Raw genomic sequence first — 121,896 nt, forward strand, 5'->3', positions numbered from 1 at the left:
GGCGCTGATTTCCAGGCCCCGGAGCCGCGCCGAGCGCTGCGAGCGGACCCGGGAAGAGCTGCGGCCCCCGCCGCCGCCGCTTCACCGGCTTGGCTCCCTCCGCCCCCCGGGGGTCGCGCACCCACGATGCCGCAGGGCCCCGGCTCCCTGCTGCTGATCGTCCTCGCCTCGCACTGCTGCTTGGGCTCGGCGCGCGGGCTCTTCTTCGGCCAGTCCGACTTCCCCTACAAACGCAGCAACTGCAAGCCCATCCCGGCCAACCTGCAGCTGTGCCACGGCATAGAGTACCAGAACATGCGGCTGCCCAACCTGCTGGGCCACGAGACCATGAAGGAGGTGCTGGAGCAGGCGGGCGCCTGGATCCCGCTGGTCATGAAGCAGTGCCACCCAGACACCAAGAAGTTCCTGTGTTCGCTCTTCGCTCCCGTCTGCCTCGACGACCTGGACGAGACCATCCAGCCGTGCCACTCGCTCTGCGTGCAGGTGAAGGACCGCTGCGCTCCGGTCATGTCCGCCTTCGGCTTCCCCTGGCCCGACATGCTCGACTGCGACCGCTTCCCCCAGGACAACGACCTTTGCATCCCCCTCGCTAGCAGCGACCACCTCCTGCCGGCTACCGAGGAAGGTAAGCCCTCCTCCTTATTACACCCCCACCACCAGCTCCACGAAGACCCTACGGGATCCCGTTGCGTCCCCGCCGGGGTGCCAGTCCCAGGCGGGGCAGACGCTCTCCTTACCCTGATGTGTGAGCGTGACAAAACTGAGATAATCAACCCCCACACCAAAAAAAAAAAAAAAAAGTACACACCCAAGTTTCTCATTCCCCTCCCCTGTTATACCAACTGCTCTTTCACAGGAACAGTTGAAAAGGGAGGCGCCGGGCGGGGTTGCGGGGGGAGCGAAGAAAATGTAAAACTGAAAGAGGTCTTTCCTTTGCAGATACATGCACAATTCTTTTAAAAGATGCTAGCACGGGGGCCGCAATTGAGAGAGTTGGAAGTGGCCCTCCGTGGAGGAGTTGGCGGGTGAACACCCTGGCCAGAGCACCCGGGCCTGAATCTCACGCAGCACGGTTTTACCACTGGGCAGGATTCTAGACGCAGGGACATTCCCTACAGCCACAATCGCCAAAATGTGCAAACAGATAGTTCTTTTAAGGCACTCTCTGTTTGCCATTCAGGCTTCGAAAATAAAAAGTAGGGCTGGCTCATATGTTTTGAAAGTTCAGCTTTGGTTGTAAAGTGCCCAGGTGTCCAAGAAAGAAGCACAAAGGGAATCTCCAGAACTCATTTTTCTATCACTAATCAGTTTTTATCTTAGGAGTGGTTTTAATTAACTGGAGAAAATCGTGCAAAAGAGAGTTTCCCAAGTTTTTTCAGAAAACAGAGGGGGAGTTCCTGCGCAAAAACCATCAAAGCAATGAAAACCTCATGGGCGCTTGATATTCTTCCTGAAAGGAAAACATATACAATGTGTCTGAGCTGATTTAGGTCCCCCGGGACAGAAAGGGGGCTTCCTAATCCCTTTCAGGGCTCCAGCAGCATCTCCCTTTCAATCTCTAATTGTTTTCCTACAGCCATCATTAGTTAAAGAAAATGCAAAGTTGCTTAGCAATCTTTCCTGGCAGGCACTATGAGTCTGCAATCATCTTATTGGTTAGATTTATAATTTATTGCAAATGTTTGGCATATTTCAAACATTTGTCCAACATATACCACAGACCAACCAATACAGGTTAGTAACATTTTATATACATTCTTAGAGCCCCTAATTGGAAAAGTTTCATTTTGTTTGAGAGAGGGAAGTTAAGGGCAGTTTTATGTATATTGCTTTTGTTTTTATTTTTCACAATCTGCACCAACTTTATATACTACATTTCTCAAAAAGAAAAAATTTCCCCTTCACAATAAAAGTTTGCATTTTTCAAAATCTGCTCTGCACTTTCTCCAAACTGATAAATAACTTCCAAAATGAGTCATACAGGTTTTCTTTCCCGTGAAAACGCAATTTCATATTAATGAACTTTCACCTAAATTTTAAAGACAGTATTAGTACATTTATATGTGAGAGAACATGAATGTTTTCTTCTTTCCCTTTTTCCCAAGGAATCACACTCTTAGAAGAGCTGTTAGCCGCCTCTCTCATAATTGAGCTAGTGCACATTCCTGGGTTTGGTCAGACCCCAGAGACAGTTTGCTTCAACTTTCTTTGGCTTCTGGAAAAGCTTTGGGTTTTTGTTTGTTTGGGCTTTGTTGTTGTTGTTTTGTCTGCTTGTTTTCGAGCGTCTGAAACAGGCAAAGAGAGGAAAGAAGAACCTGCACCAGGGAGGAGTAAATAAATGCTGCCTAACTCAAGCACAAGCTTGGCAGAAAGCACGAGGTGACGCAGGCCCAGTTAGAGCAGGCTGGAACTGCCAGTGAGGTGTGCTTCGAAAGGAGAAGAGCTCAGACGCTAGCCTTACCACACTAGCCCCCTCACCCAGTCCAGACTTGAAACTCCCTTGAGATGACTCCATCCCCCTGGTGCCCCCAGAAGCAGCTTGGCTGAAAAGCCAGCAGAGGCCAGGCTGCACTGGTGGCCTGCAGCTGAGAAAGATGATCTTTTGGCCATCGTTGGTCCTTGCTAGTTTTCCAAAATGCTTCAAGGGTCTTTTACTGCTTTCTCCTCAGAGAGGCCTTGGGGCTAACTTTTTCAGAGACTGTGTTTGTCCCAGGAGTGAGAGGAAGAGTGAAAAGCTACAACCTGTCTCAGCTACCTGCAGCCGCACCCCCACACCCCACCACTGGGAATACCTGTTCACAGTATGTGGGCATTTTTGCCTGTCAAAAAAAAAGCTGGGAGGCATGGCACACTCTTAGGCGTGAGTGGTCCTTCTGTTTTAAATGGGGCAGAGTTGGGGGTCTTCCAGGACAATTGTCCCTCCTGCCTGAAGAAGCCCCTAGAGTGAGTTGTTTACAAATGCCACCTGCTGTTTCCTTTCAAGCAAAGTTACTAATGTTTCATGTTTCTAGCTCCAAAGGTATGTGAAGCCTGCAAAACTAAAAACGAAGATGACAACGACATAATGGAAACACTTTGTAAAAATGATTTTGGTAAGTAAACACTAACAAAAGTTTTATTTTCCAGTACAACTTAAAGATACAATTCATTAAGATGTTACGATTACTGGATAAAGTGAAAGTGAAAGTCTTTGCAACCCAATGGACTATACAGTCCATGTAACTCTCTAGGCCAGAATACTGGAGTGGGTAGCCTTTCACTTCTCCAGGGGATCTTCCCAACCCAGGGATCGAACCCCAGTCTCCTGCATTGCAGGAAGATTTTTTTACCAGCTGAGCCACAAGGTAAGCCTTTTACTAGATAAAGTTTGGGTAAAATAGCATCACAGCTCATCTTTCCTTGAGCTAATCATCTAACAGGTTATCTTAGTTTCCTCTCTACATTAACTATCTTGTATTGAATTGTATCTTTTCTTAGATGAGAGTCATTGCTCTGTTAAGCAATAATCAAATAATGAGAATTGTTCATATCATGAATTTCAAATGGCATATTTTTCACTTCACTTTGGCTTTTTCTTGCCAGCAAGCATGATCCTGGCCCATGTTCTCTTTTTAGTGACTTAAACATGTGTCCCAGGGATGGAAACATGTAAATATTAGCCTCAGTAAAACAGATTCAAGACGTTAAGTGGGCCCCAAATAGAAATTTCGTCCAGTGCCAAACATGATGCTCTGCTTCTTGTATTCCACTGTCAGTGAGTATATCCAAGGTACTAGTTAATAATCTGGTGGAAAGAGTTTCCTTGAATTGGAAAAAAAAAAAAAAGCCAGGAATTTACTTTGGCAAGATACATGCAAGGTGCTGTGATGACACAGTGCTCAGGAACTCCCAAGTTCCAGGCGTGTAGATCACTTCCCTTAAGGGAGAACCTTAAGAGGAGACTATCCACCCAGAGCTTCAGCAGCACCTCCTCTGAGTCCTCCAGCCTCTGTGGGGATCGAAAGAGCCAGCTAGACATAAGACCACCACTAAATTCAGAGCTGGGGTGGCAGAGAACTTCACCCAGATTTCTGAGACATTCATGCTTTCCTCCCCTTCCAAGAGCAGGCACTTGTTGGTGTGTTTGAGGGGTTGATGCCCTTTAAAAGTGTTTATTCAAGCAGAAGGTTGAAGTCACTGGTAAACAGATGTGGTCTCTGTCCTAGCAAATAAGACGACTCTAACAGACCTCTAGGAACACTTCTACGTACTCAGCTACACCCTGGAGACAGAAGCCACTCCAGTGTATAGTGTGGAGGAATGACATCCCACCCGCTCCTTACAGCCTACCAGCCAGAAGCCTCAGACCTGGCCAGGTCCCTGGAACTCTGGACACCACCAATCACTGCCCCTGGCAACCCCAGGTCACTTCCAGGAAGTGTCCTGTGCTTAACCTTAGCTGCTCCTAGGACATCCATAGCTATAGGAGAAGCTTCACACAGCTGAGGAAAGCGAAGGAAGGAGGCAACTCAGTCTGAGCTACTCCTCCCCCTCAGCAAGAGCCACAGGGGGATGATGGGGTTTCATATGTCTATACTCAAAGACAGAAAACTCTCAGAGTAGGAGATGGCCAGGCGTGTTGGCAGCAGCAGTCGCAAAGCTCCAGAGCCTTACCCAAAACACAGTTCTCAGCTTCCATGCTCAGGATTTAAGGGCAAATTTTTAAAATATAATTTAAATAAAGTTTATATAAAAATGTATGACATTTTATTCTGGCAGCTTATAGCCTTTGCACTAGCTTTAGTACAGATCTCTCTCCTGACTTCCATGATATAGTGACGCTCCAAAAAAATTGAAATTGGGGCTCAGGCACGCACGCGCGTGCACACACACACACACACACACACATTACCTGCTTGCTTAGTGGCTTACCTTACATAAGATCTCTTTCCTAAAGATGCTGCATCAAGACCTGTGTAAAAAAAGTGGGTGGGTGTGTGTGGCTGGCTGTCTGTCCCAGGGTTCTCTTTCTCTTACCTTGGAACAACTTGGAAGTCATTACACTTAAGGTATCACACGTGCAGATACCTCACAAGTTTGTTTTCTATTTCTTCATGTTCATTTTGTCCCAAGGGGGATAGTAAACTTAAATTGTACGGGGTGGGTCCTATACTGGTTTATAAGTGGTTTTCCACACTGCCTATGTAGTTTTGGGGAGTAATGAAAGGGTAGAAGGAACAAGGTAGAAATCTGATGTATTTAACTTGAATCATCCATGAAAGCATGACAGTCTCCCCACTGCACTTCTGAAGGACAAGAAAGATGAAGAAGACCTCCTGATTTCAGTAGGGAAGGTACTGGTGAAGAAAGAATAGATTAGAACTGCCTGCCTCTGTATGCAACCTTTTGTTGGACCAGACAGTATTGGGTTGGCTAAAAACTTCATTCAGATTTGTCTGTAACATATTATGGGGAAAAACCTGAACAAACTTTTTAGCCAACCCAATAGCATCACCTCTGCCTCCAACACACCCTGCAATCCCCCCTCATACCTTCCATCCAGGGCATGAAAAGTTATTTAAGAGCTTTGATTCCTATATTTGGTCCCAGCAGAAAACCCAGGAAGGAAACATCTGAAGTTTTCCCGTGGTAAGCTCTTAAAAAGTTTGTTATTTCATAGCTAGAGAAAGATAAGTCATAAGTCTTCCCTCTGATTAAAAGTGATGATTTTTCTGATGTTTGGGGCTCAAGAATGTTTAGTCTGACCAGGCAAAATCTCACACATGCTCTGTCTGTGCTATTGATGAGGGTCCCAGGTAGCGTGATAATCACTTCTCCCACCATATACCTTCCCCACTCCCAGCCCTTAGGCCGAGGCCACAGGAACATGTGACACTGCCATGTGATTCATCTCATGAAAAACCCTGAGCACCCAATATTATGACCCAGATGCACCTCAGACAAACAGTGGTTGGCCAAGTCCCAGCACGCTTGATTTACCTGGCCGAGCTTCAGTCGTTTCCTGCTCGGCTGGAAAAGCCAACTTAGTTGAATTCCTCTGACAGAGAAAGAAAGAACTCTCCAGAGCAGTGATTTCTCACCAAAAAAACCTCTTCCTCTATTACTAACTTAAACAATGCACTAAACTCCATCAGAGTCAGGAAGTCACACCTGCATATAATCTCTATGGAACAATCGTGAACACGTTATAGTTGGGCACGTGAAGGTACCAGCCAGGACGCGAGATTCAATACTGTGGCTGAGATCCCATGGTCTGGGGACTCGAGTTCTGAGAATTAGGCTCAGCTGGGGCACAGCATAACTGGGTGACCGCTTGTAAATCACTGCATTTCTCTGGATTTCAGATTCTTGGTGTACCAACAAGAGAGTTTAGCTCGATTATCCCTTCAACCTTAAAATTCTATCCCTTCCCTGACTTCATGGAGTCTTGAAATTTAATTCCAGCATGTATGTTTGTAGGGTTTTCTTTCCCAAAGCATACTGTCCATGACTGTAAAATGTGTCCTTTATAGTAAACCACTTACTTTGGGTCTTAGCTTTCTAATGAGTCTACTACATATCCATCTTGGAAGCAGTGCATATATGATCTGTAAATGCCCTGGCCTTGGACAGGCAAATGATAGCATATGAGGATGAGGTCTTCAGAAAAACACTTTTACAGCTAAACATGTTGTGCTCTTAAAAAGAGTCTTGGATATTTTTTTCTCCAAGTTACTTTACCAAATCAAATGCAGCTGTAAGATCAATTCTCCTTCCCTGTAGTCTGTTCTTTAGAAAACAATGATTGTGTGATATAATTTCCTTACAGGTTTGTCCAAAAACTTATCCGACGTCATAAATTGAGTTTAAAGTTTACAGCCACAGAAGGATCGTGTTTCACCTAAGAGTCAGGCATTTCTTTTCATGGTGAATTTTCCAATAGGGGAAGTCATTTGTCGAGGAGAGCACACTCCACATGCAGCCTCCGTACAAACACAGAATGCAGGGCAAGGAGGGAAAATCAATTGAGTCCACAAGGGGAGTTTTTAAAGGATGGCTGGTTTGAAACAAAGTGCCCGATCAACCCTTTGAGGCTTGAGAAATGGAGCCACCTGCTGCCCTCAGCTCCCAGTCCCCTGCCTGCGGCCCCCATCAACCCCAGGGAGCTCCTCTTCCCTCTCCCAGGCGAGTCTAGGACACGCGGGGGGATTTATGCCCTCCTTATCACTGGTGTGATCCTGCCCCCTTCTGTGTTCGCAGCACTGAAGATAAAAGTGAAGGAGATCACCTACATCAATAGAGACACCAAAATCATCCTGGAGACCAAGAGCAAGACCATTTACAAGCTGAACGGAGTGTCCGAGAAGGACCTGAAGAAGTCGGTGCTGTGGCTCAAAGACAGCCTGCAGTGCACGTGTGAGGAGATGAACGACATCAACGCGCCCTACCTGGTCATGGGGCAGAAGCTGGGTGGGGAGCTGGTCATCACCTCCGTGAAGCGGTGGCAGAAAGGGCAGCGAGAGTTCAAGCGCATCTCCCGCAGCATCCGCAAGCTGCAGTGCTAGTCCCAGGCCAGCCTCGCTGCGGACCGCTCCCAGGGCCCCGCCGACCCGCCCCCTGCTCTGGGACGTCAGCGCGGTTTCCCCAGCACACTCCCTCGACTCCGGCCTGGAGCGGCGTCCCCTGCCTTTTGCACGTTTGCACCCCAAGCATTTCCTGACTTATAAGGCCCCAGGAGGCCTCAGGAACAGATAGGTGTCTTCACATAAAGGAAAAACCCACCCAAATCTCGTAGAAATATTCCAACTAATAAAATCGAAAGGATTTTTATGAAGTTTTTAAAAAGGTCACTTAAGAGCTATTTCACGTAGGTGCAACTGTGACTCTGGCTTGATTTTTTTGGTTTGGTTTGGGTCTGTTTCCACCGAGGTTGCCGTAACGTGCAAACAGCTTCACTTTTCTGTGTGGCCTGAACTTTCCCTTTTCTGTTGTGGGTCCAAAACCCAGTTGAGATAAAGCTGGCTGTTATCTCAGCACCTCTCTCAGCTGCAGCCTGAATCAGCACCTGAATCGTGTAACAAGTCATTTGTCATTTAACATCCCTGTTGGGAACTTAACAACTGTAGCATGTATTGCGTTTTGCATTGCCAGGTAGAGCACTTCCATTTATAAAAGCCACATTAACCTCCGTAGCATGAGTTCTTCAAATAAAAGGCAAAACAGACCAATTTTATGATTGACCCGAGTACTTTAAACTTTGTTTAAAACACTTTTTTACTTAATTTTGCAAATTAAACCATTGTAGCTTACCTGTAATATACACAGTAGTTGACCCCAAAAAGTTGTAAAAATATTGCTTTAACCAACACTGTAAATATTTCGGATAAACATTATATTCTTGTATATAAACTTTACATCCTGTTTTACCAACTCCCTGTCTTCTGTCTTGTCTTCTCAGTGGGAGGAACTGGGAAGGGAGCTGAAGGAAAGTGATCACCTCCTTCCTCCCGAGGCCCAGCCCTCCTGCGGTTTGAAGTGTCTATTTCCTATGTGGCTCAGAAAGCACCTCACCTCTCCACCACCCGTCCCCTGGCCCCTGCTTGTGCCTCACACCCCACACAGATTCTACCACTGCAGACCCTGCAGGGAGCCAGAGGTTTGCCTGCTTTGGTCTGGTTTCATCCGTCCAGTGGCAGCCTGGTGGCAACACAAGCCTGCACCTAAGGTTCACGAGCTTGGCCGCTGTGCTTTTCATTTCTGCAGATTTTTATAATGAAAAAGAATCACTATTGCAACAGTGTTCATTCTTTCCCCACTTAAATTTTAACTGTCAGATAAACAGAGCCATGGTTTGCAGAGCAACCACTGAAAGGCAGTGGGTAGGGAGAGGGTGGTGAAAAGAGAACAAGAAGATGAGAAGGGCTTCCATCCATAAAACATCGGTCCAAATGCTTCATTGTTTTATTTTAGGAGCCTCCAGAGAAATTCTAGTACACACATGAAGAAACTAAGGCTCAAAGGGGTTAGGCACCATGGCTAACATGAGGCTGATTCAGAGCTGAAATTCAGGCCTTTCAGATGACAAGTTCCGTCTTCTGTTCAGTCCAGGGTGGATTATAGGAGCAGGGTGGCACATGTCTATTCAACAAGTGTGCACTGCACGTCTGCTTCATGTCTGGCCCCATTCTAAGTGCTGGGGAACCATATATCAGCTCCTTGTCCTTACGGAGCTGACATGACAGAGTAAAAGAAGAGATATAATCGCAATTACAATGACATATTTATAACATAAGTTATATGAAATGTAAGGAGAGGTAATACATAAGATCAACAGTGTCCTCAACAAATCCGAACTCTTGAGAGGTCCTGCGAAGCCTTTATGGGACAGCGTTTTGTTGATTGAGTTGGAAAGTTTGCTGCACAACCAGCCATGATCTCTCTATAGCACTTCAAGTTCTGGTGGCACCAAAAGGCAACAGAGCCCCACTGCCTACCTGAGCTGCACAGTTGGGGCGATCTCGTTCCTCTTCTTCTGGGTCCGATTGACTCAGCTTCTCATCTGAGTCGACAGACTCCTAACACAATCCTCTTCCTACAAGGCACCCATGGACTAAATGAGGGACACTCATGATTAAGGCCAGGACTCGTTGTAAACATCTAAAACCGGAAACTTGGGACCCGGGAAAAGGCAAGAGAGAGAGAGAAGGAAGATAACAGACAAAATAACAGTAGATAGACGCTTTAGGAATTAGAAAGTGGAAATAAGTATAACACATCCAAAACAGTGGAAAGAAACAATTGGAAGATGCTGATCTATCTGAATGTTCCCTTTCCAATCAAAACAGATGTTACCTGGCCATGTTAAAGGATGCGGACCCTGGGGCTCCGGAGCGCTGGTTGTTGCCAGACATTGCCGCCTTCGGTCATGATGTGAGGAGGTACTAGGCACTCCAGTGCCTGCCTGCTGCCTTTCACACCCCTCTGTGGATTTTCCAATCCCCCCCACACCGCTCGTTCCCATCTTTGTCAAGGCTATGAGCCAACAAGACATGTTTGGAAGAGCACGTAGATTTTTGGTTCATCTTTCATTTTGTTTCACTGTTTTCTTTTGCATGATGATTCGAATATAGATATGGCTCATTTCTTTTTTAAATAATCATGACTTGTATTCTTTCTTAGTTTTTCAACTATCAGATTTCTTTTGTAGACAAGTGAAAACATGAATGTTCATCCATTATTGGGAAAAAAAAGCAAGGAATCAGAAGACATTGGATTTTTGAGTTTCCTAAGATGATTCATGACCTGTTAATAAGCTGCCAAGATATCCCACATAGGAGATCAGAAAAGTTTAAAGATATAAAAGCTACGTATCTACCACACATGTAATTCCTCCTCCCTTTCCTACATAATTTGAGGAATGAGTTTTCTACAGGAACACATTTATAAGGGTTGTGGGGCAGCATTTCCTACGTGCTCGAAGGTCCTGTCTATGTGCGGTGAAATTCCTAGGGTTAAGAAGGATAAAGGGGTCCATTTTATCTAACAGTACCCTCCAGTCTTCATTCTCTATTCTCTTATCGAATGATAATTTGATTTTTTGCCTTTCAAATCTTGCTTACTAGGTTTTCAATGTTCTTGAGGCGGGGAGGGGTCACCTTGGAAAGCAATCAAGGCATATGTGTTTCAGGGTGTAATCACTGCCTGTGGGTTATGAAACAATGTGATTTCTGCCCCTGAAACTCATTGCACAGATACAAATTAATTTATTAACTCAGCAAGGATTTTTCTGCACACCAGCTCTCACCGTTGATGCATTCAATAGGTGTTGAGTGCTCACGTGCATGCCCAGGTATTGTTCCAGGTGGTGGATGCACAGAAATCTGCCCTCCTTCAGCTTCTAGTCTAGAGTCAGGAATTGTGCTTCGCACTCTAGAAAGAGAGATGGTTTATTCCCCAAAAGAACTCTGAATCCAGGGAGCGAGAGAGACATGCAGACAAATCATCCCAACATGCTGTGTTAAAAGAGAGTATAGACAAGCCCAGGGATGGCATAAAGGAGAGAGTGTTTATCATCAGTTTGACATGTTGGCCAATCAGCAGTGCACAACTACCATGCTGATGGTGATTGCCAGACACTACAAATAAGCTTAGCATAAGGCCTATTGCCTTTATAATCAATAAATGCCCCATAGTCTCAAATTACAAACAAATGAATTCACATTTGGCTCAGAAATAAATAGCTTTCAACATAATAAAATATTTTTGAAGCTATTCACAATTGTCTAGAGAATAATGCAGATAAAAAGCTGCTTTTAAAAAAAGCTCTTATTGATACAGATAGCAATTAAAATAGTGTTAGAAGAACAAATCGAAGAGTTCAGCTGTCACAAGATGTCCCAGAATACAGTTATAATAGTCACTAGTTTAACAACCCAGATAGTCTGTTACGCTATGAAATGAGCAAGGCATGAGAACGTAGCATCACTAACTGGCTTCCGAGGAGAAATTCACCTAAAAACCGGTGCACCCTCTCACGCATGCACATGCTTTCCTGTGCACCACACACAAGTGTAGCTCTGACAGAAAATCTTCTAGTCTAAAACAAACCACTTAGCCGACTAGAAACTACAGTCCTAGTGGCAAGTACCTTGGTGTAGCTTTTGAAATTCAGAGACACCTAAGAAGTCAATAGTTTCTGCAAGCCTGACACTACTTATGGGTAATTAAGAATTATTACTCTATAAATTACGCTTAAGCTCAATCCATTCTCATTTCCTGTGTATCCTCTGTTTTAAAGTGTGATTCTCAGAGCTTGTTTCTGTGTGAGAGGCACCCAGATTAGGAAGGAGCATCAGTCTCCAGCAGCCTGCAGCAACCAGTCTTACCCCAACACACCCCTCTGTCTCACCAGCTCCCCATGCTCCTCAAATTCTGGAGCACAATGGGTTGCTCCAGGTGGTAGAGCCAACCACTGCCCCGTCAGAAGTAGTTTAAGCAAAGAGGGATAAGTCGAACTATAAGTACTAGGTACTCTTCCACTCTTCCCAAAAGATTTTTCCACCTCGCACAAAGGATTCAGGTGCCTCCATGCCGCCCTCTAATAGCATCGGGCTTCCAGTCCGAAGCAGAGTACTGAGTCGAGTCAGTTATTCCACAAGTTCACCTTGAACACCTACTGTGTGCCAGGTGCTGTCGTCAGTGCTGAGGTCCCAACAATGACTGTAAGGCTCAGAGAACCGCACTCTGAAAGGAACCCTCAGGGACACCCTCTAGTGGACTGACAAAGTTTATTATCCAGCTGCGCAGTTTTATGGTCTCAGGGAACAGAGCATAAAGCAGACTTGCACGTAGCCTTTCTCAATAAACATCAAAGCATTCAAGCATAAAGTACAGTTCCCACCGCCCAAGACATAACACAGCTTTGGCGAAACTCTAAAGGGAGTCTTATCATGAAACAACAGTCCTTGCTCCCAGAAACAGGTGCTCAGAAGGAAGCCTTCGAACGCCTCAAGGCCGGGCGTATAACCCTTCGTTATCCGTTCCCAGCCTCAGGCACTTGGTGAAGCTCAAAACCCTTTGTTATGCTCGTTCCAGCTTCCAACCTTCGTCCTGAGCAGAGCAAATGCATTTTCAGTATTTGCTCAAAGCCTTCTAAATGACCAGCACACAGTGGCTTCTCTCATGTGATCACAGTCTAGTGTGAAACATGCACAGGCGAATGTAATGTGAACTGAGACCCCAAACTCTCCAGACCTCTCACTTGTTCTTATGGGCACAGATAAATTCACATTGAAATAACACTAAGAATCAAAATCTCTAGAGCCAGGAAGTGTCACTAGAGAATTTCACCAAACATTTAAAGAATAACTGACACCACTTTTACACAGCCTCTTCCAGAAAATAGAAGAGGAGGGGGTGTTTCTCAACTCATTTTATGAGGCTAACATTGCCCTAAATACCAAAACCAAATAAAGGACAAAGAAAACTATAGACCAATATCTCCCATGAATTTAGACACAAAAATCCTCTACAAAATATTAGCAAATCAAATCCAGCAGTGTGTGAAAAGAATAACATGTTACAACCACACTGGGTTTATCTAAGTTATGCAAGACTGTTTCAATATTCAAAAATCAATCAATGTAATCTACCATATTATCAGGTGAAAGAAAAAATCATATAGTCATGTCAGCTGATGCCAAAAAAAAAGCATTTGACAAAACTCAATACCTATTCATGGTAAAATCTACTGGCAAACTAAGAATGGATAGGAGTTAGGATGCATGTATGTGTGTGCATGCATGTGCACACACATGCATGCACCTGTGATCAGTCATGTCCAACTCTTTGCGACCCCCTGGAATGTAGCCCACCAGGCTTCTCTGTCCATGGAATTTTCCAGGCAAGAATACTGGAGTGGGTTGCCATTTTCTTCTCCAGGAGATCATTCCCACCTGGGGATTGAACCTGTGTCTCTTGCATCTCCTGCATTAGCAGGCAGATTCTTTACCACTGCACCACGTGGGAAGCCCTGGAATATAAGACTGACATACAAAATCAACTATATTATATACACTAAGAAAAAACAAGCAGAAATCAAAACAAAATCACAATACCATTTACAACTGCTCCAAAGAAAATAAAATATTTAGGTATAAATATTCTGTATGCTGAAAATTACAAAATGCTGATGAATGACATCAAAAAAGACCTAAATAATTGGAGAGACATACCATGTTCATTAATTGAATGAGTCTTCATGGTGAAGATGTCAGCTCTCTTCAAACTGACCTATATGTTTAATTTAATACACTTTCTATCAAGATCTCAACAAGTTTTTTTGTAAATATGGACATTATTCTAAAATTGGTAATGAAAGGCAAAGACTGTAGAGTATCCAGAATGATTATGAAAAAGAATAAAGCAAGAAAAATCATTAAGCCTTACTATGCTGTGCTGTGCTTAGTTGCTCAGTTGTGTCTGACGATTTGCAGTTCCATGGACTGTAGCCTGCCAGGCTCCTGTGTCCATGGGGATTCTCCAGGCAAAAATACTGGAATAGGTTGCCATGCCCTCCTCTAGGGGATCTTCCCAACCCAGGGATGGAACCCAGGTCTCCTGGATTGCAGGCAGATTCTTTATCATCTAAGCCACCAGAGAATCCCAAGAATACTGGAGTGGATAGCCTATCCCTTCTACAGGGGCTCTTCCCAACCCAGGAATTGAACCAGAGTCTCCTGCATTGCAGGCAGATTCTTTACCAGCTGAGCTACCAGGGAAGCCCCAAGACTTACTATAGAGCTTCACTAATCAACACAGTATGGTACTGGTCGGGGGTGGGGGGGGGGGCTTTTTTTTTACAAAGATGTAAAAGCAGCTCAATGGAGTAGGAATGGCCTTTTCAGTAAATGGTGCTGGAGAAACTGAATATTCCATGGGCAAAACAGAAAGAATCTAAACCTCCCATGGAATACAAAAACTAACTCAAAGTGAATCATGAACGTAAATGTAAAACCACTGAAGTTTTTGAATAAATAGAAAATTTATTATGTAAAGACCTAGGATTTGGCAAAGAGTTCTTAAATTTGATACCCAATGCACAGTCCATAAAAGGAAAAACATAAATGAAACCTCTTCAAAATGTAAAACTTTTGCTATTCAAAAGACCCTGTTAGAGAGGCAGTCTTAAGATGGCGGAGGAATAGGACAGGGAGACCACTTTCTCCTCCACAAATTCTTCCAAAGAACATCTGAACGCTGAGTAAATTCCACAAAACAACTTCTGAATGCTGGCAGAGGACATCAGGCACCCAGAAAAGCAGCCCATTGTCTTCAAAAGGAGGTAGGAAAAAATATAAAAGACAAAAAGAGAGACAAAAGCAGTAGGGACGGAGCTCCGTCCCAGGAACATGAAAGTGAACATGAAGTCACTCAGTCGTGTCTGACTCTTTGTGACACCGTGGTCTGTAGCCTACCAGGCTCCTCCGCCCATGGGATTTTCAAGGCAAGAGTACTGGAGTAGGGGAAGGGAGTCTTAAAAAAGAAAGGTTTCCAAACACTAGGAAACACTTTCACTGCCGAGTCTGTGGCGAGCCTTGGAACCACAGAGGGCAACATAACCGGAAGGAAAATTAAATAAATAATTTAAACCCATAGATTACGTGCCCAACGGTAACTCCCCCAGCAGAGAAGCAGCGCCGACACCTGCACCCGCCACTAGCAAGCGGGGGCTGGGCAGGGAGGCGTGGACTGCATTGCTTAGAGTAAGGACTGGGCCTGAATGCCCCAAGGGCAAGGCTAGCAAACCCGACTGTAGAATAGCTCCCAGGCGAAAAGCCCTAACCTAGGACACCACCAGGCCCGCTCACAGGACAAAGGACTGAATAGAGCTATGTGAAAAGCCCTAACCTAAGACACCATCAGGCCCGCTCACAGAACAAAGGACTGAGCAGAGCTAGCCAGCTGCAGACCATCCCCCTCCGGTGACAGGCAGCCAGAGCCTGAAGGGGGCAATCACGGCCCCAGAGAGGCATTATCTATCAAACTGCAAGTAGGCTTTGTTGCTAACTAAGACTTCTTGGGGTTCTGGAGGGTCAACATCCGCCTTAGAAGGTGCGCCAGTTGTACACCCAGAAAACCGAGCGGCAGGGACGGGGGAGGTGATATGTCACAGCGACCGTGCTCACCAAACACCTGGTCACCTGAGCTGCTCGGACCTAGGAAGGGCACAAAACGCAGGCCCAACCGAGTCTGCACCTCTGAGGACGACCCGAGTGCCTGAACCTGAGCAGCTTAGACCTGGGAGGTGTATGCAGCCCAGGGCCAGCCTCAGACTGTTCCCGGCAGAGCAACCTAGAGCCTGAGCAGTGTGGGCAGGGAGGGCACACGCACCGTGAGCGGGGGTAAACCCGTGTGGCCGAGACACTGCAAACACGCACCAGTGTTATTTGTTTGCAGCGTCCCGCCCCCCCCCTCCCCCCACACACACGCAGCACGACTGAACAAGTGAGCCTAAAAATGTGTCCACCACCACCTCCTTGTGTCAGGGCAGAAATCAGACACTGAAGAGACAAGCAAACAGAAGAAGCTAAAACAGAGGGAACCTCCTTGGAAGTGACAGGTGCAATAGATTAAAACACTGTAGTTAGGACTAACTACATAGGAAGGGGCCTATAGATCTTGAGAAATATAAGCTGGATCAAGGAACTATCCGAAAACAAACTGACCCCACACTGCCCACAACAACACCAGAGAAACACCAGATATATTTTACTATTTTACTATCAGTCTTTATTTTTTTAATTATTTTTTATTTTTAAGTGCTCTATTACTCCTTTAATTTTCATTTTTATAACCTACTGTTACTTTGCAAAAAAAAGAGAGACCCTATTTTTTAAAGCAAACTTCATATATATATATTATAATTTTTGTGACTTTGTGTGTTTTTTTTCTTTAATATTTTGTGTTTGAAAATCCAACCTCTACTCTAGATTTTTAATCTTTGCTTTTTGGTATTTGTTAGCAATTTTGTACCTTTAAGAACAAAATCTTCAGTACCCATTTTTATTTGGGAGTGAGATTACTGGCTTGACTGCTCTCTCCCCCTTTGGACACTCCTTTTTCTCTACCAGGTCACCTCTATCTCCTCCCTCCCCCTTCTCTTCTCTACCCAACTCTGTGAATCTCTTTGTGTGTTCCAGACGGTGGAGAACACTTAGGGAACTGATTATGGGCTGGATGTGTCTCTCTCCTTTTGATTCCCCCTTTTATCCTCCTGGCCAACTCTGTCTCCTTCCTCCCTCTTCTCTTCTCTGTATAATTCCATGAACATCTCTGCACGGTCCAGACTGTAGAGCACACATAAGGAAGTGATTACTGGCTAGCTTGCTCTCTCCTCTTCTGATTCCACCTCATCTCATTCGGGTCACCTCTAACTCCCTCCTCCCTCTTCTCTTCCCCATGTAACTCTGTGAACCTCTCTGGGTGTCCCTCAACGTGGAGAAACTTTTCATCTTTAACCTAGGTGTTTTATCAATGGTGCTGTATAGATGGAAAAGTCTTGAGGCTGCTGTAAAAATAAGACTGAAAACCAGAAGCAGGAGGCTTAAGTCCAAATCCTGAGAACACCAGAGAACTCCTGACTCCAGGGAACATTAATCGACAGAAACTCATCAAATGCCTCCATACCTACACTGAAACCAAGTACCACCCAAGGGCCAACAAGTTCCAGAGCAAGACATACCACACAAATTCTCCAGCAACACAGGAACACAGCCCTGAGCCTCAACATATAAGCTGCCCAAAGTCACTCCAAACCCATTGACATCTCATAACTCATTACTGGAGACTTCATTGCACTCCAGAGAGAAGAAATCCAGCTCCACCCACCAGAACACCGACACGAGCTTTCCTAACCAGGAAACCTTGACAAGCCACAGATACAACCCTACCCACAGCGAGGAAACTCCACAATAAAGAGAACTCCACAAACTGCCAGAATACAGAAGGGCCAGCCCAAACGCAGCAATATTAACAAGATGAAGAGACAGAGGAATACCCAGCAGGTAAAGGAACAGGATAAATACCCATCAAACCAAACAAAAGAGAAAGAGATAGGGAATGTACCTGATAAAGAATTCTGAATAATGATAATGAAAATGATCCAAAATCTTGAAAACAAAATGGAATCACAGATAAATAGCCTAGAGACAGGACTCAGAAGATGCAAGAAAGGTTTAACAAGGACGTAGAAGAAATAAAAATGGGGAAGGAAATAATCACCCAAGTCCAAGAAACCCAGAGAGTCCCAAACAGGATAAACCCAAGGCGAAACACCCCAAGACACATATTAATCAAATTAACAAAGATCAAACACAAAAAACAAATATTAAAAGCAGTAAGGAAAACCAACAAATAACACACAAGGGGATTCCCATAAGGATAACAGCTGATCTTTCAATAGAAACCCTTCAGGCCAGGAAGGAATGGCAAGACATACTTAAAGTGATGAAAGAAAATAACCTACAGCCCAGATTACTGTACCCAGCAAGGATCTCCTTCAAATATGAAGGAGAAATCAAAAGCTTTCCAGACAAGCAAAAGCTGAGAGAATTCAGCACCACCAAACCAGCTCTCCAAATGCTAAAGGATCTTCTCTAGACAGGAAACACAAAAAAGGTATATAAACTTGAATCCAAAACAATAAAGCAAATGGCAACAGGATCATACTTATCAATAATTACCTTAAACGTAAATGGGTTGAATGACCCAACCAAAAGACAAAGACTGGCTGAATGGATACAAAAACAAGATCCCTATATATGTTGTCTACAAGAGACCCACCTCAAAACAAGGGACACATACAGACTGAAAGTGAAGGGCTGGAAAAAGATATTCCATGCAAATAGAGACCAAAAGAAAGCAGGGGTAGCAATACTCACATCAGATAAAATAGACTTTAAAACAAAGGCTGTGAAAAGAGACAAAGAAGGACACTACATAATGATCAAAGGATCAATCCAAGAAGATATAACAATTATCAGTATATATGCACCCAACATAGGAGCACTGCAATATGTAAGACAAACGTTAACAAGTATGAAAGGGGAAATTAACAATAACACAATAATAGTGGGAGACTTTAATACCCCACTCACACCTATGGATAGATCAACTAAACAGAAAATTAACAAGGAAACACAAAGTTTAAATGATACAATAGACTAGTTAAACCTAATTGATATCTATAGGACATTTCACCCCAAAACAATGAATGTCACCTTTTTCTCAAGTGCACATGGAATCTTCTCCAGGATAGATCACATCCTGGGCCATAAATCTAGCCTTGGTAAATTCAAAAATATTGAAATCATTCCAAGCATATTTTCTGACCACAATGTAGTAAGATTAGACCTCAGTTACAGGAGAAAAACTATTAAAAATTCCAACATATGGAGGCTGAACAACACACTGCTGAATAACCAACCAATCACAGAAGAAATCAAAAAAGAAATCAAAATAAGCATAGAAACGAATGAAAATGAAAACACAACAACCCAAAACCTGTGGGACACTGTAAAAGCAGTGCTAAGGGGAAAGTTCATAACAATACAGGCATACCTCAAGAAACAAAAAAAAAACTCAAATAAATAACCCAACTCTACACCTAAAGCAACTAGAAAAGGAAGAAATGAAGAACCCCAGGGTTAGCAGAAGGAAAGAAATCTTAAAAATTAGGGCAGAAATAAATGCAAAAGAAACAAAAGAGACCATAGCAAAAATCAACAAAGCCCAAAGCTGGTTCTTTGAAAGAATAAATAAAATTGACAAACCATTAGCCAGATTCATCAAGAAACAAATGGAGAAAAATCAAATCAATAAAATTAGAAATGAAAATGGAGAGATCACAACAGACAACACAGAAATACAACGGATCATAAGAGACTGCTACTGCTGCTGCTGCTGCTGCTGCTGCTGCTGCTGCTGCTGCTGCTGCTAAGTCGCTTCAGTCGTGTCCGACTCTGTGCGACCCCATAGATGGCAGCCCACCAGGCTCCCCCGTGCCTGGGATTCTCAAGGCAAGAACCCTGGAGTGGGTTGCCATTTCCTTCTCCAATGCATGAAAGTGAAGAGTGAAACTGAAGCTGCTCAGTCGTGTCCGACTCTCAGCGACCCCATGGACTGCAGCTTACCAGGAAGCAATTATATGCCGATAAAATGGACAACTTGGAAGAAATGGACAAATTCTTAGAAAACTACAACTTTTCAAAACTGAACCAGGAAAAAATAGAAAATCTTAACAGACCCGTCACCAGCATGGAAATTGAAACTATAATCAGAAATCTTCCAGCAAACAAAAGCCCAGACGGCTTCACAGCTGAATTCTACCAAAAATTTAGAGAAAAGCTACCACCTATCCTACTTAAACTCTTCCAGAAAGTTGCATAGGAAGGTAAACTTCCAAACTCATTCTATGAGGCCACCGTCACTCTAATACCAAAATCTGACAAAGATGCCACAAAAAAAGAAAACTACAGGCCAATATCACTGATGAACATAGATGCAAAAATCCTTAACAAAATTCTAGCAATCAGAATCCAACAACACATTAAAAAGATCATACACCATGACCAAGTGGGCTTTATCCCAGGGATGCAAGGATTCTTCAATATCTGCAAATCAATCAATGTAATACACCACATTAACAAATTGAAAAATAAAAGCCATATGATTATCTCAATAGGTGCAGAGAAAGCCTTTGACAAAATTCAACATCCATTTATGATAAAAACTCTCCAGAAAGCAGGAATAGAAGGAAAATACCTCAATATAATAGAAGCTATATATGACAAACCCACAACAAACATTATCCTCAATGGTGAAAAATTGAAAGCATTTCCCCTAAAGTCAGGAACAAGACAAAGGTGCCCACTTTCATCACTACTATTCAACATAGTTTTGGAAGTTTTGGCCACAGCAATCAGAGCAGAAAAAGAAATAAAAGGAATCCAAATTGGAAAAGAAGAAGTAAAACTCTCACTGTTTGCAGATGACATGATCCTCTACATACAAAACCCTAAAGACTCCACCAGAAAATCACTAGAGCTAATCAATGAATATAGTAAAGTTGCAGGATATAAAATCAACACACAGAAATCCCTTGCATTCCTATACACTAATAATGAGAAAATAGACAGAGAAATTAAGGAAACAATTCCATTCACCATTGCAACGAAAAGAATAAAATACTTAGGAATATATCTACCTAGAGAGACAAGAGACCTATATATAGAAAACTATAAAACACTGGTGAAAGAAATCAAAGAGGACACTAATAGATGGAGAAATATACCATGTTCATGGATTGGAAGAATCAATATAGTGAAAATGAGTATACTACCCCAAAGCAGTCTATAGATTCAATGCAATCCCTATCAAGCTACCAACAGTATTTTTCACAGAGCTAGAACAAATAATTTCACAATTTGTATGGAAATAAAAAAAAAAAACCCTCAAATAGCCAAAGCAATCTTGAGAAAGAAGAATGGAACTGGAGGAATCAACCTGCCTGACTTCAGGCTCTACTACAAAGCCACAGTCATCAAGACAGTATGGTACTGGCACAAAGACAGAAATATAGACCAATGGAACAAAAGAGAAAGCCCAGAGATAAATCCACACACATATGGACACCTTATCTTTGACAAAGGAGGCAAGAATATACAATGGAGTAAAGACAATCTCTTTTACAAGTGGTGCTGGGAAAACTGGTCAACCACTTGTAAAAGAATGAAACTAGATCACTTTCTAACACCATACACAAAAATAAACTCAAAATGGATTAAAGATCTAAACGTAAGACCAGAAACTATAAAACTCCTAGAGGAGAACCTAGGCAAAACACTCTCTGACATACATCACAGCAGGATCCTCTTTGACCCACCTCCCAGAATATTGGAAATAAAAGCAAAAATAAACAAATGGGACCTAGTTAAAATTAAAAGCTTCTGCAAAACAAAGGAAAATATAAGAAGGTGAAAAGACAGCCTTCAGAATGGGAGAAAATAATAGCGAATGAAGCAACTGACAAACAACTATTTTCAAAAGTATACAAGCAACTCCTGCAGCTCAACTCTAGAAAAATAAATGACCCAATCAAAAAATGGGCCAAATAACTAAACAGACATTTCTCCAAAGAAGACATACAGATGGCTAACAAACACATGAAAAGATCTCAACATCACTCATTATCAGAGAAATGCAAATCAAAACCACAATGAGGTACCATTTCATGCCAGTCAGAATGGCTGCGATCCAAAAGTCTACAAGCAATATATGCTGGAGAGGATGTGGAGAAAAGGGAACCCTCTTACACTGTTGGTGGGAATGCGAAGTAGTACAGCCACCATGGAGAACAGTGTGGACATTCCTTAAAATACTGAAAATAGAACTGCCATACAACCCAGCAATCCCACTGCTGAGCATACACACCAAGGAAACCAGAATTGAAAGAGACACGTGTACCCCAATGTTCATCGCAGCACTGTTTATAATAGCCAGGACATGGAAGCAACCTAGATGTCCATCAGCAGATGAATGGATAAGAAAGCTGTGGTACATATACACAATGGAGTATTACTCAGCCATTAAAAGAATACATTTGAATCAGTTCTAATGAGGTGGATGAAACTGGAGCCTATTATACAGAGTGAAGTAAGCCAGAAAGGAAAACACCAATACAACATACTAACGCATATATATGGAATTTAGAAAGATGGTAACGATAACCCTGCATGTGAGACAGCAAAAGAGACACAGATGTAAAGAACAGTCTTTTGGACTTCGTGGGAGAGGGCGAAGGTGGGATGATTTAGTAGAATGACATTGAAACATGTCTAATATCATATGTGAAATGAATCGCCAGTCCAGTTTCAATGCATGATCCTGGATGCTCGGGGCTGGTGCACTGGGATGACCCAGAGGGATGGTATGGGGAGGGAGGTGGGAGGGGGAGTTCAGGATAGGGAACACATGTACACCCATGGCAGATTCATGTTGATGTGTGGCAAAACCAATAAATATTGTAAAGTAATTAGCCTCCAATTAAAATAAATTTATATTAAAAAATAAATGAATAAAATTATCTTCCTGAAGAAAAAACCCTGTTAAATATATATCAAATCATCACATTATACAGTTTCAATATTATACAATTATATTGTCAATCATACCTCAACACAGGGGTGATGGGAGACCCTGTTAAGAGAATGAAAAGATAAATTCCAGATTAAATAATTGCAAACCACATATCTGTCCAGTGATTAAGACCCCACTCCCAATGCATGAGGTGGTTGGGGAAGATTTTGCATGCCTCGTGGCCTGCCCCAACCCCCAAAAGAAAGAACTTTCAATACTCAACAGTAAAAAAAAAAGAATCAAACAAGAAATTTAGAAAATGGGTGAAAGACATTAACAGCCATTTGGCAGAAGAGGATATACACGTGGTCTTGACAGTATCTGCTCTGGGTGTGGGAGGACAGAGCAGTAGCCATGCCTAAGATGCTTGTTGCCACTCAGGTCCTAGGGGCAAAGGGCACTGTTAGTGCTTAATTCTATGATAGGCAACACATTGTGTTTAGGGTACTAAACAAGCAAGGGTTGCAAAAGTGGGACAATGTGACGGAAAGCTTTTGATTTTGCTTTTTATTTTTTAATAAAGCATTAAAATAGTCACCACAGAAGAAAACCAAACCACTGTGTGCTTACTTACGCCTTTTAAAATATGTTAGTGTCTTACTGTGTATAAAACAGATAACAAATGAGAACCTACCATACAGTACAGGGAACTCTAATCAGTGCTCTGTGGTGACCTAAATGGGAAGGAAATCCAAAAAAGAAGGCACATACCTATACATATAGCTGATTCGCTTTGTTATACAGCATAAACTAACATAACATTGTAAAGCAACTATACTCCAATAAAATAAATAGTTAGTAATTGCTTGTTTTCAGAATAAGAACTGGGGGGTGATGTGGGGAAACCATTAACAATATTTTTAGTGTCTTAGACTTCTAACAATCTGAACACCCACTGCTGATATAGAAAGTAGACAGGTTCTGAGTAGAGCATGCTCCCTTCATATTTCCTGGCCTCATTCCTTTAAATTATTGTCCTTCAGCGGATTAGAATATGTGCACTGGTCTATGATGAGAGACTAGAAAGTAAAATTTGAACTAAAATTACCAACTGAAACCAGTAAAGTGACCCCTGCTTAGCAGATCAGACCATCGATATGAATCCTGAACAACTGTTTATGGTATAGGAAGGAGTTCTCTAGGCAATGGGGAAAGGGGGAGGGGATAAGTGGATGCACAACTCAAAAATATTAAAAGCTGCAAAACCCACTTTCAGCAAGGGGGTGAACAAAGAGCTAGAAGATTGAAAGCAAATAGAAGATTCCAATACACTATAAGCCAACTGGACAAACAAACATCTATAGGACTTTCCATCAAACAATAGCAGAACACACGTTTTTCTCAAATTATCCTGTAAGTGGCCCAAAGATGGCTGCTGTATATTGGCCCTTACATTATTTACTTTTTCACAAGAGGTTGGCTCCATCAACTCAATGGCAAACTCAAATTCTTACATATCCAATTACTTTAAATATATCTAAAGTAAGTGTATATTTAGCTATTTAGGGCCTGTCTGCTTTGCATACCCTACAAAATTGCGCCCAATATCTGCAAGCCATAGAGAAGACAGACACTGAGTGTAAAAGATTTCAAACTACTGCTGCCCCTCAGAGCTCTCTGAATCTGGCACCCGCCATTGCTGCTGAGGGACATCATCTTGACACATAAGCCCTCTCTCCACTTCCCTCTTCCCTGGGAATTCACTTCCTCTCTTCCCCTTTTGGATGGTGGCCCTTGTCTCTGGAAGGCCTTCTGCTCCGAGGCTCTTCCCCTCTCATGGAACCATGTCCACATACTGCCCAAAATGCTCACTCTACACCATGGCCATCTCATGATTCAGCCTTCCTTGATCAGCCCCCAAATCCTCAAACTCAAAATACAAATGCACATGGGACGTTCTCCAGGACAGACCATATGTTAGGCCATATAATAAGCCTCAGTACATTTGAAAGGGCCAAAATCATGCCAAGTATGTTCTCCTACCACAAAGGAATGAAATTAGAAATAAATAGCAGAAAGAAATTTGGGAAATTTACAAATATGTTGAAAACTAAACACCACATTTCTAAGTGTGTTTGAAATTTAGGTGAATGAAAGTGAACGCTCAGCATACCAAAATGTATAGTGAAAGTGAAAGTGAAAGTGAAGCCGCTCAGTCGTGTCTGACTCTTTGCGACCCTATGGACTGTAGCCTATCAGGCTTCTCTGTCCATGGGATTTTCCAAGCAAGTGTGCTGCAGTGGATTGCCATTTCCTTCTCCAGGGGATCTTCCTGACCCAGGAATCGAACCCGGGTCTCCCGCATTGCAGGCAGATGCTTTACCGTCTGAGCCAATAAGATGCAATTAAAGAAATATTCAGCAGGAAATAGATAGGAGGAGAAATCAATAATATAGAGAACAGAAAATGAATGAAAATAAAGTTGATTGTTTAAAGAAATCAGCAAGATTGACAAAACTTTAGCTCTGTGTGTGTGTGTGTGTCTGTGTGTTAGTCGCTCAGTCACATCCAACTCTTTGCAAACCCATGGACTGTAGCCTGCCAGGCTCCTCTGTCCATGGAATTCTGAGACAAGAATACTGGAGTAGGTAACCATTCCCTTCTCCAGGGTATATTCCCAGCTCAGGGATCGAACCCAGACCTCCTGCATTGCAGGCAGATTCTTTAGCATCTGAGCCACCAGGAAAGCCAACAAAAAGAGAGAGACCCACATTACTGAAACCAGGAATGAAATAGCCATTATCACCAACATTTCAAAAGTAAAAGTGATTATGTGGGAATATTATGAACAATTTTATGCTAATAAATTCGATAATGCTAACACTGTTAAAGAAAAACTAATGTCCGTCATTTACAAATTCATCCAAAAGAATAGAAGAGTAGGGGGATACTTCTCAACTCACACTATGATGCCAGTATTACCCTGATTCCACAACCAAAGAAATCTCCGTAAAAAATGTTACCAAACAATGTTCTGTATGAATATAGATGCAAAAAGTCTCAACAATCTAGCAGTATACTGAACAGATTATACACTGTGATCAAGCAGGACTCATCCCAGGAATGCTAGCTTAGTTTAACAAAGATCAATTAATGTAATACACTCTATTAATAGGCTGAAGGAAAAAAACCCACATGATATTATCAATAAATGCAGGCAGGCACTTGACAAAATTCAACACCTTTTTGGATAAAAGCACTCAGTAAACTAGGTGCAGAAGGGAGCTTCCTCAACCTTGTAAAATCAGCTACATACACCACAGTTAACCTCATACTTAATAGGGGGGGGAAATGAATGCTTTCTCTTTAGGATCAGGAAAAAAAAATAATATACACCCTAAGCACTCTTATTCAACATATTACTGAAAATTCTAGGTAGCATAACAAGGTAAAAAGGGGCGGGGGGAGGGGGGAAAAGTGGGGCAGGAAGGAAAAAAGGTGGAGTGGAGGGAGGGGAAAAGAGACTGCAAGAGCATAACAATCCACGTCAGAAGGGAGAAGTAAAACAACTACCTCTATTAGCAGATTGCATGACCCTGTATACAGAAAATCCCAAGAAATCCACTAAAAACTATTGGAACTAGCAAGTGAGTGCAATAAGACTGCAAAATACAAGATCAACATTCAAAAATCTATTGTAATTCTATAGTTCAGTTCAGTCGCCCAGTCGTGTCTGACTCTTTGTTATCCCATGAACTACAGCAAGCCAGGCCTCCCTGTCCATAGCCAACTCCTACAGTTCACCCAAACTCATCTCCACTGAGTCCGTGATGCCATCCAACCATCTCATCCTCTGTCGTCCCCTTCTCCTCCTGCCCTCAATCTTTTCCAACATCAGGGTCTTTTCCAATGAGACAGCTCTTCGCATCAGGTAGCCAGAGTATTGGAGTTTCAGCTTCAACATCAGTCCTTCCAATAAACACTCAGGACTGATCTTCTTTAGGATGGACTGGTTGGATCTCCTTGCAGTCCAAGGGACTCCCAACAGTCTTCTTCAACACCACAGTTCAAAAGCATCAATTCTTTGACACATAGCTTTATTTATAGTCCAACTCTCACATCTATACATGACTACTGGAAAAAGCATAGCCTTGACTAGACAGACCTTTGTTGGCAAAGTAATGTCTGTGCTTTTTAATATGCTTTCTAGGTTGGTCATAGCTTTTCTCCCAAGGAGCAAGCATCTTTTAATTTCATTGCTGTAATTCTATACTCTAGCATTAAACAATCCAAAAATGACATTAAGAAAGCAATTCCATTTACCAAAGAACTTTTAAAATAAAATATTTAGGATAAATTTAATAAATGAAGGGCAAGATTTCTACACTGAAAATGATTTTCAAAATCATTGAAAGAAATGAAGGGACTAAATACATGAAAAGACATCCATGTTCCTGAATAGGGAGACATAATATTGCTTGGATGGCAATACTTCCCCAAACTGGTCTACTCAGTCCAGTTCAGTCACTCAGTCGTGTCCAACTCTTTGCGACCCCATGAATCGCAGCACGCCAGGCCTCCCTGTCCATCACCAACTCCCAGAGTTCACTCAGACTCACGTCCATCGAGTCAGGGATGCCATCCAGCCATCTCATCCTCTGTCAACCCCGTCTCCTCCTGCCCCCAATCCCTCCCAGCATCAGAGTTTTTTCCAATGAGTCAACTCTTCACATGAGGTGGCCAAAGTACTGGAGTTTCAGCTTTAGCATCATTCCTTCCAAAGAAATTCCAGGGCTGATCTCCTTTAGAATGGACTGGTTGGATCTCCTTGTAGTCCAAGGGACTCTCAAGAGTCTTCTCCGACACCACAATTCAAACGCATCAATTCTTTGGCACTCAGCCTTCTTCACAGTCCAACTCTCACATCCATACATGACTACTGGAAAAACCATAGCCTTGACTAGACGGACCTTAGTCGGCAAAGTACTGTCTCTGCTTTGGAATATGCTATCTAGGTTGGTCATAACTTTCCTTCCAAGGAGTAAGCGTCTTTTAATTTCATGGCTACAATCACCATCTGCAGTGATTTTGGAGCCCAGAAAAACAAAATCTGACACTGCTTCCACTGTTTCCCCATCTATTTCCCATGAAGTGATGGGACCAGATGCCATCATCTTCGTTTTCTGAATGTTGAGCTTTAAGCCAACTTTTTCACTCTCTACTTTCACTTTCATCAAGAGGTTTTTTAGTTCCTCTTCACTTTCTGCCATAAGGGTGGTGTCATCTGCATATCTGAGGTTATTGATATTTCTCCTGGCAATCTTGATTCCAGTTTGTGCTTCTTCCAGTACAGCATTTTTCATGATGTACTCTGCATATAAGTTAAATAAGCAGGGTGACAATATACAGCCTTGACATACTCCTTTTCCTATTTGGAACCAGTCTGTTGTTCCATGTCCAGTTCTAACTGTTGCTTCCTGACCTGCATACAGATTTCTCAAGAGGCAGGTCAAGTGGTCTGGTATTCCCATCTCTTTCAGAATTTTCCACAGTTTATTGCGATCCACACAGTCAAAGGCTTTGGCATAGTCAATAAAGCAGAAATATATGTTTTTCTGGAACTCTCTTGCTTTTTCCATGATCCAGCGGTAGTTGGTAATTTGATCTCTGGTTCCTCTGCCTTTTCTAAAACCAGCTTGAACATCAGGAATTTCACGGTTCACGTATTGCTGAAGCCTGGCTTGGAGAATTTTGAGCATTACTTTACTAGTGTGTAAGATGAGTGCAATTGTGCAGTAGTTTGAGCATTCTTTGGCATTGCCTTTCTTTGGGATTGGAATGAAAACTGACCTTTTCCAGTCCTGTGGCCACTGCTGAGTTTTCCAAATTTGCTGGCATATTCAATGCAGCACTTTCACAGCATCATCTTTCAGGATTTGAAAGAGGTCAACCCTGAATTCCATCACCTCCACTAGCTTTGTTCATCGTGATGCTTTCTAAGACCCATTTGACTTCACATTCCAGGATGTCTGGCTCTAGATGAGTGATCACACCATCATGATTATCTGGGTCTTGAAGATCTTTTTTGTACAGTTCTTCTGTATATTCTTGCCGCCTCTTCATAATATCTTCTGCTTCTGTTAGGTCCATACCATTTCTGTCCTTTATCAAGCCCATCTTTGCATGAAATGTTCCCTTGTTATCTCTAATTTTCTTGAAGAGATCTCTAGTCTTTCCCATTCAGTTGTTTTCCTCTATTTCTTTGTGTTGATCGCTGAAGAAGGCTTTCTTATCTCTTCTTGCTATTCAGTAAAACCTCTATCAATATTCCAGCCACTATTTTGTGGAAAATGACAAGCTGATTCTAAAATTCTTATGAAAATGCAAGGGACCAAGAATAGCTGACAGAATCTTGAAAAAGAAGTACAAATTTGGAGGACTCAATCTCAAAACTTAATACAGAGAGAGGAACAAGATGGTAGAGGAGTAGGTGGACATGGAGTACATCTCTCTCCACGGATACATCAGGAACACACCTTCAGACACAGAAGTGCATGCAGAACACCAGCTGAAAGCAGACAGGAGTACCTGACCAGTGGAAAAGAATATATAGACCCATGCAAAACTCGGTAGGATGAAGGAACTAGGGGGGAAAACAGGAGTGTTAGCAGGACTGGGCCTGCTCTTGGCAGTTGGGGGAACTGAAGCAGGGGTCCAATCCCCACATCAGGGGAATTGTCTGAGTCAGAGGAGAAACATTTAAGGCTGAGAGTGAAACAGCTGATCTGTGACAGCCTAAATGGAATGAGAGTCAGACAGTCCTTGCCGCAGCCATACATACCCTGGACAGGGATGCAGGTCCCCTAGAACGCTCAGCAGCACAGCTGGAGTTTAGGGACTGTGGAGCAATTCCAGGGTGAGGGCTCCTGTTGATGGTGGAGAGACAGATGGAGGGGACGTGAGGGAGGAGATTGCGGTGGGAAATGCCTGTGGAGGAAAGCCAGGCAGCCATGGAAGCAAGGCAATACTGCCGAGTCATGCATAGGGGGTGGAGCCATCACCATAGCCTTTCTCTCCCCACACCCCAGCATGGGCAGCTGAACAATAGAGAGCCTGGCCCATCAAACGCCTGATGCAGTGAACTACAGAGTAGGACCCCACCCAGGGTGCCCCTTTAAGTGCCTGACATGCCAGTCTACAGAGTAGGACCCCAGTCAAGGGGGGTCCCTCTATGTGCCTGACACGCAGAACAACAGAGAAGGACACCAAGCAAGGGAGCCCTCTAAATGCCTAAACATGTGGAGCTATGGAGAAAGACTGGGCAACTACGTCGTCTGATCCCAGCTACAAGAGGCTCAAGAAAAAGACTCTGATAGGACCATCACTCCTACAGTGGTGTCACTCCGTGTCCCTGCACACTTGGAGCCAAGCAGCTGTGCCTCCTTCACGCTCAACCCTCACTGGGGCAGAACTGTCACAGGCAAAAAGAAGTTTGCATCTACGCACACAGGATCACTTTGGCCATGTCCAACTTTTTGCGATGCTGTGGACTGTGGCCTGCCAGGGTTCTCTGTCAGGGGTGTTCTCCAGGCAAGAACACTGGAGCGTATTGGCCAATACTGGTTGCCATATCCTTCTAGACCACTGTATTTCCTGCTGCCCTAGCCGCCAACCCCCCTGAGTACCTGGTGCTACCAGAACCTCTGCGACCCAAGTAGGTGCACCACCTCCAAACCTGGCTCTCACTGGGGCAGACCCAAGTCCTCCAGGGCAGCCTCAGGAGCAAACCCCAGTGGAGGACCCACATGTATAGGTGGAAATAAAACCACAATTGAAACCCAGGGGGAGTGTGGCTAAGGAAGAAGACCCAAAACCTTCCCACCAGCTGTACAAGCTGCAACTTAAATCCACACAATCAACTAGGCAGCCTGTGTCTATGGAATATATAAAAGGACATTGAGAGTTCCCACAAAAGAAAATGCACTTGTTCTGATAGCTGTGGACATTGGAGGCAAGAACACACAGGAGTAGGACCAGATTAGAATCTAAGCTGTCCCCACAGCACGTCCAGAGAACAGTACAGTGTTGGAGGGCATCCTAGGGAGGTAAGGTGGACTATGACTCCCAGCGAGGGAAAGGACGCTGACAGCAGAGACTCAAAAAATACATGTATTATTCTTATGTTTTGACTTGTTCTGTAGATTCTTTTGGATTTTTTTTCTTTTTTCCCCCCTTATCACCCCGCCCCCCCCCACCCCATTGTAGTAGTCAATTTTATTGGCACTATGAAATTAAACTTTTGAGCTTGTTTTTTTTTCTTTTTCCCTCAGTCACATTTTTTATTGTTGTTATAAACCTCTGCCTCTACGTAGGGCTTTTGCAGTTCTGTGGAGTTTTCCTTTTTTCTTTCTTTCTTTCTTCTTGCTTTATTTTTTTCTTTTCTCTTTTTTTCTTTTAACTTTTAATTTTTTAAAACATATTATTTTTTTCTACACTTATTCCTTTGTTTGCTTTTCCTACTGCTCTCTTCCCCTTGCAATTAATCTTTAATGTATATAAATCTTCTTCATCTACCTCCATTTAACTGCATATCTATTCTTTCTTTCCTTTCCTCTCAACATATTTGTTAGTTTTATTTCCATTGCCTTATTCCCCACTCGGCACCTTGCTTTAGTTTTGTTTTCCAGTTTGTGCTTTAGTTTTGTCCTTAACTGGTAGGTATAATTTTTGGTTTCCTTTGTTTGCCAGGTCAATCTATTGTACTTTATTTTTGTTGGACTGTTTTGATTTTGCTTATGTGTGTATATGTATATGTGTATAATCCATTATTTTAATTATTATGTGCCTGATTTTGTGACTGCCATCTGTCTGGGGTTCATCTTTGGTTTCTTGTTTTTGGGTATTTGTTTTACTCTCACTAAATGCCATAACAAACCACTTGTGGACTCTTCGTTCCTGACCAGAGATCAAGCCCTGAGCCTTTGGAGTGGGAGCACTGACTCCAAGAGCCTAGGCTACCAGAGAACTGACCCCAGGGAGTGTCAAGTAGTGAGAACACACACAAAGGGAACCGCTGGAATACAAGACCCAGCATCACCCAACCACCAGCAGCACGCTGTGCAGGACGCCTCATCTAAACAACAAACAAAGCAAAAGCACAAACCCAATCATCAGCAGACATGCTTGCCACCTCACTCAGCCTTGCCCATCAGAGGAAAAACAAACAAACAAAACCTCAGCACAAATCTCACCCTATACGAAGCTCACACAAACCACTGGACCAACCTTAAGAGGGCAGAAGGAAGAAAGAATTCAACCTTTTTCAAGGAAAGAATCCAACTTTCCTTGAAGCCTGAGAAATGGACACCTCAAACACAATAACTTTTAAAAAAAAAGAAAAGGCAGAGAAATACTGCACAAATGAAGGAACAAACTAGAAACACAGAAGTCCAAATAAAGGAAGAAGAAATAGGCAAACTACCTGAAAAAGAATAGTAAAGATGATCAAAAACCTTGAAAACAGAATGGAGAAAATGCAAGAATCAATTAACAAAGACCTAGAAGAATTAAAGAATAAACATACAGAGACAAACAACACAATTACTGAAAATAAAAATACTCTAGAAGGAATCAATAACAGAATACCTGAAGCAGAAGAATGAATCAGTTAGCTGGAAGATTAAATGGTGGAAATAACTTCTGAAGAGCAGGCTAAAATAAAAAGAATGAAAAGAACTGAGGATAGCCTCAGAGACCTCTCAGAACATATCAAACACACCAAAAGTCGAACTATAGGGGTCCCAGAAAAAGAAGAGAAAAATAAAGGGTATGAGAAAATTTTTGAAGAGATTATAGCTGAAAATTTCCCCAACATGGAAAAGGAAATAGTCAATCAAGTCCAAGAGGCTCAAAGAGTCCCATACAGGATAAACCTAAGGAGAAACATGCCAAGACACATACTAATCAAACTAACAAAGACTAAACACAAAGAAAGACTTTTAAAAGAAGCAAGGGAAAAGCAACACATAACATACAAGGGAAACCCCATACGTTTAACGGCTGATCTTTCAGCAGAAACTCTGCAGGCCAGAAGGGAATGGCAGGATACGTTTAAAGCACTGAAAGGGGAAAATCTACAACCAAGATTACTGTACCCAACAAGAATCTTATTCAAAATTGATGGAGAAATAAAAAGCTTTTCAGACAAGCAAAAATCAAGAGAATTCAGTAGTACCAAACCAGGTACTATAAGTTTTACAATAAGTGTTAGAGGGACTTATATACTCAAGAAATACAAGAGAAGAAGAACATCTACAAAATCAACCCCAAACAATTAAGAAAATGGCAATAGGAACATATATACCAACAATTATTTTAAATGTAAATGGATTCAATGTTCCAACCAAAAGACACAGACTGGCTGAATGAATACAAAAACAAGACCCATATATATGCTGTCTACAAGAAACCCACTTCAGATCTCAAGATAAATAAAGACTGAAAGTGAGAGGATGGAAAAATATATTCCATGCAAATGAGAAGAAAAGAAAGCTGGAGTAGCAATCCTCATATAGACAAAATAGACCTTAAATAAAGAACATTACAAGAGATAAGGAAGGATACTACATAATTGATCAAGGGATCAATCCCAGAGGAAGACACATAAATATCTATGCACCCAACATAGGAGCACCTCAATACATAAGACAAACATTAACATATATAAAAGGAGAAATTGACAGTAACACAATAATAGTAGGAGACTTTAATGCCCCACTCACACCAATGGACAGGTCATTAAAACAGAAAATCAATAAGGAAACACAAGTCTTAAATGATACATTAGATGAGATGGATCTCATTGATATCTTCAAGACATTGTATCCAAATGCAGAAGAATACACCTTCTTCTCAAGTGCACATGGAACATTCTCCGGGATAGACCACATCTTGGGTCACAAATCAAACATCAGTAAATTTAAGAAAATTGAAATCATATCAAGCATCTTCTCCAACTACAACACTGTGAGACAGATATCAATTACAAGAAAAAAACTGTAAAAAACACAAACACATGGAGATTAAACAATACATTTCTAAATAACCAATAGGTTACTGAAGAAGTCAAAAGGGAAATAAAAAAATTTCTAGAAACAAATGACAATGAAAACACAACAGCTCAAAACCTTTGGGATGTAGCAAAAGCAGTTCTAAGAGGGAAGTTTATAGCAATACAACCCTACCTCAAGAAACAAGAAAAACATCGAATAAACAACCCAACTTTACACCCAAAACAAGTGGAAAAAGAAGAACAAAAAAAAACCCCAAAATTAGTAGAAGGGAAAAAAATCATAAAGATCAGAGCAGAAATAAATGAAAAAGAAATGAAAGAAAGAATAGGAAAGATTAATAAAACTAAAGACTGGTTCTTTGAGAATTTAAACAAAACCGACAAACCTTTAGCCAGGCTCATCAAGAAAAAAAGAGAGATGAATCAAATCAACAAAACTAGAAATGAAAAAGGAGAGGTTACAACAGACAATGCTGAAATACTAAGGATGATAAGAGACTCTTATGAACAAGTATATGGCAATAAAGTGGATAAATGGACCGATTCTTAGAATAGTTCAATCTTCCATGACTGAACAAGGAAGAAATAGAAATTATGAACAACCCAATTACAAGCACTGAAATTGAAGTTGTGGTCAAGAATCTCCCAAAAAACAAAAGCCCACGACCAGATGGCTTCACAGGAGAATCCTATCAAACATTTAGAGAAGAGCTAATGCCTATCCTTCTAAAACTCTTTCAAAAACTTGCAGAGGAACAAACACTCCCAAATTCATTATGCAAGGCCACCATCACCCTGATGCCAAAACCAAACAAAGACAACAAAAGGGTAAATGGTATAGTATGTGAATTATACCTCAAATCTGTTATTTTTTAAAAAGTCAGACATCTCAAGACTTAAGGTGATAACAGCAAGTATGTTATAAACAACACTTGAAGCATTTTTTATTCTAAATCTCATTGTCTTAACTATCAACTAAACTCCCAGGCCACCTTCTTTGTTCACATTACAGACTTTCTAGACAATGCCATTTACTCTACAGAGTGACCTTGGCCAAACACCAGCTCTCTGTCTCTAACCCTAACTCTTCTGCTGAGTCAGCCTGTCTCTCACTGTGGACAATCCTGCCCGCGTGGTTTAGCAAGGCCTCAGAATCAACATGTGTTAAACCAATTGAACTTCACCTTCCACAACTTGATCTTCCTTTTATGAACAGCTCTCCCTGGGAGTTGTTCCCCGTTGGCCGCTGTCCTTGCCCTTCCTCAGGCTATTTGGAAAACAGGGATCATTAAACTCTCCCAAACCCAGTAAATGATTAAGTTTTTCAGGCTCAGGTTACCAGTTCTGACCATTCTCTTTGCTGACTCTTCCCTCAGATAACATCTTCCCAAGAGATTTTTCATCCCCATTTCACACTAATAATGCCTTGAATATTTACTTAGGATAAGGACACAACAGCAGCTAAGGGGCAATGAGAAAGACCCTGTCTCCAAACATTTCTCCAGTAGTAGTGGCAGCCAGACCTGGACTCAAGTCTTGGTGTGCAGTGAGCTCACACATGCCTTCTCCACGCGAAACTGCCTTTGAAGACTACGACCCACGACAACAGCCATTCTGGTCAATATCTTCAGGAAAATCCTAAACTGGGAAAGTTTAACTATACTCAAAGTAACCCACTAAATATTGTACCTAGGGCAGCTTCTAAAATTTTCCTTTTTTTTTTTTTTTTTTTGAGAACCCAGCAAAATGTGTTTGCCATAAAAATTAAACATACATAAGTAATTTCATGCCAAGATATTAAAATTTTAAAATAGCCATAATTGAACAACATGCCCAGCCCCTAATGTTTGTTTATAACCATCTAGTTACTTGGTGTAATTGAAATCCTTCCTCCTCCAACCAAAAGAAAGGTGAAATCAACAACAACCAACCAAAACTACTGATATTCCATTTCTCTGATACTCTAAAATATTGTAAATATGTGTTTTGTTTTCATCTATGCACTATTCCCGCTATCATATGATGTGCTAGGATTACTGCATTTATGGAATAAATTAGAAAAGCAACTATATCACCAACACTCGCATACCACATATTTTCAGCAGTTATATGGCTAAACACCAAAACTTACATTCCTTCAAGACAAGCATAAAATACAATAACAGGCAGGATGGAAAAGACTCAAGCCCTAACCTTGACACAACTTTCCTTCTCCCAATCTCATGTAGCATATCTAAGTGATGGCAGAAGTGTGTCCCCATCTGGCGAAAAATGCCTCATTATTAAACAAGAGGTAGCAGACACACATTCTGAACTGCATGGAGCTATGAAAAGGGCACAGTTTAGGCCTTTTATTTTATATCCATGTCAATGTCCTATAATGGGGAGATAGCCAAAGTCTGTGGCCACAATGTCACCATCTCCCTCCCCTTCCTGAAGGAACCTCTGTAGGCAACAGGCTAAGGGAAAACATCTGTCCTGGGAACTTGACCAAACCACTAATTCCACGAGGCTCCAGGGCAGGCATGGTGCTAGATGCAAAGGTGGAATAAAGATGATGAGAATGGGTCTCTACTCTTCCAGCGTTTGCAGTCGGTAGCTGACTGAGACATTCAAGACAGCACCTTGAACAAAGCTGTCTGGAATAGAGGCAGATGCAAAATCGCCCTGAGAGCACTGGGTTGAGAAAGCTGTGCTCCCCCCACCCCCCGCCTCAGGGTCTGGGCAAGCCTGATGAGAGAATAATGTTGTCCAGGCCCTTGGATGAGGGGTGGGACTTGGGCAGATCCAAATGAAGAAAGGTACAGGCATTGTAAACAGAAGGGATGACCCAGCAGCCCTTGAAAAGTGAAAGTCACTGAGTTGTGTCCAACTGTTTGCAACCCCATGGACTGTAGTCCATGGAATTCTCCAGGCCAGAGTACTGGAGTGAGACTTTCCTTCTCCAGGGGATCTTCCCCAAAGCCATTATTTGTCCTTCATTGCAAGTGACAGTAAAGAATAGGACACCTATCTCACAGGGTGGTTTTGAGGATTAAATATATGTAAAGTTCCTTGCACTAGTAGGCACTAGAATAAGTCTTAGCTATTATGGCAGGTAGAGAGCAAAGGGCATAAGGCCAAAAAGGCACACTGGAAGTTTTGTTTTCCAGAAAATAATAACTGTGTTAACTTGGCATTGCTTCTATAACTGACCTTGCTCCAAACTTCCAAATAGGACAAATATCTGAAGTCAAGAGAAAATAGGAATGTTACTGCTTTTCTTTCACGGGAATGTGACTTTTGTGGAACAAAGGTGCAACACGATCTTGGCAATTAACCTGAAGTAGAGGAATTATGAGGCTTCCCTGGTGGCTCAGATGGTAAAGAATCTGCCTGCAATCCAAAGGACCCAGGTTCGATCCCTGGGTCGGAAAGATCCCCTGGAGAAGGGAATGGCTACCCACTCCAGTATTCTTACCTGGAGAGTTCCATGGACAGAGGAGCCTGGCTACACTCCATGGGGTTGCAATGAGTTGGACATGACTGAGCGACTAACACACATACACAGGGGAATTATGATGGCAATACGTGGATTTTAACTAAAAATGACAATTTCTACCCCAGGATGGGCACCCCACTCAAGGATGAGAGCGCTGGTGGGGCAATGTCAACAGCTCTGCATTCTTAGATAAAACAATTACCCTTTTCTACTATAAATGGGTTCATTGGCAAAATAAAGACGTGATGCCCTCCTTTGGAGGTCACTTTGGGGATTAAATGATATTAGGCCTGCTTAGCCCTGTGCCTGGACGTGTGTGATAAATATTAACTCTTTTCGTAGGACAGTGAAGTGGCTGGCTTGCCTGGGACAGGCTATCTGGCTTCTAAATTAGTAAAGATGAGACTTCTTAGCAGAGGCACCGGGAAATGAAAACAAGGAGGGATGGGGGAGGATCCCCATCAAGGATTTAAATGTGGTTTTTCCTCCTGCTGAGAGGGCCCCTGCACTCAATAAACCAGAATGACCCTAGCTGAACTCCCAGGCTTGGAAGCATAGTTGGTTTTTAAAAGGAGTTCTTCTATTTCAGGATCAATTGTTCAGCAGAACTGAAAAGCTTACCCTCGGAAGAGGCTGAGTCCTAAAGCCTGCAGGGAAAACCATGAAAAGGGGGGGATGTGCCATCTCTCTACGGGGAGCAGGAGGCCCATACATGCTGTCTCTGAGCGCTGCCACTCTGCTGCCTCCTCGATTTTAAATTAACCAGCAACCTGAGAACCTGAAAACGGAGCTCCAGCTAACATTATTTAAATGAACCAGCTGTTACATGAACTTTAAACCACATGTCGTTTGGTGGTGGGGCTGCCCTGGGCCAAGAGACATCAATACAAAGTTCCCAACTCACAAATGGATTGTGTTCCAAATGTGCATTTGGAAGGCTGTGGTTTGAACGGCAGAATACACTTTCCCAAAGAAAAGATGTTATAAATGGTGACTGGGGCCATAGGCCAGCTCACAAAACTCCATTTAACCATAATATAGCTAAATACTCCACATTTTAGCCAAAAAAAAAAACAGTAGAAGTCAGTAATGTTATAATACTAATAATTAAAGAATGAGTTAAAAAATAAAGTTGAGTATCTTTTATTTGTCTTGAGGACAATGATTAAAGAAAAGCAGATTTAATTCCAGGAGAATGTAAAGGTTACCCTGTGAGGGACTAGGAAACACTGACTAGAGTTAGGAATACAGGCAGCCGGCAATCAGATGAAATTGCATGATTTCTGCCAATGCTAAGGGGCCAGTGTCGACACCTGAAGACTAACCTATCATCCAGAGGGAGCTGGGGGAATGCAGGTTGAAGTGCTGGGTTGGAGAGTCAGCTTAATTATCTCTAGGTAGCCACTCCAACAACAAAGCCCATCTAGTCAAGGCTATGGTTTTTCCAGTGGTCATGTATGGATGTGAGAGTTGGACTGTGAAGAAAGCTGAGTGCTGAAGAATTGATGCTTTTGAACTGTGTGTTGGAGAAGAATCTTGAGAGTCCCTTGGACTGCAAGGAGATCCAACCAGTCCATTCTAAAAGAGATCAGTCCTGGGTGTTCCTTGGAAGGACTGATGCTAAAGCTGAAACTCCAATCCTTTGGCCACCTCACGCGAAAAGTTGACTCATTGGAAAAGACTCTGATGCTGGGAGGGATTGGGGGCAGGAGGAGAAGGGGACAACCAAGGATGAGATGGCTGGATAGCATCACCGACTCAATGGACATGAGTTTGGGTGAACTCTGGGAGTTGGTGACGGACAGGGAGGCCTGGCGTGCTGCAATTCATGGGGTCGCAAAGAGTCAGACACGACTGAGCGACTGAACTAAACTGAACTGAACTGAGCCACTCTGTCTTCCAAGGTAGAACCTGGCGTTGGGGTCCCTGCCCTTTAAGGAATGATCGCCCCCATCAATGCCTCAGGCGACCTCTGACCCCAAGAATCGCTGAAAGGCAGAACTTTTGGTGCCCCTTTTAATACTGATTTTTGAGACCAGGTAAGCTGCTGATTACCCACAATGCCCAGATAGTTTTGAACCTGCCCCCACTGCCCCCATTTAGACGTAATCTGCTATTACCAACCTGGCACAGAGGACAGCCCAAACCAAATGCCTAGGCTCCGTCCCTCCATTTCCCTCCTCCGCATGGCCACACTGCATCTAGTTAAAGACATCCTGAATGATCCATTTTAACTGTAATAATAAGGGTGAGATATGGATTTTATCTATCAATATGAAAAGGATATTGAAGGAGGAAACAGACAGAACAGGCTCCATCTTGAAAGCAGGACTCCATCTTGGGCCAGACTGTGGACTTTGAGCTAGACGCCCAGTATCTATGGAAACGACATACCAACTGGAAAAGCAGGCCCCCCAGATGGAAGAGGGCTCGTACCTAGACTTTCTGTTGCCTAAATGAATACTCTAATTATCTGTGTAACCGAATAGAATCATAATTCTATTATGCTTATTGGGGTATGACCACAGGCCTATTGATACCTGTCTGGGGTTAACTACCTAGGCTTAAGGCATATGAGTCACAGGTTAACTTTGATTGTATCTTTCTTTTCCTTTGTTCAGACTGGTTTCAGGGAATTTGGGGAGGTGGGTTTGGCACGTACACTTAGGGTATATAAGGTTTTCAGAAAAACTGGTCAGGGTCCTTGGCTAAGAGGAGACTCTGCCTTGGGCCCGCCGGTGTAATAAACTGCACTCCGCTATCTGCATTGTCCTTCTGGGTGAGTTTGTTTCCCAGAACGCGTGGCTACAACATTTGGTGCATTGGCCGGGAAACTCCTCACGTTGAGGAGACAAGTCCCATTTGGGACTACTCCGAGGCCTTGCGGCTCGAATCTTCTAGAGTGGGGATGGCGCCTACCCTTCTGGAAGGATTCTGCTTCTCAATGCCCGGACCTTTCATGTTAGCAGGTAGTGGATGGCAGCAGGGGAACTGAGCGCTCAGGTGAGGAGGAACCCACCCGACAGGGTGGAAAAGGGGGCCTGATCACCCCCCTGGGAGGGATTAGAAGGGGCACAGACCACAGACCCACAGGAGCCTGGAATAGGCAAGTGGCAATGATTGCTTTGTACACAGGTTGACAAGCATGTTAGGGCTTAGGAAGGAAGTTTGTGAAAGTCATTTAGGAGGTGGTGTCCACGCCGTCTTGGGGAAAATTATTACCAAGCAATTGCCAGGGGATTTCCAGGAGAAGAAACTTGGTTTCTGTGTGCTCGTATTCTGCCCTCCCAAAGGAGGTGTCCCATCTGCTGTGAAATTCTTGACCCCCTCGGAATTGTCAGGCTAGAAGGAGGGGGATACATGAGTATGAAATGGCTTTTCCAGAGACAGCCTGGGACATGGGATATTTAACCCGTCTGTATTTTCATCCGCTCCTGATCAAGCCCACCAAGACAGAATGGACTTCAAAAGTTAAGGGAGAAACAGTCTTGGATCACGTGGTGTTCTGGTTCGGCTGTGCTGACCGGCAGGTGAAGACATGCCGATCCCCCTTCTCCCTCTGGGATCTGGCAGGTAAGTCTCTTCTCACCCCACTTAAGAAGGAGGCAAAATGGCAGTTAAAGTGTCGTTGAGTAGAAATATCAGAAGTCCATAGGGTACTGAGAACTTCGTAGACAGAACAAAACGGAAAAGTAGAAGAAGGTCTGAGAAGGTAAGCAAGATGGGGGAAGTGAGTCTAAGGCAACTGTATTAGAGTACACGATCACAAACTTCAAGAAGGGACTTGGAGGAGACTATGTAGCTCAGTCGGTAAAGAATCTGCCTGCAGTGCAGGAGACCCGGGTTCGATCCCTGGGTTGGGAAGATCCCCTGGAGAAGGAAATGGCAACCCACTCCAGTATCCTTGCCTGGAAAATCCCATGGACAGAGGAACCTGGTGGATTGCAGTCCATGGGGTCGCAAAGAGTCGGGCATGACTGAGCAACTAACACACACATGGGGAGATGAAGCCTAACTGCCTCCACATACTCTGTGAGGTCGAATGGCCCCCTATGGGAGTAGGATGGCCACCAGAGAACACCATGAACTTAAAAATAGTGGAAGCAGTCTATACAATAGTCAGAGAGAGCCAGGACAGCTGGATCAGTATCCATATATTGACTCACGGCTAGGGTTAGCTCAAGACCCTCCTTCTTGGACAAGGTTCTGTATCCAGAAGGGAAAGGGAAAATGATTAATGGCACAAAAATTGACTGATGATAAAAAAGGAAATTCTACAGGATTTGGACGGGGATGACCTGACCCCTCCCCCATCCTGGATAATGACGCGCCTGCCTCCCAGTGCTCCACCAGGACCGGAGGCCGCCTTACTGCCCAACTCAGGGCCAGGTAAAGTGCCTGCAGCAGCCTCTGCTCTTCCACCTGCTCTCCCGGAGTTCATAGAGCCGCCGTCTCGGCAGGCTCCAATCCCAGCAATGAAGACCTCTGGTCAATGCCCCCAGAATTCCGCCTCAGCTGGACCTCCTAGATTGTATCCACCTCTCCCAGTGAGTACTGATGGAAAGGAGGAAGAAAACACAGCAATTAGACAGAAGCTGTGCTCCGCCAAGGAACAGGGGGAAAGAACCCCACTATAGATGCCCCTCAGAAAGCTATGACAGCCTCCAGTTCAGGACACATGGGGCACTACCATCAGCCTCCTGTAGCCTATTATTACCAGCCATTTTCCTCTACGGATATATTAAACTGGCAGAGACACGCTCCACCGTACTCGGGGCAGCCACAAGCCGTGATTAGGCTAATGGAGACTATTTTTCGAACCCACCGCCCTGCATAGGATGACATAATCCAACTACTAGTCTCCCTCTTCAGCACTGAGGAAAGACACAGGATCCTAACTGAGGCCAGAAAATGGTTAAGAGAAATGGCACCTGAGGGTGCTGCAAACCCGCAGCGGTGGGGAGAACCAGCCACCCCTGATGAGGCGCCCAGCTGGGACTGTAACACAGAGGAAGGGAGAGGCCACCTGGAGAGATATCGGGTGACTATTTTACAAGGTCTCAAGAGGGGGGCCCAAAAAGCTATGAGTATTGCAAAACCCTCTGAAGTGATTCACAGGGAAAGCGAATCACCCTCTGAGCTCTGCAAAAGACTGTGTGAGACCTATAGACTTTATACACCAATAGACCCAGGAAGAGGCTGCTGGGTCTCAGATGGTGATAAATACAGCTTTTGTGCCTCTAGCCTACCCTGAAAATGTCAGATGAGGGGACACCAACTGACTCATGAATTTTTATACATCCCTGAATGCCCAGTGCCTTTGTTAGGAAGAGACTTGCTGTCTAAACTGGGGACACAAGTGACCTTTCCCCCCACGAAAGACCCACTGTTCGAATGGGTTCAATCACCTATTTACTCTTCCTCTCAGTAACCCCTCAAGATGAATGGAGGTTGCAAGATCTCCCAGAAGGGAAACCGGACGGGCTAAACAGTTGAGAGAGAAAGTTAATTCAATAATTCCCTGAGGTCTGGGTGGAAGAGAACCCACCCCAGGCTTGCAAAACAAGTCCCACTGGTAATAGAACTCCAAACCGGTACAATGACATCAGCACCCCCCTTGGGCCTGGCAGACCTTGCTAAGCCGTTTACTCTTCACATGGCTGAAAAGGACAAGGTGGCTACGGGAGTGTTGTCCCAGACTATGGGGACATGGGACAGACCAGCGACTTATCTCTAATCAGCTGGTCAGTGTTGCCACTAGGTGGCTGGGACGCTTGCAAGCAGTTGCTGCAGTTGCCTTACTGGTCCGGGAGGCAACCAAGCTGACTTTGGGCCAAGATTTGTTCGTACAAGTCCTGCATAAGCTCAACACTCTCCTGCGAGCGGACCCCCATAAATGACTGTCAGCATCCCGGATACTCAATACCAGGGACTGTTATGTGAGAACCCCATGTTACTACTGAGCCTTGTCAGGCCCTGAATCTGGCCACTCTCTTTCCTGTAGGAGAAGGTGGGCCCACACATGATTGCAAGGAAATATGCCAGCAGACCTGACTCGAGAGCAGCCAATCCCGGACCCAGATTTGGTCCTGTACGCCAAGGGCACCAGCCTGGTGAAACAAGAACAATGACTGTTGGGATATGCAGTAATCATGGAAGAAGCCATCGTCGAGGCTGGCTCTCTGCCATCACACTGGTCCGCTCAATGGGCCGAACTATATGCGCTAATCCAGGCCCTCCAGCTTTCAAAGGCTAAGAAGACAAACATTTCCACAGACTCCAGGTATGCTTTTGCTACACTACAGGGCTCTGTATAAGGAGGAGGCCTTTGACAGCTAGCAAAAAGGATATTAAAAATAAGAAAGAAATTAAGACCCTATTAGATGCTGCCTGGGAACCAGAAAGGGTTGCAGTCATACACTGCTGAGGACGTCAAAAAGAGGATACCCCGCCAGGCTCAGGGAACAGACTGACAGATAAGACCAGTAAACAAGCAGCCGAGGGCTTGGGGGGTGACAAGTGAAGCCCCTATTAAAGCTCTCATATTGGCGGAGCTACCTGAGCTAACGCTAGACTCTCCAAAATACACTGAAGCCCAAAACCAACTAGCCAAAGCAGAAGGGGCCATCAAGACTGAAAAAGGATGGTGGGAATTGCCAAGTGGCAAATTATTGGTATCAGAGGAGCTGGCACCCACTCTGGCAAGCCTAACACACCAAGCGACCCATCTAGGCCATGATAAACTGGAAGAGCTAATTTGAAAATATTTCTTGATTCCCCGCCTCTCTTCCCTATGCAGGACAAAATCTCAGAACTGCACTGCCTACTCACGGGTCAATGCTGCCTCTCGGTACAGACAGAAACCTCCAGGGATTCAGGTAAAAGGCACGCTGCCCTTTGAACACCTGGAAGTGGACTTCACTGAAATGAAACCTCAACGATGCTACCATTACCTGCTGGTCATCATATGCACATTCTCAGGATGGGTAGGAGCTTTTCCTCCCCGGACTGAAAGAGCATCAGAAGTAGCCTGTGCCTGCCTAGGAGACAGTTCCCAGATTTGGATTTCCTACCAGCTCTGGATCAGACCCGGCTTTCGTGGCTGATTTAGTATCACAAGTAAGCAAAACTCTAAACATCAAGTGGAAATTACATACAGCATATAGGCCCCAGAGTTCTGAGATGGTGGAAGGAACTAACCGGACACTTAAGGAGACACTCTCCAAATGGATCTTAGAGACTGACTGTTCCTGGGTGGACTTGTTTCCAACGGCTCTGCTCAGACTCGGGATGACCCCACAGTCCCATGGCTCCTCTCCATACAAAATTGTGTATGGGAGGCCCCCTCCCATAATAAAACAGGTGTCAACAAATTTGCCTCAGGTAAAGGGAGATGAGATTTCACAGCAGGTGGAACAACTGGGTAAGGTAATAAATCAGGTAACTAAGTTTGTACAGAAAAGGGTGCCATCCCCCCTTGGGGAACAGATTCACGAATTTGTGCCCAGGGATCAGGTGTGGTCAAGGACTGGAAACATGACTCCTTGGCCCCACATTGGAAGGGTCCATATACTGTTGTTCTAACCAGCCCTGCTGCAGTTAAAGTTGCAGGTGTCACTCCCTGGATCCAGCACATGAGGGTGAAGAGGGCATACCCCGCAGACCCGAAGGACGCCGGGTGGGCTACACAAAAAGACCCCACTGATCCCTGTGAAACCAAGGTCATCTTAAAGAAGAAACAGAGATGAGGCTCTACAATCAACTGCTGCTACAAGGACTTGCTGGTATCGTCTTGAGACTAACCTTAGTTTCAGTACAAAGAGGGACCTGTGCTATAATCAAAGTTGAAAGTTGTGCATATATTCCTAATTTATCTCGCTGTATATCAGCCACCCAGGATGACATGAAAGGTCAGGTAAAAGTTACATCTGATGATAATCTTCCTTTTCGGACTTCGGTCCTATCTTGGGTGAAGGGTGATTGGTGGCAAACTATATTTACCATTGTTATAGTTGCCTTGATAGTTCTGCTCTGTGAACCCTTTATTTTACAATGTATTATGAACTTTGTAACCCAAAGGTTGACGTCATTCTCCCAAATGAGAGGTCGGAGAGCAGGATGTAATATATCCCTGTGAATGATGCTCATACTATGAGTGAAGAGCATCAAGAGGGGGGAATGAAGGAGGAAACAGAACAGGCTCCATGTTGAAAGCAGGACTCCGTCTCGGGCCAGACTGTGGACTTTGAGCTAGACGCCCAGTATCTATGGAAACGACATACCAACTGGAAAAGCAGGCCCCCTGGATGGAAGAGCCCCAGGGCTCATACTGAGACTTTCTGTTGCCTAAAAGAATACCCTTATTATCTGTGTAACCCAATAGAATCATACATTCTATTATGCTTATTGGAGTATGACCACAGGCCTATTGATACCTGTCTGGGGTTAACTACCTAGGCTTAAGGCATATGAGTCACAAGTTAACTTTGATTGTATCTTTCTTTTCCTTTGTTCAGACTAGTTTCAGGGAATTTGGGAAGGTGGGTTTGGCAGATACACTTAGGGTATATAAGGTTTTCAGAAAAACTGGTCAGGGTCCTTGGCTAAGAAGAGACTCTGCCTCGGGCCCGCCGGTGTAATAAACTGCATTCCGCTATCTGCGCTGTCCTTCTGAGTGAGTTTGTTTCCCAGAATGTGTGGCTACAACAATGTGAGAAAGAGGAAAGGAGCACAGGGGGAAAAGAAACTTACTTGAAAAAGATCATTTATAAAGCAACTAGAGGTCTTTTTTTAAGATCATACCACTAGGTGGCACCATCAGCCTAAGGCAGTTTGGTTGGTCTCAGTTGAGAAAGGGGGAAAATGAACAGTTGGTCAGTGAAAAATCCTATGGTCGGAGGAGCCTGGTGGTCTACAGTCTATGGGGTCAAAAAGAGTTAGACACGGCTGCCCCGCACACAGAGTGGGTGGAGGACTTCCGTGGCTCAGTGGTAAAGAATCCGCCTGCCAATGCAGGAGACCCAAGAGATGTAGTTTCCACCCCTGGGTGGGGAAGACCCCCTGGAGGAGGAAATGACAACCCACTCCAGTAATCGTGCCTGGAAAATTCCATGGAAGAACAGCCTGGGGAAATACAGTCTATGGGTTCACAAAGAGTCAGACAGGACTGACCACACACACACAGAGCCGGTAAAAAGCTGGAGGGACCCACATTGCATTTGGTAATTTAACCTGTACAAGGCATGCCTGTGAACCATCCTCTAGTTTAGCTCATATACATAAATGCGATAATTTTCTTTAAATTACAGAAACATCTCATAACTTTATCCTTTCCAATTGGTTTACATCCTTTGACCATTTTCTATTGATTAAGCTGTTTTTAAAAATTTATTTCTAACAGTGTTGTTTATTCTGTGCACTAATCTTTAGCAGCTAGATAAATACACATATGGAAATCTTACATTTCAGCATAGGCTAATTTGTGAATTTTTTCCTTTATGGTTTGTTCCTCTGAGTCTAGTTTTAATATATCTTTACTACACTGAGATGACAAAGATAATTTTTGAAATCATCTTAAAGTTTTGCTTTTTAAACTATCTGCTTTGTCTTGATATATGGTCAGTTTTTCTCAGATGGATAAGCTAATTACTAACTAGTCTATCCTTTCCCTGCTGATTCATCATTCCAGTGCGTGCGTCCACTTGGAGTTTTTCTACTCTGTTCCATGGGTCTGTTTGTCTCTTTCTATACCATATACCATATTTGTTTAGCTAGTCTTGACTCCACTTTGTTTTTCAATCACCTTTATGATATTAGCTCACTTCTTCTACATCATTACACAATGGCACCCCACTCCAGTACTCTTGCCTGGAAAATCCCATGGACGGAGGAGCCTGGTGGGCTGCAGTCCATGGGGTCGCTATGAGTCAGACACGACTGAGCGACTTCACTTTGACTTTTCACTTTCATGCATTGGAGAAGGAAATGGCAACCCACTCCAGGGTTCTTGCCTGGAGAATCCCAGAGAGAGAGGAGCCTAGTGGGCTGCTGTCTATGGGGTCGCACAGAGTCAGACACGACTGAGCGACTTCACTTTGACTTTTCACTTTCATGCATTGGAGAAGGAAATGGCAACCCACTCCAGGGTTCTTGCCTGGAGAATCCCAGAGATGGGGGAGCCCGGCGGGCTGCCGTCTATGGGGTCGCACAGAGTCGGACACGACTGAGGCGACTTAGCAGCAGCAGCAGCCACATTCTAGACCGGAAGATGACAGGAAATGGCAGAGTAGGGCTAACATGCTGGAGAGATTACAGCTAAACAACAGATTATCCTCTTCTCCTTAGTGATGACAGAGTCAGCTGCTAATCATTTGATCTGGGAATCAAAGTTGCAAATTACATAATTTGATCAGGTGAACTCCTCCAGAGTGGTTAACTGATTGAGAAATAAGAGATTGGTTCTGGCCACCAGGAATTTGGTCACAGAGGGAACCCAGTACGACAGGAGAATGAAGAAGAGCCAAGGTGTTAGTCGCTCAGTCGTGTCCAACTCTTTGCGACCCCGTGGGCTGTAGCCTGCCAGGCTCCTCCGTCCATGGGATTTTCCAGGCAAGAGTACTGGAGTGGGGTGCCATTGCCTTCTCCGGTTAGTTGCTCAGTCGTGTCCAACTCTTTGCAACCCCGTGGGCTGTAGCCTGCCAGGCTCCTCTGTCGATGGGATTCTCCAGGCAAGAGTACTGGAGTGGGTAGCCGTTCCTTCTCCAAGGCATCTTCCCCACCCAGGGATCAAACCAGGCCTCCTGCATTGCAGGCAGATTCTTTACTCTCTGAGCCACCAGGAGGCCCCAATGACAGGAGAATAGTGGCCAATCGACCACTGCCTACCAGAGGGCGAGCAACAAGACTTTTTGATGGTGGAGCTGAAGCCAGAAAGAAGATGACTGCCTTTGTTTCACCTGTGTCACCAGTGAAATAGGTGGGTATTTCTGGTGTCAATCAACCAGGGAAGAGAGTCTCACAGCAGAGAGACAGGACTTATGATAATGGGCCAGAATTCTATAGGGACAGGAAATTCTGGTCTTTTTTGGAGGTGAGAGGGGAGCAGACTTGGAAGAATCTAGAATTTGAGGGCCTGCTGGGCTAGAGAGAAAAAGTGGCCTTTGCCACTTGAAGAGAGGCCAGGAGCCAGGTAGAGAGAGAACATGTGCAAATGAGCTCATTATCTTTGTTCCCCCAAACCTGCTGCACTCTCCACGTTTCTACTGTCAGAGATGGCAGCCCTGTCTCCCCAAGTGCCCTGCTGCTCAGACCGCTCGCCTGGGCACCGTCCTTGAAGATCACTTAAGCCCTAGAGAACTGATCGCCTAAGTCATTCAGCTCTATCCACAGGCCTCTATCTCCCCTCACCCAGGCCCTGCACAGACTCCCATATGCCACCTTTAGCTAGAACTTCAGCAACAGGCTCCTGGCTTGTCCTGCAATGGGTCCTAGCTAAGCTCCCTTCCGCACGCTTGAAGCCAAAAGGCTGATCTAGAAATGTCACGTTCTTACTACTCTGAAATGGTTTCCCATGCTCCTTAGGCTGCAGTTCAAACCGTTTAATATGAATTACAGAGACTTTGATCTGCTCCCCCAGGACCTTCCCTGAGTGGTTATGGGCCCAAGCCATGGAGTCATGGCTTCTCTGGGTTCAAATCCCCACCGCACTGCCTGCCAGCTTTGAAAGCTGAGCAAACACCTGCCCCTCTCTGTGTATTAGTGTTCTCACCTATCATTTTAGAGGTTGTTTTATCCATTTGCAGATAGTATTGCCTTCCTCAGGTGGTTGTTGTGAGGATTGAACACAGTAAAGTCCTCGGAAGAGGGCCTGGTACCTAGTAAGCCTTACACCCGTGTCAGCTGTTACTTTTATTTCGGATTCTCCAGTTCACAAAGTTTTCTCCAGCCTCCAGGCCTTTGCATCACCCTGATCACACTACAAAGCAGCCTGCAGGGGTTGGGCAGCCACCACAAGAAACTTGTGAAGAAGGAAGATTCTTAGGCCCCAGCCCAGACCCACCAGAAATGGGGCCAGCCCTGCCACAGAGTTTTAACAACCCCTCCAGAGTTCTGAGGCACCAAGGCCGGAACGCTGCCGCACTTCTCGTGGTAAAGTGTACTGCATCTTTGTCTCTCCCCCCTGCCGGCTGTAGGTCCCCAGTGGCCAGGACGGGTCCATATCTTGTGGTCAGGGTCCCTGGTAGCTCCTTGGACATGCCATCACAAAAAACGGGAGCCAGCACCAGCTGGAATTAAGTCACACTTTGTAAGCCACACTATGCCCTCGGGCGTCCTCTCTTTGTCCAGTGCCCTGAATTGACACCCACGTGTTCCTAAAGGCTTGTGGAAGTACTCCAGCTGTCCCTGTGTAAGTCCAGGCTGCGGGGTCTCACGCTGAGGGGAAAGGAGGGTCTCTTAGAAGGTGAAGGGGACAAAGACAAGGAGGGTGCTCCCTCAGGGGAAGGCCCGGGGCCTGCAGCAGCGCGGGGCTAAGCGGGTGTACTTCTCCCACAGGGAAGTCTTCTCCTTCGGAGAGACTGTGGAGGGGCCGATGGGGCTCCGCCCAGGAGCTGTCCCCATGACTGAGGCTGCAGAGAACCGAGCAAGAAGCGGCCAGGCCAGGGAAAGGCTCAGCACTGGGCGGCCGCGCAGGGTCGGCCTCCCCACATGGGGACCGGCACCTGACCTCTTGTCTTCCGCTGAGGGAGAGAACTGAAGAGAAAACAAGGGCCCCTCTCCTCCTCGCCCCTCTCTCACCTCCGTTCCTCACTCTCAGACTCCCATCTCCTCCCGCCTGGTCTCCCGGTAACGAAGCCGCTGGGTCCAGCCCCGCGCATGGCTGATGGGGTGCGGGGTGCGGGGTGCGGGGAAGCGCACGGGTTTCCCGGCCATAGTGGCCGGCGGAATGGCTTCCCTGCAGAGGGCCCCGAGCCCCGGAGGGCCCCCTCAGCGGCGACGGTGACCCGCATGAGCGTCCCTGCTCCGCAGGAGGGTCCCGCGCGGCGATCTGGCCCGCACGGCCCGGGGCGGGGCGGCGGGGACCCGCGGACGCGGAGCCCCGGGCAGCGGGCCCTGAGCGCCGGCGGCATGGCCGCGAGGGCGGCCCCGGGCCCGGAGGGGCCCCCGCAGCACGAGCAGGTACGGGCGCAGGCGCGGGCGGCGTCGCCGGGTCGCGGTCCCGAGGCCCGCGCAGGCACTGCCCGCTGCACAGGTCGGTTCCAAGGCCCCCTCCCGCGCGCGCGCCGGGCCGCCGGGATGGAGGGGCGAAGGACCTTCTGGAAGATGCTGTGGCTTGTCCTCACTCCTCCCCACTCCGGGAGGCAGTTCTCTCCGTCTCCCTCTGTCTCTCCCCTTCCCCTTCCCTTTCCCCTCCTTTCCCCCTCTCGTCCTCCTGTCCCTCCCCCCACCCACTCTGTCTTTTCCGGGGTGAACCTTACCCTGCTCGGCCCTGTCCGCCCCCCGCCCTGCGCACTGGCTGCCCACCTGCTCCCCGCTCCCTGGCAGAAGCCCCCAGGGCCCGGGTGAAGGCCGGGGCCTTGAGCAGACGGCTGAGGGGTGCTGCGGGTACATCAGGCTGACTCCGTGGTTCTCACTCAGGAGGCTGCGGCAGAGCCACCTGGAGGGCTGTGCCCACAGATGTAGATTTCCGCCTCCAGGGTCTCCAAGCCTCGCTTCTGGGGTAGACCCTGATCATTTGCAGTCTAACCAGTCCCCAGGGGGTGCTGCTGCTTGAGCTCTGAGAATCACTGGGCCGTCACGTTCTTCCTCCTCCTGGTGGTGGTTTCAAACCCTGTCCACTTATTTATTTTGCATTCATCTGACAGTTCTTAGGCCGTGCCCAGGTACTGGGGACTGGGATACGGGAGGGAGTAACCGTGCAATTAGAGGTGGGCCTTTCCTCTGGGAGTTCACCTTCTGGAAGAGCAGTAAAAGGAGGACAAAAAGAACTCACTGAGAGCAGGAAGAAATTACTGTCCCCAAAACAGGTGCAAGTGAAGCTTTGTAAGATTTCTAAGAAGCAGGGGGTTGCAATTGGCAGTGGGGATGGGCAAGGCTAGTGAGGGGCATGGCATTGAGCTTGGCCTTGGAGAGTGGGTGCGAGCTGACCTTGTGATGACTAGGGAGGCTAGGAATTCTGGATGGAGGGAGCAGCAGTACCACCTTTTTGGAGGTGAAGAAAATTGTTGGGGAGTGGTGAGCATGGGAAAAGGGCGGAGGGAGCCCTTTTCTGTGACCCTGGTAGAAATTCAGAAGGCTTGTCTTAAAGAAGGGGGAAAGTTAAGGGAAAGAGCTAGGTATGCATTTGGGAGTTTCCAAAATGAAGAGGCTCTAAGGAAACTGCATGTCCCTCAAGATGTCCAGTGTCTCAACTTCCTCCAATGGAGGGGCCTGTCCTGCAGGGCGCCCTGCAGGAGGTGGGCCCCGGGCAGCCCAGAAGGGAGGCTGGGGGTGCAGGAAAACCACTGGGGGACAGAAAGTTCTGCTTGGATGGTGCAGAGAGTGTGCTGAGGCAATGGAGGGAGGTGAGGCTGAAAAGGGACATGGGACCTCAGGAGGGACATTAAAAGTGGTGGCCAGGGGGTGACCATTTCTAAATGGTCTGTAGGCTTTATTATTATTATCAATGTTTTGTACATCCAGAATTTCAAGAGTCAAATAATTCTGTAGAATTCTGTAGACTTAAAACACAAAACCAGCAGCTCTACTCCACTCACCCTTCCCCACTTCTGATTTCCACTCCCCAGAGGCAATGATTTTCAACTTTTTCAGTCATTTTTTTCTGGTCTATGCTCCATATTTTCAACAATGCGGTCATACAACACTTCTTGATTTTTAGTCACTAGTGCTGTTGGATCGGGTCCCTGCTATGGGGGATAAGAACTACACTCTCTCCCACCAACCTGTCCACTCTCACCCCACCCCATGCCCATGACTTGCTTTCTTCCAGGCTCTCACGTTAGTTGCATCACACGTTGGCTGTCTTCACTCACTGCCTATGTCAGGGGCTCCACGCGAATCCTCGTCACCCCCAGCCGGTCACTCCATGTACACCCTGAACTACTCTGCACTCCCTTCAGTTCTGGTTCCTTCATTTTCTGTGCACCATTCACCCATTCCTCACCAAGCTCACTGCCAGACCTGGACTCATCCCCAAACTCACTTGCCAGGCTCTTCTCAACATGCTGGAGCATGTCAGCGGGTCTCTCTTATAACTCCTGGGTTTGGAGCCTTTGCGTTTGACCCGTGTCTTCTCTGTGTATAGGCTCTTCCTTTTGAACCACAATGTTCAGACTTCCTACTGATGTAATTTGATGTGGCTCTTTTTTCATCAGCTCTGCTGGGCACCTGGTGAGTCCTTTCCTTCGAAACAGGTGTCTTTCAAGCCGTGGGAATTTTCCTGTATAATTTCTGTTAATTTCTTGACTTTAGCCATCTCTGCTCTCTTATTCTGGAAATCTTCTTTTTGGATATAAGATTTCCTGGACAGATTCTCTAATTTTCTTATATTTTCTTTCTTCTTTTCTACCTCTTTTGGTTTTTTGTTTTGTTTTGTTTTGTTTTGGTGTTTATTTTTTTTTATTCTTTCTGAGGGAGTTTCATTATTTATCTTCAACATTTCCATTAGATTTTTTATTTTCAGTTCTCAAATTTTTCTTTTCTAAGATTTTTGTCTGTTTCCATTTCTAAAGCCTGGGGTCCTTGTCCTCGTGGGTGCAGAGCCCTCTCCTGTCTCCAGCACTTGGTCATCTTTGGCTGTCTGCCTGTGTTAAAGGGGAGACAGTAAAACACTGTTTGGAAGCTCTTTAAGCAGGGAGAGCTTGTGGAAGGGTAGGCTGCACTGGAGGAGAACCTAGCCAGGCCTTTTCATAGGAAGGATGATGCCAGTCCATATCTGTAAGCCTTTTCTCTTGGCCTGGACAGTATCGCAGAGACATCCTCTTCCACATGCTGCCTGGCAGCCAGCATCCCCAGCTAGGTGGCAGGCCTAGAGCAAGAGTACAGGTAAAGGCCCACATGCCTTGTGTCTGAAGATTATAAGCCAAGCTGCTCTCACAGGCCTGCCTGCAGGTCCACCAGGACCTCTGCTGCCTCCCTGGCTTTCAGGAGGCACGCCCTCCCTGCCCGCAGGCGGTTTGCTCACCCGAGTGTAGTGGCTGCCTGCTGGGGCTGGATGTGCAGGTATCCATTTACTGGAGCTGCCGTAACAAGAGGAGTTTACTGAAGGGATAAATTGGCAGATTGGGATTGACATATACACAGCGCTATATACAAAATCAATAACTAATAAGGACCTCCTGTATAGCATAGGGAAGTCCACATTCTGAAAAAAGAAAAAAATGAAAATGAAATGTTAGTCGCTCAGTCGTGTCTGACTCTGCAGCCCCATGGATTGTAGCCCTCTAGGCTCCTCTTTCCATGGGATTCTCCAGGCAAGAATACTGGAGTGGGTTGCTGTTTTCTTCTCCAAGAGATCTTCCCAGCCCAGAGATCGAACCCAGGTCTCCTGCATTGCAGGCAGATTCTTTACCATCTGGGCCACCAGGAAAGCCCACATTCTGGGATAACCTATATGATAAAAGAATCTAAAAAAGAATGAATCTTAAAAAAATAATCTACAAAAGAAGATGTATATGTATAACTGATTCGCTTTGCTTACACCTGAAACTAACACATTGTAAATCAACTATAGTCCAATAAAAAGTAATATTTTTAAATAGAGAAAACTTTAAAAATATTGATAGAAAGGGAAAAAGTAGAAATAGAAAAAAATAGGGCTTCCCTGGCAGTCTAGTGGCTGAGAATCCACCTGCCAATGCAGGGGACACGGGCTCCATCCCTGGTCTGGGAAGATTCTGCATGCCAAGGAGCAACTCAGCCTTCTCGCCACAACTGCTGAAACCAGGATGCCTAGAGCCTGTGCTCCGAGAAGCCAGTGTGATGAGACGCCCGTGCACAGCAGGAAGAGCAGCCCCTGCTCACCACGAGCAGGGGAGGCTCACGCTCAGCAGTGAGCACTAAGCACGGCCAAAACTAAAGCAATCAATCTTTACCAAAAAAAAGAAAAATAGAACCTTACTCTTTCACAGTTCTGGGGGCCGGAAGTCTAAAACCTGTGTGTAGGCAGGGCTACGGTTCCTTCAGAGACTCTAGGGTGAACCTTCCTTGCCTCTTGCAACTTCAGCGGACTCCAGGTGTCTTGGGCTTGTAGCCGCTTCTCTCCAGTCACTGCCTCCATCTCAACGTGGCTTCCTTCTCCATGCCTGTGTGTCTCCAGGTGTCAGATGGCCCTTCGACTTTCTCTTATATCGACTCCAGGGTTCAGGGCACACCCTAAATCCTGGAGGATCCCATCCCCAAATCCTTAACTTAATCACACCTGTAAAGATTCTTTCTTTTTCCAGATGAGATCACAGTCATAGGGACCAGAGGTCAGAAATAGGCCATATATTTGGGGGTTGGGTAGGGAGGGACAGGTTCATCCCCCCTGCAGAACAGAAACCAATGCTAGGACTGGTCCCATCAGATGCCTCAAGGACTCTTGATAGGAAGCAACCCACTGCACAGCTCACCTCCTCACTTCTCAGACTCAGGATTTCCAGGCAGTTCATATCTGCTTCCAAACTACCCACTGGATGGAGGGAGAGCGGCAGTGTGGTTATGATGGGGGCCTGGTCCACTGAGACACCAGCTTTGGATGGCCTGGGGTGGAGAGGAGGGTGCAAATTAAAAACTCTATCTTGGCAAAACCAATACAATATTGTAAAGTAATTAGCCTCTAATTAAAATAAATAAATTTAAATTTAAAAAGAAAAAAAAACACCTCTATCTCTGATTTTCTGGGGCTCGGACCGATCTTTATTTCTCCCCTTCTTCTCCAGTCCACCTGAGAACATCAGCCTATACCAGCCATCTTCAGTCAATTTTTACTCAAGCTTTCAAAATATTTCCTCTTTTTTTGGCCCTCTTTTTTTTTTTCAGGATCTTAGTTCCCCAACCAGGGATTGAACCGGCACCCTCCAAACTGAAAGCACAGAGTCCCAACCACTGGGCCACCAGGGAATTCCCTCAAAATATATTCTTGAGTTAGAAAAGAGGGAAAAAATCCTCTGTGTTTCCAAATTTGAGATGCATGGGGGTAGAGGGGAGGCTTCTAGAGCAGGGCAGTGCCCATGGAGCCTGATGGAAGACCAGGCTGGAATCTCCCCTCCAGATGAGGACTTTAAATGCTTCCGCCCTCCCTGCCAGAGCCTGGGTCTCTGAGCCCCATCGAATTCCCCCAGGCTGGGGTGGGGTGGAGAATGACACTAAGTCTCACACGGACTGAACCTTCTATTTTCAACGCAGCTGCAGCCACACTTCTAGAAGGGCTAGGCTCCCTCCACCCCTCAGCCCTCCCGAGGGTCTTCAGCATAGAACGTTTGCTTTCGGGAAGGCTTTTCCAGAGTTATCACTAGAGGGTTGAACCATCTTTGCATAAACGAGCCATTTGTATTTCCTCTTTTATGAATGTCTTGTTCATGTGCTTTGCCCTTTACAAATGCTTTATCTCTTTTGGATTAAATTGTAAAAGCTCTTTTTCTATTCAGTTTAGCCACTTCTTGCCTTCACATATGTTATATTTTCTCCAGTTTATCTTTCAAATACAGGTGATTTTAATCTGTTTTTTGTCCTCAAAATTCATCGATTTTTTACAGTTTCTGAGTTCCATGTCATACTTAGAAATGCCTTTTTCCCTGAGGTATTATTAAAGTGCTTAACTGTATTTCTTCTAGCACTTTTCAGGTTTTCCTTTCACATTTAAATATTTGATCCTTTTGGAATCTATTTTGAAGCTGGGTATGGATCCAGCTTTACATTTTTCTCAAAGGACTAGCTAATGGTCTCAGCACCATTTTTTTTTTCCATTATTTTGTTTTGGGGTATAGCCAATTAACAATGGTGTGGTAATTTCAGGTGAACAGCGAAGGAGTTCAGCCATACATATGTATGTGACTCTCCCCCCAGCCCCCTCCCATCCAGGCTGGCACATAACCCTGAGTAGAGTTCCATGTCTCAGCACCATTTACTGAACAATCCGTTTCTTTCTCACTGCTCTGAAGTAGCTCGCTCATCATCTGCGGCTAGGTCTGTTCCTGGGCTCTTCTGCCCACTCACTGTCTTCCTGTTCCTGGGCCCGCAGGCCGTCAGCTAATTTCTGTGGCTGTGCTGTGGGTTTCAGTGGCTGACAGACCACACCCCTAGTCTTCACTCAGCTCCTGAATTTTCCTGGATATCCTTATGCTTATCCTTCAGATGAAATTTAGTGTCATTTCAGTTTCCAAAATAAGTCCTCTTAAGCCCCTGGATGGGCTTACATAATAACATACCATAAAAAAATCTTTCAAAAAATAGATTCCATGCTAGGGAAAAAGAAAAATTGTACTATAGGAAACCATTACTAGAAAAGAGATGTCTCTAATTGTACCACCATCGTAGTTTGCTTTTTCCCTAAGAATAAGAAGATTGTTTCAATATCACTTGAGCTAAGGAAGTTCTTTATTGTATTTAGCAGAAATTGTTTCAGCTGCAGTCTCCACTCCCTAAGCTTTCCTCGTCTTCAGTAGAACAGTTTATCATACTCCATTTAAAATGACTTCAGAACCAGACTCACAGATACAGGGAACATACCGGTGGCTGTAGGGATGTGGGGTGTGGATTAAGAGAGAGAAACTGCTATGTATAAAATAGATAAGCAACAAGGGCATGTTGTATAGCACAGGGGATTACAGCTATTATCTTGTAATAACTTTTATGGAGGATCATCTGTAAAATACTGAATCACTATGCTGTATACCTGAAACTATTATAATATGGTAAATCAACTATACTTCAATAAAAAAACAAAAACAAGACTTGGAATCTGGTGGGTAGTTACACATTTATACCCAAAGCTACATTACCTGTAAAAGTCAAAGGAAGGGTATCTTCTCAACTAAAAACCCAGTGCCCTGTTTTAAGCTAATTTGAACAAAAAGCACTGTGAAGCCAAAGATCTTGAACAGCCAAAAGGGGACCCATGAAGTCTTGGTTGCAACTTTTACTGAGATGACTGGCCCTTGGATGAAGCACCTTCTTGGAAAACTCTCCTCTAGTGTCTTATTTATATTCACAGTATTGCAGTGAAGTAGATAAGAGCAGTTTTTACGTCAGTCTCCAGCCTCTGAGAAGGAAATGGAGACAAGTGCAGGTTGGTGATGCGCCTGGGTTACCCGGAGCTCCATTCAGCTCAGTGTTTGGTACTGGATGGGTCTGTGTGGCTACAAGGCTCATTCCCAAAGCAGAAGCCAGTCAAGTCGGCCATATCCCACTAAGGAGGGGACTTGGCCCTGCTCTTCCCTGAGGGCTGCCACTAGAAGGCAGCCTTGAGCCCAAGTGCCACAACCTTCATTTGGATATCAGGGACCACCTGGTAGGATCAGCCAGCGGCAGAGAGCCCCAGGGAAACCATAGTTTTTCCAGTAGTCATGTATGGATGTGAGAGTTGGACTATAGAGAAAGCTGAGCACAGAAGAATTGATGCTTTTGAACTGTGGTGTTGGAAGACTCTTGAGAGTCCCTTGGACTGCAAGGAGATCCAACCAGTCCATCCTAAAGGAGATCAGTCCTGGGTGTTCATTGGAAGGACTGATGTTGAAGCTGAAACTCCAGTACTTTGGCCACCTGATGTGAAGAGCTGACTCATTGGAAAAGACCCTGATGCTGGGAAGGATTGAGGGCAGGAGGAGAAGGGGACAACAGAGGATGAGACGGTTGGATGGCATCACCGACTCAGTGGACATGAGTTTGGGTGGACTGTGGGAGTTGGTGATGGACAGGGAGGCCTGGCGTGCTGCGGTTCATGGGGTTGCGAAGAGTCGGACACGACTGAGCAACTGAACTGAACTGAACTGATTTCAAGAAAACAAAGGGAAAAAAAAACTTGTTTAATGTCTGATTTGTGTAATAAAAGCTTTATTGGCCTTTTCTTCTTTGCCATCATTGGGGATTTCAGCTTTTGATGCTACTGGACTAGAGGTTAAGCTGTCTGTATTCTCCATGAAAATTTATACAATGATGTCTTTCCAAAAATTAGCCTTAGAAGTTTCGAATGACCCAATGTAGTGGATCAGCAGCACGTGGGTATACCCTGTAGGTCAGCCTCAAGCACTTTGCTGGGAATGCTCTCCCATCCAGCCCACGGGCTGGGCCAGATTACCCCCTTCTCTGTGATCAGGGTTAAAGGTAAACAAACAGGAGGACACAACAATGCTCCAAACAAGAAGCTGGTCAGCTCTGACTCTAAATCCTTGAACCTGGAGAATGTCATCTCCAAGTTCTCACTGGCATGGTTTAAGACACCAGCAAAACAAATGTTTTTCACAAGTTCTCCAATTCATAGATTACATCAGAAGCCAGGGGGGCACTGCCTGTTGGGAGGCCACTTCTACAACTTTGACTGAATTGCCAAACAAAACCACAGGAATGGAGCCTCATGTGGTTTCCTGACCTTAGAGAGCAGAATCAAGTATTTATTCATAGTGACCTGATTACTGTTTTGTTTGGGTGTACGTGTGTGTGTGTATTTAGTTCCATAATTAAGTATTTTGTTAGAGTTTTCATTCTAAACTATTACAGTACTAGGAAACATCAATATTTTTCATGGTTTGAGTTTCTCATGTAATACTGTAAAATGGAAGCTAAGGAAACAAGAAAATTTTGAGAATGGATCTTTTTATGTTTTTCAGATCTCCCACACAAAGCTTTCTGAGGAGGATGAGTGGAAGTAAGTGATTTGTATTTTTTTTAATAGCTGATATACTAAAAATTAGATTTCCATTGTAATAGTTCAAGAAATTAAATGCAGCCATCGTTTTACTTATAAATTCCCCAGGAGAGAAGGTGGGTTAGCAAAGCCATGTATGCACAATGATTGTATAGACCCACACTGCAGGGGTTTCATCGGCCTTCTGCAATGGGCTCCGTGCTGCTCCACGAATGTATATGTCCCTCAATATGTGTCCTTATATGTCCTTGTTCTTTTAGGCACAAGATACATCTTGTTTTCCTTTTAGGCTATTTCTTCTGTGTTATGGTACCTACTCTGGGGCCATTGGACTCCTATGGGCACCGAATGAAATAAAACTGTTCCTCCTTTTTTTGCATTATGGTCACCAATTATGAATGTATTCCTAATCAAAATCGATGATATCTGTTACATTCTACAACGGTTTATACTTTCCAAAGTACTTCCATGTAGGTTAACCATCTGAGATGCATTTTCACCGTATATTCACAAAATCGTTAATGTTATAAAGTATATTTTGTTTGATATCTATGCAAGTCCTATTTTAGACTGATGACAAACCCACTCTTCTATCTATGTATTACACAGGGTGTTAAATAGTTATTTTGGACCTGGAATGTAAAAACTATAAGTAAGTGCTTGTATCCTTTTATTTTTTTCCCTTCCCATTTCTTCAGAAGAATGAATATGTTTTTTAAAGAGCTTCTAGAAATCATTCTCGGCTCCTAAGCTCAGCTTCCAATACAGAGACCAATAGCCACATAATTTTATTCAATTGTTTACCTGATACGGACTTCAGCTTCTCCATTTGATCAATGAAGGGGTCTCAGCACATCTATGGTACCTCCCAGCACTAACAGTCTCAGATTCTATCTGAGAAGATAGATTTCTGAGAAGTTTGAGAATAGTTGAGAAATTATTAATTATTCATGGAAATGCTAGGAGCACAGGAGATTCAACCAGTGCAGTGCTTTAACAACGTATGTTAGTAAGTTAACGGAGAAGGGAAATGGCAACCCACTCCAGTATTCTTGCCTGGGAAATCCCAGGGACAGAGGAGCCTGGTGGGCTGCCGTCTATGGGGTCACACAGAGTCAGACACGAGTGCAGCGACTTAGCAGCAGCAGCAGCAATAGCAGCAGCAGAAATATTTAGGAGGCTCTGTGGGCTCATTTCTGTGCATTTTCCAGCAGGGGGCACCCCTGGGATTTGGATGGAGCCCTTGCTGAGGTAGCTCTGTAGAAATGTTGGTAGAGAGAAACCCAAACCAGGTACCCAATAAGTGGCTTTAAAAGGTCACAGGATGGTGCCCTTGGAGTGCTTTCTGATCAGTGCCCTAACTAAATGCAAACTAAGAGATTTTGTGACTGATAGTGCCTCACTTGGGGTAGAAGCTAATGCTAACCAATATTTATAAAGTAATTGTCAAGGTTCATATTAAATACTATTCCACTTTTACCTAATTCCTGAACCATTCTCTCTTCCTCTGGGCCAGTAGATCCCAATTTAGGCTGCACTTTAGAATCATAAGAGGGACTGTAAAAATTACTGATGCCTCGACCCGTCCTAATGACCCCATTTACCTTAATTACCTCTTTAAAGACCCTTTCTGCAAACACAGTCACATTCTGAGGTCCTGGGGGTTAGCACTTCAGCTTATGAATTATGAATTTTGAGGGAACCCAGTTCAGCCTAGAACACCAAGCAAGGGTCACTTCACTGATCTGGGGTCCAGCCTGGACACTGTGATTTTCAAAAGCTCCTCAGTGATTTCCAGGTCACAGTCCAGGTCAAGCAGCTCTGCTCTAGATTCTCTTGGAGGCCACTTCTTCTACAGGAGGTTAAACCAGGTGACATACTACTTCAGTGGTTTTGTCTACCACGGTATAAAATTAAAAGTCCAACTAAACACGGAAGCGTTTAGTCACCCTCTGAATGTTTGTGCCTAAGATAATACTTAGGCCTCTTCTTTCTCCTTATGATGAAAATAATTTCTACAACTCCGAGGTTTTCCATAGCCCCACAAATAGTATTCTCTAGGTCTGCCGGATATCCTTTTACTTAAGAATGTTAGAAATTACTTGAAATTGCCAATATTTGATTGGAGGGGTTTTTTACTTCCAAAAATGGCAATTTCATATGATACAACCTAATAGTGAGTATTATTCTTCATATGAAAGTGAAAGTGTTAGTTGCTCGGTTGTGTCTGACTCTTTGCGACCCCATGGACTGTAGCCCGCCAGACTCCTCTGTCCATGGGGTTTTCCAAACAAGAATACTGGAGTGGGTTACCATTTCTTTCCCCAGAGGATCTTCCCGACCCAGGTATCAAACCTGGGTCTCCCACATTGCAGGCAGATTCTTTACCATCTGAGCCACCCGGGAAGACTATTGTTCATACAGATACAAATAAATTATCATACAGTTACAGAGCACCTGTCTTGTGAGGTACAGAGAGATCACTATTTTAGATTTGAAAATGAGGAAACTGAGGTGCAGAGAGAATAACTGACTTTCCCAAGGGGATGATGTGGCAGAGGGGACGTTGGAACCCAGGTCTTCAGAGCCCACCAGTGAGCTTTCATCCCCACTGATCACCTTGAAAGGACAAGGCTGAGGCCAAAAGCACGTGGGCAAGCTAAGGGCAGAGAGGAACTGGTTTCACTGACAGACTCAGGCTGCTCTTCTCTGCTGTCCCTTCCCCCAAGCCTGGGGGAAAGGGGGGAACTGAGAACTTAGGAAAGCTTTGTAATCAAAGCTTAGAAAACCCCCAGTTTGAAATTCCCAATTGCTTCTCATGAGTCCTGCCTACTTTTCTTGTTTTGCTAACTGTCCAAGAGCTGAGGGCTTATGCAGCTGACTTCCTTTGCCGGTTGCAGCCTGCAGCAGGAGAGGACGTACGAGATGCACCGGGGACACGAGTCCATGCACGTGGAGATGATCTTGATCTTCCTCTGCGCCCTGGTCGTTGCCCAGATAGTGCTGGTGCAGTGGAGACAGAGGCACGGCCGCTCCTACAACGTGAGTCGCCCCCGGGGGCCGCTGGAAGCCTGCTCCTCTTCCCCACACATCCCTCTTCTGTTACCACTTTGAAGGAAATGGTTTGGTTTAAGTCAGTGGCTCTCAGCCCCATGCAGTTTTGCCCCCGGGAGACTCTGAGCAACATCTGGAAACATTTGTGATTGTCACGCCTTAGCAGGAGGGAAGCGGGGAGGGGAGTGGCTACTGGCATGTAGCGGCAGAGGCCAGGGATGCCACTCCACACGCAAGAATAGCTCCTCATGACAGAAACACCAGTGGTGCCAAGGCTGAGAAACCCAGGCTTAAGTGAGCCTACTTTCCTTTTGGGCATGAAGTATTTTCTGCCAATGGCCCAGGATAGGAGGATTAGGAACGGCAGAAACGAAAGGCTGAGGCTGTCTGACTTGGCTTCATCAGCATTAAACTCTCTTGGCATGGATGGTTTCTGTCCCCAGGGGGGACGGGGGGGCGTGGTAAAGCAGACCCTGAGCTGACCTTTTCCACATGGAGCAGGATCCTGTTGTCACAGACCCCTCCCACCTAGCACGCCCACTGGAACCTCCCCATCTCATGGCCTCAGTCATGGCCTGGGGCTTGTTGGACCTGAGACAGGCGCTGCCATGCTGAGAGCAGAGCTGCTCACAGCCCCGGGTGCAGCAGAATCAGCTTGGGGAGTCGTTAAATGAGACGCCCAGGTCCCACCCCCAGAGTTAAATGAGACGCCCAGGTCCCACCGCCAGAGTTTTTTCACTCCATGTAGGCCAAATAACTTGCACATGGAACGAGTTCCCAAGTGGTACAGACATTACTGGTCCAGGGATGGCACTCAGAGAACCTGCGATGCAGGCCTGAGAATGGGCTGGGTGGGGAGATGCTGGAGAGGAAAAGGGCCCACAGTTCACGCTCTCCACGGCCTGGGGTCTCAGACTGGTCATTGTGTCAGAAAACTTGCCTGTGACAAATGAAGTGCTGGCTTAGACAAGTATTTTATTTTCTTTCCACCCATCGTAAAAATTCTTTCCTACATAGCATGGGACTGAAAAGAACTCTTCTAAGTTTCCTCTAATATGTAAATCTAAGTTAATTTTGACCATTTTATTTAGAAAGGGGAATCTTGGGAGATTTTCGTTTGTTTTTTAAGCAAATGCATCCATGGGCTGTCACGTCACCGCTGTCTTGTAAATTAAAATGAACACCCTCTGTATTCCACTTGGACAAATTTTCTTCAATGAAGGAGAGTAGGATCAAACCTCATTAGTTATTCTCTCTCATATCAAAGAAAAAGCCCCTTAAATATATGGTTTCCTTATCTTCAAAATGGAAATAGCTAGCATAGAATTTCTAGAGTCCTTAAAAAGAAACCTGGATCTTTTTAATATAAATTCATTTATTTTTAATAGGAGGTTAATTACTTTACAATATTGTATTGGTTTTGCCATACATCAACATGTATCCTCCACAGGTATATACGTGTTCCCCATCCTGAACCCCCCTCCCACCTCCCTCCCTGTACCATCCTTCTGGGATGCACCAGCCCCAAGCATCCAGTATCATGCATCAAACCTGGACTGGCGGCTCGTTTCATATATGATATTGTACATGAGAAACCTGGATTCTTAAGGAAAGGGTTTGTAGCCCTGTTCCATCCTTCCTTTATAACTGATAATTACCTCTGAGGTTGTATGAGTTCAGTTTCCACAAAGACACAGATGTGGATTTACTTAGAAAGAAATCCCCTTTGAAAGGAAACACCACATCAGCCAACTGACTTGAGAACGGTATCCCACCACTCCTCTGCCATTTTTATTTGGTGATTTTTGAGGTACCTCATGCTAGAAAGGACCTGTCCTTGTGTCTGACGAAGTTGCTCATATGGAAGCTGAAGCTGCCGCTGCCTCCATCACTGTGGAGCTTCACGCACTGGCTGCACCGGCCCATGAGCACTCAGGGCCCCCTTGGAGGGCTTGCTGCCGCTGGCTGTTCTGAGCCTGACGGCTGGCTACAGCTGTTGGCCGGCAGGAGTGGCCTTCCCAGGTGTTTCCCGGTGCTCACTGCACAAGCTGTACTGCCCAGGACGCCTCTCCAGGGACCTTGCTTTTGACTGTGCTCTCCCCCCCAGAACTGGGCTCCCACAGTCACTCCCCTTCTCCCTGAGGCGCTGGTACTGTGTCCTGCCACACAGCTGCACTGCTTTATGTCTACTCAGATGCGCTCTGTGGTCCTGAGGATACCTTGGAGGTAACCAGGTGACTGTGAGTGTTGCATCCCTTAGGGTGGCCCATTGTGACAAAGCCGGGAGCCTAAGGATGCCTTCAGTGGTCAAGCACAGATTTGGGTCTTGGGGTGGTCCCAAAGGAACTCTTCTGGGTTAGCACAAAGATGCACCTGGCCTCTAGAATCTTCTCTACTCCTTTGCCCATCATAGTCCATCTACTGTTATTGCATGGCCCCAAAGGAGCAGGTGGAGAGACCCTGTGTGTCTCTGATGACAGTCTTTGGCTCAGGTAAGATCCGGCGGGTGAGGCTGACCATTCCCATGCCGATCCTTTGGCTTTACCCTTGCTCTGTGTACCTTCTGGGAGGTTCACTGCCAGAGCCGTCATCAGAACTCGGCCATCTCAGGAGCCCTGGGTGACATCCGCAAACATTGGGGCTGGAAATAGTTCCCAGAGCACCTGTAGCTGACTCCAGCACTGGTTGCCAGCTCTTTCACTGTGGTTTGCATGAACTGTATCCAGAAACCATTCAGGTTAACATCTTTGGTATGAAATTTGATGGACATGTTTCCATAAAAGCTGACCTAAACAGCCTTGTCATCCAAAAATAACCCAACTTGTTTTTAACATATAACCTAACTTTTAACTTGGGCTTCCCTCCCTTTACCATTTGTGGTGGCTCAAATGGTAAAGAATCTACCTGCAATGCGGGAGACCTGGGTTCGATCCCTGAGTTGGGACGATTCCCTGGAGGAGGGCATGGCAACCCGCTGCAGTATTCTTGCCTGGAGAATCCCCATGGACAGAGGAGCCTGGCGGGCTGCAGTCCAGGTGGTCATGATGAGTCAGACATAGCTGAGTGACTAAGCGCAGCACAGCACTTTTAACTTCTTTCTTTTGGCATTTAAGTTTATGTAGGACCTACCAGAACTAGAGCTTTTAACATGTTTATAAGGTTCAGGAAGCTCCTGGCTCTTTTTACAAGGGACCATATAGAGAAGTTTTTGATGAAACTTCGTGAATTAATGCTGTAACCTTCACCAATACATTAATAATATATCATTATATATAACATATTAACTATAATTACTATGATATAGTATAATAATATACTATAATATACTAGTTACTCCATAATAATTATTATATTACTATAAAATATATATGAAATACCATATATAAATTTATATGTAACTATTATATATTATTACAGTTGTGATTAAGTGCTTTTTGTTCATTATCTAACTTACCCTGGGAGGTAGTAATTTTTTACTCCCTTTGTGAAATATAGTTCAGAGAAATTAAATAACTTGGTCAAGGTCACATAACTAATTAGCTGCAGAGAGGAAACAAAAATCCAACCTCATTAGTTGTTTTCTCCTACATCAAGGCTACTGATATTCCTTTAACATCTCTGAATCACGCTTTCCTTATCTGCAAAATGTAAACACTGCAAATAAGAGGAGCTTCGCAGGTGACGCTAGTGGTAAAGAATACGTCTGCCAATGCAGGAGACATAAGAGACACAAATTGGATCCCTGGGTCAGGAAGGTTCCCTGGAGGAGGGCACAGCAACCCACTCCAGTATTCTTGTTTTGAAAATCCCATGGACAGAGAAGCCTGGCAGGCTACGGTCCCTGGGGTTTCAGAGTCAGACACGACTGAAGCAACTTAGCACCCATGCATGCAGATAAGAGCCCAACTTCCAGACTTGAGACTCAAAACACTTCCCTGTGAGAATTTCTAGACACACAGAGAATGTTCAGCACCATCAGTTGACTCTGAATGCATTCAAGGGATATGACTTGTAAATAACATTTGTGTAAATTTAACCATACACTGCAAAAGCAGTTTACTAATAAAAGAATGCTTTTCTGAAAGCTTTTGTAAAGCTAAAGTGAATACCACCCCTCCCCCGTTAATCTACATTCTCCATTAGGAGGCTTGAATGCATTGTTTTTTCAGATATCACACCTGTGTATCCTGCCTTGCCACACCCCCCTACTCTGCCATTTGCTTTGTCTGGGAGTGTTCCCTGGGCTGGTTCTATGAGGTGTATTTCCGGGAATGAGGGGCAGGCTGTGAAGAGAAGAGCCCTGGCTTAGAAGTCAGACAACTCTAGTTGCTCAGCTTGCCGCAGTGAGCCTCAGTTTTCTGATCTTTAAAAAGATGGCATTTTTAAAAATAGGAAGGCCTTCTGGTTTCAGCTCTGATACATAAAAAGCTTGAAAGTCATCACTTGCTACAAGGGAAAAAGCTGAACAAGCTGAGTGTCAGTGACTTTTCCTGGACTTATCAGGGAACTGAGGTCATAGAAAAATTGTTGTTGTTCAGTCGCTCGCGCGTGTCTGACTCTTTGTGACCCCATGGACTGCAGCATGCCAGGCTTCCCTGTCCTTCACCATCTCTCGAAACTTGCTCAAACTCATGTCCATGGAGTCGGTGATGCCATCCAACTATTTCTTCTTCTGTCGTCCCCTTCTCCTCCTGCCCTCAATCTTTCCCAGAATCAGGGTCTTTTCCAATGAGTCAGTTCTTCACATCAGGTGGCCAAATTATTGAAGCTTCAGCTTCAGCATCAGTCCTTCCAATGAATATTCAGGGTTGATTTCCTTTAGGATTGACTGGTTGGATCTCCTTGCAGTCCAAGGAACTCTCAAGATCTTCTCCAGCAACCACAGTTCAAAAGCATCAGTTCTTCTGTGCACAGTCTGATGTACAACTCATATCTGTACATGACTACTGAAAAAATCATAGCTTTGACTATGATTATATAGACCTTTGTTGGCAAAGTAATAATGTCTCTTCTTTTTAATATGCTGTCTAGGTTTGTCATAACTTCTCTTCCAAGGGGCAAGCATCTTTTAATTTCATGGATGCAGTCACCATCCGCAGTGATTATGGAGCCCCCCCAAACAAAATCTGTCCCTGTTTGAATTGTTTCCCAGGAAAAGTCATCACTCCTAAATCTGGAAAAACAGATGCATGTAGGGAATCATAACCAAGATCTGCTTATTGGGAACAGAAGCTGCCAGAGCCACAGACTGGAGGAAATGCTCAATGGGTAACTTGGAAGAATTGCCGGGAGCAGAGTTTTGGCCAGTGTGAAAGCAAGAACCTCCAAGGGCCACAGCCTTAAGGACCCCTCGTATTTTTGTAGATTTTACCTCCTGGAACCCCAACAGCTCTTCTCATGGTAAAAAGCCGAGGGAAATTTTTGTGCTTCCAACAGGCTTGCAGGGGAAAATTAATCATTTTGAATAAGTGTTCGCCACCACAAAGACCTACATGACAAAGGAAAAGAATTTATCAGAGCCTTAGCTGATGGAGCAAAAGGGAAATGACCAACCCCAGGCGCTTCCTGCCTTCCTGTCTCACCTAATGGGAAAACAAAAAGTTCAGAAACACCTGTGAAGGTCATATTCCAGGGATAGAGCTCACTGAAAGATAACACAGAATGATAGATTGCTTCCGCTGCCTCCTGTCAGACCACCCCATCATCTGGTGTCCAGTATAACAGTGGATTATGGCTAAAAGGGCTGCAAGCTACACGAATTACAATGAGTTTTTAAGAAACAAAAGGCAAAAAAGAGAGACACAAACAAGTGTACTAATGGAAATTGAAGACTCTGACACAGAGCAAATATCAAACATAGTCCAACTCCTATGGGCTAGTCCAGCCAGATTAACACAGAACCCCACACTAAAGGATCTTAATACCCAAATAAGAGCCTGAATAAGAACTTCTCAATGAAAACTTACAAGTCATGCTGAGAGGAGAAGAGTTCAAGACTGGTTCAAAAGCTAGTTCTTTGAGGAGATCAATAAATTTAATAAACCTCTATCCAGTTAACCAAGAAAAGTAAGAGAGAGAATATATATTACTAATATCAGAACAGAAGAAAGGATCATTATTACTGATCTCGTGGACATAAAAAGAAAATAAATTAATATTATGAAAAACCCTATGCCCACATATAGACTAATTCCTTGAAAGACTCAAACTATACCAGAACTCACACAAGGAGAAATAAATCTTCTGAATAATGTCTGTTTTTAAAAAGTGAATCAGCAATTAATAACCTTCTAAAACAAAAAGCACCAAGTCCAGATGGTTTCACCAACTATGAATTCTACCAACTATGTAAGGAAGAAATGATACCAATTCTCTACAATCTCTCCAGAGATGAGAAGCAGAGGGAATACATCAGAATTCATTCTTTGAGGCCAGCACTTCAACCTAATACTTCAACCAGATAAAGATAATATGAGAAAAAGAAACTCTAGACCAGCATCTCTCATGAACATAAATATAAAAATCCTAAACAAGATATTAGCAACTTGAATTAAACCATGCATGAAAAGAATTATACACCACGACCAAGCAGAATTTGTTCCAGGTAGGTAAGGCTGGTTCAACAATCAAAAATTGATTTATGTAGGCAACCACATCAAGAGGGTAAGGAAGAAAATTTACACAATTATACCAATAGATGCAGAAGAAGCGTCCGGCAACGTACAACACTCGTTCATATAAAGACTCTCAGCAAACTAGGAATAGAGGGGAACTTTCTCAACTTGATAAGAATATCTACAAAAACCTGTCCTAACATTATACGTAATGGTGAGAAACTGGATAATTTCCTCTTAAGATATGGAAGAAGGCGAGAATGTCTCCTCTCACCACCCCAGTTTGACATTGTACTGGAAGTCCTAGCTTTGGTGCAATAAGACAAAAAAAAAAAAAAAGGGAAATAAAAGGTATATAGATTGGAAAGGAAGAAATAAAACCATCTCTGTCTGTGGATGACATGACTGTCTATATGGAAAACTCCCAAAAAATCAACAAATTTCCTGGAACTAATAAGTGATTATACCAAGGTTGCAGGATACAAGGTCAATATACAAAAATCAATTACTTTCTTATATGCTAGCAATGAATAATTGGAATTTGAAATTAAAACACAATATCATTTGCAATAGCACCCAAAGAAGGAAATACTATGTATAAATCCAGCAAAATATTTACAAGAGCTATATGCAAAAACTGAGAAGGTCTCAAGTAAATGCAAATATAATCAGTATTCCTGGATTAGAAAGTTTAATACTTTCAAGATGTTGATTCCTTCCAACTTGATCTATAGGTTCTATAATCCCATTCAAAATCCCAGCAAACCGTTTTGTGAACATTGACCAACTGATTCTACAGTGGTCAATTTATGTGGAAAGGCAAATGACCTAGGATAGACAGCACAACAGTGAAGAACAGTGTTGGAGGACTGACACTACCCTACTTCAAGACTTACTATGAAACTGTAGTAATGAATACAATGTGGTTTTGGTGAAAGGAAGAACACATGGATCAATGGGAAAAAGTAGAGAGCCCATAAGTAGACCCCCAAAGAGACGGTCAACTGATCCACGATAGAGGAGCGAAGGCAATTCAGTGGAGCAAGGATATGTTTACTTTAAATGGTACTGAAAAAATTGATCATTCATGTGCAAAAAATAATAATAATCTAGACATAGAACTTACATATTTCACAAAAATAAGCCCAAAGTGGATCATGGACCTAAATGTGAAACTTTCAGAAGATCAAATGGAAAAATTGATGAGTTTAGATATAACACCAAAAGCAAGATCCAGGAAAGAAAATATTGATAAGCTGGATTTTATTTAAAGTAAAAAGTGCTCTGCGAAAGATACTGTTAAGAGAATGAAAAGACAAGCTACAAACTGGGAGAAAGTAATTATAAAATGCATGCTTAATAAAGGGCTGCTATCCAAAATCTACTTAGAGCTCAATCATAAGAAAGCAATTCAGTTAAATGGCAAAGTATCTAAAAAGCTCATCAAGGAAAGATATACAGTTGGCAAAGAAGCATATGAAAAGAAGCTCATCATTTGTCATTAGGGAATTACAAGTTAAAATAATAACTTGCAATTAGTTACCAATATAAGGGCATTATAATGGCTCAAATCTAACAATACCAAATGCTGACCAGGACATGAAGCAGCAGGAATTCCTGCTGAGTGGGAATGCAAAATGATAAAACCACTGTGGAAAGCAGTTGGGCAGTCTTCCACAAAGCTAAATGTAGTATTATTCAGTGATTGAACTACTAGGTATTTACCCGATTGAACTGAAAACCTACCCTCACACAAAAAGCTGCATGAAAATATTTACAGCACTTTTATTCATAATCACCCCAAACTGGAAGCAATCCAGATGTCCTTTAAAACAGGGATCCTCAACTCCCACGATCCAGTGTCTGAAGATCTGAGGTGGAACTGATGTAATAATAAAGAAAGAAAGTGCACAATAAATGTAATGCGCTTGAATCATCCTGAGATCATCCCCACCCCATCCCACCTTCTGTCCATGGAAAAACTGTCTTACACAAAACCAGTCCCTGGTACCAAAAATCCTGGGTACTGCTGCTTTAAAATATGGCTAAATGAGCCAACTGTGGCACCTCCGTACAAGGGAATGTTGGTCAGCAGAAAAAGATGTAAGCTATCAAGTCCCAAAAAGACACTGAGGAACAAGCCAATATGAAAAGGCTACATACTGATTCCAGTTACCTGACATCCAAATGCAAAAGCAAAGAAAATAAGCTGCTCAGGGAAGGAAAAGAATAAGTCTAAGCAAGTGAAATGGGAATTTTAAGGCCATAGAGTTGATCTGTGTGGTACTGTAATTTTGGGTTCAAGACATTATGCATTTGTCAAATCCTATCCAGCTGTGTCCAGAGAAGGCAATGGCACCCCACTCCAGTACTCTTGCCTGGAGAATCCCAGAGATGGGGGAGCCTGGAGGGCTGTCGTCTATGGGGTCACACAGAGTCAGACACGACTGAAGTGACTTAGCAGCAGCAGCAGCAGCAGCAGCATTCAACTGTGTAACACAAAAAGCAGACCTAAAAGTATGCAAATTAAAAAAAATCATTTTGGAGGTTGGGGAATCCCAGGGAGAAATGCAGATGGTGAAGAGAAAGTGCATCACAAGTTTATGAAACAACCTCATTGAAGGAAATTAGGGGAAAATGTGCTGCCCTAGGTACCTTTGGAAACCTTTGCTTGTTTGTTCAGTCGCTAAGTCATGTCAGATTCTTTGTGACCCCATGGACTGTAGCATGCCAGGCTTCCCTGTCCTTCACTATATCCCAGAATTAGCTCAAACTCATGTCCATTGAGTTGGTTATGCCATCCAACCATCCCATCCTCTGTCACCCCCTTCTCCTGGATCAGAGTCTTTTCCAATGAGTCGGCTCTTCCCATCAGGTAGCCAAAGTATTAGAGCTTCAGCTTTAGCATCAGTCCTTCCAATGAATATTCAGGGTTGATTTCCTTTAGGATTGACAGGTTTGATCTCCTTGTTGTCCAAGGGACTCTCAAGAGCCTTCTCCAGCAGCAAATTTCAAAAGCATCAATTCTTCGGTGCTCAGCCTTCTTTATGGTCCAGCTCTCACATTTGGTCCAGCTCTCACATCCATACATGACTACTGAAAAAACCATAGCTTTGACTATGCTGAACTTTGTTAGTAATGTCTCTGCTTTTTAATATACTGTCTAGTTTTGTTATAGCTTTCCTTCCAAGGAACAAGCATCTTAATTTCATTCCTGTAATCACTGTTCACAGTGATTTTGGAGCCACCAAAGATAAAATCTGCCACTGTTTCTACTTTTTACCCAAGTATTAGCCATGAAGTGATGGGACTGGATGCCATGATCTTAGTTTTTTGAATGTTAAATTTTAAGCCAGCTTTTTCACTGTCCTCCTACACCCTCATCAAGAGGCTTTTTAGTTCCTCTTCACTTTCTGCCATTAAAGTGGTATCATCTGCATATCAGAGTTTGATGATATTTCTCCTGGCAATCTTGATTCCAGCTTGTGATGCATCCAGCCCACCGTTTCACATGATGTTCTCTGCATATAACTTAAATGAGCAGGGTGACAGCCTTGATGTACTCATTTCCCACTTTTGAACCAGTCCATTGTTCCAGTTCTTAACTGTTGCTTCTTGACCTGCATACAGGTTTCTCAGTAGGCAAGTAAGGTGGTCTGGTATTCCCATATCTTGAAGAATTTTCCATAGTTTGTAGTGATCCACACAATCAAAGGCTTTAGCATAGTCAATGAAGCTGAAGTAGATATTTTTCTGGAATCCCCTTGCCTTTTCTATGATCCATCGGATGCTGGCAATTTGATCTCTAGCCTTTTCTAAAGTCAGCTTACAAGATACCATCTTGTACACATCTGGAAGTTCTCAGTTCACATACTGTTGAAACCAGGCTTGGAGAATTTTGAGCATTAGTTTGCTAGCATGTGAAATGAGTGCTATTGTGCAGTAATTTGAACATTCTTTGGTATTGCCTTTCTGAGACTGGAATGAAAACTGACCTTTTCCAGTCCTGTAGCCACTGCTGAGTTTTCCAAATTTGCTGGCATATTAAGTGTTGCACTTCAACAGCATCATCTTTTAGGATTTGAAATAGCTCAGCTGAAATTCCATCACCTCCACTAGTTTTGTTCTTAATAATGCCTCCTAAGGCCCACTTGACTTCACACTCCAGGATGTCTGTCCCTAGGTGAGTTGACCATACCATCATGCTTATCTGGGTCATGGAGATCTTTTTTGTATAGTTCTTCCGTGTATTCTTACTACCTCTTCTTAATATCTTCTGCTTCTGTTAGGTCCATACCATTTCTGTCCTTTATTGTCCAATCTTTGTACGAAATGTTCCCTTGTATCTCTAACTTTCTTGAAGAGATCTCTAGTCTTTCCCATTCTATTGTTTTCCTCTATTTCTTTGTATTGTTCACTTAAGAAGGCTTTCTAATATCTTCTTGCTGTTCTCTTGAACTCTCCATTCTCCTTTGACTCTTGCTCCTCTTCTTTTCTCAGTTATTTGTTAGGCCTCCTTGGACAATCACTTTGCCTTCTTGCATTTCGTTTTCTTGGGAATGGGTTTGGTCACCACCTCCTGTACAGTGTGACAAACCTCCATCCATAGTTCTTCAAGCATTCTGTCTACCAGATTTAATGCCTTGAATTGACTTGTTACTTGCAATGTGTAATCGTAAGTGATTTTATTTTGGTCATACCTGAATTGTCTAGTGTTTTTCCCTACTTTTTTCAATTTATGCTTAAATTTTGCAATAAGGAGCTGATGATGTGAGCCACAGTCAGCTCCAGGTCTTGTTTTGCTGACTGTGGAGCTTCTCTATCTTTGGCTGCAGAGAATATAATCAATCTGAATTCAGTATTGACCATCTGGTGATGTCCATGTGTAGAGGCTTATCTTGTGTTGTTGGAAGAGGGTGTTTGTTATGACCAGCATGTTCTCTTGGCAAAACTCTGTTAGCCTTTGCCCTGCTTCATTCTGTATTCCAAGACCAAACTTGCCTGTTACTCCAGGTATCTCTTGACTTCCCACTTTTGTATTCCAATAACCTGTGATGAAAGGGCATCTTTGTGTGTGCGTGTGTGTGTGTGTGCGTGTGTGTGTGTGTTAGTTCTAGAAGGTCTTGTATGTCTTCACAAAATCATTCTCTTCAGCTTCTTCGGCATCAGTGGCTGGGGCATAGACTTGGACCGCTGTGATGTTGAATGGTTTGTCTTGGAAACTGAGATCACCCTACCTTTGGAAACTAGAGGAGTCCATAAGATGAAGGCAATGGGAACTGCACAGGATCACTTGTTGACAAGGTTGTTTCCCACGGGCTATGGGTTAAAAAATTCTGATGGTCCTATTTATGTGTACTGGGATGGACAACTCTGTAAATCAGTGAAAAATGGCAGGGGTGGGAGTTTACAGATTTTTTTTAAAAGCAGAGGAAGTTAGGGAAAAAGTAGGAAGTACACACAATATGTGTGAACACTTTTGTACCCAGAAGGTATTATTATTTTACATAAACTTATGCCCTGACAGTATTATTTGTTATGCATAAAGTATTATTACCTTCACATTATTTCCTGCATAATTTGAACCATGTTCTTCAGAGCAAGAGATAAATCCAAAAGCTCAGAACTTTTTCAGATACAGTTTTTAACAAATTTGTCTGTCTTCTGAAATGCTCATTTAATTTCTCTAGACTGGTTCAGTTGTATTTCTGTAGGAGCTGTGTACATCAGAGCAGCTTATCATAAATACCTAAAGCAAAGGAAATAGGTTATTTAGAAAATAAAGTTGATTACCCATCTGTATGTCTTCTTTGCAGAAATGTCTGTTTAGGTCTTCTGCCCACTTTTTGATTGGATTGTTCATTTTTCTGGTATTGAGTTGTATGAGCTGCTTGTATCTTTTAGAGATGAATTCTTCATCAATTGTTTGTTTGCTATTATTTTCTCCCATTCTGGGGGTTGTATTTTCACCTTGCTTATAGTTTCCTTCATTGTGCAAAAGCTCTTAAGTTTAATTAGGTCCCATTTGTTTACTTTTGTTTTTATTTCCATTACTCTAGGAGGTAGGTCACAGAGGATCTTGCTGTGATTTATGTCAGAGAGTGTCCTGCTGATGTTTTCCTCTAAGAGTTTTACAGTTTCTGGTCTGAGATCTAAGTCTTTAATCCATTTCAGTTTATTTTCGTGTATGGTGTTAGAAAGTGTTCTACTTTCATTCTTTAGCTGACCATCATCAAAAAGTCTACAAACAATAAATGCTGGAGAGAGTGTGGAGAAAAGGGAACCCTCTTACACTGTTAGTAGGAACACAAATTGATACAGCCACTATAGAGAACAGTGTGGAGAGTCCTTTAAAAATTAGGAATAAAACTACCATATGACCCAGCAATCCCACTACTGGGCATATGCCCTGAGGAATCCAGAATTGAAAAAAGACACATGTACCCCAATATTCATTGCAATACTATTTACAACAGCCAGGACATGGAAGCAACCTTGACAGATTGAATGGATACGGAAGTTGTGGTACATATACACAATGGAATATTGCTCAGCCATAAAAGGGAACACGTTTGGGTCAGTTCTAATAAGGTGAATGAACCTTGAGCCTGTTACACAGAGTGAATAGGTTATGTCTATCCACAGAAAGAGAAGGACAAATACCATATATTAATGCATATATATGGAATCTAGAAAGATGGTACCAACGATCCTACCTGCAAGGCAGCCAAAGGAGACACAGATGTAAAGAACATTCTTGACTCAGTGGGAGAGGGAGAGAGTGGGTTGATTTGAAAGGATAGCATTGAAACATGTGCATTCCCATGTATAAAACAGGAAGCAGTGTGAGTTTGGTGTGTGACTCAGGGCACCCAGAGCTGGTGCTCTGTGACCACCTGGAGGGTTGCGGCGGGGAGGGAGGCGGGGGTGCTCAGGATAGGGGGACAGGTATGCCTACGGCCAATCCATACTGAGGTGTGGCAGAAACCACCACAATACTGTAAAGTAGTTGTCCTCCAACTAAAACAAATAAATTTTTAAAAAAGAAAATATGCCATTAACTGCTCCTAGGTGATGCCAAAATATGTGAGTAGAAAGTAGGAAAGGTTTGATATTTTGTTTGAGATACTGCTTAATATCTGAAAGGTTCAGACACATTTTAGCACAGTGTCGACTGAGCATCTGGATATTTGAACTTTTCTCTTTGCAGCTGCTAGTGTTGATATGGTAGAACATAGGCAAAGCCTCAACGTTAAATTACTTCCAAATGCTTTTAGCAGCATTTAATTAAAAATAAAGTTTCATTCAATAGCACCCTCTCTACCTTCTTTTATGTATCCTACTTTTCATATTTGTAAGAAATGGAGGTGGGGCACCAAAAAAGAATTTTTCTATGCTCTTCAAATCAGTAGAAAGCCTGATGACGAAATACACAGAATTTTGTCTTCAAACATACTGTTCAGTTCAGTTCACTTCAGTCGTTCAGTCGTGTCCAACTCTTTGCGACCCCATGAATTGCACCACGCCAGGCCTCCCTGTCCATCACCAACTCCCAAAGTTTACCCAAACTCATGTCCATCGAGTCGGTGATGCCATCCAGCCATCTCATCCCGCTGTTAACTTGCCTCAATACACAGGCAAATACTTTGCCACAGTCTGAAAATTTGCTCTATTTAAATCAGACTTACTCCTATTAATAACAGCTGTGAAACACTAGAACATATTATTGTACCAATAAAGGATTATCTGTTCCAATCTTTTGAAAATGAGACAAGACACTAATATATCCATAGCTGCGTTTGCAGGTGTGCTAACTCACTCAGTCGTGTCCGACTCTCTGCGACCCCGTGGACTGTAGCCAGCCAGGCTCCTCTGTCCATGGGATTCTCCAGCCAAGAATACTGAAGTAGGGTGCTGTGCCCTCCTCCAAGGGATCTTCCCCACCCAGGGATTGAACCTGTGTCTCCTCTGTTTCCTGCATTGGCAGGCGAGTTCTTTACCACTAGTGCTATATGTGTGTGTGTGTGTGTGTGTGTGTGTGTGCGCGCGTGCGTGTGTGCGCTATATATACATATATATATATATGCATCTGCAGAATCCCCTTTAAGAATTTAAGTAGCAAAATCAAGTCAATTGACTTGAAGATGGAAATATGGACCGAGTGAATTTCTGAGAGCCCTTCATATGCCAGGATTCCATACGTGTTTGAACTGGTAGCAGTAGTATTTCTTGGCATCAGGTATTCTCATGATAATTTTCAGCTTCCCTCTGAGCATACCTCTGCTCCGCATCCAGCCCCACCCATACAAACATATACAGACACACTCACGAATGGTTGCAGATAGTTTGGGATTTGCAGTGCAAAGAGCATCACATAACTTTCTCTTTCCTTTTTTTCTCTCCTTTCATACTGTGTGACTCATTCAACATTCTGTACAACTAGACAATTGAAGAGATTCCTTTGTTTTGACATAATTAGCAGCTCTTTTCATTTGCATTGTGTGCCTGGCTACAGTAACAAACATGGTAACTTTCAGCAGCGTCTTAGTCGGGAAGTTCCTCCTGCCGTGACGTGTGGGTGGGGAGGGCAGGGTGATGTGAGCCAGATGCACGGGCTGCCCTTCGCCAGGAATGCAGATGTGCTTCATCCACACATGCCCAGATGCTGACCCCTCCGGCGTTACTAATGCGTCCCAGCTGCCAGGCTTCCTCCTCTGCATGTACGCGCCTCGGTTTCACATATGTCACGTGCTTACTTATGAGGCACAACATTCCTACATTTCACATGTGGCAGTTACTATTAAAAATGAGCAGTTCTAACTCTTCTGGAAATTGATAAAGAATCTTTTAAATTGCTTTGAAATGTGGCCATCATTTCAAAATGACTTCACATGCAGTTATTGAATTCATAATGCAAACTTCTGACCTTTCCCCTTGCATGTTGAGAAAACAGGGCTCTGAGTATTCCACTTTAAAGACAGTCAAGAAATTAATATTTGCATACATAATACATCATAATGATTTTTTACTTTCCTTTTATTTCTCATCTCCAAGGCCTATTTTTAAAAAGTAGCATGTCTATAAATTCAACATTGTTATTTATTGTTAATTAAATCCAGGCATCAAGTAAAAGAAGTTTGGCATCTTCTAGAAATGGGTCAGACTTCCAGCTCTACAGGGAAAGAATTAGCTTTATAAAAATATAATCCACTCATTGCTTCAAACTATAGTTAGAGCATAGCACCACTGATTAGAGGAAATGGATTAGTTTTATAAATTTTGACTTATAATCTAAAGTATAAAATATAGAACATGATAGTTTCTCTAAATTAAAATGAACTGAATCTTAGTTATTCATTTTTTAAAAAATCAGCATTTTACAGGGTAAATGTAAAGGTGAATCATAACTTAAAGCAAAAAAGATGAAAAATGCAAATGACCGATGATCAGATTTTGAAAGATGGGTTCATGTCCATTTCCTTCTTTAATGCCAGAATAATCAACTTAAAAAAGCCAAAATCTATAATTCATCATAGATAACAATCTTGGTGATCACTTCTAAGAAATGAATGACCTAAATACTGAGGAGACTTTTTTGAGGGACTGCACACTGTCATTATCAATAGTAGAGTCAGACTTCCCTGGCAATCCAGTGGCTGAGTTCCCTTTGCAGTAGGTGTGGGTTCAATCCTTGGTTGGAAGCTAAGATCCCACAGGCCTCACTAAAAAAAACCCCAAAATATAAAACAGAAGCAATATTGTAACAAATACAAGAAAGACTTTTAAAATGGTCCACATAAAAATCTTAAAAGTGGTTGCTGCTGAGTGCCAAAGGGAACATCTCTTAAGTCCTGGTTCCCTAGCATGTGGTTTGGGGCCCTCATGAAAACTATTCTGCTTCCTTCAGTAAAACTTGGTTTACCTGTTTGGATACACATATACATATTTATTTCAGTTTCAGAAATAAAGGTGCAAACTCATTCATTAGCTTTGGCCATACCTACAAAATAGGATGGAAAATGAAAGCAATGATCTGATTAATTCAGGCGGAAGTAATGAATATTAATCTTCCCTGAAAGTACTGCCTGAAATTTATAAACAAAAAAAGGATGTTGTAAGCTATCTTTTCCTGAACTCTCCAAACAGTTACTTCAGATTTTCTCCATATATAAAAAAAGCAACGTAAAGTGAAGTCACTCAGTCGTGTCCAACTCTGTGCGACCCCATGGACTGTAGCCTACCAGGCTCCTCCATCCATAGGATTTTCCAGACAAGAGTACTAGAGTGGGTTGCCACTTCCTTCTCCAGGGGATCTTCCCAACCCAGGGATCAAACCCAGGTCTTCTGCGTTACAGGCAGACGCTTTACCATCTGAGCCACCAGGAGAGCCCTTCACCATGTGTATTTTTGTTCAAATGCATATGCTGTGTCGTGCTGTGCTTGCTCACTAAGTTGTGTCTGACCCTGCAATCCCATGGATTGTAGCCCACTGAGCTCCCGCTGTCCATGGGGATTCTCCATGCAAGAATACTGGAGTGGGTTGCCATTCCTTCCCCTCAAATTCATATATATGATAACAATTGTAGTGTTCTCTGAAAGAAGATTTCAGTTCAGTTCAGTCACTCAGTCATGTCTGATTCTTTGCAACTCCACGGACTGCAGCACACCAGGCTTCCCTGTCCGTCACTAACTCCCAGAGCTTGCTCAAACTCATCCAGTTTGTGATGCCATCCAACCATCTCATCCTCTGTTGTCCCCTTCTCCTTCTACCTTCAATCTTTCCCAGCATCAGGGTCTTTTCTAAGGAATCAGTTCTTCACATCAGGTGGCCAAAGTACTGGAGTTTCAGCTTCAGCATCAATCCTTCCAATGAATATTCAGGACTGATTTCCTTTAGAATTGACTGGATGGATCTCCTTGCAGTCCAAGGGACTCTCAAGAGTTTTCTCCAACACCACAGTTCAAAAGCATCAGTTCTTCAGCACTAACCTGTCCATCCTAAAGGAGATCAGTCCTGGGTGTTCATTGAAAACACTGATGTTGAAGCTGAAACTCCAGTACTTTGGCCACCTGATGCAAACAGCTGACTCATTTGAAAAGACCCTGATGCTGAGAAAGATTGAGGGCAGGAGGAGAAGGGGACAACAGAGGATGAGATGGTTGGATGGCATCACCAACTCAATGGACATGGGTTTGGGTGAACTCCGGGAGTTGGTGATGGACAGGGAGGCCTGGCGTGCTGCAGTTCATGGGGTCGCAAAGAGTCGGACATGACTGAGCGACTGAACTGAACTGAAGCTTTCTTTATGGTCCAACTCTCACATCCATACATGACTACTGGAAAAAACATAGCTTTAACTAGACAGACCTTTGTTGACAAAGTAATGTCTCTCCTTTTTAATATGCTGTGCTTGTCTTCCAAGGAGCAAGCGTCTTTTAATTTCACGGCTGCAGTCACCATCTGCAGTGACTTTGGAGCCCAAGAAAATAAAGTTTGTTGCTGTTTCCATTGTTTCCCCATCTATTTCCTATGAAGTGATGGGACTGGATGCCATGATCTTAGTTTTTTGAATGTTGAATTTTAAGCCAGCTTTTTCACTCTCCTCTTACACTGTCACCAAGAGGCTCTTGAGTTCCTCTTCACTTTCTGCCATAGGGGTGGTGTCATCTGCATATCTGAGGTCATCGATATTTCTCCTAGGAATCTTGACTCCAGCTTGTGCTTCATCCAGCCCAGCATTTCGCATGATGTACTCTGTGTATAAGTTAAATAAGCAGGGTGACAATATGCATTCCTGTTGTACTCCTTTCCCAATTTGGAACCGGTCTGTTGTTCCATCTCTGGTTCTAACTGTTGCTTCTTGACCTGCATACACATTTCTCAGGAGGCAGGTAAGGCAGTCTGGTATTCCCATCTTATGAAGAATTTTCCACAGTTTATTGTGATCCACACAGTCAAAGGCTTTGGCATAGTCAATAAAGCAGAAGTAGATGTTTTTCTGAAATTCTCTTGGTTTTTCTATTGCCAACAGATGTTGGCAATTTGATCTCTGGTTCCTCTGCTTTTTCTAAATCCAGCTTGAACATCTGGAAGTTCTTGGTTCATGTACTGTTGAAGCCTAGCTTGGAGAATTTTGAGCATTAGTTTACTAGCATGTGAAATGAGTGTGATTGTGCAGTAGTTTGAACATTCTTTGGTATTGCTTTTCTTTGAGATTGGAATGAAAACTGACATTTTCCAGTCCTGTGGCCACTACTGAGTTTTCCAAATTTGCTGGCATATTGAGTGCAGCACTTTAACAGCATCATCTTTTAGGATTTGAAATAGTTCTGCTGAAATTCTATCACCTCCATTAGCTTTGTTTGTAGTGATACTTCCCAAGGCCCACTTGACTTTGCACTCCAGGATGTCTGGCTCTAGGTGGGTGATCGCACCATCATGGGTATCTGGTCATGAAGATCTTCTGTGTATTCTTGCCACCTCTTCTTAATTAATATCTTCTGCTTCTGTTAGGTCCATACCATTTCTGTCCTTTATTGAGCCCATCTTTGCACGAAATGTTCCCTTGGTATCTGTAATTTTCTTGAAGAGATCTCTAGTCTTTCCCATCCTATTGTTTTCCTCTATTTCTTTGCATTGATTACGTAGGAAAGGTTTCTTATCTCTCCTTTCTATTCTTTGAAACTCTGCATTCAGATGGATATATCTTTCCTTTTCTCCTTTGCCTTTTGCTTCTCTTCTTTTCTCAGCTATTGGTAAGGCCTCCTCAGCCAGAGGCTGAGCAGATCAGTCTCTGTGGGGTCTCTGGGTCCTGGTGTGCAGCAGGTTTTGTTTGGGCCCTCTGAGCATCTCTGGCAGGTATGGGGTTTTGATTCTAAACACGATTTTGCCAATCCTACCATCTTGCTGGGGTTTCTTCTTTATCCTTGGATGTGGTATATCTTTTTTTGGTAGGATCCAAAAAAAGGATCCAAAATTTTCCTGTCAATGGTTGTTTAGCAGCAAGTTGCAATTTTCAAGTTCTCACAGGAGAAGATGAGCACACGTCCTTCTACTCCACCATCTTGTATGTAATTTGAAAGAAAATTTAGAGCAACTCTAAGAAGACTTCAGATCCAGCCCATTCAAGAAGAATTAAAAAGAATAAAAAGCCTGGAAAATGTCTTCTTATTTGACAAAGGCTGCATTTCATTTACATCTTGAAGTTCTATCAAATAATTCTGATTATTGACCTTGAGACTACTGTAACAAAATTCTTATTAAAGGACCCAAAAGTATACCCATAAACTTTTTTCTAAGCCACCTATTTTTAATCACAAAGATGAAGAAACTAAGCAAACAACATTAGTCTTTTTTATACTCAGATGATAGACGTGTGACATGCATGCTCTGACAACTCTTTCCACATCACTGGCAGACATAATTAATTGATCATGATACTCTTCACTGCTCAGACAGGACCCAGGCTCAGAATCTTCCTGAACAGAGTATTACCAATTTAACTCCACACATGAGACAGCCGTCTTTGCCGTCCACCTCATATATTAATGCTGAGCAAATATAGGCAGTTAGTCGAATGTTCTACAACATAAAAGACCAAGGGTTCTTGCTACTCTTCCAGTGAAAAAAGTGAAAGTGAAAGTCGCTCAGTCATGTCTGACTGTTTGCAACCCCAGGGACTTCATCCATGGGATTCTCCAGGCCAGAATACTGAAGTGGGTAGTCTTTCCCTTCTCCAACCAATCTGCTTTTTACCAGGAGGTGAGTAGCTGGCATTAGGCCTAATCTGTAGAGTAAAAGTATCCCTGTGGTAACTGTATCATGTCATTGACCCACAGCCCATCAGTTCAGTCATGCAGAACTGAGGCCAGCCAACTTAAGGGACCTTCTGAAGGCTGCTGGGACTCAGGTCAGTGGCGTATGCCACTGACACATAGAAGGGACAGGAAAGAGTTTTATTCCCATCCGGAACCACCTGGAAAGGGCACCCGTAACTGAAGAGAAAAGACAAGAAGCAAATGGTGATTTACAGATCCAGTCATCAGGGGCAAGGTCACCCCACAGTCAGGATGCAAGGGTTAGCCCCACACAGTGCGCTGGGACAGAAGGCAGGAGGGTCCCTGACGTGACGTGCCCTGACACCACCTCCTCCTTGGCCATCGCTGTGCGTGTGTATATGTGCTGTGAGAGTAACTATAGCCCCTGCTCCCTGCAGCCCAGGATGCTTCCAGATCCCTTACAGCTGTGATGTCATTTGTTTCCCACCCTGGTGGCTCAGAAAGTAGAGAATCTTCCTGCAATGCAGGAGCCCCAGGTTCGATCCCTGGGTCGGGAAGATCCCCTGGAGAAGGGAATGGCAGCCCACTCCAATATTGTTGCTTGGAAAACCCCATGGACAGAGGAGCCTGCTGGACTACAGTCCATGGAGTCACAAAGAGTCAGATACGACAAAGCGACTAACACTTTCACTTTGAATCAGCAGGGAAGCAGGCATTGTGGTCCCCAACTTTACAACTAGAGTGCAATCTTTTGTCCAACAGCACAGAGCTGTTGCGGCCTAAAGTTCATTCCATCTGAAATATCTGCAGGAGGTAATGGAAGATGGATATTTTGGATTATTTCCCATCTGAATGTTCAAATAACTGTGCCCTTCAATACCGGGGTCCAGCCCCGGTTGGATCCAGGGTATCTGAAGCATAGACAGCGTTGGCAACTGAGATTTATTTATTTATTTAGAAGTATAGAGAGAGATAAGGAAAGAATGTTGCAGTTAAGAAAATAGAGGAGAGAAAGAGGCTGATATTCCTTGGTTTACACAGAAAGCCAATAAAGTCCCAAGACAAGGGACTTACACCATTCACGTAGGCCACAGGTGCCCGCTTGAATAGTGGAGGGTGCCCCGCCTTGGGCTCCCTCTCACGTGGGTCTTAGAAGCCCAGGCAGAGAAGTGAACACAGCGAGCCCCTGCGCTCTAGGGGATCAGCCTGAAAAAGAGAGAGAAAGAAAGAGAGAATTGACACAGGGGAGCCAAGCAATGATGAGGCGAGGCCCAAAACTTTATTTTTCCAGGGAGCTTATATACCTTAAGCTCTACATAGAGAATAATGGAAAATACAAAGTCATACAGGGTCAGCAGCCCTGACCCTTATCAAGACCAGGCTTTCTCTCTGCATACCTATCTGTATACACAGGTCTTAGGTGATTTACATCATCTTCTGGCCAGGAGGCCTATTAGCATTTTATGACCCTTTTCTGATAAGGGTCCATCAACCAGAAAACTTATTTGCCCTAAAAGTGTTGTTCTTTCCAAAGTCTGGTGCCACTCTCAGAAAGCACTCAATAAAGTTACATTCTTACATAGCAAGGATACAATGATTTATAACAAAGAAAGAAGAGTACAGTGATTTATAACAAAGAAAAAATTCATTAACTCAAAAGTCTAGTGTTGCTAACATCAAAACTACTATATTCCTATTTCTGCATCCCAGTTACATTGATTAATATCCTCCCAGGTGCCTAAAAGATAAAGGATATGGAGGTCTGGTGGCAATCATTAACTCAACAATGAAACTCTTCACCAATATAATTCTTAGCTCTTTAAAAGACTCTCTATCTTTAAGATGTTTTAAGCTTCCCATGCCTCTCCCAGTTGGGAGGCTGTAAACAATTACATGCGTAGTTGTAAAAGTCTGGGTAAACCTGTCAGGCAAGTTAGAGAGCCATCAGAGGGGTTTGAGCTGAGACACCCCTTTTATATGCAGGAGACTAACTGGAGCTCTAAGTTAACTTTTTCCAGAGAAAGGTGGTCAGGGATAGCCCCCTGTTAATGTCAGAAGAGTGTAGTATATCAGACAGTAAACAGACAGATTTTGGTTTCAGGGTAGATGCTCGGGCAGAGGACCCCTTGAGACCTGACTCACCTTTGCCTGTCAGGCCTCTTCCTCATGACCTTTGTCATGGGTGGGATCTCCCGTGCTGGTTCCCGGCACTTCAGAGCCTTGCATGTACAGAACAGCTTGCAGTGGGGTGGTGAACCAGACGCCATGTCCCAGACAGGGTGGTGAAGGTGGCTCCCCGACCCCGTAACCCACAGTAGCTTCCAAATCATCAATAGTAGACATGCCGTCTGGCCCTCAGTTATTGAAGGAGACTTTCTGTTCATCTTTCTGACAGCTGGTGACCCTGTTGCAGATGTGGGTTGTCCCTTTGTATTTCACGATAAAACTTTACTGGTGGCGATTTCTCTCTATGTGGGGGATGTTCTCAGTTATTACCAGCTACATCCTCTTCAGAGCTACCCGAAAACCCCTTTCAGGGAGAACACCACGGTATGTATTTCATTCATTCCTTCCTCAGCACACCCTTCATTTCAACCATTAGAAAGTATATTTAATTTCCTTTTTCCTGATGGGGGGTAGGGTATTACACCGCTTTGACCCTTTGTTGCAAAACTGTTTGGAGACTTGCTCTACTGCTGTGCATTCACATTCATATTTAATGGGGATTCAGACATGCCTGCAAATTTTATAGTTTTAGACAATAGCTAGTAAAGGCCAGGAGGAAGAGAAGTGAAACCGTTGTTTAAATTTTCTAGAGCACTATTTGCATGTTGATTTTTAGCTCAGCATTTTATAGGGTTCTATGCTACGTCAGGTCACAGACATTTTATCATAAAGTAAGAGTTCGAAGTTTGTACTTCTAACAGCTATGTACATATTTCACATCGATAAATCATAAGCAACAGACAAGCTATTACTCACATAACAAATGAGGCTTTACTATTCCAACGCTCACTTTAGTTACCACTGCCAACCTCTTGGAGAAGGCAGTGGCGCCCACTCCAGTACTCTTGCCTGGAAAATCCCATGGATGGAGGAGCCTGGTGGGCTGCAGTCCATGGGGTCACTAAGGGTTGGGCACGACTGAGTGACTTCACTTTCACTTTTCACTTTCATGGACTGGAGAAGGAAATGGCAACCCACTCCAGTGTTCTTGCCTGGAGAATCCCAGGGACGGGGGAGCCTGGTGGGCTGCCGTCTATGGGGTCGCACAGAGTCAAACACAACTGAAGTGACTCAGCAGCAGCAGCAGCCAACCTCTTGAAATGTATGTAATTCCATCGGATCATTCACTAATCTTTCCAAAGGGTTTATAATCTCATAATGTGTCCACAAATTTGTTCTTGCTCTCTGTGTTCTATAGACAAGATCTGAATCCAATTCAGATAAAACTGATGAGATAAAGAGAAAATGTGTAGTGTTCAGTGGTAATCAGACAATGTCAGGTTTTGATCTGTGTTGGAGAATAAATCAGAAGTATCCATGAAATATTTTTATGATTATTTAGCCATTTGCATGCTTATTTGTAATCCTCTAGAGAAGTGGGGGAGGAAGATATCAACTTTTACTTCTGCTTTAGAGAAGGAAAATATATTCAGTGAGAGAAACCAGATAAATAAATGTAATGATGAAAGCTGACATTCAAGTAAATGAATTTCAGGTTTATGAGTGTTTTAGTTTAATCCCACTTAGGGAACAGCTTTAGGGTGATATTAAAAAATCTTCTAAGCTGGCCAGTTTAGGGCTTTACACAGCCTTTGTTGGGCCTGGCTTACCCATCAGCAACTGAGCTTACAGTACCCTTTCTCCTTCTTACAAAATGCTATACACTTTATAAATTGTTTAAGACTTGTGAAAGAGATCTACATTTTGAATGAATTAAAATGTACTTGTTTTCATCTCCTGAATGCAATTAACATTCTGTTTCAGTGAGACTGCTTCAGTTTTCTACTGGTTAATGAATTGCCTGGGCTAAACACTGAGCTATTTCTCTGCCCATGAAGAGGAACTCCAATACCTAAAACACCTCCTGACGCTTCATTGCTCCTATATCTCAGATGGCCAGAGCCCCATGCCCTCCGCTGCTCCTCCTCCAGCTTCTTCCTGCCCCTCAGCTCCTAGCTTTGGCACAGTCTGAGAGCCAAGATGCTCCACTAACATTTTAAGAGAAATGGGAGTATCATATTAGGGCTCCATTCCTTCCAGAAAAGCAGTCTGGATAAAGAAGCTCCGGGTCATGAGAAATAGTATGCCCTAAGGGTCTTTATGGATGCTTGCTTACTCATCACATGATAGGTGAGTCTCACTGTGTTCCATTTGGAAGTGGAGGACTTCATGACAAGTGAGGAAAGCTGGTCAGAGCAGATTTGCATGGTGCAGAGGGCAAACCCAAGAGGCATCTCTAGTACCAATGCAGTTTAAAAACTGGTTATTCCTCTCCCAGAGTATACCAAGGCCCTGCTGTGGGAGAGAGGACAGAGGAAGGGAAGTGGGTTTCCTCTCTACTACAGTCAGATTTCGGTCAAGCAATATTCAGGCTCAAACACAGGCCACAGGCCAGCCACAAAGAGCTGGGACCGATCACATCAATTCCAGCTCACAGCCAAGCTTCCCTTTGTGGAGGCTGCTCTGACATGAATGCAGTTTCTAATCTGGCATATCTGTTTCCAGTGTAATTTGAATAGCAAGGGAGTTCTGGGCTCTACAAACCCATACTGCCAATGAACAGGAAGGTTTGAGTGGGTGAAGGGAAGCGTAGGTTTGGAAAACGTAGCACATCTATTACAATATGACACACTGAACATTTAACACGTCAGTTCTTTTAAATATGACTACATTTTTTTCACATAATCTTTAGGACAGCTTTAGGAGCTGGTGTTACCTGCCCCCTACCCCCACTTCATAAATGAAGAAATTGTTGGAAGAAAAGCTAAGCCAGGGGCCACAATCCCACAGGCAGTAAGTCAGGGAGCCCAGAATCAAGCCACAGACTGCTGCTGCTGCTGCTGCTGCTGTTAAGTTGCTTCAGTTGTGTCCGACTCTGTGCGACCCCATAGACAGCAGCCCACCAGGCTCCCCTGTCCCTGGGATTCTCCAGGCAAGAATACTGGAGTGGGTTGCCATTTCCTTCTCCAATGCATGAAAAGCAAAAGTGAAGTCACTCAGTCATGCCCGACTCTTAGTGACCCCATGGACTGTAGCCCACCGGGCTCCTCCATCCATGGGATTTTCCAGGCAAGAGTACTGGAGTGGGGTGCCGTTGCCTTCTCCGAAGCCACAGACTACTGGAGTGCAAAGCCCCTGCCCCAGGAGCATGTTGCGGCTTAGTTATGGAAACCAGCTGCTTTGCATAGAGAAACCCTGCAGTTCAAACCATTAGTAAGCAGACACACCTCTAATGCTGGCACAGCCTTGAGCAGGGACCCTCACGGCAGAGAATATGTGTGGAGTTGAAGGAAGCCCACTCTGGCGCTAACAGGTGTTGTGAGGGTGGAGGGAAGGTCCTCTTAGAGCAGCCACTTTTCCCACATCGCCATTTTTGGCAGCATTAACTTCTGCCTTCATTTCACGCACTGAGCAGTGCTCCACAGTGCTCAGCACCAAGTAATAAGGGCCAGTAGCCCAAGGAGCCACTGTGGCAGGAAGACCCCCAGAGTCCTCTCTGGCCCCTTTCATAGGTGACACAGCCTCACAGTCGCTTGAGACACCTCCTGCAGCCCCTGGGAGTTTCCTGCTCTAGGTAACTCCCCATTGCTGACCCCCTGATGGGACAGGACTACACCTACAGGCAAATGCTGTCTAGATAAGGGTGGTATGTCAATTGCTTGAAGCAGAGAAAGCATTTCACCATAGAAATAATGGAAATGACAAGTCATTTCTCAGACAAGGTCACAAATCCTGGTTTAAATTATGTTTCATAAGATCCCTTTTAACTGGGACTCACAGTGAAGCACAGCATTTTTTAAAATAACACTGGCTCCAGGCACACCCTGGGAAATCCCCAGCCCACGCCCACTCCAGTCCAAACCAGCTTACCAAGCTGCCTGGAAACATAGTCCACAGCAATGCTGGTGCCAAAGCCACGCCTCCTAATTCATAGAAACAAACACAAAAAGTCAAATAAGAGGAGACAAAGGAATTTTTTTTTTTTCTCCAAAAGAACAGAACAAGATAAAACTCCAGGAAAAAAAAAAATAATGAAACAGAGATAAGCAATTTGTCTGATAAAGAGTTCAGTGATGGTCATAAAAATGCTCACAAATCTCAGAAGAATGGAGTAACACAGGGAGAACTTCAACAAATAGAAAATATAAAAGCACCAATCAGAGCTGAAGGATATAATAACTGAAACAAAAAGTACACTAGAGGAAATCAATAGCAGATTAGATGATACAGCAGAATGGGTCCGTGACTGGAAGACAGTAGAAGTCCTTGAATCAGAACAACATCAAAAAGAATTTTTTACAATGAGGATACATTAAGGGGCCTCTGAGACAACCTCAAGTATACTAACATTCACACTATGGGAGTCTGAGAAGGAGAGAAAAGAAAATGACAGAAAACGTCTTTGAAGAAAACATATACAGGTCCAGGAAGCACAGAGAATCCAAAGCATGATGAACCCAAAGTGATCCACATCAACACAAACCACAATTAAAATGGCAAAAGTTAAAGATAATGAGAAAATTTGGAAGACAACAAGGAAAATGAGTGACATACCAGTGCAGTTCAGTTCAGTCACTCAGTCGTGTCCGACTCTTTGCGACCCCATGAATCGCAGCACGCCAGGCCTCCCTGTCCATCACCAACTCCTGGAGTTCACTCAGACTCAACATCCATCGAGTCGTGAGATGGCCATCCAGCCATCTCATCCTCTGTCGTCCCCTTCTCCTCCTGCCCCCAATCCCTGGAACCCTCCTAAAGCTATAAATTGATTTTTCAGCAGAAACTTTACAAGCCAAAAGAGAGTGTCAGGATATATTTAAAGGGCTAAAAGGATTTTTTTTAGTTGCAAACAAGAATACTCTTCCTAACAAGGTAATTTCTCCTTCAGAATCAAAGGAGAAATAAAGAGGTTTTTAGATAAGCTAAAACTAAGAGTTCATCACCACTAAACCAGCCTCACAAGAAATGTTGAAGGGTTTTCTTTAAGTGGAGAACAACTAGCCATAACTAGAAGTAAGAAAATATATGAAGGAGAAAACTCACTGGTAAACGTAAATCCACTGGTGAAGGCAGTGGATCAGTCACCAATGTGAAGATGAAAGGACAAAAATCTGTAAAATAAACTATAACCACAATGAGTAATTAAGGGATACACAGAGCAAAAAGGTATAAAATATGATGTCAAACCCATAAAACATGGGCTGGAGAGGAGTAGAAATGTAATACTTTTAGAATGCATTCAAATAAGTGACCATCAGTTCAAAACAAATCCCTATATATATATATTTATACACATTTATATATATATAAATATATATATTTATACATTTATATATATAAATGAAGCTCATGAACCACAAACCAAAAACCCACAATAGATATACCAAAAAAATAAAGTGAAAAGAACTCTAAGCAAACACTAAAGAAAATCACTAAACTGTAAGGGAAGAGAATAAAAGAAGGAGGAAGGAACTATAAAAATGACCAAAAAACAATTCACAAAATGGCAGTAAATATATATATGAGAGCTTTAAATGTAAATAGACTAAATACTCAATCAGAGGACATAGGGTGACTGAATGGATTAAAAACTCAAACCCATCTATATGCTAGCTTCAAGAGATACACATCAGATCTAAAAACACACAGGGACTGAAAGTGAAAAGATGGAAAATACATTCCTTCTAAATGGAAAGTGAAAGAAAGCTAGGATACCAATATTTACATTAGAAATGATAGACTTTCAAACAAAGACCAAAACAAAAGACAAAGACTACAAAATGATAAAGGGGTCAGTCCAAGAAAAGAATATAACGTTTGGGAATATTTATGCACCTAAGATCGGAGAAGGCAATGGCACCCCACTCCAGTACTCTTGCCTGGAAAATCCCATGGACAGAGGAGCCTGGTGGGCTGTGGTCCATGGGGTCGTGAAGAGTCGGACATGACTGAGTGACTTCCCTTTTACTTTTCACTTTCCTGCATTGGAGAAGGAAATGGCAACCCACTCCAGTGTTCTTGCCTGGAGAGTCCCAGGGACGGGGGAGCCTGGTGGGCTGCCATCTATGGGGTCGCACAGAGTCAGACATGACTGAAGTGACTTAGCATCATGCACCTAAGATAGGAGCACCTAAATACATATAGCACATATTAACAGACATGAAGGGAGAGATCGACAGCAATACTGTATTAGCAGGACTTTAATACTTCATTTATATCAATAGATCACCCAGATAGAAAATCAGTCAGGGAATATGGGCCTTAAATGATTAGATCAGATGAACTTAATAGATGTGTATACAACATTGCATCCAAAAACTGCAGAATACAAATTCTTTTCAAGGGCACATGGAACATTCTCCAGGATAGATAACATGCTAGGCCATATGTCAAACAAGTGTCAATAAGTTAAGAAGATCAACATCATATCAAGTATCTTTTCTAATCATAATAATATAAAAATAGAAATCAACTCCAGGAAGAAATCTGGAAAAAATGCAAACATATAGATACTCAACAATGTGCTACTAAACAACCAATGGGTAAATGAAGCAATTAAAAAAAAGGAAGTCAAAAAAGACCTCAGGACAAATGAAAATGGAATCACAAAGGTCCAAAACTTATGGGATGCAGCAAATCAGGTTTAAGAGGAAAGTTTATAAGAATACAGGTGTACCTCAAGACACAAGAAGAATCTCAAATAAACAACTTAAATTTAAGTCTAAAGGAACCAGAAAAAAGAAGAACAGGCAAAGCCCAGAGTTAGTAAAAGAGTGAAAATAACAAAAAGCAAAGTGAAAATGAATGCAATCGGGACTTTTAAAGATAAAAGAGATCAACAAAACCAAGAGATGTTTCTTTAAAAAGAGACAAAATTGATGAATCTTTAGCCAGTCTCATCAAGAAAAAGAGAGAGCCCAAATAAAATCAGAAATGAAACAGGAGAAATTACAACCATAAACATACAATCATAAGAGACTACTACAAACAATTATACACCAACAAATTAGACAACCTAGAAGAAATGGATAAATAGCTGGAAACATATAGTCTTCCAAGACTGAATCAACATAAAATAGAGAATCTGAATAGACCAATTACTAGTAATAAAATTGAATCAGTAACCAAAAAGCTTCCAACAAACAAAAATCCAGGACAAGATGGTTTCACAGGGAATTCTACCAAACATTTAAAGAAGAGTTAAACTTCTCAAATTATTCAAAAAAAAAAGAGAGAGACAGAAGGGAACATTCTCAAACTCAATCTATAAGGCTAGTATTACCCTGATACCAAAACCAAACAAAAACACTACCAAAAAAGAAAATTACAGGTCAGTATCCGTGATGATCATAGATGCAAATATCCTCAAAAAATATTAGGAATTCAAATTCAACAATACACTGAAAAGAATCATACAACATGATCAAGTGGGATTTACTCCAGGGATGCAAGGACAGTTCAACATCCACAAATCAATCAACACAATAAAGAACATTAACTAAACAAATGATAAAAAATCACATGATCATCTCAATGGGTTCAGAAAAAGCACTTGACAAAATTTAACATCCGTTTATAAAAATTCTCAACAAAGTGGGTATAGGGGGAACATGCCTCAACATAATAAATACTATGACAAACCCACAGTTAACCTCATATTCAAACAGTGAAAACCTGAACAATTATCTTCTAAGATCAGGAACAAAGCAAGGGTACACACTGTCATCACTTTTATTCAATTCAGTTTTGGAAGTCCTAGCCGTAGCAATCAGAGAAGAAAAAGAAATAAAAGAAATCTAAATGGGAAAGGAAGAAGTAAAACTGCCACTGTTCGCAGATGACATAGTACTATACACAGAAAATCCTAAAGATGCCACTGGAAAACTACTAGAACTCATTAATGAATTTGGTGAAGTTGCAGGATATAAAATGAATACAAAGAAACATGTTGCATTTCTATATACTAACAATGAACTATGAAACATAGAAAGTAAGGAAACAGTCCCATTTATCACAGCATCAAAAAGAATAAAATATCTAGGAATAACCTACCTAAGGAAGTAAAAGACCTTTACTTGGAAAATTCTAAGACAATGATAAAATAAATCGAAGATGACACAAGTAAATAGAAAGATATACTGGTCTTATGAACTGGAAGAATTTATATTGTTAAAAATCCATACTACCCAAGGCAATCCACAGATTCAATGCAATCCTTATCAAAATACCAATGGCATTTTTCACAAATAGTCCTAAAATTTGTATGGAACCACAAAAGACTCCAGATAGCTAAAACAATCTTGGGAAAGAAGAACAGGGCTGGAGGTATCACACTCTCTGATTTCAAAGCAAACTACAAAGCTATAGTAATCAAAACAGTATGGTACTGGCAGAAACAGACATTTAGATCAATGAAATAGAGTAGAGAGTGCAGAAATAAACCCACACTAATGTGATCAATTAATCTACAATAAAGGAGGCAAGAAAATACAATGAAGAAAAGACAGTCTCTTTAGTAAATGGTGCTGGGAAAACCAGACAGCTACATGTTAAAGAAAGAAATGACACCATTTTCTTATACTATATACAAAAATAAAATGGATTGAAGGCTTAAGTGTAAGACCTGAAACCATAAAAATCCTAGAAGAAAACATAGTCAGGACACACTTCAGCATGAGTCTTTGCAATATTTTTTGATCTGTCTTCTCAGGCAAGAGCAATGAAAGCAAAAGTAAACAAATGGGGCCACATCAAGCTAAGAAGTTTTTACGTGGCAGTAGAGACCATCAGCAAAAATGAAAAGGTAACCGACTGAATGGGAGAAGACACTTGAAAATGATATGTTCAATAAGGGGTTTATCTCCAAATATATGAAGAACTCATACAACTCTATATTAAAAAACCAAACAGTTCATTTTAAAAATGGGCCAAGGGCCTGAATAGACATTTTCCCAAAGAAGGCATACAAGTGGCCAACAGGCACATGAAAAGATGCTCATCAGTCATCCGGGGAAATCAAATCACGTGGAAATCAAAACCACAGTGAAATATTATCTCACATCTGTCAGAATCGTGATTATCAAAAAGACAAGAAATAATTAGTGTTGGCAAGATTGTGAAGAAAAGGGAGCCCCTTGTGCCCTTTGGACGGGACTGTAAATTGTTGGAGCCACAATTTGTGGCTTTCCACTGTTTGTTGGAAAACAGTATGGAGATTCCTAAAAAACAGCAACAACAACAGCAACAAAACCAATGTTTAAAACAGTTACCTTACCATCTGGCAGTTTTTCTCTGGAGTATGGCTTGAGTAAAAGCACCAACTTAAAGACATGTGCTCACCCCCCTGTTCATTGCAATATTATTTACAATAGCCAAAATATGGAAGCAGCCTAGGTGTTCCTTAATAGATGAATAGATAAAGAAGAGGAAGTATACACGTAAAATGGAATAGTGCTCAGCCATTAAAAAGACCGAACGTTGCATATTTTGAGAACATGGATGGACCCAGAAAGCTATGCTAAGTTTAGAAGTCAGACAAAGACAAATATCATATACCACTTACATGTGGAATATTAAAAAAAAAATGAACAAACATAAAACAGAAACAGTCATAGATACAGAGAGCAAAATAGATGTTGCCACAGGGGAAGGGAGTAGGGGAATGAAATGGGTGAAAGGGATTAAGAAGCACAAACATCAAGTTACCAAAAGAGGAAGTTTCAGGGACGTAATATATAGGCATTCCTTTTGGGTCAGGTTCCAGAGCACTGCAATAAAGCGGCTATCACACCCGAGCAAGTCACAAGTTTTTTGGTTTCCCAGTACATATAAAAGTTTATACTATGTATGTTTATACTACACTGTAGCCTATTAAGTGTGTGACAGAATTATATCCAAAAAAATGATGTACATTTCTTTATTTTAAAATCTCTATTGTTAAAAAATGCTAACCATCACCTGAGCCTTCAAGGAGTTGTAATCTTGTTCCTAGTGGAAGGTCTCGCCTCCAAGTTGGCGGCTGCTGACCAGATTGGTGGTCGCTGGAGGTCGGGTTGGCTGTGGCAACTTCTTCTAATAAGACAGTGACGTCTGCTGCATTGATTGACTCTTTCATGAACGATTTCTCTGTAGCATGTGGTGCTGTTTGATAGCATTTTACCCACATAGAACTCCTTTCAAAACTGGAGTCAGTCTTCTCACACCCTGCTGCTTCTTTAGCAACTAAGTTTATGTCATATTCTAAACCCTTTGTTATTTCAGCAGTCTTCACAGCATCTTCACCAGGAGTAGATTCCATCCCAAGAAACGACTTCCTTGACTTATCCATAAGAAGCAACTCCTCATTTGTTTCATCATGAGACTGCAGCAGTTCTTCAGGCTCCACGTTGAATTCTAGCTGCCTTGCTATTTCCACCACATCTGCAACTCCTTCCTCCACTAAAGGCTTAAATTCCTCCAAGTCATTCATGAGGGATAGAATCAACTTCTTCCAAACTCCTGTCAATGTTGATATTCTGACCTCTTCCCGTGAACCACAAGTGTTCTTAATGGCATCTAGAATGGTGAATCCTTCCCAGAAGGCTTTTTATTTACTTTGCCCAGATCCATCAGAGGAATCACTATTTATGACAGCTGTAGCCTTATGAAATGTACTTCTTAACTAATAAGAATTGAAATTCAAAATCGGTCCTTGATTCATGGGCCAAAGAATGGATGTGTTACAGGCATAAAAGCATTAATCTCATTGTACATCTCCATCAGAGCTCTTGAATGACTGGGTGCATTGTCAATGAGCAGCAATATTATGAATCTTTTTCCCTGGGGGTTAGTAAGTAGTCAGCAAACCATGTTGCAAACAGACGTGCTGCCATCGAGGCTTTGCTGTTCCATTTATATAGCAAAAGCAGAGTAGTGTATGAGTCGCTCAGTCGTGCCCGACTCTTTGTGACCCCATGGACTGCAGTCCACCAGGCTCCTCTGTCCATGAGAATTTCCAGGCAAGGATACCGGAGTGAGTTGCCATTTCCTTCTCCAGGGCATCTTCCCAACCCAGGGATCGAACCCAGGTCTCCTGCACTGCAGGCAGATTCTTTACCGACTGAGCTACAAGGGAAGCCCAAAGCAGAGTAGACCAAGCATAATTCTTCAGGACCCTAAGATTTTCAAATCTTAGGCTTCTACTGAGAGTCACCAGCTACATAAGACCCTAACAAGAGTCAGCCTGTCATTTGAAGCTTTGAAGCCAGGCATTGTCTTCTCTTCTCTAAGTACGAAAGTCCTAGATGGCATCTTCCCATAGAAGGCTGTTTTGTCTGTGATGAAAATCTGTTGTTAAGTCATTAAGTCATTTCTGACTTTTTGCGACCCCATGGACTATAGCCCACCAGGCTCCTCTGTCCATGGGATTTCCCAGACAAGAATACTGGAGTGGATCCCATTTCCTTCTCCAGGAGATGTTCCCAACCCAGGGACTGAACCCATATCTCCTGTTTGGCAGGTGGACTCTTTGCCACAGAGCCACTAGAGAAGCCCCTATTTACTGTTGCCACCATCGTTAATTAGCTTAGCTACATCTTCTGGGAAACTCTCTGCTGCTGCTACATCAGCACTGGCTGCCTCACCTTGCGATTCTGTTATGGAGACAGGGTCTTTCCTGACATATCTCACGACCCAACCTCTGCTAGCTTCAGACTTTTCTTCTGCAGCTTCCTCACCTCTCGGCCTTCAGGGAATTGAAGAGAGTTAGGGCCTTGCTCTGGATTAGGCTTTGGCTTAAGAGAATCAATGTTGTGGCTGGTTTGACCTTCTTTCTAGACCACTGCAATTTTCTCCATATCAGCAGGAAAGCTGTTTCACTTTCGTTTGTATATTCACTGGAGCAGCACTTTTCATTTCCTTCAAGCATTTTCCTCTGCATACATAACTTGGCTCACTGATGCAAGAGGCCTGAGTTTTCAGCCAATTTCTACTTTTGACATGCCTTCCTCACTAAGCTTAATCATTTCTAGCTTTTGATTTAAAGTGAGAGATATGCAACTCTTCCTTTCACTTGAACAGTGGGGCCACTGTGGGATTATTAATTGGCCTGATTTCAATATTGTTGTGTCCCAGGGAATAGGGAGGCCTGAGAAGAAGGAGAAAGGTGGGGGAAAAGCCAAGCAGTGGTAAAGTCAAAACACACCACTTTTATCAGTTGAGGTTGCCATGTTACATGTGCGTGGTTTGTGGTGCCCCAAAACAATTATAACAGTAACACCAAAGATCACTGATCACAGATCACCAAAACAAATATGATAATAATGTAAAAGTTTGAAATCTTGTAAGAATTAGCAAAATGGGGCACAGAGACACAAAGTGAGGAAATGCTGTTGGAAAAGTGGTCCCTATAGACCTCCTCAACAAAGGGTTAACACAGACCTTCTGTTTAATGATAATAACGCAGTGTTTGCAAAGTGTAATAAAGCTAGGTCTGCCTGTATAGTTGGTAAAATCATAATAACTATGGTAATAGATGGTAACTAGATTCCTAGTGGTGGTGATTTTGTAATACATAGAAATATCAAATCACTATGTTGTACACCTGAAAGTAATATAATGTCATAAGTCAACTATACTTCAATAAAAATTTTAATACGTAAATAAAATAACGCTGAAACATTGCATCAGTAATAATATAGAACATAAGCATTTGGTGCGATGGCTCCAACAGGGAGGAAGCCAGGGAAGGTGAGATTTGGGGACAGGGCTCCAGGGGTCAGAGGCTCCCCGTTTGCCCTCCCCTCGCGTGCAGTGTGCCAGCACCCCCTTCGCTCCTCCGGGCCCCCAGCACCCCTCCTTCCAGCCCCTGTGTGTTCGGAACCAGGAATGGAGCCGCGCCGCAGCCCCAGCCCAGGCTCTCTCAGGCAGGAAGCAGCAGGCGGTTTTCCTAAGAGCTTTTCCTGCCTGGAGCAGGGGAAGCAGAAAGGACCCACGGCTCCTTCCACGTGGGCTCCGTCCTTGCCCTGCATCCCCACCCTCTGACCTCCCAGTGTGGACCCTGTGGGAAGGCGGAAGCCCTGAAAGCCACGTGGTGAGCGTGGGACAGACACAGGGCCCGGCCACGCAGCACAGGAAACAAGTGCGCTGGGCTCCTGCTCCGGGGCTGCGGGGGGCCGCGTGAGTGAGGCCGCGCGAGGGCCGGGGCAGCGCGGGCGGGAAGCGAGAGGCTCCGGGGAGGACAGCTCCCATCGCTCGCTTGCCTCCAAGGACTCCTGCCAAAGCCACTGCAAGCCAATCAGAGAGGGAGGTCGACAGGGCCTCGTGTAGAGTAACTAGTCCCGAAGGTCACCTTTCTATGAGGACATAAGTCGCAATGAATTTATATACGCATGCTATGCTATGCTAAGTCACTTCAGTCGTGTCCGACTCTGTGCAACCCCATAGATGGCAGCCCACCCAGGCTCCCCCGTCCCTGGGATTCTCCAGGCATATATACATAGACACACACATGCATGATAGTACTGTCTATATATTGCTTGTTGATAGTATATTAAAACTCCAGATTATCATGGAGTTTAGCTGATATGATATATTCATGTTCTGTGTATTGTAAATTGAACAGAATTTTAGAAACTAAAAACTGACTTATAACAATGTTTGAAAAAGAGAAAATATTTTCTAATATATCATGTTTGGTGCATCTCCCCATTTTTCACTCCACAGATTGGTTTACAAATGGTTTCTTCTAATCTACAAACTCAGCTATGCATTTGGTGTTGTGGGTTATTTGGCTATCATATTTACAATGTGTGGATTCAATTTATTTTTCAGGTAAGTATCTCCAATTAAGATACTGATGTCTCTAAGCACTTACTTGTAGCATTAACCTGGTCAAGTTCTCAGTGTCTGGAAGCCACATTTGGCCCTGCAATTTTCCAGGGACACACTGTTTATAGTACTATCATTGGTATCATAGATGCCACTGGTGGAAACTAATAAAAGGAAGAGAACACTCAGATTTCAAAGGTTTTAAAAAATTATAAGCTTTAAAGACATCATCATTAAAAGCTGGCCTATATTTGTTGGAGCAATTCTTATTGAGCTAAAAAGTTCCCTTCTACAAAATTCTTAAGTGTCATATCCCTGTATAGACCTTTCTTCTTTAAGCCCCTAGAACTATGCTATCCAATACAGTAGCTGCCAACCCATGGAACTACTGAGCACTTAAAATATCAAGTCAGAGGTGCTGTAAGTCTAAAATACACATTGAGTTTCAAAGACCGTATAAGAAAATCATTTTATGATTACATGAGATGACAGTACTCTGGATGTTTTAGTGAAATTATTTGATCTGTTTCTTTTTACCTTTTATTTGTGGCTATAAGAAAAATTTTTTAATTATGTCCAATCTGTATTTCCACTGGACAGCACTACTCTAGAATTTTGTTTCTGCTCTAAATCTCTTCTGCTGGAGGCATTTAGTCAAAGAAGAAACTGAGTACTTAGACACTGAAAGAGAAGTGAAGAGGTAACAGGGCAACAAAGTCTAGGGAGAAATAAAGGAAATTGGGATAATAATATCCATGACTCAGAATCCTGTTTCCACTGGGAAGATGGCTGCTGAGACGTGCTGTGAGTGAGGTTCTCAGGGGCAGAGCTTTAATCAACCTGTGTGTTGGAAAGGAAGTGTGAGACATACCACTGTGGATGGTGGACATACTAGCTGTGGAAAACCACTCAAAATCCCTGGAACATCTCTCACGTCAAAATTCCTCTAACTCTGGAAACTCCTCGGTGGTCCTGTGGTTGGAACTCCAACTGGGGGTGCAGGTTCGATCTCTGGTCAGTGACCCAAGATCCCACAGGCCACGTGACCAAAAAAACTTAATCTAAATCTCTAGAACCTTATAAATTTGAAAGGCAGAAGTTAGCTACCCATAAGTCATAAAATAAGGAAGAAAACTGGATGGAGACCCAGCCCTGGGGGGAAGGGCTCTTCCTGTGGCAACACAGCAATCTGATTTCATAAATATTTCATGCAATTTTCAGAGAGGGAACTCCCACCATTCCCTAGGAGGAAAGGGATAGGATACAACTGTCCCGATCTATTATTATTTGTTTACACATAGAAAGACACTGAATTATTCTTTCAGCATACTGTCTATATTACTTTAATGTATGCAAAATATTTTTTTACTTTTATGAAGTCACTTGGGACTGTAGTTACCCCCCAAATTATTATCTGTATGATTTTAAGATCCTTATCCAGGAATTCTCCTATAATGAGGTGTATGAAGAACCTAACCCTTCAGATGGGAAATGAAGTGAGAATCGTTCAGTCGTGTCTGACTTTACAAACCCGTGGACTGTATGTATCCTGCCAGACTCCTCTATCCATGGAATTCTCCAGGCTAGAATACTGGAATGGGTAGCCTCTCTAGGGGACCTTCCCAACCCAGGGGTTAGGGAACCCAGGTCTCCCACATTGCAGGCAAATTCTTTACCAGCTGAACCACCAGGGAAGCCCTCAAATGGGAAGGAACTATTTTTTTCACTACTAATTGTCGTTGAGCACAATTGTATTGAGATTCTTTTCTGTGGAACTACAAGTTCGTTGCTACACTTTTTATCAATTAGATTATAAATCCATGCTCCCCTGGGCATAGAGGGAAGGTCCTCTTCATTCTTCGTCACTGCCCCAGTTTTCAGATCTTGGAAGGATGAAGCTGCCCACTGTGCTGGAATGCCCAGTTCACAAGACCGAAAGACCTCTGCCCTCCAGGTCTGCACAGCTTGTACCGTTTCCTCCTCAAGTGAACAGAGCACAGAAACAGCCAGTAGAGGGTTCCGGAGAGAGGGACTCCCACCTCCCCTCCTCTCTCCACGTCCTTCCTGCCTCGGGCAGACTCACCGACTCCCATTGCTAGTATTAGAGACTCTTGCAGAGGGAGCAAATCGGAAGTGTGATCATTAAGATCCAGCTACTACATCAGGAGCGAATCATTCACTTTTTAAAGAAACCTTATGGATTTCCCTTGTGGCTCAGACGATAAAGCATCTGCCTACAATGCAGGAGACCTGGGATCGATCCCTGGGTTGGGGAGGTCCTCTGGAGAAGGCAATGGCAACCCACTCTTGCCTGGAAAATCCCATGGATGAAGGAGTGTGGAAGGCTAAAGTCCATGGGGTCACAAAGAGTCGGACACAACTGAGCAACTTCACTTGGTCACTTACCTTTAAGAAAAGAAGGTGGTGGGCGGGGGTGGGGAAGGGGCTGATTCACATTTGTTATATGGCAGAAACCAACACAACATTGTAAAGCAATTATCCTCCAATTAAAGATAAATTTAAAAATAAACAAATAGGGGTTGTTGTAGAGAATCCTAGTTGAAATATCCAACTTGCAAAATAAAAATTTTTTTATTAACACATAGCAACTATGGCATAGTAACAAATGACCTCAAAATGTGAGCTTGATTCCTGGTACCAACTGTCAGGTTAAGCAATCATTTTTCCTAAGTCTCCATTTTTCAAACCAAAGTAGGGCTAATGATACCTATCTCCAATATTTTTAGGTAAGATTAAGTATTTGAAAGCATTCTATAAAATCTAAGTTTGATCACAGGGATCAAACTTCTCAGCCCTAGCTACTGTCCAGACCCCACCCCAAGCCACTTAAATAAGAGCCCTAGAAGATAGGCTTGTGTATTAGCATATACTTTAAATCTCCCCCAGGTAATCCTAACATACAGTTAGGGCTGAGAACCATTGAACTATTAAAGAGGTTCCTAATGTTAGCTCCCCACTGCAATCATCCTTGTCTGGAGAGCCTCCAAAAATATTGCTGCATGGGCCCCACCTCCAGAGAGCTGATGTAATTGGCCCAGGGTGTAGCCTGCAGATGGAGGTTTTTTACAAGCTGCCCAGGTTTTCCCACCGACAGCCAAGCTTGAGAACCTCTGGTTAGATTTGGCTTGTCTCAGCACTGCAGTCCAAAGAAGACATTAAACACTCTTTCAAGAATTATTTTGTCCACTTAGCCTTGAGTGGTAAAATTTAAAGGAATGGAGAGAATTTTAAATTCACGTAAAAAAAAAAGAAACACTAAACAAATAAATGAGGGAAAATACACTCAAGGTTCTGTTAGATACCATGGCAAGAAATACTTTCCAAGCTGCAGTCCTTCCCAAGACCATCCTCCCCCCCGCCCCCCCCCCCCCCCCCCCGCCGCAAGATGCCCACTCTTACTTCCCTTGGCTGTGTTTTCAATAGAATCAAAGCTAGAGATTCCATGGATTTGGGCATCGTGTCCTTGTTTTATGGCCTCTACTATGGGGTAATGGGGAGAGACTTCGCAGAGATCTGTTCGGACTACATGGCTTCTACTCTAGGGGTAAGCGTTGCTTTCATTCTTTGAAATCATTTTTGGTATGTAGAAAAATGGTCTCATCTTACACGTTTGTGCCCATTTTCAGAAATAGGGGTTTTTTGGTTCTGCCAGCCCAACTGCTCCTTGGAGTCTCCGGGTGTCAAATTATCTGGAAGTAACCATATCTAGCATACTCTAATCGCCAACATTTAAAGGTTTAGTAAAAATTAATCTAAAAAATAAAAATAAAGGATTAGTAAAAATTCAGCAATAACAAAAACCCTTTATCTGTTGAGGCAAATAAAAGTCATATTTGATGCACATAAAGCACTTTAGAATCAATCAACACCTAAGGGTAATAATCATCATAAAGATCAGCTATCATTATATAGCATTTGAAGAAATAGAAGAGATTAAAAGTGTGCTAAATGTATTCTGACTGTATATTGTTCCCTGGAATTAAAAAAATCGCTAATAGCTTTTTAATGCTCTTAAAATTAAAACTCAGAATGGACACACTTTCTGGTTAGATGGATTCCAGATGCAGATATTAGGAGTAGCCATCTGTGTCTAACATACGCGCATCTCTTAAAAACTTAATCCCAAAGGTCCCAGGTGTGACCCAGTGGTTTCAGAAATTCCACATCTCTGTCCTCTACCAGCCTCTTGGCACACAGCCAGATATGAGATGGAGAAACCGCTGTGAGCAGCGAGGAAAGACTGGCCTTCTGGACTGCTGTTCTCCCCTCCGGTTACGGCTCAGGACTGAGTCGACAAGGCCTTTGTTTCATCCCCCACCTCCCCTTCCCCATCTCTGTAGACTCCATCTTACTCTTTCTCTAGAGCCTGGAGTCCAGCTTCTGTGGTGGAATGCTGGAATGGCCAGCCTTGTGTCATCTCTAAGACAGCTGCCTTTCTAGTGAGGTCTAAGGCAAGCACAGAAGGGAGCATTTTCACTCCCAGTTCCTCCAACAGAAACCAGAGCCATCCCCCTGCTACAAATTCCCAAAGCCTCTTGTGCCTGCTTGTGGACAGGAGAGGAAGAGTTGAATGTCCTCTGTTCTCCAGGGGACCAGGAAGAAAAGATTTAACCTGGCAAAAGAACCAGGTCTTTAAGCCCCAGCTTTATGGAAATTCCTCACCTGATTCCATCCACGTCTATGACATCTTGTCATCTCCTACCATCCTCATTCCAGCCACCAAGTACTGTCTCAAGCCATTGGCACAACCACCAGTGACTTCAGCTGATGGTGTGTGTGTGTGTACGTGTGTGTATGCACTTATTCACGTGCTTGTGACAGAGGTAAAGAGGAAGCACCACGCCAGTGCCTGAGCCCCACACTAATTAAGTCAGACTCTGGGAGTGGAGCCAATGCATCTGCTTTGCTTTAAAAGCTCCCTAGGAAAAGGAATAAGCTATTAAGCCATGCAAAAAGTTGGATGAATCGTAAATATATGGTGCTAAGTGAGAGAAGCCAGTCTGTACTATATGATTCCACTTATATGACAATTTGGAAAAGGTACAGCTATGGAGATGCTAGAGAAACCAGTGGTTGCCAAGAGGGTTAGGGAGGGAGCAGGGTTGAATGTGTGAAGCACAGGGAATTTGTTAGAGTGGTGAAATTATTCTGTGTGATACTCTAATGGTGAATGCACGACATTAGATATCTGTCAAAATCAACAGTACTTTATAGCAGAAAGGTTAAACCTTAAGTGTGCAAATTTAAAACAAGTCATGTAGGATGTCAGGGAATGCCAGGATAGAACGTGGACTGTGACCAGAGAATTCAACTGTACTACAAATGTGTGAAATAACCTCTCTGAAGTGGGGGAGAGGGGGGAAGTGCTGACCTAAGTCTCTTTGAAATGAGTGGAGATCCAAGATTAAAACCAAAAGGAACTGTATGTAAGCACTGTACTCCATTAAGTAAGTTTCCCTCAGGGCTATGGGGATACCCTGATACCACTGTGCATGTATTCTGGAACTGGACTTCCAAGTGAATGGAAGACTGGTCATGGAAGCTATGTTTCTTACTCTCAGAAGGCTACATATAAGCAAGGAGAGAAGGCTAGAATGATCTGTGAGCGGATCAGAGTCAAAGACATCAGTCCGAACTCGTGTTTAGCTTAACATAGATTATATGTATCTTAAGGTAGATGATATATATAGAAATCTTTTATAGATATGTGTATACACATGGGTTAGAGTATACAGACATATCTCCTTGCTTTGTCAACTAAGAAGGCCTAGAAGCAATGACAGCTTAGTAGCAGTGAGCACACAAAGTGCTCTGACCTTGTTTTCTAATACCAGTCTATAATAAAAGGAAACAGTGTTCCTTGGGAAAACAGCTGATTCTGGGTCTTGGCAGGGAACATATAATATGACCCTAGAGTATTTTGTAGGGCCAGAAAGTAAGGAAGTTCTCAGAAAAAGCCCACACAAGAAAAAACCCACAATGATGAGGGCATGTCAAAGAGACACAGTAGCCAAGGCTGAAACAATTTGAGCAACACAGTAGTAGCAGTAGTATTCACAGTAAATAGTACTGGGTTATAACTCGAAGTATAGAATAAATATCTGTGAGTCCACAGTGAAATAAGTGAATGATTGAATAGATAGATATATAAATAAATGAGAATAGACAGATCTCCTATTCAGACAAATTCCACATAATTTATGGAGATAGTCCACCTTTAAGAAGGTTGCGTGGTTGGCTTTTATGTGTCAACTTGATTAGGCTCTCGTATTCAGTTGTTTGACCAAAGATGAGTCTATATGTTGCTTTGAATGTACTTTGTAGCTGTAATTAACTTTCAGTTCAGTTCAGTCGCTCAGTCATGTCCGACTCTTTGCGACCCCATGAATTGCAGCGCGCCAGGCCTCCCTGTCCATCACCAACTCCTGGAGTTCACTCAGACTCACGTCCATCGAGTCAGTGATGCCATCCAGCCATGTCATCCTCTGTCGTCCCCTTCTCCTCCTGCCCCCAATCCCTCCCAGCATCAGAGTCTTTTCCAGTGAGTCAATTCTTCTCATGAGGTGGCCAAAGTACTGGAGTTTCAGCTTTAGCATTAACTTTAAGGGAAAGCCAATACCCTTGAAAATATAGATGGGTCTTAGCTAATCAGTCAAAGACGTTAAGGGCAAAAACTGAAGTTTTTCAGAGAAGAAGTTCTGCCTCAAGTCTGAAAACTCTTTCCAGAGTTTGGCCTGCTAGCCTGCCCTCCAGGTTCCAGACTTGCCAGCCTCAGGTCTTGAAAATGAGTCTCTCTCTCCCTTCGCCCTTTCTCCCTCTCCACCCACTCTCCCCCGACCCACACGCATACATATCCTCTGTTCCATTTCCCTGGAGAACCCTGACTGATACAGATGTGGACCCTAACTCCTAACTCCCCACTCCCTAAGTGTGAACTGCTCGTGGTGATGGTGACTTCCTTCCAAAGAGTACAGTGTAGAAAGAAGTAAAAGGTAGTCTTAGAGTGGAGAAACTTGACAAACACTATCTCAAACTAAGTAATCAAGGTCAACATCATCAATGATGAATCATGTTGACAGCACGCACCCTTGCCACAATGTGGTAAGGGTGGCATTTCACCTCTGTTCTCTTCTTCCCTAAAACTCACAAGCCCAGCATCATCAAGAGAAAAAATCATTAGCTAAAATCCAAGTGAAGGACATTCTACAAGCACCACCCCCACCCCCAAACTGTCAATCATAGGGAAGAAAAACAAAGTCTGAGAAACTGCCAAAGCCAAGAGAAGCCTAAAAAAAATTTTTTTAAAAAGAGAAGCCTAAAGAGATAAGACAATTAATGGTATCCTGGATGGGATTCTAGAACAAAATAAGGACATTTGAGAAAAACCAAGCAATCTGAACAAAGTATAGACTTTATTTCATAATAATGCATCAGTGTTGGTTCATTAATTGAAACAAATGTACCCTAAATGTAAAATGTTAATCACAGGGGAAACTTGGTATGGGAACTCTATTCTATATTTGTATCTTTTACATCTAAAATACAATGCTACCGTTTTTTATTTTACATTTAAAAAATAAAATAAATATTTTATCTTTTAAAAAGCTTCTTAGACATTATAATGTGCTGCCAATGTAGAGAATTGCTCCTCATCCACACCCCTGGGGAGATGCAATGTCCCAAGTTAGAATTCTAAATGCACTGCTTTCTAATGGGATTAGTCTTTGTACTCCCTATAGTCAGATGGGATTTTTTTTAATTGATTAAAATTTTAATTATATTAAAGTTAATTAAAAGATACATAGATGTCTGGGATTACTTGAGATCTGGGAATCCGAGTCTCGGGAGAATAAGGGGAAGGTCAGGTTCTGGGTGAATTTAAAAAGCTTCCCATGTCATTCTGAACTATAGCCCTTGATAAAATTGTTCCTCTTAAAGGATTCCTTAGTGGAGAAGTTAGATGGTTATAATTAGCGATGTGCTTTGGGGTTCAGTGGGATTTTGCCTGGGAAACCTCTACCCCACGGTAGCATTGTTCTTATGGGAAAAAACGTTTCAAGTTCTAAACCAGCAGAGAAACAGTAAAGCCTCTCTGTCTTCAAGCTGGCAGTGGCTTCCCTGTATTCACAGAATGATGTGTGCTCTGGGCCTGTCCCCCAATAGTTCTACAGCGTCAGTGGGATGCCCACCAGGAGTCTGTCGGACGACATCTGCGCCGTGTGTGGGCAGAAGATCATTGTGGAACTTGATGAAGAAGGGCTCATTGAAAACACCTACCAGCTTTCATGCAAGCATGTGTATCCTTTTCATGGAAGGCCATTTGGCCTTCCTCAAGCCAGTGCTGGGAGATGGAAAATCAGGGAAGACTGTCCCATCACCCCCCTCCTCCTGTGTCTCCTCCTTCTCCCCACTTCCTTCTGCCTTGCTTAGCTCCCTTCCCCAAAACCCAAGCCTTTATGCTCCTGTCCATTTTCTTATTGAGACTCTTTCCGATCCCTGATGAATAATGAACTGCTCTTAGTTAGTAGGCGGTAAACCTCTTTCCCTCCTCCTCCCCCCAGTAATTTCCTTTTTAAAAGGAATCTTCAGGCCACACAGACAGGAGGGCTGCAGCATCTGAGCAGAGGCTGGCTGGGAGAGCCGGTGAAGCCTTAAGCACACAGGTAGCCAGTGAGGACCGGGGAAGAGAGGGTGGGGAGTGAGGAACAGAGTGTAGTTTCAGCTGCCGGGCAGAGCTCAGGACTTGCCTGGCTGACCCCTTGTCTGAATCTCACAAGAACAAGAACGACAATGTCCAGTTTTTCACTCTTAGGATTGAATAAATGGAATCTGTCCAGATTAAACAGAATCCAATCATGAGTGCTGCACGTCTGCGGTATTAATGGTGGTGTGTTTTGCCTGGAAATAATTCTCAGGAACCTGCTTGTGTCAACAGTGGTGACGGGGAAAGCCAAGTATCAGCTTTGGCCTTGAAAAGAGGACACCTTAAATTACACAGGAAGGGACCAAAACAGGAGCACATGGTTCTTGGACCATTTGATTCCCTGGCCTATGGGTTGTGCCCCAAATCACTATCCACCGGTGGAGGGATCTTTAGGGGCCAGACCAGCCTGGCCCTGGAAACCAGCACCCTCTGGGACTCCAGCAACAGTGAGGAAGGGCTCCATGTGCTGAAAGATGCTGGTATCAAGAGCCCTGGGCCAAGCAGGCTGCACTGCCTGAGCATGTAACTCTGGATACCACAGTTGTGTTTGCATTGACCAACAATCAGGATTTTAATTCTTCTCTTAATACAGGGAAAAGAAGGCATCATTTATCTTTATTTTATAGTACAATATCAATTTTATAATATTGCTATACACTCAGTTCAAAGCTCTGGCATTATAAGGTGATCAAACCATCTGCCTCTTGCCTCTGAAGCCCACCGAACTCAGTCAGTAATACCGCAGACGTGCAGCACTCATGATTTGATTCTGTTTAATCTGGACAAATTCCATTTATTCAATCCTGAGAGTAAAAAACTGAACCAAATGCATCTGAAATGTAATAGGAGCCTTTACTCCAACATTTAAGTCTTAACATTTTAAGGTAAGAAACACAAAGATATCCCATGTGGGATTCTATGTGGTTTTTCAGTGTGATACATTTCCCAAAAACCTGTCATTCTTAGTAGAAATTTTCCAAGTCTGGTCCTAGTTTTAAATATGATTTAGTTTTCAAATGTTGGAACAGAGCCCCTTCTGCCATTTGCAAGTGGAAATATTTTCTCTCTCCACCTTTAAAAGCCCGTAGGGATTGTCGTACATGTGTGCATATGTAATCGAAAATGTAGTCACCTGCAAATTTGCTTTGCAGGGAGTATTATTAATGGCCCATTTTAGCATGAGTCATATGAGCAAGGAGTGGGCAAACATGAATCATATTAACAAGGGGTGGGAATCTGAGTCTTGCTCTGCAGAAATTCTGCTGGGGTGAAGGCTTTTCATCTGAGATTTCGAAGATAAAAGGGGCTATTAAAGAGGAGATGAACATCTCAATGCTTGCTCAGTGAGCCCTGAGTGCCATGCCTGGGGGATATGGGGCTACTCTCCAGCTCTTTTGAATGAAGAACTGTACAGGTTTTGACTCAATATCTTTGTTATAATACACTTTATGTTAACCCAAACATGCAAAAGTGACCCCAGTTCCAAGAACATAAAAGAACGGGAACTCTTGGTCGCACACCTATCTAACACCGAGGAATCATCTGCGTGCGCTTGACTGTCTCCACCTCCACGCCCTCCGTTCGTGAGGGACCGTCTACAAGGTGCTGAAACAGATCAGGGAAAGCCACGCTGGGACCGATGACTGTAGAAAGAAGTCAACACGATGAATCTCACAGTTAATCACTGTGTCTGTTGTTTAGTCATTAAGTCACATCCAGCTCTTTTTGTGACCCCAAGGACTGTAGCCCGCCAGGCTCCTCCATCCATGGGATTTCCCAGGCAAGAATACTGGAGTGAGTTGCCATTTCCTTCTCCAGGGGATCTTCCCAGCCCAGGGTTTGTACCTGCATCTCCTACATTGACAGGCAGATTCTTCACCACAGAGCCACCAGGAAAGCCCCAGTTAATGATGCTACTTAAATCTATAAGCTGTGGAACCTGAGGAAAGTAAGTTTGCAATAGTAACTGGTTTTGAATGATTCATTCAAATATTCATTCAATAAATAGGCGTGTGTGTGTGTGTGAGTGTGTGCTTAGTTGCTCAGTCATGCCCAACTGTCTGAGGCCCCATGGAGTGCGGCTTCTCTGTCCATGGAGTTCTCCAGGCAAGAATACTGGAGGGGGCTGACATTTCCTCCTCCAGGGGATCCTCCTGTCCCAGGGATCCAGCTTGAGTCTTGCGTCTCCTGCACTGGCAGGTGGATTCTTCGCCATTAGTGCCCCCTGGGAAGCCCCCAGACAGGCACTTAGGCACTGCTTAAGGTGCTGAGCACAGAGGCGAATGAGTCACTGTCCCACAGGTAGCACACTGCCCAGGAGAGATATGTAAGTACCCAGAAAGTCGTGACACAGACTGACTTGACTCAGGCTCTGTAGGACTCACTCCCTGGTGCTGAGAGAAAACATATGGTTCATTGTCAACTTTGGGGACAAAGCATCGATCTTTCTGTACAAGGGATTGTATACAAATGAATCTGTAAGTGCCTAGATTCTATATACTCTGTTTCAAAATAACTGGCTCCTTATCAGTAATAAAAACTTGAGAAAAAAGCTTATGAAGCTAATACAAATATCTGTACAAATATTTGACCACAAATAATTTGAACTTGTCTAATCTCATTACATTGGAGAAGGCAATGGCACCCCACTCCAGCACTCTTGCCTGGAGAATCCCATGGACGGAGGAGCCTGGTAGGCTGCAGTCCATGGGGTTGCTGAGGGTTGGACACAACTGAGCGATTTCACTTTTACTTTTCACTTTCATGCATTGGAGAAGGAAACGGCAACCCACTCCAGTGTGATTGCCTTGAGAATCCCAGGGACAGGGGAGCCTGGCGGGCTGCTGTCTATAGGGTCACACAGAGTCGGACACGACTGAAGTGACTTAGGAGGAGGAATCTCATTACATAGATGGTAATGGGTAGGTGCCCAAAAAGCCAAATGGGGAGATGCTATGAGAAATGCACAAAAAGTGAGGATATTTTACATAAGACATCCTCTAAAAAAAACACATCCACATTCTTTGTCTAATTTAATCACAGAATCTGCGGTCAGAACATGTAAGGCTAAGAAGATCTGTAAACTCCTCAGGGTCATAAGCTTTGACTTCAAGCTCACTGTCCTTGGAGGCGCCATTGTCCTGCAGAGGCTCTAGGAAAGCAATGGGCACACCCAAGTCATGACCGAGAGCCATTTCTGCCTCCACCACTCCACCCAACAGGTGGGATCACTTCCATCACATCGTCATGAAGTAGACCTTGCCCTTCAATATCCAGAAGCTTCCCTAACAAGATCCCTAAGCTTTCATGAATTCTGCATCCGAGGTTGGTGTATTGTTGGTAAAAAGCAGACGTGCCCTTACTGCAAAGAGAAGGTCGACTTGAAGAGGATGATCAATAACCCGTATCCTTTTTATGAAGTTGTGAAATATTATTTTCTGACGATACATTCTTTAATCTAAACTTTCTTTATCCTCACTACAGGTACAGCAGAAAACACTGTTTTCCCTAACTACCAATTTCAAAGTGACTTGTCCCTCTCCTTGCCCATGTCTGGGTTACTATTCTAGCTCAGTTAAATGCCAAAAAAGATACATTCTACACTTAGTATTCCACTATAAGGGCTTCAGTGAAAATGTGATGGGACATTGCAAATATGGATAATATGAATACATGGAAGGATAAGATAAGTAGGTAGGCAGATAGATGGATGATAAATAACGGGTGGATAAGATGAGTGGATGGAGAGGAAAATAGAATAGAAAACTTAAAAGCCCCAACTGTGAACTAGAATATAGAAAAGTATTTTTAAGGTGTACCAAATTGTATTATTTCCAGAAATGAGTAGGGTTTTTCTCCCTGAATTTGGGCTTCTTTAATTCCTCGCTATATCTCATCTTTTCTTAGGCTAACTGAAGTAATAATAATATTGAAAGGAGTGAAGACCTATTACAGATTTGGTCACTGAATGGCAACAACAGGATTTTTATAGACAGCAGGGACCCCCAACCAAATAAACTCACATCTCATTAAGGTCACAGGAAGGGAGTGTCCCCCTCCAGCGCTGACTGCAAGCCTTGGCCCTCTACCCAACCCACCCAGGGGGGTAAACAGATCTAAAACACATCCCCCTTAAGTGGAAGGACCCTGAGGGGATGGCCACAGCCTGCTGGAACTCCCTCTTAGCTCCTCAGCAGCAGCCATCCTACAGTCAGTCCCCTACGTAGGAACCTCCAGGTCGTGTGAAATACGTTATTTGTGTGAAAAAATACATTATATAGACAATGATGTTAGTTGGGTACCTAGATAACTTTGTTGGACTTATGAAAGCCCTCTCTGAACAGAACTCACTCATATGCAGGGGACTTACTGTATTCCTTCTGAGTTCCAGTCACCTGAATTTCACAGTGCTAGAGATTCTCCCATCCCTGCCCCCTTGACTCTTCACCAACCCTAACTGTGCGGTTCACCAATGGCTATCTGCAGAAACGCCCCCGTGGCTGAGAACTGCAAGTCAAGGGAAGGCTTGCCAGTAGAGCCGCAGGGTCTCAGAGCCACACCCCAGCACAGAGAACCCGCTCCGGCCGCCAGCTCCCCTCCCAGCTGGCCTTTCTCTCCGGAGCCAGCCAAGAATAGCCACGGCAGAAGGCTGTCATGCACCTTCTCTCCTCACTAGGCTGAGGCCAGAACAGCTTCTGGTTAATAACTCACTTGTGAAACCTCCGTATATGCGTCTTTGTTATAGAATGGGTGATAATGTGACCGTAAATGTCACCTTAACGATCATTTAAATAATAAAAGACAATTGGTTTCTTTGAGAGAACGAAATGGTCTTGAGAGAATAAACTTTTCAATATTACATGTACTTTTTTTTTCTGTGAAATACAGAACTGTGTTTCTGAATGGAACATCCTAACAACAAGCATCATTCTTCTAAGGCAGCTAAAGAAACACAGGCGCTCTTCACTGGGATTCAGTGTAAGATAAATGATAGGTCTGCCTCTCCGTGTATGACATGGCTGATAGAGCTACTACGTATGAAGTTCCCTCAGCACAGTCTAGCCGAGGGACCAGGATAGGATATGTATTATCAGTGAACTAATGTCTTCCTTTTTAACATGCAATGAGTTCCCTCTGATGAACCACAGCAGAATAGCCCAGAGCTGTTTTTGCTTGCTTAACTTAGCGGTAGTTTTCATTGTCCTTGGTTTTCCAAGTTCGTCATTCCGCTTCCTTTCTTTCAGGATGTGACCCTTACCTTTTATTCTTGTTTGGGATTATATTTGGGGATTTTATTGCAGACCATTTTACTTTTAGAAATTAGGTGTGGTATAAATAACAATGACTATTTCTGCTACGTGGCTAGATATAAAGCAACCTCCTTAACTGAGATTCAGCTGGGAGCGCACACACTTTTTATATGGACAGATCCTGGACTGGCTTCGTTATCTGGTGGCCTGGCAACCTGTGGTAATCGGAATCGTCCAAGGCATTAACTATTCACTAGGGCTGGAATAGCATGGCACGCCTACCCCAGAAGCAATGTACTGCATGTTGAAATATTTTCTAATACTCTTTTAATTTTTAGAGATCCCAAGAATTTAGAGAACTGAATAAAAACTGGCACTGGGTCTGTGTGGAAAGAATTTAAACAGAAGCTGAGCAATGCTTCTTTCTGATTACAACCATTTTCTCATCCGTGCTTGTGGCACATTTGGTACCACTCACCGTGGACATCCCATCCCGAGTCTGGCTTACAGTGGTCTCACCCGGGATGGGTTTCAGAGGTCTGCAGAGTGCTTCTCACATACAATTTTACTGAGTTATAACAAATGCCGTCTTATCAGTTCAACATCTTCAAAGAAGTAGACTCATTAAATCTATGGTTTAAGGACACGGTCTTTTCTGTTCTCTGTGCTCATTATCCCGCGGCAGCTTTGGTACCACAGAGCCCTTCCATTAGCGATCACTCTCAAAACCTCTAGCACCGGCTGCCGCCGTCCACACGATGGGCCAGAGCCGCGCGGGGGCCCCTGGGGGCCCACCCACGGGTGACTGGGGAGCGCATCCCTCTCCCCTTCTGGGCCGCTCTGTTCACACTTAAACCCACACACACTCTTTCCACGGCCATACTGTTTCCGTTTCCGTCCCAGCCCTTTTCAACACCTGAAGTCACATCCTAGACTCATTTGTCTACTGTCTGTCTTCCTCTCCATGAAGACAGAGGACTGTATGTTTTGCTCCCTACTATCTTTGCAGTGCTTGGGCAGCACCGGACACATAAGAGGCACCAATAAATACCTGCTGAACAAATGAACCAATCCAACAAGAAAGAAAAAATTAACAGAACTGAGAAGACAAGTCAGAGCAAACTAACCTAAGAACGGCACTACCACGTTGAACTCCGTCAAATTAATTCATTTTAAATTACTGGTCATTTACTAAATAGTCACCACTATACGTCACACCAGACATCTGCAACACTTGAAGATATTACACTTGAATGAAGTAAAAAGGAAACACATCTGGCAACACATTGCTGCAACATAGGTGACCGAGTTATCCTACTGAGTGAAGTAAATCAGAAAGACAAATATCCTATGATGTCACTTATATGTGGAATCTAAAATATGACACAAATGAACTGATCTGTGAAACACACTCGCAGACACAGAGAACAGACTTGGAGTTGCCAGTGGGGAGGGGGGCCAGGTACCTGCTGGATTGGGAGTTTGGGATTAGCAGATGCAGACTATTACATATAGAAAGGATAAACAGCGAGGGCCTACTGTATAGCACAGGGAACTATATTCAATATTCTGTGATAAAGCATAATGGAAAAGAATATGAAAAAGATACATATATGTATAACTGAATCACTTTGCTGTGCAGCAGAAATTAACACTATAAATCAATTATACTTAATAAAATTTTAAACAATTTTGGCAGTGTACTTTATACAAAATTCCATCGTAGTTATAATGATGAGATCTCACATTAAGATGGTTTTTTGGCTGTGCCAGGTCTTCATTGCAATGCATAGGCTTTCTCTAGTTGCAGGGCAGAAGCTTAGTTGCTCCAAGGCATATGGGATCTTAATTCCCCCACCAGGAATCAAACCTACATCCCTTGTGTTGGAAGGTGGATTCTACACCACAGGAGCCCCAAAAAAGTCCCTCACATTAAGATTTCTACCTGTTGGTAATTTTCCTTCTTGAAACTACTCAGTGCTTCAGTATCACAACCGGCTCATCATCCAGATCATTAGAAGATTTAACTCTAGTTTATCTCCCTACTCAGCAGACATTTCAACAATTCCATATATATTACATACCAGCCATGTGCAAGGTTAAAGAGATGAAACAAGATTCTTGAACTGGGTATTGACAAACCACCTTGCAGTTGGATAAACACCAACGAACACTTAGTTTCTCTTCTGTACAAGAGTCCTTAAATGACCTCTGTTGTATTTGACCTCTGATGTATTCAACCTCTGGGGTATTGGCCACTTATTTTTTATGGAGAGCTGCATGATGACCCTTTAGAACTCTGAGCAAGCAAACCAACAGATGTCTGCATGGAATTGTGACTGAACTTCAGAGCTTAGAATTGTTAGATAATTACCAAACAATATCAAGAAAAAAAGAAAACAGAGATGCTATTTTCTTTATATAGTTTAAGCATGTAAAATCTAATCTCAGTTTTATGAAGTAATATGTATATACACATTGAAAAAATTATGGAGAGCACTAACCTATCCAGTTACCAGCGGTTAGCTCAAGGTGAAGGGATAAGAGCTGACTCTTTCTTTTTTATGCTGTAGTTTCTTTTCCTAAATTTCTACAGTTTAACATTTGTAATGAGAAAAGTAAAGATTCTTTTCAAAAAATTATTTTAAATCTATCAATTAACTATGGAGCTGTTTCTGTTGCTGTTTAAATTACTGAAATTAAATCTACAGATCACGTCCATATTAAATTTGTCTGGTTCTCATGACAACATTATACTTAGGTAGGAAATAGAGAAGTAAAGCAAAAAGCCCATTTTGTGTTTGGTTTCTGTGGCATCTCTAGTTTCCTCTTCCTGAACTTGTCTGTTTTTTATTAGGCTGGCTACTGTCTCCTCCGTTGCACGCTCCCAGGAGTTTGTAAGAGAGAAGAACCCACCCTGTGGGTTTCCCAAGGACTAAAACCTATTATGCAGTTTATGAACTTATTTCTTCGGTATAACTTTCTGCAAACAACAGAAAATATACCCGAGATCCCTGCTAGGACCCATAACACCAAAATGTTCATTTACAAACCATAGTATATAATGAGATGAATCACTCCTCGGAAAATAATAATTGCTAACATCCGCCACAGGCCTGTGTGGGCATCTGGGTCTCCATTCTTGCGGGCGTGGTCCTCTTGCCTTCTCAGCCTGAACAGCACCCCGGGGTACATACCCAGTGCTTCACTGACTCTGCTGCACATCCGTCTCAACACAGGACCCTCTGATGGATTCATTACTACCCTGTCTTTGTGACAGGGAAATATCTGCAGTCAGACTGACTTACCCAAAGATGCACTTGTCCTAACCCAGGGCGTTCTGACTTCAGACCCCAGTAAACCACAGAGACCCAGTTCTGGCTGAAGAAGAAGCAAGGTCACTTTCTTCACACATGGTTCCCAGCTTACCAAGAGAGTTGCACAGAATCCATAAACAGCTCCTTGCTTTTAAATTTAATACATTCATTTAATGCCTTATTATCTAGATTCTAAAAATTAACATATGGAAGTAGTATCTTTCTTTTAAATCATTGTGTATCAGATATTTTTGAGTCATTGTGAGGAACCTCTAGGTTGATGCTTGCTTAAAATTTTATTTAGCTCACACATACTTCTATAACATTTCAGAAAGAGAAAAAGAGAGCCCTTTTTAGAATTAGAAACAAGACTCTTAAAAAGAAGGAAAAAGCAATATGACTCAGGGAGCAGCGTAACCAGACACTAATGAGAACTAACGAGAACTTCGGAGAAGGCAATGGCACCCCACTCCAGCACTCTTGCCTGGAAAATCCGATGGGTGGAGGAGCCTGGTGGGCTGCAGTCCATGGGGTCGCTAAGAGTCAGACACGACTGAGCGACTTCACGTTCACTTTTCACTTTCATGCATTGGAGAAAGAAATGGCAACCCACTCCAGTGTTCTTGCCTGGAGAATCCCAGGGACAGGGGAGCCTGGTGGACTGCCGTCTATGGGGTCGCACAGAGTCGGACACGACTGAAGCGACTTAGCAGCAGCAGCAGCAATGAGAACTTCACACATAACTAAAGGCTGAAGATCAGCATCAGGGATATAGGAGACGGCTTTAAAATTCTTCAAAACAGTATTTATTTCATTAGTTTCATTTCCATAGAAATACATAACTTACTGCATCTTGGGTTATATACCCTCTCTCAAGTAACTATGGCTGGAGAAACATCAAATACTGAGAAAGACACACACAGTTCATTTTAAAATTCACCCTCTAGGTATTTTAGTATCCTGTAAAGCTTAATGGGGACACAAAACAGCACTTTTTTTTCCTGAGAACAATATATTTGGCTGAAGGACTTTAACATTTGTCTTGTTGCTCCTGAGGGCAGTCACACACAGAAGGGACAGCTGGGGGACAAAGAACACCCTCTCCAGACATGGATGAGTCCCCTGGCAGAAAGCTGATGGAAAGTCACTTAAAATCTATTCATTTCTGCTGCTTCCTAAGCCAATTGCTACAGATAATACACATTTATCTATCCTATGATCATGACTGTCTCAGAGGATAAATAAAAGCCTAGAACCATGCTTTTCCAATTTGGTAGCAGTTTTTATAAAACAGCTCTCTAGACAAAATTTGAACAGTTTTAGTCATTTTAGTAAGCAGGTCCTCATTCATCTAGTTTATATATCGTTGTTGTTCTGTCACTAAATTCTGTCTAACTCTTTGCAACCTCATGGACTGCAGCACACTAGGCTTCCCTGTCCTTCACTGTTTCCTGGAGTTTGCTCAAATTCATGTCCACTGAGTCAGTGATGCCATCCAACCATCCCATCCTCTGTCATCCCCTTCTCCTCCTCCTGCCCTCAATCTTTCCCAGCATCCGGGTCTTTTCCAGTGAGTCAGTTCTTCACACCAGGTGGCCAAAGTATTGGAGCTTCAGCTTCAGCATCAGTTCTTCCAATGAATATTCACTGGATGGAACTGAGTCAGAACGGACTCAGTTATAACTAGTGCTAGAAGGACCACCACCAGACCAAGACTGACCCGTAATGAAGGATCCTAGGACCTTATTGCAGCTCTCAAATTTAACCAGAACGCTTCCTGCTGAGTCTCATCCGTGGGCCACTCCAGGTAGGTCTTGGTGTTCATGATCTTCCGCAGCTTACAGAAGCGCTGGGGAACGGCCTTCTTGTCAATGGGCTCCAGCAGAATCAGAATGGCAGCATCATTGTTCTCATCAAAGAGACGGAAATGGGAGAAGTCCAGCTCATACTTGCACCACTCGCTCCTCACAAAGTTCTCCGAAAGCACAAAGATGGTTTTGTGGCTCTTTTCAATGGAGTCAATGATGTTGTCGATAATCCACTTGCCAGGAACGAAGTCTCGCTTATGAAGACACAGCTTAAAGGGAGGGTTGAAGTGCTCCAGCTCCTGGACCATGAGGTTCTCCACCCAGTAGGAATCCTGCTCACTGTAGGACACAAAGGCGTCGTAGCAGAGGTCCCTGCGGGGAGCCGTCCTGGGCTTCCTCTTGGCCTGGAGCCAGGCCCACATCATCTTCATGTACCACAGCCCGTGGAAACGGTGACACAGCGCCCCCGTGAGCAGGAGCAGCAGGAAGAGGGCACAGCACACGGCGGACACCACGGCCGCCCGGTGGCATTCAGAAAGGGAGAGCCGGGCGTCCTGCACCCGCTGGCCCCGCACGTGCAAGGGAGCGTCACAGCGGTAGCCATCTGGCCAGTCGACCAGGACGCGGGCCAGTGCCTGCTGTCCCTGTGTGAAGGACAGGAAGTCACAGGAGCAAATGAAGTTGTTGCCACCGGCCTCCAAAGCCTTCAGTTGTGGAAAAGAATCAAGTTGTTCCTTCGAGAAAGTATTTATTATATTTCCGCTAATTCTCATAACTGATAACACGGGTAAGAAGGAGGCATCTGGTAGAGTCTTCAACTTATTTCTGGAAATATAAAGTTCTTTGAGTTGCGGCAAAATCAAAGAAAATGAATCGAGATTGTTATTGCTAACATCTAAAATTTCCAGGGTCTGGGGAAGGCACTGGGTTAAACTGTGTATCCTCGTGCTGGATAAGTTCAACTGTTTCATTTTTCCTGGCCACTGACAAGTTTCAGGCATTGAAAGAAAATTATTCTTACTGATATCAAGGTTATTCAGATTTTTCAGAGTAAGCAAAAGTTCTCCAGTTTTTTCTAGTGATTTCAAACGATTCTGCCTTAAAACCAGGGTTTGAAGGAAGGGCCAGGCATGCTCACAGGCTGAGTTTTTCAAGGTTTCTTCAGACATTAAGTTTTCACTGAGATCCAAATATTCTAGAGATTTTAAATGTTGTGAAAGTAAACAAGGAACCAGGAAAACCTTACTGTTTTCTATTGTGACTCTTTTAACTTTGCCTGTGAGTGGATATATACTACTCAGATCATAAAATAAGAAAAACTGTGGGATATGCAACTTCCGTATTGTTAACGTCTCCACGTTACCTAGGTATCTAATTCTGTTCCAAGTCAGTGCTCTAAAATCGCCAATTCCATCATGAGTACAGTCATCAAACTCTACTTCTAAGATCCCAGAAACATAGTTAAACAGTTTGACAACTTCAACAAAACTTTCATCGGTGAATTGCACATTTCTAAATATAAGCTTTTTAACTGATGTATTAATTTCACTGATGGATGCTTCTGAAAAATAGAAAGTGTGCAAATTAGTATCTCTCAGTTCTAAATAATCTAAGGAACTTACAATATCTATAAGAATGTCCAGGAGTAAAACAGGCTGCTTCAGATGAAGAATCAGATGGCTAATGTTCTGGATCGACTTTAAACTCTTTGGCACATATAACTGCAGATTTTGAGCACTGATCTCAAGCTCCTCAAGAAAAGTCAGTCCAGTGAAATCCTTTTCATGAATCTGAGTGAAGCTGTTACTATTTCCCACTTTCAGGGTCCGCAGATTTGGGAGATGAGAAAAAAGAGATGTTTCCCCAAGTGTTTTGTATAAATTGCCCAGTAAGTTTAAGAATTTCAGGACATAAAGGGACCTGAACCAGGAAGATGATAAGTTAGATAAGCGATTATAGGATAAGTCCAAATATTCAAGATTCCTCAGGTGAAAAAAAGAATCTTCCTCCACCGTGTGAATTTCATTGGCCCCCAGCCTCAGAGTCTTCAGGTTCACACACCTCTGCAGGTCTCTGTTGCCGACATAGGTGATCTCGTTGTTGGACAGGTCAAGGCTTTTCACACCTGCCGTGAGACCAGAGGGGATGGAGTTTAAAGATCTGGAATGGCCATCGCAGACACCAGTTGGGTCACAAGACAGAGAAGAAGCCTGATCAGAGGCTCCTTCCGTGGACACGCTGATTACAGCCCAGACCCATGCTGTCCACAAAGCACGTGGCATTGTCCAGTGATTTGACCTACAAAGAAAAGAAGTTCAAATGAATGACTGTGTTTGACATCATGGCTTAATTCCAGTTCTTGAGAAACGTTCTGTAAGATATAAAACATGGGACTTCCCTGAGGTCCAGTGGTTAAGAAGCCACCTGCCAATGCATGGGACTCAGCTGCAGCACAGCTACTGAGCCCGTGGGCTGCAAGTACTGAAGCCCATGTACCTAGAATCTTGCTCCACAACAAGAGAAGCCACCTCAATGAGAAGCCCGCACGCAGCAACAAAGACCGAGCCAGCCGTAAATGAATGCGACCTAGCACACACATCAGCTCAGTTCAGTCGCTCAGTCGTGTCCGACTCTTTGTGACCCCATGGACTGGAACACGCCAGGCCTCCCTGTCCATCACCAACTCCCGGAGTTTACTCAAACTCATGTCCACTGAATCAGTGATGCATTCCAACCATCTCATCCTCTGTCATCCCCTTCTCCTCCTGCCATCAGTCTTTCCCAGCACCAGGGTCTTTTCAAGCGAGTCAGTTCTTCGCATCAGGTGGCCAAAGTATTGGAGTTTCAGCTTCAGCATCAGTCCTCCAAGGAATATTCAGGACTGATTTACTTTAGGATGGACTGGTTGGATCTCCTTGCTGTCCAAGGGACTTTCAAGAATCTTCTCCAACACCACCGTTCAAAAGCATCAATTTTTCACACACACACACATATATCAACAAATAACCAAGAGGGAAATGGAATGTATGAATAGGATAAAAAATGAACTTCCTAACACCTCCAACTACACTAACACAGATAGACCACCAATGGACAATGACATAAAAAGCACAGTGCCACCTGGGAATATGGAGCAAGACCAATCATGAATTGAAAAATGAGTAACTGAATTACAGAGGATGAAAAAGCAAGCAGTTTAAGAAAAGGGCTAGGCTTAACCAAGTGGATGTACAACCTATTTGTACTCTTCAGATCTTCCACTAGAACACACCTCTTGTCTGACCTGATGCCCCCAAGAGTTAAAGGTCTCACAAAGCCAAACCACAGCTCTCTCTGACCACCTTTCACTAGAAGCAGCTCCAGGAAGAGTGTGCTCTTTAACCAAAAGAAAAAGGTTCCATGCTTGTCAATCTGTTTTGCACGTGTGTGTGTGTGTGTGTGTGTGTGTGTGTGTGTGCATGCGCACTCTCAGTGGTTCAGTCATGTCTGACTCTTTGCAACTCCATGGACTGCACTTCACCAGGCTCCTCTGTCCACGAAATTCTCCAGGCAAGAATACTGGAGTGAGTTGGCATTTCCTCCTCCAGGGGATCTTTCTGACCCAGGGATCAAACCCATGTCTCCTATGTCTCCTGCACTGCGGGAGGATTCTTTACCTGCTGAATCACTGAGGAAGCTGTTTGACTCAGTACCTTTTTAAAAAGATCATTCTGGGGAAACAACAATACTACCATTGCCAATACTCACACGTCCATCTAAGGGTGAGTGTGCCTCCTCAGGGCTCTCTCTTCGGATCCGATGTCTACGCATCTGTCTTTGTTCTGGTAACATTAAATATATGACGCATCTTTACATCCAGAAGAGCAAGGCCTTCCTCCTTGTTCTTCTGTAAGTGAGCCTTGGTTAGTCTTGGCCCTCTGTATATTCTTATAAACTACAGAATTAGCTTAGCAGTTTCAAAAACAAAATCCATTGATTTTTAATTGGCAATGCCATGAATCTATAGATAATTTGGGAATTACTGACATCGTTACAATATTGAAGTTCTCAGTTCATGAGCATGATATATTTCTATTTATTTTGGTCTTCTTAATCGCAATAATACCTTATGATTTTCCATACGGAGGTTGTGAGCATATTTTTGTGATATTCATTCCTAGGCATTTGATACTTTTGAAGTTTTGAAAATAGTGTTACTTATATGTGGCATATGCCTATAGATATAGAGAGAGAAATTAAATTAAATTTTACATATATACCATGCATTGAGCAACCTTGCAAAACTAATTCAGCAATCTTCACAGTTTATAA

At 43.4% G+C, this 121,896-nt stretch overlaps 3 protein-coding genes across 3 annotated transcripts; 2 read left to right on the forward strand and 1 right to left on the reverse strand.

Annotated features, from left to right (window-relative positions):
- Window positions 1–126: 126 nt before the first annotated feature.
- Window positions 127–7,544, forward strand: SFRP2 (secreted frizzled related protein 2). The gene is made up of 3 exons (XM_068990180.1): window positions 127–625; window positions 3,012–3,092; window positions 7,240–7,544. Exons 1-3 carry the CDS (start codon window positions 127–129, stop codon window positions 7,542–7,544), a joined length of 885 nt encoding a protein of 294 aa, XP_068846281.1.
- Window positions 7,545–50,291: 42,747 nt separating this feature from the next.
- RNF175 (ring finger protein 175) lies at window positions 50,292–112,728 on the forward strand. The gene is made up of 9 exons (XM_068990210.1): window positions 50,292–50,342; window positions 58,970–59,007; window positions 61,908–62,049; window positions 84,850–85,004; window positions 98,382–98,489; window positions 101,931–102,051; window positions 106,671–106,804; window positions 110,513–110,614; window positions 112,608–112,728. Exons 1-9 carry the CDS (start codon window positions 50,292–50,294, stop codon window positions 112,726–112,728), a joined length of 972 nt encoding a protein of 323 aa, XP_068846311.1.
- Window positions 112,729–116,192: 3,464 nt separating this feature from the next.
- TLR2 (toll like receptor 2) lies at window positions 116,193–119,867 on the reverse strand. Its single transcript, XM_068989651.1, has one exon. It carries the CDS (start codon window positions 119,865–119,867, stop codon window positions 117,513–117,515), a length of 2,355 nt encoding a protein of 784 aa, XP_068845752.1. The 3' UTR covers window positions 116,193–117,512.
- Window positions 119,868–121,896: the final 2,029 nt, after the last annotated feature.

This window comes from Capricornis sumatraensis, chromosome 17, assembly GCF_032405125.1.
Source record: "Capricornis sumatraensis isolate serow.1 chromosome 17, serow.2, whole genome shotgun sequence".
In the NCBI taxonomy this organism is placed as follows: domain Eukaryota; kingdom Metazoa; phylum Chordata; class Mammalia; order Artiodactyla; family Bovidae; genus Capricornis; species Capricornis sumatraensis.

What these genes read in the sequence shown, in the direction of transcription:
- TLR2 (XM_068989651.1), bottom strand. Translation starts at nt 119,867, where the DNA reads ATGCCACGTGCTTTGTGGACAGCATGGGTCTGGGCTGTAATCAGCGTG.
- SFRP2 (XM_068990180.1), top strand. Translation starts at nt 127, where the DNA reads ATGCCGCAGGGCCCCGGCTCCCTGCTGCTGATCGTCCTCGCCTCGCAC. An exon ending in CCTGCCGGCTACCGAGGAAG is followed by an intron (nt 626 to 3,011) that starts GTAAGCCCTCCT and finishes TCATGTTTCTAG; the next exon opens with CTCCAAAGGTATGTGAAGCC. An exon ending in ACTTTGTAAAAATGATTTTG is followed by an intron (nt 3,093 to 7,239) that starts GTAAGTAAACAC and finishes CTGTGTTCGCAG; the next exon opens with CACTGAAGATAAAAGTGAAG.
- RNF175 (XM_068990210.1), top strand. Translation starts at nt 50,292, where the DNA reads ATGGCCGCGAGGGCGGCCCCGGGCCCGGAGGGGCCCCCGCAGCACGAG. An exon ending in GGCACGGCCGCTCCTACAAC is followed by an intron (nt 62,050 to 84,849) that starts GTGAGTCGCCCC and finishes TCTTTCTGACAG; the next exon opens with CTGGTGACCCTGTTGCAGAT. An exon ending in ACATGGCTTCTACTCTAGGG is followed by an intron (nt 102,052 to 106,670) that starts GTAAGCGTTGCT and finishes GTCCCCCAATAG; the next exon opens with TTCTACAGCGTCAGTGGGAT.